The 144,179-nt window shown below is 39.1% G+C and overlaps 1 protein-coding gene and 1 long non-coding RNA gene across 2 annotated transcripts; one reads left to right on the top strand and one right to left on the bottom strand.

Moving 5' to 3' along the window:
• Positions 1 to 56,831: 56,831 nt before the first annotated feature.
• Positions 56,832 to 130,996, top strand: drd2b (dopamine receptor D2b). The gene is made up of 8 exons (XM_048190045.1): positions 56,832 to 57,214; positions 88,781 to 89,087; positions 117,467 to 117,576; positions 118,696 to 118,832; positions 119,764 to 119,963; positions 123,052 to 123,138; positions 126,481 to 126,826; positions 126,929 to 130,996. Exons 2-8 carry the CDS (start codon positions 88,809 to 88,811, stop codon positions 127,123 to 127,125), a joined length of 1,356 nt encoding a protein of 451 aa, XP_048046002.1. The 5' UTR covers positions 56,832 to 57,214; positions 88,781 to 88,808; the 3' UTR covers positions 127,126 to 130,996.
• LOC125267955 lies at positions 98,652 to 100,613 on the bottom strand. Its single transcript, XR_007184748.1, has 3 exons — positions 99,355 to 100,613; positions 99,165 to 99,239; positions 98,652 to 99,039 (listed from the first exon to the last, which is right to left on the bottom strand). It is a non-coding gene; the product is annotated as an uncharacterized LOC125267955 (long non-coding RNA).
• Positions 130,997 to 144,179: the final 13,183 nt, after the last annotated feature.

Raw genomic sequence — 144,179 nt, 5'->3', positions numbered from 1 at the left:
CAAACCGTTCAGTGTAAGACATCAAAGTACAGCGAGAGCGATTCAAAACCATAAGGAGCCGTATGCTCTCCAAACACTCGCAAAGTACTTTGATGTCATACACCGATCAGTCTGCGCAGTTGAGATGCATCTCGAACAAGCCTATGGACATCAAATTTCTGATGTCAGTTTGATTTGTTAGTTTGATAGTTGACATCAATGTTTGATGTCAATTTCACTTTTGAACATCAATTGCCCACTGGGACACATTTCACATGGAGATGTGGCAAATGATGAGATGTTGTTTGAGGCCCTAGTTGAGAAAAATGCTACTTAAACTTAATCAGGCTAACAAAGAATTCATATTATGCAATTACTATCAAACCACAAATCATTGATGTCAATGTGATGTCCATTTAACATCAATTTGACTTCTAGACCATGACATTGATTTGATGTTAACTGGTAAACTGACCTTAAAATTATGTTATACGGTATCTTGATCAAGTCTTGTCTAAAATTTTACATCAAATTGATATCAAGGTGCCAGCTAGGGACCTTCATATTGCACCATTGCATCTAAAGAAGCTCAAGCTTTACAGAGCCAAGTACAAAAACAGTACCAAAAACACTTCAATAATGTTCCATCTGCTCATGGCCCACTGAGAAGTGGAACCAATTCAAGTAGATGATGAGTGAGCCAGCAAAAGAAACCCTTGGCCTCAAAAAAAAACACCAAGACTGGTTTGCCGAGAACAATGGGGAGATCAGTCTGTTGGAGGGAAAATGTAAGGTATACACTGTATGTTGAGTGGCAAAATGAACTTCACAGCAAAGAAAGACAGCTTCAAACACCATACATAGAAAGAGCTATGTGGAATGCAAGATGGCTGGTGGGACCACAAGGCTGAAGAAGTCCATCTGAAGGTTGAAGTTTTGTGGACTCCAACAATTCCAAGAAATTCTTCAGCTCATTGAAGACCGCCTATGGCCCATCAATACCAAGCATCAAGCCACTACTTTCTGCTGATGGCAACACCCTTATGAAATACAAGGCAAAGTGCTAAGCTCTCAAAGCTAAACTCAAAATAATCTTCAAAATGTTCTGAACATATCATGGCATTCTGACAAGCATCTGGGATGAGGAAATGATGCCACAAGAATTCAAAGATGCCACAGTGGTATCCATCTTTAAGAATAAAGGTCTTTGCACACTAAGTCCGAAATTCATGTCCGAAATTTTCGCACATTAAAAAATAAATACAACCTCACGTTCTGTCAATCATGTTTACACACTGCCTCCGAAACTTTCGTCCGTCATAAAAAAATTCGTATCAGGTTCGATTTTCGACAAGTGAATACCAAAATCCTGAATGCCATCTCACAAGTTGATCCACATCGTCTACAGCACAAAGCAGTAGCACTGTATGACAAACAAAGTGCAGAATACAAAGAGACAGAATATAAAGACAGATTGTGCCAGTAAATTTCGGACAACAGGCTGATCGACTCCATCTCAGAAATGTCTCAGTGTGGATTCAGACCTGGCCACAGCCGTGTCTACATGGTCTTCACAGTCAGGCATATCAAGGAAAAATGCATCAAGCAGCATATGGACCTCTATGCCACTGTGGAGGCACATTTCACTTCCGTTTGACAATTCAAACAGGGTGAAACAAGGATGTGTGCTTACTCCCATCCTCTTAACTTGTTCTTCACTTGCATCCTGGAACATGCTCTACAAGGACTCGATAGAGGAGTGTACCTGCGATACAGACTGGATGGCTCCCTCTTTGATCTTCAAAGACAAAATGTATCATCCAAGAAGACTAAACGGCTGATCCTTGATGCACTGTTTGCTGATGATTGTGCTCTCATGGTGCACTCAGATTCTGATCTTCAATATGATCTCCTATTCCAGCTTGCCTCTGGCTCCAGAGCCCCTTAACCTACAATTACCATAGAGGGAACAGAGCTAAAGACAGTCAAACATGTTAAGTACATTGGGAGCATCATCTCTTCTGATGGCTCACTAGACAAGGAGATTTCAGTATGCATCAGTCTGCGAATGAGAGTCCTGAACAATACAAACATCAGGTTAGTGACCATGATAAGGATGTAGAAGGCAATTGTGCTCAACAGTCTTCTCTATGGCTGCGAAACCTGGACACTGTACAAAAAGCACCTGAAACAGATTGAGCAATTCCATCAGAGGTCTCTAAGGTCAGTTATGGGCATCAAATGGCAGAGGTTATGGACGGAGCCAGCCTGGTCAATATCGAGGCCATGACCATGAAGGCCCAGTTTCATTAGAAAGGCCATGTTATAAACATGGACAGTTTCCACATCCTATGCCAGATTCTTAACGGAATGCTGTCTCAAGGCCACGGGAGTCGTGACTCATGGTCGTCCCAAGAAGCATTACAAAGACTGTCTCAAGTACTTCAACTTCCCAAGGACAGTCTCAGCTGGCATGCAATAACCAACCAGGCCTACACTGGAAAAACCCTATGCTCCACCCTCAGCGTCCTTTCTGTACTTTTACTGTCCCAGAGTGTGCACATCTAGAATAGGCCTTCTTAGTCACACACATTTGCACCAGAGGAAGACTGCACAAAAAGCGACATTATCATTATCAATGATCAACCAAAGAAGAATAGACAAACCACACTATAATTTGCAAAAAGATTTATTGGAGTCTTCAAAGTCATTTAAAAAGATCTCAGAAAGAAAGTGCAAGAAAAATATGCTTAGGAACTTCCTGTCTTCTTTTGTTCCTATATGCTTCCCATGTTTTAAATTTTAAAATGTTACATCTTATACCGACAGAGCTCTCAGGAGAGGCCTCTTTGTGTTTCATCACATTTGATTGAATTGTCACTTGCATTGTACAACCATAAATGTATTATTAAAGCTTCTCTCACTTGTTTGTACAGAACCCCTGTTGTGTGTGCCAGCATGCTTGTAGCTATCCTGCTTGGTTTCCTTTACAGTCAGCATTCATGCTGGCTTAAAAAATCTCTGAGTTCCATGGATCATATTAAAATCATTAATTCACAGTGGACGCTTTTTTATTTTGGCTTTGAGAGAACAACATGAATAATCTGCAACTGCAAATAAGTAAATCAGCTCTCCTAAGCCAAAACAATCCTCTTAGTCAATTATAGTATTTCCTGGAGGGCTTTCTTGATGACTTCAAGTAAATTGAAGACAAAACAGCAGCTGTTTGGCAGCTCTTTGTAATTCAGTGAAAATCAAAATGAGATAAGAGTGTTAAAATACCCTGAGAAAAAAATCAGAACAATATGTTCTAACAAGCTGTCCCTATGCAGCTCCTGCTGATTCATCTATCCTTTGCATGCAGACAACAGTTGTGTTCTAGAATCAGTATGGTAGTGCGTCTGAGGCATTTTAAAAAGTGTGCTCATCTTTCACTGCTTGGTGCCTGTCCTTGTATATTGACTCATCGCTTTGATGACAATGATTAAAGTACTTTGATAAAGTTATGTTCACACTGTGCTGTGTGAGTTGGAAGTCAACCATATGCTTATAACATGACCTTTGGCCTGAGCACTGATGGTGTTTCCACATTTTCTCCCCTCTGTACCTATTCCTGTTGTGTTCTTGTGAGTTTGGATGGGGAAAACGCATGCTGTGTAAGTTGATAAGTTGGAAAGTTAATGCTGAGTCATAACCTCTCATTCCAGCTGACTTCATCATGATAATTTGCCCGAGTGGACGTTATTGATAATAATAAGAGTTTCAGTTTTTAATGTCACATAAAGTCATGCTCAGCATTGTCCATGAAATATGAAATATCACATTTCACATTATTCAGATGCTAAAAACTGTCCAATATTTTATATTAAAATGTTTAGCAAAGGCAACATTTCACCCTAAGAAGTATACAGTATAACCATAAATATAAAATAAATTATATTTTGCATCTGGTTTTAGGGATTATTATGAGTAATGTTAAAAATTAAAAAGTTAAAATGGTTAAAAATACAAAATAAATAACAATCTGCATGAATTAAAGGCAAATAACAAATCTACAAATAATGCTTTAATAAATACACTGAAAAAAATAGTAACATCTATTTTTTTTGGGGGGGGGGGGGATAATGGTAATTGCAACAATTCTTATAAGTTGTAAAATCATTAAAGCTGCAGTCCATAAATTTTGCCTCTTTGTCGCCATCTCTGTTTGAAACCTGCAATTGCAGTTGTTTGCGGAATTATCATCTTTACGTGGGTTGAACCTTGGCACAACTCCTCAGCACAGATTAATCTAATGTTTGCTGACAGTCACCACATCGGTGTGGAAACTGTACTTCGGAATCACAGATTGTAGTCTTGAAGTATGACTAAAGTAAGAATTTTTACAGGAAAATGTTATCTAAACAAGTAAGTAACATGTCTACCACTGTTTTGTCCTGAGAAAAAAATAAATTACAATAAATCGCGCTGCCAATGGTGATTAAATCTAACGATCGCTTAGCACGGATCATTTCAAACCATGGAAATTATTATTATTGTTATACTTTGTTCTCAAAATGTTAATGTTAACAACATCAGCATTGTGTGACTATGTGTATTTAGTGTGTATAAGCGTTACTTAAGCGTTTCATTTTCTGTACAGTCTAATCTCTAACGTTAATTTGTCATATCATACAATCTGCTATCCAAATAATAAGTTTAATTATTGTAGCTGCTGTGAGAAAAAGCTATAAATGATCCACCTCACATGCGATTTAGCCTACTAGCTGGGACTCGTTCTTTATGTAAACAGATGTGACGCAATGACGCAAAGACAAATGGGGACATGCTAGAATTTCCCGCAAAAACCCACCAGTACCACCCGAATTATAAAACATCATTACAAGCTTACAGTTGTGAATCGGGCTAAGGTAAGGAGATAGTTTTGAACACTGGCTGGTTACGTACTTGGTAAAAAAAATGTTTTGGATCATTTTTAACCAAAAAAAGTTACGGACAGCAGCTTTAAGCAAAATATTTCTTTCACGACAGGTTTCATCTATTTCATCCATAAACATAAGAAGAATTATAATAAAGTTAACAAGATTGTGGCCCAGTCAGGGTGAACCAGGTTGGAAAATTGCATCTGTTCTTCTCCAATTATCAAACACTTGGAGTCAAAGTGGTCATAGTGGGTAGAAAATGCAAAAACTTTACATATGAGATTTAATTACAACAGCATCATGCTTCTGAACACATGTAAATCCACTGTAAATACAAAGTCTGTTACATTGCAAATGCTGACATTAAGAAGCTTAAAAGAATTAAGATCAACTTTGAAAATCCTAAAATTGTTTCAAAGGTATACAGATTCTGTTTTTCAAGCTGTGCAGGCAAGTTTGACTGGACAAATGATGCTGCCTTTTTTTTTTTTATTATATCATGTGACTTGGATGCACTCCCAGTTGCTAAGACACCCTGAAAGATGGGGTATGTGTAGGTGCTGTCTCTCCATCCAGAACATGTTGTGATCAACAGATAATGCCTTTCATTATGGAGGGCTCGGTGAGTATCTGATAATGTTCTCCAGGCCAGATGTTCCAGTCACGGCTTGTGTGGAGAATCCAAAAGAGCTTTTTCACACAATATTACAACTGGGCATCAATCTATTTTATGCAAGCATTAAGTGAAGAGCTGTTTTATTATATTAGATCCAGCCACTGTAATTCATAGCCAATATAAAAGCAGTATCTCTGGCTATACATACCTGTATAAAATTTACCCACTTTCTTACCATCCTATGTCTGTGTTTTGTCTTTGGATTTAACTGATTTCATAGTCAAGATTTTTTTTTTTTTTTTTTAAACCATGCTGGCTGACGTTTATTCACTGATTTCTCCATTTATTAAACTTGCAGTCTTTGGCCTAGTACTAGAGCTTTAGGCTGTTTCATGTGTTATTTATTTCTGCCCCACTATATAATATTAGGTGCCCTTAACTACTATGTACTAACATTTAAATGAATCATTTAATACAATGCACTTACTATGTACATACATGATTTTACATTTACATTTTACATTACATTTTAGAATACTAATTTCTTTTTGTGAAAAATCTTAAATAATAGATTAACTGTTGGATTTTTAGGCATTTATTTTGGTGTGTCCAACCCAAAAAAAAAATCACTTAAATGATATTTAGAGAATTAAATTAAGGTAGTTGCTTATTATTGTTATATTTCCACTGATTTATTATTTTATTATTATCATTTTTTTTAGAGTGTATAAGACATATATTTAATGATGATACTCTACTTCTGTTGTAATAAAAAAAACAAAAAAACATTTAGTTCAGTTTAATGCAGTCTAATTTTTATTTTGGTAGGTTTTTCTGTATTTTTTTTTTTTTTTTTTAGCCTTTTAATAAAGATTGTGTTAATGTAAATGAATTTAAATAAGGCCCAACCTGTCATAGGCACACCAGACTCCACCACATTGTCACTCCAATTCACTTCACTAAGAGGACTCACCTTTCAGTCTGTGCCTGGCCTCGTTTGGGAATAAAGACTCACATACTAGCTTCCATGATTCTCCAACTTTTACTCCTAAGATTCTCTAGCAATCTCCTGTGTGTACTCCTTACCTGTGTATCCTCTGTCATCTTATCTCCTGTTGTTACTCTCCCAGTCTCCGGCTGAACCTGGTGAAAGAATCAAAACTTCAAGTTTTTTTTTTAAGATACTGCAACATTTCTATTGAACTGCATTACTGCATTGTGTCTCAGTTGTGTAAATAAACTGCTTGTGATTCACTTTCATCTGTAGGAATCCTTACACAGCCTCTATGAACGTATATGGAAAAGTGAAGCTTGAAGATTCTTCAAAAAATGCTACTTTTATTTTTTCCGTTGGAACATAAAAGCATATTGAAAAGACAAAAGGCTGAGTAAAATAAAATTGAATTTTGTAATGAACTATCCATTTAAATTGATTTAAATCACATTTTTCAGATCTGAATTCATGTCTATGAACAGATCCCTAGTCAGGTTTCTCCCTGGCTCAACAATGAGCTAACAGACAAAGATGAGGTTATCTCTGCTCTTCAGGTCTCAATCTTCTATGTTTTTCATTAACAAACCCCCTAGATACACTCCAGCCATCATCCATATCTATCAAAAACAATATCTCATTTTGCTCTTTTCCTGTCATTACATCAAGCTGAACTATACAGCCAAAGAGTCTTTACAATGTATTAACCATCTTAGACACGGCTGCTTTTTTGTTTAAAGATATTCCCTTAGCTACCACTGTCTGACATGATTGATCTGCTCTGTGAGTGGAGTAGCCTTTACTGTTTTGAAGGGCAACGCAGCTAGCAGCATACTTTGGGGAAAACAGGGGACTTTGGGGATTGCAGCTCCATGTTGGTGCTTCTTCTCTTCAGTTCACTCCACTCATTTTCTTTAGGGTTCAGGCCAGGGGACTGGGATGGCCATGGCAGAAGCTTCATTTTGTGCTCAGTGACACATTTTTGTGTTGTTTTTGATGTTTGTTTTGGATCACTGTCCTGATGGAAGATCCAACCATGGCCCATTATTGGATTTCTAGCAGAAGCGGTCAGGTTTTGATTTTTATATGTTAGTATTTGATAGAATCCATGATACCATGTATCTGAACAAGATGTCTAGGACCTCCAGCAAAACAAATAGGCCCACAACATTAAAGATCCAGCAGTATATTTAACCGTGGACATGGGGTACTTTTTATCCATGTGTGCACCTAACCCATCTGGTGGGTTTGCTGCCAAAAAGCTCTTTTTTTCAGTTTCATCTGACCATAGAAGCCAGTCCATTTTGAAGTTCCAGTCTTGTCTGACAACTGAATATACTGGAGATTGTTTCTGGATGAGAGCAGAGGATTTATGCTGTTTGATAATTTTTTAGGCTTTCTGAAACTCAAGACTCAACTAATCTCTGCAATTCTCCAGCTGTGATCCTTGTGGAGTCTTTGTGCACTCAAACTCTCCTCCACACCGCGCATTAGGTTGATTTAGACACACATCCTTTTCAAGGCAGATTTGTAACATCTTTAGTTGATTGGAACTTCAATGCTAGGGATTTTCAATGCTTTAGCTATTTTCTTACAGCCACTTTCTATTTTGTGAAGCTCAACAATATTTTGCTGCACATCAGAACTACATTCTTTGGTTTTACTCATTGTGATGAATGATTAAGGGAATTTGGACTTTGTGTTTCCTCATGTTTATACTCCTGTGGAACAGGAAGTCATGGCTGGACAATTTCATGTTCATGATCACCCTGGTGTGCTAAAAAAAAAAGTAAATATGAATGGGAATATACTTCAGAGATATTTTACTCATAACAAATTCTAGGGGTGCCAATAATTGTGGCCAACATGTTTTGGAGAAAAACATTTATTTCATAAATGAAAGGTTAGATTGCTAATTTTATGAATTAAATATTAAAAGGATAAACAATGCAAATTTATTTTTACAGTCATCTTTGATCATATTTACCAAGGGTGCCAATAATTCTGACCACCACTGTATATTTCTTGGACTGTTCAATACTTGATAATATTCATAAATTGCAAAACTAACTAACAACTAACTAACTAACTAATAACAGAAGTTGGTCAAAACAACCTATATTTCAAAATGTGTTCTTCACATTTTTAAACCGTGATGTCTGACTTTTACCTGCACATACTACTGTCAAAGGTCCATTGATTTAGATAGGAATAAATATGGGCTGGAAACAGAATCGGTTAAAATCTGCCAAGGGGATTGGAAGCAGGGAAAATTATTTTTATCAGAGTCTCTGTAGTTACTTTTCACTCTCTATGGCTCTGTTTTCAACTTTTTCAAAAATCTATTAAACCCAAGGTCAAAAACCTGATGATAATTATGACTTGAATAGAGAAATTAAGACATATGCTGGAGAATAAATTATGACATTAGTACATTATTATTACTGTTGTTATTTAACTGTTTGCACCATGAAGCATGGCTTCAGGCTAATCCAAATTAGTAATCAAACAAGATAGACCAGATAGCCTCAGTGTTTACAATTTTCAGAGCATCAACCTGTCAAATGTTTACTGGGTTTCATTATGGTCTCTGCACATTCAGCTGGGATAAGTATTTGGGATAAGTACTTCACACTAAAAACATGTTTAATTCCAAGAAAGTGTCTAGTGCTGCTTGTAAAAGACTAGCCTATACAAAATCATTGTTTTGTTTTTTATTGTCTTCTAAACAGCACAAAATGTGTTTCTGCCTGTTGTGCTATGTTGTACTTATAATGCACAGTGGGGATCTTGTGTCATTTCTGTTCTGTTCCATTTTAGAGGATTCCCAGTGGATGGATGCTAAACACCAGACATTTCATACCAAGACACCCCCTTTTTTTTTTTTTTTTGACAAATAGATCAGAAAGAACTCAGGCAGATAGAGTTTGTAAGGCTGGCTCCAGCACCCTGAATTCCGGAACTTTAACAGGAAATGAATAGCATACAGTACAGTAGTAAAATACACCTGGTTTCACATTCAAAGATTGCGGGATAACTTCTTTCCATATCTTGGATCTGTTTGTTGCAGTCCGTGCAATGCTTTATACAAACCATAATAAAATAGCCTATAGCAGCTCTAAGCAAAATAGCCAAAAAACAAACACTTGCCACTTGTCATGGAATGACAGTAATAAGGTCTTCCCACTTCAATTCATTATGCCACATAAAAGGATTAGTAACTGTAAACTTTGTAATTAGCATTATTTTTAAATGACACATTTAGTAAATGACTCACTCTTTTATTTAATGTTCGATGACCTGCTGTCACCGCATCTCTGAATACTTCTTTGTTCCTGTTCTTGTTCCTCTGCCTATTTTAATTATAATTACTGCAATTATCTTGCTGTTTTTCCAGGAAATATTAATGTAACTAAAATAATGTGTTATGCGAAAGTCTTTAGCACCTATATTATCCATAATACATATGACAACAGACTTTAACACTTTGGGGTCTGAGGCTGATTCGGGGTCCTGGGGTAGTTTTGACATGCCCTGGCATTTGTGCTTTTTTCAGTTGCTTATAAACATATAAATGACAAAAGTCTCATTACACTGTATTCAGCAGAAACTAGGTTACAATAATATGTGAGCAACAAGTATGTACATGTTTGTATTTTTGAGAGAATTACGTATATGCATGGTTTTTGAAAATAAAAAAATTAAAAAATAAGTCACTGAAATAAGGCCTCAAAACATATACTAAAAATTTTTTCACAAGACTTTTGGGACCTGTATATTTTAATCTAGAGTTTTGGCTTCAAAATGATGGAAAAATCATCCTGCCTACTCAGTCACATAAAACAATATATTGATTTTAAATTTCTAAGACATTTTTTGTTTAGAAAGGCCATATGCGAGGAAGTGTGAATCTTCATGAATAATGCTGTGATTCACACCTGAGGAGATTAAGACCCTGCCCCTAATTAGCCGCATAATGAACCATTCAGTAAGGTGACTGAGTGAACTAAGAAATAATGCAATGACAAAAGAAATATCTCCTGCTTCCAGTCAGTTGTCACAGACACGTCAGGTTCCAACCTCAACCAATCCCAGCGCACACCATCCCCAGAGTACTGATCACCGCCACCTGCACCTCATCACCACACTCATCAGCAGCACCATATAGAGCACACACACACAGCACTCCATGTCCGGTCTCGTTCGCATATACTTCTGTGAATGCTTACCTCAAGGACTCCTCGTTCCATACCTACCTGTCTCCAGCATGTCTCCTTCCCTCTGTGTGCCTCGTCCTCTGTGTGGGTGTGCTCCAGCCAGCTCCAGTCACCTCCAGCGATCTCCAAGCTCCAGTGTGTACATATCTGAAAGGAAAAGGACAGTAACTATCTCCATCATCATCATCTAATCATCCATTGACTCTACTCTGCTTACCTGTTTCATGCTTCCTGCTCTACTGGTGTCAATAAACGCAAGTTACCTGTTTACATCTGTGTCTGCCTCCTGTGTACCGTAACAGAAGACCGGACCCACACCGCAGACCTAGTATGAGCCAACCGGATCCATTTCAGGCCCTGGTGGATGCGCTTCGGCGAACCCTCACCGCCAATCCACCATCTCCAGTCACTTCTCCCTCACCTGCACCAGCGAACACCACAGCCAGCACCACAGGATCTTCTTCACCGCTGCCGTATGCCAGTCCCATGGTCAAACCGGCGCCCTACTCAGGATCAGCGGAGGATTGCAGCGGATTCCTGCTGCAATGCGAACTGGTCCTGGAGATGCAGCCGCACCTGTACCCGAGCAAAACATCCAAAATTGCCTTTATCATCTCTCAGTTAAGCGGCAAAGCATTGAAGTGGGCCGATTCCATCTGGTCACAACGTGGTGCAGTGACACAGTCCTATCCGGCGTTTATTTCCCACTTCCGGGAGGTGTTCGGAAAACCGATTACGGATTCGTCTGCTGGTGAGAAACTCTATAATTTAAAACAAGGATCAATGTCTATTTAGGACTATGCTTTGCTATTCAGAACGCTTGCTGCAGTTAGCGGATGGAACGAACAAGCTCTGATTACCACATATCGTCAAGGATTGGAACCTCGGGTATGGCTGCATCTCGCTGCATGCGAGGACTCCATTGGCCTCGAGAAGTTCATCCAGCTCTCCATCCGCTGTGCCACTCGCATGCAGGCGTGCCTCCAAGAGCACCAGGACCCGTCACTTCCCAACACGCTCCTCTGCCGATCCGAACCCGTCAGCTCCCCAGAACCAGCCAACGAATCAATGGATGTGGAGTTGGCTGACCCTGAACTTGTGTTTATACTGTGGCGCTCCTGGGCATGCGATTGCAGCGTGCCCCACACGACCTCCTCGACCCATGGTGAGTGCCATCATTCCTTCTACTGAAACCACTCACCACTGTCGTCAATCTTACTGCCACTGATATCTCCCTTACAGTGGTCGCACTCCTCGATTCAGGGTCAGCCGGCAACTTCGTCTCCGGCGCCCTCTGCCGGCAGCTACGTCTCAAGACCTCTCCGTCTCCGACGATCTACCAGATCAACTCCATAACTGGCAAGCCTCTCAGCCGTAAGCATGTTCGCACAGTGGCAGGACCCCTCAAGCTTCAAGTCAGTCTACTCCATCAAGAGGAATTACATCTGCTGGTTCTGGAGGATTCCACCGCTGACGTGGTTCTAGGGCGCCCCTGGTTGGAGCAGCACAACCCGACCATCTCTTGGAAGACAGGCGAAATCCTGAAGTGGGGCGACACCTGTTTCTCTCACTGTCTAACGGAACTTCCTGTGCCACCTTCTCCATCTTCTGATCTCTCCCTCTGTGCTACATCCATCGAGAGTCCATTTGAACAATGCTCCATCGACATCCCCAAGTGTTACGCCCCCTTCAGCGATGTCTTCTGCCCACAGAGGGCTTCCAAGCTGCCTCCACATCGGCCATGGGACTGTGCCATCGACCTGCTTCCGGGTGAACCTGTGCCGAAGGGTAAGATCTACCCACTATCCATCCCGGAGGAGAAGGCCATGGAGGATTACATCAAGGAAGCCCTAGCCCAAGGATACATCAGGCCGTCTACTTCCCCTGCTGCTTCCAGTTTCTTCTTTGTGGCTAAAAAGGACGGAGGCTTGCGGCCATGCATTGACTATCGCTCTCTCAATAAAATCACCGTCAAATTCAGATATCCCCTTCCTCTCGTCCCAGCGGCCCTGGAACATCTCCGTGGTGCCACTGTGTTCACGAAGCTGGACCTCCGCAGCGCGTACAACCTCATCCAGATACATGAGGGGGACGAGTGGAAGACCGCCTTCATCACCCCTACTGGTCACTATGAGTACCTTGTCATGCCGTATGGCCTGGTCAACGCCCCCTCCGTATTCCAGGACTTCATACACAAGGTGCTCCAGGAGTTTCTCAACCGCTTCGTCCTAGTCTACATCGACAATATACTCATCTACTCCCGGAGCCAGGCCGAACATCGCCGACACGTTGCGGAGGTCCTCACCCGTCTACGCCAGTTCCATCTATTGCTCAAAGCAGAAAAGTGTTCATTCCATCAACCCACCGTCTCATTCCTCGGATACATCATTGACCACAGTGGCATCCGGATGGACGAGAGGAAGGTGGAATCCATCACCAACTGGCCAGAACCCACTACCATCAAAGAGTTGCAACGCTTCCTTGGATTCTCAAACTTCTACCGTCGATTCATCAAAGACTACAGCTCCATCACCCATCCACTCACCAGCCTTCTCCAAAACAAGCCCAAGTCTCTGTCCTGGAACTCAGCAGCCACCAACGCCTTTAACTGCCTCAAGGAAGCCTTCACCACCGCTCCCTTACTCGTTCACCCCGATCCAGAACAACCCTTCATCGTAGAGGTGGACGCCTCTACCACCGGAGTGGGAGCGGTGTTGTCACAGCAGCAGGGGACGCCAAGTAGACTCCATCCATGCGCCTTCTTCTCCCGCAAGCTCAGCTCGGCGGAAGTCAACTACTCCATCGGTGACAGGGGACTCCTAGCTGTAAAGCTTGCCTTGGAAGAGTGGAGGCATTGGCTGGAGGGAGCCAAACATGCGTTCCTGGTGCTAACAGACCACAAAAACCTGGAGTATCTTCGTTCTGCCAAAAGGTTAAACCCAAGACAAGCCCGTTGGGCCATGTTCTTCTCCCGATTCAATTACACCATCTCCTACTGTCCAGGCTCAAAGAACACCAAAGCCGACGCTTTCTCCCGTCTCCATGCTCCAGAAGAAAAGACAGAAGAACCCGAGCCTATCATCCCAAGCTCACTCATTGTAAGCCCCATCACTTGGTCAGAGGAGACCATTCCCTCCTCCAATGCCTCCACAAACCCTCCGCCGGGCTGTCCACCTGGCTTGCTCTACATCACCCGGACACGACGCACTCCAACCATCCACTCAGCTCACACGTCACTAGGCACTGGTCACCCGGGGGTCAATGAAACCCTCTCGTTGCTGAAAGAACGCTTCTGGTGGCCAGGGATGGCATCTGATGTCAGAAGGTACGTGCAGGGCTGTCGGGAGTGCGCCATCTCCAGAAGTCCTCGTCATCTGCCAGCTGGGAAACTCCTTCCTCTGCCCGTTCCCAACCGACCATGGTCACACCTAGGAGTGGACTTCATCACTGATCTCCCTGTTTCTGATGGAAATACCTGCATCCTAGTCATCATAGACCCTTTCTCCAAATCTTGTCGTCTCATTCCACTACGAGGATTGCCCACTGCCATGGAAACCGCAGAAATGCTCTTCAACCACGTGTTCAGGTATTTCGGGATACCAGAGGACATTGTATCAGACAGAGGACCCCAGTTCATCTCCAGAGTGTGGAAGGCATTCCACTCCCTCCTAGATGTGGCCGTCAGCCTAACTTCGGGATACCATCCGCAGTCGAACGGGCAGACGGAAAGGAAGGTCCAGGAGATCGGCCGCTTCCTCCGTACCTTCTGTCATGACCACCAGGACTCTTGGAACCAGTTCCTGGGTTGGGCCGAGTATGCCCAGAACTTTCTCCGGCAGTCGACTACAGGACTCACACCATTCCAGTGCGTACTCGGCTACCAACCCCCACTGTTCCCCTGGACCGGGGAACCCTCTAACGTTCCGGCAGTGGATTACTGGTTCCGAGAGAGCGAGAGGGTCTGGGACTCAGCGCACCATCAGCTGCAACGAGCCCTGCGCAGACGCAGAATGACAGTTGACCTTCTGCGTTCCAACACCCCTGTCTTCCCGGGACATCAGACTGTGTCTGCCCTGCAGAAAGCTGAGTCCCAGGTTCATTGGCCCATTTCCCATCATCAAGCAGGTCAACCCAGTCACTTACCAACTCCAGCTGCCACAAAGGTACCGCATTCACTCCACTTTCCACGTCTCACTCCTCAAACCTTACCACCCTTCTGCTTTCTCCACAGGACTTGACGTGGCTCCCGCCGAACCCCCCCTTCCACTCATCCTGGAGGACGGCGCGGCATACGAGGTTCATGAGATCTTGGACTCCCGGCGTCGTGGTGGTCAGCTGGAATACTTAGTTGACTGGGAAGGATACGGCCCCGAGGAACGCTCATGGGTCCCAAGAAACGACATCCTTGATCCCAACTTACTCCAAACTTTCCACGACAGCCACCCTGATAGACCGGCACCGCGGGGAAGAGGACGACCACCACGGCGTTGGGGTCCTCGGCCCTCAGGAGTGGGCCGTGGGGGGGGGGGGGGGTACTGTCACAGGTTCCAACCTCAACCAATCCCAGCGCACACCATCCCCAGAGTACTGATCACCGCCACCTGCACCTCATCACCACACTCATCAGCAGCACCATATAGAGCAGACACACAGCACTCCATGTCCGGTCTCGTTCGCATATACATCAGTGAATGCTTAATATACATATTTTTTTTAATTATTATTTGTAATTTTCCTTCTTTGTTCTTTTTATATAGCCTAACAAAAATAACTGTAGCTACATTCCAGCTGATATATACAATGTATAGTCTTGATTTGGGTGGTCAATCTGCATTTGTAAGTTTGAAAGGATTTTAAATCATGTAAATCAAGTAAAATGACTAAAAATCGAGTCTAAATCTAATTTAAGCATGCCAAAGTCAACTTTAATCATATAAAATGTAATTTCCCAACAGCAAAATTGTGGCCAGTGAAAGTGCTAAGTGGCTAGTAACTTTGGAAAACCACTAGCCACAGTGGCTGGTGAGCAAAAAAGTTAATGTCAAGCCCTGATCATATGCAATATGAACCAATATCTGGTCTCTATGATTCTCAAATCTGTGAGATAAAAGAAAAAAAAACATCTGTGAGCATGCTGATAACAGGATCATATCAGCAATAGTATTGACGTCAATACAATGTCTCTTAAAGGTGCTAAAGAGGATCTTTTCGTCGACTGAGAAACCAAAGACTGTTACTGAGTTTTTGAAATGAGCGCATGCGTAAGAATTTCGAGGGAACGCCTCCCAAAACTCGTGCACGAGTATTGGAACACGAGTGTTTACCACCGGCATTCGCTGTGTCGTGTTAGTGGATTCATTATGTCGGACTCACCGCATGTAACTCATAATCTGCAGTTGTTACTCCTGTCTCCTGACAAAAACATTGCATCCTGTGGAGTGTGGAAAGTTACTGGAGCGCGTAGCCGCGCTCATCTCTCACAAGGAATGTCATGGCAGTGATTGACAAGCCAGAGGGCCAATCGTTTATGCGATGATTGCGTAAACGATTGGCTGATGTTTTTAAGGCCCTACCTCGTGCACAGATGATGTATATTAATATTATTCCTTTCAGTGCACCTAATAAATAGTCTTTTATCAGTTAGTAAAGACAGTTTCAAGTAATATTGCAAAAATGTATAAAGCAAAACATCCTCTTTAGCACCTTTAACAGAAAATATGATTTTTGTGATCTCATGCATGCAAGTATTATTGCACCTCATGTGAAGAAAATGTTGTATAGGCCTATTATATTTTAAATTACAGAACCGGTCAAAAGATTTGACACATTACTATTTTTAATGTTTTTGAAAGAAGTCTCATGCTCATCAAGCCTGGATTTATTTGATCAAAAATATAAGGCCTGCTTATCTGAAAGCAAGTCATTGCTAGCCGCCAAGTTCACAAATTGTTGGGAACTCGCCCACATGGAGGCCTACTAAGGCCAGCTACCTGATAGCAAGTGTTGCTAGCTGCAATGTGCCCAAAGTGTTGAGAACTCAACCAGAGGGAGGCCTACAAAGGCCAGCTACCTGATAGCGAGCCTTTCTGCTGAGAAATACCGACATTGTTGGAGACTCACTCTCTAGAGAGGCCTGCCAGGGCCTACTATCTGATAGCAAGTCATTGCTAGCAGCCAAGAACCCAAAATGTGGGGGACTTGATGTTCAGAGAGGCCTGCTAATGCCAACTACCTGATAGCGAGCCTTGCTGCTGTGAAGTACCCAAACCTTTGGGAACTCGCTGTTTAGAGAGGCTCGTCAGGGCTTGCTATCTGATAGCAAGTCATTGCTTGGCTGCCAAGTAGAGACCTGCACTCAAAGCAACCAATGCAATCGGGATAAAATTTGATGGGTGAATGTGGGTGCAGGCGGCAAGATACTCATGTATGCGGGTTGCGGGAAAATAAAATTAATCGCGGGACTCCCGCAAAATGGAAATATCTAAGAAAAATAATAAAAAAAAACAAATAAGCTGTTATTTATCTGCTGCACAAAAGCAACAAGGACAACTAAAATAAAATAAAAAACGATTTACAGGCGCAAGGTCGGAAGCTAACTCTCATGTGGTTTATATATGCAGAATGTAGCCTGCCACACCGAGGCAAAATATCTGAAGCGCATGACACAGGTGGATCACTTAGTGCCACAGATGTTAGTTTCTTTATTAATAAAAGGAACATAAAAAACTAAAAAACCAAGCAAAGAAAAATCTGATATTTGTAATGTTTTTCGGTAGTGTGCGACAGCAATGGAAAGCACCTTCCTTTTGCAAGCTGCGACAAATGCAGCAAAATACTCACATACAGCGGGCACAAGTCTGGAACTTCAGGTCTGAAGCATCATGTGTGTACAGTTTTGAAAGGCCAAACTTCCCTGACGTTTATGGCAAGTCAGTCAAAAGTGTCAAGTGCACTAAAAAATGAAACGGCAGAAAAATGTGTTGATTTTGTTTGTGCCAACCTAAGATGACATCGTCTCTGGCCAGGGTTTCATTAAACTAGCGCAGCACCTTGTTGACACCGCATTTAAGATTGGAAAATTCAATGTGAAGGAAAGGTTGCCTCATCCAACGACATTGTCACGAAATGTGAGTGAAAGGGCACAAACACTAAGAAGAGCTGTTGTCAATGACATGACTGATACAATTGCGAAATATGGTTGTGCAGTGACAACTGACATCTGGACCGAAAACTATCAGAAAACCTCCTTCCTATCAGCCACAATACATTACATAGAGGCAAATTACGACTTGGTGTCAAGGGTGCTCTTTGCAACCCCATTCGATGCAGGCATTTTGAAAACTGACAAAAGCATTCAAGCTTTTTTATTTCAAAATCTCAGAGTATTTGGAATAGATAGTTCACAGGCAAAGAAACTTGTCTTTGTCACTGACAGAGGAGCGAACATGGTCAAGTTGGATGGATCAGAAGCACACGGACCCAAGGATGTCCTCCAGTGGATATACAGGATACAGGAATTGCTAAAGGCAAAAAAGACCAGAGAAACAGAGAAACTGTTTACCAGAGATGGGCACTTGAGTTAGAGACTCGGACTTGAGTCGCATTTTAACAGACTTCAGACTCAGACTCGGACTCGACCTGAAATGACGCCACATAACTTTATTTTAATCTTAAATTGGCATTTGTGGAAATTAACATAAGCCAAAAACTTTAAAAGGGCTTTAAAAGTATTGTTAGGCCTAGTTCATAGTTAACTATAGTGCAGGATAGTGTTAAAGGCTACACAACCTTATTAAAGTTTTCCAGGTACAACAAACATACTAATGCCTACATGGAGAGACTACCCTAGAATATCATGCACTTTCCCAAATAATCCTAAACTATCTAACTAATACATTGATTATTGACCGAAATTAACAATTCACAATTCAAAAAAACATGTTTCAAGATCGATGCATATGCATCGTCAGGATTTGTAATCGATGCATCGAGAAAACGAGTGAATCGTTACACCCCTATTACCCGGGTAACAATGCTGCCCTGTGAGCAGACACTGGATATTTGATCTATCTGAAGTTCAAGCGCTAGTCTCTTGCACATCAACTCTCCAAACCTTATGCGAGAAGAGACAGCTACTCTACCATGAGGTGGCTATAAAGGCAGCCTGACAATGGCCAGCCCTTGAAACATGTACTAGATAAAGCAGTGGCCTCAAAAAAATACTGCATTCTGGGAGGAAGCCAACTAACTCAATACAGCAACTACCTACTGATGGATAGCTGAAATGAGCGGTGGCCTCACCAGTGAATTCACAATAAGCAAAGCCAGCACACTCACTTAAGAAGACCAAAACGGTACTTCAATCTCATTCTAGCCACTCTACAAGGGACCTTTAGGGCCCTAAGAAGATATTAGTTATAACAAACTTTTCACTAGGTAAATCCCCACAAACTCTATACAGGGAACAGTGGCCTACAACAAATACTATTGGTATTAAAAATAGCACAAGACCTACGAAGTTCAACCTGCGGCCCGTAGAATGGGGACCATAGAAAAACTTTTTTTTTCATCTACCACCCTTTCGGGCCTGAAAGGGCACTCTCACCATCAAAGCCAAGACGGACCATCAGAAGCACATAGCTCATCATAGGCCCAGCATCAGGCCTAATGTAAAAAGCAACTGGGGGGAAACTCAGGAGGAGAAAGAAGAACGGAGAGGGTAGTTCTGGTCACCCTCGGAGGGAGGCGATCTATCACCGACACTCCGCGCGTTTGTGCTGGATCACCTCCCTTAGACAATACTCACCTTCTGGCCCTGTCACCGACCCTTAGATCGAGACATGCTCTTGCATGTCTGGGTGCAGACTCGGATCTTAGCGGTATGCATGTCTTAAATGCCGCTAAGCACACCTTCCCAACTACCACCTCAACGGAGGTGCAGAAAAGTTCAGAGGGCGAAACCGGCACATCGAGGAGAAAGCCCTTTTCTTTCTCCCTGATGTCGGCCAGGTTCAGCCACAGATGTCTCTCCGTAGCCACCATCGCCGCAGTCTGCTTGGTGACCCGGAGAATGAGATCCATGGTGTGGCATAGCTCCTCCACTCCTTCAGGGAGAAAGACCTCCTTCAACAGGTCCGGCTGGTAAGCCTGGAACACAACCATCGTGTGCAGGGCAGCACCAGCCTGACCCGCTGCCACGTATGCCCTGCCATTTAAGTGTGATTTCACTTTAAGGGGCTTAGATGGCAGGGTCTGAACTTTCAGTGTCGATGCATGCCCCGACACGAGATAGTTCGCTAACATCTCATCTTGTCACCGATATTCGACCAATCCCTTGACATCACCGAAATTAGCCTGTTGATGTCAATGAATGCAAGATGAATACGGGTTTTTCCAATACTTTTCGATCTCAGTGTAAAGATCAGGAATGAATGGAAGGCTCACTGGAGCTGGAGGATTATGGCCAGAGAGAAACCGACCGTCATGCCGACCGTACGTGGTCTATCTTCTAACACACTGCCATGGCAACTGTAATCTGCCAGCAGCGTGTTCCATAACCTCCAAGAGCTCCACATACCGGGGCAGGGTGGCTGTGAAGATTTAATTAACCTTCTGCTAGCTAGCTTGTTTTGCTTGTTCGAAAATATCGTCATTTGGTATAACCAAAAGTGTTGTTTGGTAAAACCGAAATTTTGATATTTTGATATTTAAGTGTCTATATCAGCAGGTATCAATAGTCTATATTCGTCATTCAAAAGGAGAAAGAGAAACAAGGATATACAAGATATACACAGATTTTGAAATGTAAACAACAAAACATAAACAAAGCAATGCTTGCTTACCATTTTTAATATCAGTTATGTTAATAACTTTCTTCATTTTAAGCGGCTCATGTTGTTATGAAAATATTTGTGTTTTGGAATGCTCGGGTAGGATAACATAGCATTAGACCAGCCTTCTGTCTGTGCCATCTTGTCTTGAATTCTCGTGCACTGACTCGTTTGCTAAACTGAACATCCAATCCAATTAGTTTGCCTAATTACTAGTTTTTTTGAACCCTGCGTTTGTTCTGTACAAACCCTGCGTTTTGACCAGTCCAGTGTTTTTTGAGTTTGTATTTAATATATCTACAACTGCTGCAATTAGATCCTGCTCTCTTTTCATCTTTATTTCAACTGAGCATGACAGTCTGGGGGGACATAATGGTGATGGGTCATTCATGAACGATTCATCCATTGCATCAGTCACGTGACAAATAAACAAATGACTTGGGAGGTAAAGTAATTTTTTATGTTCCTCATGAATTATTTTTGGCTGCATTATAATAGTTTCTTAATTCGTTATTGTTACTGTTTTGCAAGCAGTGACCACAGAATCAACACTCGCATTAATGTGCACAAAAGGTTTTTTTTAACTAAATCACGAACACATAACTCGTCTAAACAAACATACATACCATCATGCATACATGGGGAAAATGGAAAGTGAAAGGGATTATATGAAACTGAAACAGAAATGGGGAAATTAAGCTATGGAAACGTAAGAATCCATTAACCACATGGGGCTGTATTCACAAAACATCTTAAGGCTAAAAGTAACTCCTAGCCTAACTCCTAATTTAGTAGAAACTCTTAAAAACATTGGGCGTGTCAGTCCTAATTTTAGGACTCCTAAAGTTTTGATTTAAGAGTATTTCACAAAGCATTTTAGCGCTAAAACCTGCTCCTAAATCTGTGAAAAGTTAGGGCTAATCAAGAGGACTCCTAAATCACTATGACCAAATCACAAACAATCCTGAAATGGTTGTTGCCGGCAATCCGCCTCAGCAGTCCACCTAAAGACACTGTACACCAATGAGGCAGTATGCGATAAAGCAGGGTTCCTCAAATCCGGTCCTGGAGGGCCACTGCCCTGCAGAGTTTAGCTTAAACCCTGTGATTGTCTAGTGATCCTGAAGACCTTGATTAGCTTGCTGCCCTGTTCAGGTGTGTTTGATCAGGGTTGGAGCTAAACTCTGCAGGGCAGTGGCCCTCCAGGGCAAGATTTGAGGAACCCTGCGATAAAGCCTTTAAGTGCTGAGCCTTTTCTTCATAAATCCAATAAATATTTTGATTTAAAGATTTTAATCTGCAATGACATAACATAAAGGTTCATTAATGTCCAGGCAAAATGCTTTAAATGATGGAGAATAAAACATTGCAGTCAAGTTGAAAATAATGTCCATGCTGATGGCCTTGTGGGCAGCTCGGGTGACCTGAGTTCGAGTTCTGCCTCGTGTCACTGTTTTTTCTCTCCTTCTATGCTTCCTGTCTATTCATTGTCCTATCATAATAAAAAGGGGAAAATGCCAAAAAATTAATCTTTGAAAACAAACAAATAAATAAATAAGAAAATAATGTCTCATTACCTGTGGCAGTTGTTTTCACGAATCCACACTTACAAATGATCGAATAGAGGAAACAGCTAAAATAAGCGTATTTGGTGTGCTGTCTGAGGGAAGGCTCCGAGCACAGAATATAGCCCAACACAGAGTACTCCCCCATATCCCCGGCTGGGAGTAGGAACCAGCTGAGAGTGAGGAGTCAGGGTGGAGGAAGGATGCAGAAAACTGTCGAGGTAACTACAGGTGAGTCAGCTGATATATATGCCTCCCCCTGAGCTGATTAGATAGACCATTTGAACTTGTTTCTCCCAAAATTTGTTTATAAAACAAAATTTGTTACACAAATTCTGCAATCTCTCAAGATGCAAGCATGTAAAAGGCTGAAATTAGCTGTACATATACTTGTTTAATTAGTGACACTTAGACTACATTTTAAAATCTTTAAAAATTTGAATATGGCAACATTTTTATTTTAAAATCTTTATTTAAATATAGCAACATTATGCATCGTTCTATGATATTTCTAGTAAGTAAGAGTGTTGATAACAAGGTCAGCCCCACCCTTTCTCTTAGCTTAAAATTTCTCTATGTTCTATGGTAAAAGTTGGTCTCAGCAGATTTGTGAATAGGTTTTAAGAGGAAACTCGTACCTAAGAACTTTTAGTGTTATGTAGGAGAACTCTGTGGTAAGATAAATTTTTTTGTGAATATGGTCCCTTAACAAAACCATCAGTTTTGTAATTTAAAGCACCTTAGCAACAAGGGGTCTACAGCTTACACTACACCTCTGTTTAGTTAGTTAAACATGAGATATAATTAGTTTTGGGTCTAACAGGCAATCTTTGGTCTTGTGAATATGTTATTTGTTTCCGGGCAAATCGTTTTGACTGAGGACAAAACAAAGTTTCATAATTTTATATTTTTATTTAACTCAAATGCTGTACTAGAGCACTGCCTTTTTACTTTTTACTGAATTGCTTTCTTTATTTTTGAAATTCTGCTAGGTGCCACTAGTGTCGCAGAAACTACATACATTACTTTTAAAGGTGCAGTGAATTCTGAGAAACACTGTTGATATTTGAAATCGACACCCAAACAAACACACCCCTCCCCTCATTGATCCGCTCCCAAAATAATGAACACGCTATGCAACACAGGCAATGACCAACAGCTGATGCATCATATAGCTCGCGCAAGTATGGATAAATCAGCTTTGATTCAACAACAACAGCATATCTAATCAGCAAAAATAATTGAGCCATAACACTGTATCCTCACAGTTGAAGACAGAGGATCTTTGTGGCAAAATATCAGAATTGAACTGCTTAAATGAACCATTGATAATGTAGAAAGATGGTTAGTGACAAAAATCCAAATCCCACAACATGCCTTTCAGTATTTAAAATCAAACAATCTACACAGTACCTTCACAGTTATTACTGAGATAAATTAAACTGACAAAACTACGATCTGAGTGGTGCTGTGACACCTGTTGTGTTGTCCCTCATGGTCAGAATGCTATCAAGCCTTGATTACTACAGTCACTCCCTATGCCAAGTTGTCATTTTAAATGGAATTACATGACATCTCATTATATCCACCTGTTCCATTAGCTCTAAAAGAATGTTTCTCTTGCCAACACATGAGAAAAGATCCACGTAGGAAAAGAAAGAGTTGGGAGATTCATTATAACTTCACTTTTAATACCATATTTCTTGGTGTACTCCTTTAAACTTTCTCACACATGCAAGCATTCACTTGTCCTTGAGGGTTTCTTTTTTCTTTTTATTCACAGTTCAGTAATCAGCAGTTAATTTGTTATGTTCAGACTCTTAGTGACTTTGCTATAGATTTCTAATATAACTTTTGTGACCAGTTTTGATTCGTTTTCTGAGCTGCCTATTTACAGCATCTCTTTATTTGCTCTAGAAACATTCATGTGAATAATGGCACAGTGTATTGCTGTTAAGAGTCAAAATGGATCTACATCATACTGAGAACAAACATGCTTTATTGCTTGAGGAGTTTTCCATTTCCAGTGACACGATTCATGATTATCTTTTTCTGAAGTCTTCCAGAATTCAATAAAAGTAATTTTCAGCAGTACAGCTGGAGATTAACGACAAGTTATTGTTTTGACTCCTTTGAAATTGGAAAAAGAAAGAATCCAGATAAATAGAATGTAATACATCACGTAGACAGTAGTGTTATCATGGGAAAGACTTCAGCATGGCAACCAAAAAATGAACTCTCAAAGATTAAGAATTGTACAATGTCACCCAAGTCTATATTAAATGCTTGTTTTGATGCCAACAGAAGTGCAGAAGGTTTTAAATGCAACAGGAAATTCAAGTGGTACTTTACTGGAATACTGTGTATATGGTTCTACAAATTATTGCCAAACATAGTTTTGTTGTATATTTAACAGTACTAATTGTATATTTTGAAACCTCATAATTATTTACTTTGTGCTGTGTATCTGTGGCCGTTCTATAAGGCAAATCCATAATGAAAAATAGATATCCACAACTGTCTATGATAAAAAAAAAAAAAAAAACATTTAATGGTACAGTTTGGTAATGGTATTTAATTTAATGGTACGCAACAGTTTGTGCAGGAATTTAATATTTCACCATCGCAATTTAATTAGCTATTAGTTGTTCCCTGTCTATCACATCATGTTTAGTATTCAACATTAGTTTGTCAACAGAGAGTTTAAAACTAGACAAATCTGTAATTTGTAAAAAAAAAAAAAAAAAAAAAAATAATAATAATAATCACAGCATCTCTTTGCATAAATATCAGACATCTAAAGCGTCCTATTTATTCAATTTAAAGTGCCCCTATTTTGCTATTTTAAAGATTTCTAATTTTGTTTTGGAGGTCTCCTATAACAGGTTTACATGCATCATAGGTTAAAAAAAAAAAAAAAAACTTTCATTTTCTCATAATATACATTGCACATCGCCACATTTTTCAGTGGTTCTCAAACGACTCGTCCGATGATTCAGTCTCTCTAAATCCCTCCTTTCTGCGATCTACTTTGCTCGGACTGGCCAGATTGCCAAGTCTGTTTACTGCAAAAATGCCTTTCTTATTTAGTATTTTTGTCTTGTTTCCCATCTAAATATCTAAATAAATAAATAAATAACAATTCCTAAATCTAGATGCTTTTACTAAATAAGCAAAATTACATAAGGTATTTCACAAGTTTGCCTGCCTATTCAGTCTGAATGGTTAATGGTAAAACAAACTTGGCTTGCTGTCCTCGAAGGAGGCTCGAACCCGAGGTTCGGCTCGAGCTCCGAGTTAAACCCACAAAAAGATATTTACAAGGACAGCAAGCTGGGCAGTCAACTAAGAGTAGTTCAGCAATATAAGTACAGAAGACTTAATGGATTTAATCCCTCTCCCCCCCAAAGATGAGTAGAATATTTTTTGCTGTTGCTGTATTGGGGGAAAAATAAGGCAGCTTGTGTGGTAAATTTCCTGCGGGAGCTAAAAGAGAAAACGAAAGGCTCCTGCAGGAACAGAGAGAGAAATCACTGCTGGGGTAGTGAAGGGATACTTTTCTGTCCCTACAGATTCTGTCCCTACAGGTTAGTTGGAGAACTTCTTCAAGAGTGGAGGCTGAAATCGCTGCTGCGGCAGTGAGAATTAAGTTTAGAGAGCAGTGGGGGAGATATCATTGCTGTGGTAGATAGAAAAAGATTTAGTCTGAAAGCTGATGTGAGAGCGGTGGTCAAAATCACTGCTGCGGCAGTGGGGAATAAAGTTTGATCTGAAGAGTGTTGTGAGAGTGGTGGCCGAAATCACTGCTGCAGCACTGGGGAATAAAGTTTAAGTCTGAAGGCTGTTGGGAGAGCTGTGGCTGGAATCACTGCTGCGGCAGTGGGGAATAAAGTTTTAGTCTGAAGGCTGTTGAAAGAGCTGTGGCTGGAATCACTGCTGCGGCACTGGGGAATAAAGTTTTAGTCTGAAGGCTGTTGAGAGAGCTGTGGCTGGAATAACTGCTGCGGCAGTGGGGAATAAAGTTATAGACTGAAGGCTGTTGAGAGAGCTGTGGCTGGAATCACTGCTGCAGCAGTGGGGAATAAAGTTTTAGTCTAAAGGCTGTTGAGAGAGCTGTGGCTGGAATCACTGCTGCGGCAGTGGGGAGTAAAGTTATAGACTGCAGGCTGTTGAGAGAGCTGTGGCTGGAATCACTGCTGCGGCAGTGGGGAATAAAGTTTTAGTCTGAAGGCTGTTGAAAGAGCTGTGGCTGGAATCAGTAGGAAATTAAATTTTTGAAACTTATGTGAGCTAAAAATAAGGAAACGGACTGGTTAGGTTGGAGCTATGGGTAAATTAATAGTGAAAATTGAATGGCTGCTCATTAACTGATCTGTTTTGCTAGGCTTTACATTGTGGATGGTGTCACTGTATAATACTTGGAGATTGGAGAAAGGCAAGTAGATCTGTGTCGTGGATGGAATTTAGAATTACAAGTAGATTCGGCAGATCTGAAAAATCTGAAGAATGTGAGGGTGAATAGAGTGTTGATTGTTCTGGTGATGTTTTCTTAGTGATTTCCTGCAGGGAGGAATAAACATTTGCTTAATGCTTTACGCGTGACAAACAAGAATCTAAAAGGCTGGGTTCAGATATCTGAATTTGCGTGCTATTGATAGCGGGAGCTCTGCTGGCAAAAATTATACTGTAGATAAAAAATGGAGACTGAGATGATTATTTATTGGAACGTTAGAGTAGAGTGTTTATAGGATCCAAGTAGAGTGGCACTGGGGTGCATGACAAACTTTCATATGGAGCCAATGTCCTAATTTTCTGAAAGACAGAATTTGGGCAATTTATTTTTAAATTCTGGTATACATTCTGTTTTATTTATAAACTAATCACTAGTGGAAGACCAGATTAGACGTCTGAGGAATGGCATTAGTTCGGAGGAACTTGACCTGTTGATGCAATAGACTGCGTTGGAGTTGTTGCAAATAGAAGAGAATGTTTGGATGCCCGTTGTTTCCCCCACAGGGTAGTGGTCCTGAAAAGCGGAGGGAGAAATCTCTGCTGTGGCAGTTAAGTAGCACGGTTTAATCAAAAAGCTGCATATGTTACGGTAATGTAAAGGGTGAGATATCAGGTAATGATTATACAGGTCACTTTAAGTATATTTCTTCATAACATTAGATGTTGTAGTGCTGCTGTCTGTCTTGTCAAACGTGTTTGTTATAAATGAACATGCTGGTGGTGTAGATATGGCATTATGAAGATAGCTTTTTAGATTTCAATCACGAGCCGAACTTTTGTAGCATCACAGCATGCGGCCAGTTTGTAGCACCAATGCGGTTTACTTAGCCCGAACGAAGCAATCCATCTTTATAAATAGAACGATGCGGTAGCACTGATTTTCTCATGCTGTTTTTGTATATACAGTCTAAAAGGGGAGATCACAAATTATTATTATAATTAGTCACATTTATTTTGGATTGTTTTCCTTGAATCATGTTTATTTATTGAACAAAGCAATAATGACATCAGCATGGAAATATTCACACAGTGGTTTAACATCAATAAATATCTTGTGGACTTAACATGAAATTAACACGAGAGGCTCTCTCTCTCGCAATTTGGATTTGGTTGGCACATGTATAAACGAACATGTCATAAACGAACAATTTATAGAGATCTGTCAGAAGCAGCAGCCATGACGATTAAGATTTTCTTATTCCTATGACTTTGCAATTTCTACCACTCATAAGTAATATGAGTGCACCATCTTTGTATATCTAAAAGAATCATTGCTACCTGTTTGAACAGGCAAAAGAGGGGGTGACATTTTAAAACTTAGCTTTACAGTGAATATAGAGAAAGACCAACTCTTTAACAACAGCTTTTAAATTTGCTGATGTATAAGAAATGCTCATTTTTCATGGCATGAAAAGAAAAACAATTACCATTTTACTTGAAAATGTGATCTGTAAACATTATATTCAACAGATGGTCTTGTTGTGTTATGTCTAGTTTGGGAAGATCTTAACTAGCAGAAGAAGAAGAAGCATACTTGTTTTAATAAGAGAAATCTACACTGAGTTTTTGTAGATAAATGCCACATACGCAAATGTAAACAGTGTACATGTTAGACTTTGTGCCACGTTTTAGTTCGTAAATTCACAAAACATTAGTTAAGCACAGTAATTCGCATGTAAATATTTTAGGACAGTTGATCTTGATTCAAATGAGCCTGTGCACAATATTAAGTGATGCATAGGCTTACGGGATCCGATCACATTGCAAAGATGATGGAGTGTTGAAAACGTATTTTTGTCTAGTCCACTGATGAAAAGTAATTAGATGGTAAAATGAAATTACTTAGAGTTAACGAAAGCTATCATGAGATTTTTAATGTTTGGAGCGGATGTTATAACAGTTCATAAAAAAAAAAAAAAACATAGATCTTTACCTTCGTGCTGTGTGTGGAAATACAACCCGGAAGACAGAAAGCAACGAGCGGCCTGTGATGTCTGTCATTGCTTTACCGTTTAGGCATGAAATCATTAAAATCATCAGGTTAAAATGCTTGGAAGAGACAGGGAGCATGAGGAGCAACGGATCAATTGGCCCATTTGCGAATCGAGGAAAAAGAGAGCTGGGATATTGTTCATCGGGTTGGGACATGCGTTCAAATGACAAGGCGGGAACAGATGCTGGAAGAATTGTCGCAGTGACTGCTGCTTATATACGCTCGTAATGATGATTGACAGGACTGAAATTTTAGGCTCCTCCCGAACCTGGAACTACATTTAATTTTCTTTTTTCATGGAAAAAAAAAAATCAAAATGAAGTGAGTTTTTTCTTAAAACAAGCAAAATTATACACCAGTGGGGTAAGAAAAATAATCTTTGTTCCTGTTTGGGACAGAAACAAGAACCAGATTTCAAACAGAAACAAGATTACTTCTCTTTTTCTTCAACTAGGAACGCGGCACCAGTTCCGTTTTTTCCATAAGTAGAATAGGGAAGGCGTAGGACATACAGCGTAAGCTTTTTGAAGAATACGGAAGGCAGAAGGCGGAATGGCGAAGCACTTGCAAGGCGATCATTTGTGTTTATAAAGCATATACATTTGTATTTTTTTTTTTTTTAAATGACTGATCGTTTCACTAGATAAGACCCTTATTCCTTGTATGGTAACGTTTAAAGCCCTTTGAAGCTGTACTAAAACTAATTTTGACCTTCAACCGTTTGGAGTCCATTGAAGTCCACTATAAGGAGAATAATCCTGGAATGTTTTCATCAAAAAACTTAATTTCTTTTGACTGTACAAAGAAGGACATGGACATCTTGGAATACATGGGGTGAGTAAATTATCAGGAAATTTTTATATGAAAGTGGACTAATCCTTTAACCCTCAGGGGTCTGAGGCTGATTTGGGGCCTGGAGAAGTTTTGACATGCCCTGACATTTGTGCTTTTTTCAGTTGTTCATAAACATATTAATGGAAAAAGTGTCATTACACTGTATTCAGCACAAACTAGGCTACAATAATATGTAAGGAACATGTATGTACATGTTTGTATTTTTGAAGGAATAACGTTTATGCGTGGTTATTGAAATAAAGCCAAAAAATATATATTAAATCTGTGTTCACAAGCCTTCTGGGTATTGGAGGTTGTAGACTAGAGTTTTTGCTTCAAAATTATGTAAAAATTATCATTCCTACTCCTTCATATAAAACAATAGAGAGATTTAAATTTTCTAAAACATCTTTGGTCAAGAAACACAGTATGCGTGGAGGCGTGAATAATCATGAATAATGGATGATTCTCACCTGAGAAGACAAAAGAATCAGATAAAGAGCTCTAATGAGCTGCATAATAATGAGCTCTTTCAGTCAGATAGGCTGTGAAAAAACCCTGTTGATCATGTCTCAGCTCATCATAATATAAATCAAACATACAGAAAAAACAGCAATACTGTGAAATATTATTACAATTTAAAATAATGGTATTCTATTATTAAAATATAATGCATTTCTAAGATACAAAGTGTCTGAACAGTTATGTTACCTCTATGGCATTTCATATAGGCTTTTAGCTTAAAAGCATGCACATTTGGAGAAATATTGATGGATTCTCATGTTTATGTCAATTTTCTATACAGAGGAGTAATATTTATGCAATATTTATTGTTATCACTTTGAACGCTGGATACTGTTTTTAATTCATACTTGCAGCCGGAGCTTTTAGTCCACAAATGCCAATGCTAAAGAAGAATAGGCAATCCAGGAAATAACTGAACTAACAGAGGCCAGAGATCGCTAACTATGGCTATTCAAAACACTTTTCAAGACAATAAATACACGATTGAGACAATGTATGCATGTATAGACTGAATTTGCGTCTGAATAGCACTGGCTCCGTGGGCGTGGCCGCATTAGTGGATAATGAGCTGAATCAAGGACTTCTGACATGGCTCTCTTTTCATACAGATTACATAAACACATGTTTGTTTTCGATTTGACTTGTATGATTTAAAACCTGACATTTCAACGTTTCTTTAGACATATGTGTCATTGTTTTTTGTCATTAGTATTCATAAGTTACAGTTCATTTTCTGAGAAATGAAGCTCTAGCGCAAGTTCTGCCGGGAAGACTCAAATGTTACGTCACTTATTAATTCAGATCTAACCAATCATTATCTAACACTTGGAGTATAAAAGATTGGTACTTACACTTGTCTGAGTTCGCAGATGCTGACGCGAACTTTCACGTCGGTGCGGGATATAGCTCGTTTAAAATTCAGCCTGTCTCGTCGTTATCCATTATATCACTAATATTTCAATCTAAAACCCAAGCTTCAGTGAACCACTGTAAAACAATATTCCTCTCTCGATGCATGCACAGACTATTATAGTGATTATCTAAATAATCAAACAGATTACAAAATGTTTGCGTAGGCCTATATTGATTTACTACTCCATGTAAAAATGTTAATTTTAGACGGGGTAGCTACAGTGTCATTTGTGTTCATGTCAGCCTATCATTTCGAATGTTTGAGCTGTTACGGCAATAGGAGAAAGATTCCCGTTTAATTTCAGAAGCATGCAGGTTCTCCCTAAACGGATTTCTTTTGTTTTCGAATTTCGTCTCGGCAATATCATCAAAGGGTTAGTCACGGCTGCAATCTTCACCATCCTCGCCTCTTCAATACGGATTAGCCATTTCATCTCAGTGATAAGTATTTTCATCGTGTTATGCACCTTGGTGTTTATCGGGCGAAGAATCGTCTTCTGCTCTCTTTTCACATTCATAATCAGTACTATGCAAGCGCACGCATTTGTTAGTCAGAGCGCTCGTTAAACGTTGCTTGTAGTGCTTGTTCGTATTGTATAGCCTTTAGCACGTTGTAATGATCATCCACATATTTCAAGTACCATTCGTTTAGGACAAAACAAAGAATGGCATAGCCTACCATATCCGGATATCGTTGCAAGGCTTGGAAAACCCCATTGCGGTTTAAACCTTAAAGCAACACAGCCACATCATTACTTTGTAATGTAGTCTAGATCTTTCTAATGAGACATTGTATTATATATCGAGACATTGTATTATCGAATATTGCAATTCGTCATAAAATCATCAGTTTACTCAAATAATTCTTTGGAATTTAATAGTAATTCTAGAACGATTGGGCTGATGTATGGCATGTAAGAATCTTGGGACATGTGGTCTCCACCTTAACGGTCGGTGCAAAAGAATAGGGATAGGACTCAGGAAGAATTATGTTCATGGATGTGAATATTAACGTCATTGTAGTATGAAGCAGAGCAGGACCGAATGTTGTGGGAACTGAATGAGGCCGCTGGAGCGATTGCGCAACACACGCCTCACGAGCAGCGGGACTTTTATTATGACAGAGTCGCCGGCGCTGCTTCCGCTTTTCCGGTCATGAGTATGAGGTAACATAGCTCTGTTTATTATAATTTTAGTGTGTTGAAAATGATGTTATAACATTACTGTGTGCGTTCACTCGGCGGCTGCTATGAGACACTTGCTACACACTGCAGTAAGATAGATCGATTTTATTGCTGGATGTTTCGTGTTGATAAATGATAAATTTATGCATGATAAATTCATTTTAAAACGTATTGTATGATGGAGAAAATGCTGTATTACTGTTAATAAAAATAAAGCTGCATCTGATTATGCTATGTTAGCTACTTGACAAAAATAGTGTTTTTCTCTGAGGCTAGTACTCACCAAAATCAAGGATATTAGATTTAAACAATGACTAATCATGTTGAGCTATTTATCATCAATTGTTTTTTGTCTATAGATATATCAAAACAGTTGTTCCCTTGTCTATTAAAATGTGTAATATTTTAAAGCGTCTTGGTGTTTCCATGGTTACTACAAATCAAAACCGGAAACCGAGGTTAATGCAGGTATGACGTCATTGACAGGCGGCTCCTCACACGTCCCGGAGCCTTGGTTAAAATGGTAATTTTTTCGCAATTTAAATATAGTTGGAAACATTGGGATATTGTAAGTAGTACTCAAGTAAACAAAAAATATAACACTGGACTCGTGGTTTTCCGATATTTACAGTACAAAATATTACTTATTGCACCTTTAAATGTAATAATAGCGTTTATATTTTCAGGTAAGTATTTAAGTTCAGGAAATGGATAAATTAAATGTAAATAACACTGCACTGTCTAAACCGCATAAAACTAAAATCTATTTCAGTGTGAAATTGTGGGTGTGATCGTAATGAGAGACGGATATCAGTGCCAAGCGAATCCCAGGGTATAGCTATAAAGGATAAGATGATTCATTCTACCAAATACTTCCAGTGCTGAAATATTACTCATACTTGTCAGTTTATTTGTCAAATTAAAATCGTGAGATAAAGCAGATGTTTTTCTTGGTCTTAGCGTCATACTATCATACTTATCTGCATTTGAGCGTGTTTAAAGTTTATGCAGTTCTGTGTTCTGTAAGCTAGATCAAATTATAATATCTGACGATATTCTAACATTTCATCAATTAGATTTCGCATTGCACTGATCCCCTACAATTAGCACATCATTTTTCTGTGTTCGTTACCTAAGCAATAAGAGCTGTATGCACAAGGACTTTTGATATAACCCACGCGTGCCCATCCAAACACAAATAGATGGTACACACATTTTGGTGTTCACAGAAAATAGTGTGCTCATCTTCAGGACCTGAACGCATGCAACTTGGTCTAATCACTGCAGTTTCTGTGACGTGACTATTGTGGATGTTCATCGCGATCATGCTGCCTACCGCATTTCAAACATCTGGATTTATTGCGTTCAGTACTCTGCCCCTGCCTGGTTATAAGCATTTTGCTTGTGCTTATTGCGCCCCATCTCCTGTGCAGGGCTCTTTACAGTTTTTCTCTTCACCGAGGTACTGAACAACAATTATCGCATTATCCTTTTGCCAAGGTTTGCTAGCTTTTGCAGAGTTCAATAGCTAGCTAAGGTTAGCAATATAGCATTACCAAGTATGTGTTTTCCTTTCTTCAATAGCATTATGACAAGGTTTTCTCAGTCTTCATCTGTATCTATGTAATTTAGTATTCTCATACCTATCTGTTATGCTATCTAGTTAACTTTCTTTTGGGGGTTCTCTCGGCAGGTTCTGACTGCTAGATGGAGTCCTGTTGGCTAAGTTCCATCAAGCCACTAGCATGGTTTAGAAATTTTCCTAACAGCAGATGAGAGGACTGCTGTGTGCTCAATGCTCAACTCAAATGCTCATTACAATCAGTAATTTTCTGCAAATACTGGTGGGGGTGGTATGTTTCTCGTTTTCATCATTGCTTCCGTATTTTTAGCTTCTATAGCTTTAACGTATTTCTAACGCGGCCTTGTCTTTATGTGGCCTATCGTGGCCTTGTCTCCGTGTGGCCTATTGTGGCCTTGTCTCTATGTCGCTTTTTATCTCCCTTTCTTGTTCTTTATCCTTCTCCATTCACGTGTTAAGTAATTTCATGCAAATACTGGTGGTGGTATGTTTTCGTATTTTCATCATGCCATTTTCAGCTTCTATAGCCTTATGATTTTCTGAGGCTCATCACAGCCTTGTCTCCATGTTATCTCCTTTTCTTGTTCTTTCTCCTTCTCTTAGTAATTTCACGCAAATACTTGTGGTGGTGTATGTTTGCTGTATTTCTTCATACTATTTTCAGCTTCTATAACCTTATGAATTTTCTGAGGTTTATCATGGCCTTGTCTTCATGTGGCCTATCGTGGCCTCGTCTCTGTGGCCTATCGTGGTCGTGTGGCCGATCGCGGCCTTGTCTCTATGTCGCTTTTTATCTCCCTTTCTTGTTCTTTATCCTTCTCCATTCACGTGTTAAGTAATTTCATGCAAATACTGGTGGTGGTATGTTTTCGTATTTTCATCATGCCATTTTCAGCTTCTATAGCCTTATGATTTTCTGAGGCTCATCACAGCCTTGTCTCCATGTTATCTCCTTTTCTTGTTCTTTCTCCTTCTCTTAGTAATTTCACGCAAATACTTGTGGTGGTGTATGTTTGCTGTATTTCTTCATACTATTTTCAGCTTCTATAACCTTATGAATTTTCTGAGGTTTATTGTGGCCTTGTCTTCATGTGGCCTATCGTGGCCTCGTCTCTGTGGCCTATCGTGGTCGTGTGGCCGATCGCGGCCTTGTCTCTATGTCGCTTTTTATCTCCCTTTCTTGTTCTTTATCCTTCTCCATTCACGTGTTAAGTAATTTCATGCAAATACTGGTGGTGGTATGTTTTCGTATTTTCATCATGCCATTTTCAGCTTCTATAGCCTTATGATTTTCTGAGGCTCATCACAGCCTTGTCTCCATGTTATCTCCTTTTCTTGTTCTTTCTCCTTCTCTTAGTAATTTCACGCAAATACTTGTGGTGGTGTATGTTTGCTGTATTTCTTCATACTATTTTCAGCTTCTATAACCTTATGAATTTTCTGAGGCTTATCGCGGCCTTGTCTCTGTGTGACCTATCGTGGTCGTGTGGCCGATCGCGGCCTTGTCTCTGTGTGACCTATCATGGTCGTGTGGCCGATCGCGGCCTTGTCTCTGTGTGGCCTATCGTGGTCGTGTGGCCGGTCGCGGCCTTGTCTCTGTGTGGCCTATCGTGGCTTTGTCTTCATGTGGCCTATCGTGGCCTCGTCTCTATGTGGACTATCGTGGTCGTGTGGCCGATCGCGGCCTTGTCTCTGTGTGACCTATCGTGGTAGTGTGGCCGATCGCGGCCTTGTCTCTGTGTGGCCTATCGTGGCTTTGTCTTCATGTGGCCTATCGCGGCCTCGTCTCTATGTGGCCTATCGTGGTCGTGTGGCCGATCGCGGCCTTGTCTCTGTGTGACCTATCGTGGTCGTGTGGCCGATCGCGGCCTTGTCTCTGTGTGACCTATCGTGGTCGTGTGGCCGATCGCGGCCTTGTCTCTGTGTGACCTATCGTGGTCGTGTGGCCGATCGCGGCCTTGTCTCTATGTTGCTTGTTTTCTTGTCCTTTCTCCTTCTCTTATGTTTTAATTTGTTTTTCTCTGTTTCAGGAACTGCAAGATTCTCCTCTGGTGGGTATACATTCCCTCTCACAGTTTTTGGGGGGAGAGTGGGCTCCGTCCTGGCGGTTACGTCTCACCACCATTTTTGGGGGTTGGCTACGCCCCTGCCTTCAGCTTCAGGCAGGAAATGCAAAGTCTCCAACCCTCAGGACGTGAGCTACGGACGGGGTCTACGCCAAAGATCATTAACCTTATATATTCTGCTTGCTGTTTGGTAATAAATATCAGTGTTCCGTTATCTTGCCTCCCGAGTCTTTCTGGTAGAACTATCAGATTGGAGTTCGTTCAGAGGGAGACTAGAGATCACGCATCATGTTAGTTTTCTTTATTTTACAAAAAGCACAACATTTTGTTTTTACTCTGAGTGTACACAAATAAAAGAAGATATTCCACAGATTAAAATGGTGTATAGCTCTTAATTGCATGTGCAACATTGACGGAGTATTTTTGAGTTTATTTTGAGTCTCTTTCACACTAGTTAGAAAAAAAATGCGGTGATCACGCTGGCGTGACCGCCGACCCGAGGGAGTTAAGCCTGCTGTACTAGAAATTCAAGCAATGGGTTGATTGTGGGTGGCTTTTCAATGAAAGGCCCCCATTCCCCTGGGGTGAGTACAGACATAATTTCTGTCATGAGTAGAGTCTTGGTGGTTGGCCTCCACCCTGGTACTTCTCAGGGTCAGGCAGATAGTACTCCCTTGTTAAACAAGGTGTTTTCTAAGTGCTTTGTTTATAGCTCTGTTTTATCTGCCCTGCACCATTGTGTCTCAGGTTGAGCAGTATTTGACCTTCATTACAGGCTGGTCATTTAGTTTGCTCCTTTGCAGCTCAGCATTGCCACGAGCTGACGCCTGTGTTCATCGGGAGTAGTAGGCCCAGGTGGGCCTCCTACAGGGCGTGTTGGTGTATGTTTGTACTCCCCTTGCTTAAAGGGTAAAAAGTGTTTTTGATGAGTATACTGCTGGTTGGCGATGTGATAGGTCCCAGGCATTGTTGAATAGTAAAGCTATCTCTGCTACTAGACTTGCTATAAGGTAGTAGGCCTTAACAGGCCTCCCTTCAGAGTGAGTCCCCACCATGTTGGGCCCATAGCAGCCAGCACATACGCTGTCAGGTAGCTGGCCTTAACAGACCTCCCTGTTAACAGCCTCAGTAAATGGGTTTTCTGGTAGCTATTTTGATATACCGTCAGATAGTAGGCCTTAGCAGGCTCCTCTGTGGCGAGCCCCCATCAGTGTGGATGTTGTAGCAACAAGACACGCTGGTAGCTGGCCTTAGCAGGCCTCCCTGTGAGCAAGTCCCCAGCACTTTGGGTGTGTGAAAGCTAGCAGGAATTTGCTGTTAGGTAGCAGGCCTTGGTGGGCCTCCCTGTGGACAAAACCCATATGGTTTGGGGTTTTTAGCAGCTAGCAATGACTTGCTTTTGGATAAGTAGGCCTTGGAGGCCTCTCTGTGAGCGAGTTCCCTATTGTGCAGGTTCTTTTTAGCGTGTTTAGCCACATAGGACTGGCCACCAGGGAGCCGGCCTTAATGGGCTGCCCTGGAGGCTAGTCCCCCAGCAGTAATGGGGTTTCTGTTAGAAGTGCATGGGCTTGCTTCAGATTGTAGGCCTTAGCAGGCCTCTCTGAGGTCGAGTCCCCAGCAGCGTGGGTATCTGGCAACCAGCTATAACTTGTTTTCAGTTTGTTAGCCTTAGCAGGCCGCTCTGAGAATTGGCAGGCCTCCCTGTGGGCGAGCCCAAGGTTGCAGGCTTTGGACAGCTAGTTAGACTTGCTATCAGGTAGTTGGCCTTAGCAGGCCTCCCTGAGAGCCAGCCCCTAATAAGCGGGCACATGGCAGCTAACATTGCCGACAAGGTGTTTGGCCTTAGTAGGCCATTCTGAAGGCGAATTCCCCACAGTATGGTTACTTCTCTGCCAGTTAACCCTCTGGAGTCTGAGGCTGATTTGGAAACTGAAATAAGGCCAAAAAACAAATATTAACTATGTGTTCACAAGACTTCTAGGTTTTGGAGGTTGTAGACTAGAATTTTTGCTTCAAAATTATGTAAAAATGGTCCTACCTACTCGTTCATATAAAACAATATATTGATTTAAATTTTGTAAGACACTTTTTGTCAAGAAACACAGTATGCATGGAGGTGTTAATCTTCATAAATAATGCTGTGATTTACACCTGAGAAGACAAAGACCCACATAATGAGCCCTTTCAGTCAGGTAGGCTATGTGGAAAAAAAACTCTAGCATGCTGATAACAGGATAATATCAGCTGTATTAACATTAATATAATGTCCACTCTTGACAGAAAACAGGATTTTTGTGATCTCATGCATGCACGTATTATTGTACATCATGTGAAGAAAATTTTGTATAGGCTTATTATAGTTTAAATTATAGTACCATTCAAAAGATTGGACGCATTAAGATTATAATGTTTTTTAAAAAAGTCTCATGCTCATCATGCTGTATATAAAAAATACAGAAAAAACAGCAATACTGTGAAATATTATTGCAATTTAAAATAATGGTTTTCTATTTTTATATACTTTAAAATATAATGTATTTCTGTGATGCAAAGTGTCTGAACATTCACTTTACCGCTATGGCATTTCATTTAGACTTTTAGCTTAAAAGCATGCACATTTGGAGAAATATTGAGGATTCTCATATGTTTATGTCAGTTTTCTATACAGAGGAGTAATATTTATTCAGTATTTATTGTCATCACTATGAGCGCTGGATACTCTGATGTACTGTGTTTTCAATTCATACTTGCAACCGGAGGGCGCTCTGTGCACATTTAAATGACTCGTAATGAAGAACAGGCATACCATGTGACATTCCAGGAACTAGGGTCTTGTTGTCAGGTGGTTGGCCTCTCTGGCCTCCCTGAGACCGCACGCTACTACGTGTTGCTGGCTTGGCTAACCTAGTTCACCTTTGTATACTAGCCTGTAGCCTGGTCGACCTAATATGTCTAGCTGGTACTCTCCTCACTCTGAGGGTGGGTTTGAGTACTTAGCTTCCTAAGTCTGGTCAGAGGTTGAAGGCTTCCCTCAAAGCCTCCAAGTTAGATCAGCCCTTAGGTTGTGAGCATTCCTCTCGCGAGGGTTCCTTTTTAGAGTGCACAGTCTCCTTAGAGCCTTGAAACATAGGTGCTTTGTAGATCCTAGGATCGAGCAGAGTAACTCCCCTCACTCGCAAGGGTCGATAGCACTTCGCTGATTCCTGCTCTCCAGGATGCCCATCTCTAGGGTTCAGTCTGAGTTGGTTTACTGCCCTTTCTGCAGTCCCTCTTTATGGATGTCTCTTTGAGAGACTTCTGTGTCTATAGACTCTGTTTCTGAGGAAACAGACAGGTTGTTGGCAGACTAGGCTACTAGTTCAGCTAGAAACCAGGTCAGCCTCCCTGGTGGTATTCAGGGTTGACTTCGTTCCCCAGAAAAGTGACTAACTGGGGTTCCTTCGGGCCCCCTATCCACAATCCCTTAAACGGACCCCTTCTGTGGAAGTTGTTAGTTCCGGGCCTTTGTGCGGCCTTGGCAGGGCTTCATATGTAAAATATAGAGGCCGCTTTGAGGCTTATAGCTGAAGCTTTGACCGCTGGGAGCGCTGTCACTGACAGCTCATTTGTGACCCATAGGGTGAGTGGGTCAGGTGCTTTAATTTGAAATTGCTTGATTCTGACAGTTGTCACTGCCATACGTTGGCATGCACTCCCCTCAGCATGGTGGCGTGGGTATATCATTCCCCTAGCGTTCAGACGCAGCTCGAGTTCCCTTTCGAAAGGGAACGTCTCAGGTTACGCATGTAACCATGGTTCCCTGAGAACAAGGAATGAGACGTTGCGTCTCGTAGCCATGCCTCAGGGCCCGCCTGATTACAGTCGCCCACCGGTGACAGCCCATGACATCATAATGGTGCGACCCAAAAGTATATAAGGGGCGCCTAGATGACATGCCATCCGCTTATTGTCTGAAGGGACTGTATGCAGCCGGGCCCTGAGGCATGGCTGAAAGACGCAGTGTCTTGTTCCCTGATCTCAGAGAACCATGGTTACATGCGTAATCTAAGACAGCCCTTTCGAAAGGGAACACGTACTGCACCGAAACGCTAGGGGAACGATATACCTATGTCGCCATGCTGAGGGGAGTGCATGCAAAGATTGGCAGTGACAACTGTCAGAATCAAGCAATTTCGACTGAAACGCCAGACCCACTCTCCCTACAGGTCACAACTGGGCAGTGACAGCACTCCCTATGGTCAAACAACTTCAACAGAAGGGGTCCCTTTAAGGGAGTGTGGCTAGGGGGCCCAAAGGAACCCCAGCCAGTCACTTCTCAGGGGAACATCGTCAACCCTGAATGCCACCAGGGAGGCCAACCTGGTTTCTTACTCTACTAGTAACCTAGTCTGGCCAACAGACTCTGTTTCCTTCAGAAAAAGAGTCTCTAGATACATAAGTTTCACAAAGAGACATCCAGATTGAGGGACTGCAAAAGAGGCAATACACCAAATACACCAGTAGACCAGATCTTAGAAACGGTCATCCTGGAGAGCAGGATTCAGCAAAGCGCTATCACCCCTTGCAAGTGAGGGGAGTTAATCTGCTCGATCCTAGGATCTAATAAGCACCTATGCTTCAAGGTGCTAAGGAGGCTGTGCACTCTAAAAGGGACCCTAAGTGAGGGGAGTGCTCCCAGCCTAAGGGCTGATCTAACTGGGAGGCCTCAAGAAAAGCCTTCAACCTCTGACCAGACTTAGGGAGCTAAGTACTCAAATCCACCCTCAGAATGAGGGGAGTCATGAGCTCGACCTATTAGGTCGACCAAGCTATAGGCTAGAATGCAAAGGTAAACTAGAAAGCCAGGGGAGGCCTACAGTGGCCAACTACCTGGTATCAAGCCTTAACTAGCAGAGAAATGCCCGCTCTATCTACCACCATCTACCTTTTCCTTCATGATCTTCAGGATCCTCTCCACTGAAAGAAACAAAGAGTTCCATTGTGTGGCATTTGGATGAATTAACTGCAAACTACATTCCTCTTCCATCATCTCTGCAGCTTTTTTGGACCAGCCACTCTTGTTCCACAAAGCCCAACATTTAAAGAAGGATGATCTTGATAACCTTTTGTATGTTTCATCCGTTTAAGCACTGTCAACATCCACGGTGGAAACTAGGTTCAGAAGATGGCAAGCACAATGTTGATTCTTGGGCAAATTAAATTCAAGATCATCCTTGGCTAGAATTTCAGCAACCCCAACATATTCAATCTCCTCACATTTCTCCTCATCTTGAGTGTCAGATTCATCATCATCATCTTCTGATGCACTTTCTGTATTGTTGCCGTGTATGTTCTCACCTCCATTGACACAAAAGGCTTTCAAAAAATTTGATCCATTGTCTGTTGTTATACAGACAACTTTTTTATGGATCTCAAATTCAGAGTGTATGTCATGTATCGCAGCTTCAAGTACACCAAACGTGTGCGACCCCTTTAATCTGTATTAAAATTAAACAAAAAGGAACAGTGTTATTTTTCAACTTAGTAAAATACATATAATTCAATGATAAATACATCACAAATTCACAGCTAAATACACTTGATGCAAAATTTATAATCGGTTAGCAGACTTTCCATATAGATCATTCAATTTCAGTATTTCAGTTACTACATTCATTCACACTGCACTAAAAATTTTAAACTAAATAAAACATAGTCATGTCGCAGTGTGTTCAGCAAAGTTATGTTAACAAACATTATGCTTACAATATGGTCTGTATAGATTAATTTGGCTAAATTCACATTAAATTACCATTAAAGGTGCCCTAGAACATTTTTTCACAAGATGTAATATAAGTCTAAGGTGTACGCTGAATGTGTCTGTGAAGTTTCAGCTCAAAATACCCCATAGATTTTTTTTTTATTAATTTTTTTAACTGCCTATTTTGGGGCATCATTAAATATGCACCGATTCAGGCTGCGGCCCCTTTAAATCCTCGCGCTCCCTGCCCCCGAGCTTACGACTATGAAACTATGCATAAACAAAGTTCACACAGCTAATATAACTGTAACGATGGCAGACTCAGGCAGGGGATCCAAATGCAGCGTTTTATTAACCCTCAGGGGTCTGAGGATTTTTGGGACCCTGGAGAAGTTTTGACATGCCCTGACATTTGTGCTTTTTTCAGTTGTTCATAAACATATTAATGGAAAAAGTGTCATTACACTGTATTCAGCACAAACTAGGCTACAATAATATGGGAGGAACATGTATGTACATGTTTGTGTTTTTGAAGGAATAACGTTTATGCGTGGTTATTGAAAAAAACAAAAAACTTAAGTCACTGAAATAAAGCCAAAATATATATATATTAAATCTTTGTTCACAAGACTTCTGGGTATTTGAGGTTGTAGACTAGAGTTTTTGCTTCAAAATGAGGTAAAAATTATGCTGCCTGCTTGTTCATATAAAACAATAGAGAGATTTAAATTTTCTAAAACATCTTTGGTCAAGAAACACAGTATGCGTGGAGGCGTGAATCCTCATGTATAATGGGTGATTCTCACCTGAGAAGACAAAAGAATCACATAATAATGACCTGAAATGACTTGCATATTAATGAGGCCTTTCAGTCAGGTAGGCTGTGAAAAAACCCTCTGTGATCATGATTCAAATCTAATCATGGTGTAAATCAAACATACAGAAAAAAACAGCAATACTATGAAATATTATTACAATTTAAAATAATGGTATTCTATTATATACTTTAAAATATAATGTATTTCTGTGATGCAAAGTGTCTGAACAATTATGTTACCTCTATGGCATTTCATATAGGCTTTTAGCTTAAAAGCATGCACATTTGGAGAAATATTGATGGATTCTCATGTTTATGTCAATTTTCTATACAGAGGAGTATTTATTCATTATTTATTGTCGTCACTGTGAACGCTGGATACTGTGTTTACAATTCATACTCTGCAGCCGGAGGGCGCTCTGTGCACTTTTAGTCCACAAATGCCAATGCTAAAGAAGAATAGGCAATCCAGGAAATAACTGAACTAACAGAGGCCAGAGATCGCTAACTATGGCTATTCACACACTTTTCAAGACAATAAATACACGATTGAGACGATGTATGCATGTATTGACTCAGAATTTGCGTCTGAATAGCTCTCCCTCCGTGGGCGTGGCCGCATTAGCGGATAATGAGCTGAATCACGGATTTCTGACATGGCTCTCTTTTCATACAGATTACATAAACACAGAATGTTTGTTTTCGATTTGACTTACACGATTTAAAACCTGACATTTCAACGTTTTTTTAGACATAAGACTAATTTTTTTGTGATTAGTATTCACTAAGTTACAGTTCATTTTCTGAGAACTATCAGATTGGACTTCCTTCAGAGGGAGACGAGAGATCATGCATCATGTTAGTTTTCTTTATTTTACAAAAAGCACAACATTTTGTTTTTACTCTGAGTGTACACAAATAAAAGAAGATATTCCACAGATTAAAATGGTGTATAACTCTTAATTGTATGTGCAACATTAACAGAGTATTTTGAGTCTCTTTCACACTGGTAAGAAAAAAAACGCGGTGGTATCTCCGGCGATACCCTCAGACCTCAGAGTGTTAAAGGTAAACGTGGTCGTACAGGCAGGGTCAAACAGGAGCAAACAGGTACAGCAGAGGGTAGACAGAATCGTAATCCAGATACAGGCAGAGGTCAGGACTGGCAGATATCACTCACAGGTCGGTATACAAAGCAAGGGTCAGGACAGGCAGCAACGGGTCAATAAACAGGAAACAGGCAGGATCGATAACAATAAACAGGCAGACAATAAACACAGGGAAACGCTCAGAAATGTCACACAGGGTAAACAAGACTTCGCGATCAGGAGGCGTGTGTGTGAGTCATTTATAGTCCAGATAACAAGCTTCAGGTGTATGTGGCAGATGATGATTGGAGTGGAGTGTGTGCATGTGACTGGCAGGGAGGATTATGGGAAATGAAGTCCGGGAACTGACAGGAACAGACGGTGATCATGACATAATGCCCCCCTCCCGGAAGGCGCGTCCTCGCGACGTAAACGGAACAGCTAGGGAGGGGGGGTGGTTGCATTGGAGACTGGTATGCGGACAGGAACAGGGTCCCCAATGCAGGTTCCAGGAACTCAGGCCACCATGGCTGGTCAGGTGCCACGGGCAGCCGTGGCGGGTCAGGTGCCACGGATAGCCAGGACCGATCAGAGGTGCCAGGAATCCACGGCGGGTCAGGTGGCTCAGGCAGCCACGGCAGGTCAGATGGCTCGGGCAGCCACGGCAGGTCAGGTGGCTTGGGCAGCCATGGCAGGTCAGGTGGTTTAAGCAGCCACGGCAGGACAGAGTCCATAGATGACCCCAGCGGGTCAGAGACCATTAGTGGCCATACTAAATTGCAGTCCAAAGGTGGCCATAACAGTTCAAAGGCCCATGACGGCAGTGGTCGGGTCCCCACCCTCAGGTATACTGCCCCCCCAAAAAAAGTTCTTGGGGATTTCAACGGAGTCCGTTGCGGGCTCGTGGGCGAGGAGTTCGGGTGGCTCCGGCAGGGCAAGGCGTTTGGGCGGCACCGGCAGGGCAAGACGCTTGAGTGGGGCTGGCAGAACAAGGAGCTTGGGCGGCGCTGGCAGAGCAAGTAGCTTAGGCGACGCTGGCAGGGCTAGGAGCTTGGGCGGTGCTGGCAGAGCAAGGAGTTTGGGCAGCGCTGGCAGAGCGAGGAGCTCGAGTGGCGCCGGCAGGGCAAGGAGCTCAGGTGACGCCGGCAGGGCAAGACGCTTGGGCGCAGCAAGAAAGACCTCTGGAGTGGTCTCTGGGCCCACAGCGGGCTTTGGGAAGGCCTCCGATCCCTGAAGAATGAAGGAAGCCTTCTTCCTCCTCCTCCACCTCTTCCGAGGGTGAGGCGATGGTTCACCGGTTGGAGCGGGTTCTGGAGCGGACTCAATGGCTGGAACGCCCCCTACATCCTTGAGCACCGCAGGGTCGGCCATCTTGCCAGTGGGCACTGGCAAAGCAGCCATTTTGTCCATCGCGTCCAGGGCGCTTGAGTGCGTTGCAACCAGCGAACTTGAGTCCATAGCAACCGTCGAACTTGACTGCATTGCAACAGACGAACTTGAGAGCATTGCAACGGACGGACTTGAGAGCGTTGCAACGGACAAACTTGAGAGCGTTGCAACGGACAAACTTGAGAGCGTTGCAATGAACGAACTTGCATGCGAAGCGTCCGACGAGCTTGAGTGCGAAGCGACCGGCTGGCTTGGGTGCGAAGCGGCAGGCGGAGGCTTAGGAATGCCAGCCGCTCAGGCTGAAATCAGCGGTGGATCAGCCACACTGGAGTGCAGCGCTCTCTGCTCCCGGTCAGATCCAGAGATGTGACATGATTCTGGACGTTCAGCGGGGACTTGACTTGGCTCTGGACAATCAACGAAGACGTGACGAGGCTCTGGGTGATCCACGGAGACATGATGTGGATCTGGGCGATCAGCGGAGACAGGACGTGGCTCTGGGCGATCAGCGGAGACATGACGTTGCTCTTGGAGATCTGTGGTGACGTGACTTGATGCTAGAAAATCTGGGAAGACGTGACTTGTTGTTGCGGCCGCCATTTTGTGCGTGTTCTCGGGCGTGGCAGCCATTACGGGATTCACCGTGTTGTCGGAATCCTCCGCGACACCCACAGTAAAACGTGAACCACCAGTTAACAGGGCAAAGTCCAGAAGTTCAATGAATGATCCTCGAGGACCGTGATTAAATAGCCCTTCAGTGGTTCGTTTAACCCATAACAAAAAAAGTCAATGAGGGCACAGTCCGGCAGATCAAATAAGTTAGCTATATCCAAAAAGTTCTGAATATGATCCTCGAGATTAAAGTTACCTTGGCGAAGGCTGACGAGACACATTGCTGGGTCCATGCTGAAGCTGGTAATGCTCGTAGAAGCTGCTGGATCTTTGTGCGGCGAAGTCTTCTGTAACGATGGCAGACTCAGGCAGGGGATCCAAATGCAGCGTTTTATTAAAGGTAAGCGTGGTCGTACAGGCAGGGTCAAACAGGAGCAAACAGGTACAGCAGAGGGTAGACAGAATCGTAATCCAGATACAGGCAGAGGTCAGGACTGGCAGATATCACTCACAGGTCGGTATACAAAGCAAGGGTCAGGACAGGCAGGAAACAGGAAACAGGCAGGATCAGTAACAATAAACAGGCAGACAATAAACACAGGGAAACGCTCAGAAATGTCACACAGGGTAAACAAGACTTCGCGATCAGGAGGTGTGTGTGTGAGTCATTTATAGTCCAGATAACAAGCTTCAGGTGTATGTGGCAGATGATGATTGGAGTGGAGTGTATGCATGTGACTGGCAGGGAGGATTATGGGAAATGAAGTCCGGGAACTGACAGGAACAGATGGTGATCATGACAATAACCCTCAAAATGAATCTTTACAAAATGTTCATCATGCATGCTGCATGCATGCTTCGGATCATGTGAGTACATTAGCAACATGCTAACGAAACATTTAGAAAGACAATTACAAATATCACTAAAAAAATCATGTTATCATGGATCATGTCAGTTATTATTGCTCCATCTGCAATTTTTCGCTATTGTCCTTGCTTGCTTACCTAGTCTGATGATTCTGCTGTGCACATCCAGACATCCTGCCCTTGTCTAATGCCTTGAACATGAGCTGGCATATGCAAATATTGGGGGCGTACATATTAATGATCCCGACTGTTACGTAACAGTCGGAGTTATGTTGAGATTCGCCTGTTCTTCAGAGGTCTTTTAAACAAATGAGATTTACATAAGAAGGAGGAAACAATGGTGTTTGAGACTCACTGTATGTCATTTCCATGTACTGAACTCTTGTTATTCAACTGTGCCAAGGTAAATTCAATTTTAAATTCTATGGCACCTTTAAATAGGCTCTTACCTCAATGTGTTTCATCAAATTTGACAATGAATTCTTAAAAGAACTTATTTTTGTGGTTTGTGACAAACAAAGTAGACACTGCATCCTGTAAGAGTCATTCTGTACACCGGCAAATGAAAACATTTCTTTCAAATAAGGCCAGGGATGGTCGTCAGTGCTGGCACTGCATGATGCGCTGACTTCGGCTTCGGCTTCATCAGTGGCTGCAGCAATGTCGCTAATTTATGTGAAACACCTGGCATTCGGCAAGCTGCTAATTCACGTTCACGAGTAGGAGTAGCCTCATTTAGCGCATATAGGCAAATAGAATCCAGTACCTTCAATACCCTGCAGATGGCAATATCGCCTCTTCTGCCCAAGAAATAATCCACGGCAGATAAAGTTGCCGACTTGTTGTGCACAATCACAATGTAATGAGTAATGGTAAGTGTCAGTTCAAATGTAGTGGAGTAAAGAGTATGTATATTCAATCAAAAATGTAGTTGAGTAGAGAGTAAAAGTTCCTTATGTTTTTGATACTCAGTACAAGTACAAAGTAGCCAAAAAAATACTTAAGTACAGTAACGAAGTACATTTACTCAAGTACTTTACACCACTGACCCACAATCAACTCAACACTTGAACGTTAGTTCAGGGGGCTTAAGAGAGAGCCTAGTATGGGCCGAACAGAGACTAGCTTCTGAAATGTGGGGCCACAGCAAAAAGCATTCTATTCACAAAGTGAAAGGGGCCTAATACCACCCAGGAGACAACTGCACTGGGGAGGTCTATCAAGCGGCCTACAACCCTAGTCGCTACCTATTCTGCCTCTACACCAATCGTTCTGGCTCTGTCAGTGGCCCTCGGGCTGGGACGGGACAGGTCCAGTCTGTCTGGATGAGGACTCAGCGGTATGTACCTTGGTCTAAGTCCCTCAGCAGGTCAGCCTGGTATGCCTGCAACAGAGCCATCATGTGCAGAGCAGCACCAGCCTGACCTGCTGCCACGTATGCCCTGTCATTTAAGTGAGATGTCACTTTAAGGGGCTTAGATGGCAGAGTCTGCGCTTTCAGTGTCGATGTCCGCCCAGAAAATTAGATGGTTAGCAAACCCTCTCATCAATCAGTGGCATCGACACATGCCCATATTCCTTCCACAAACTCTACACAAGGACCACAAGTGGTCTACAAAGAAAATACTTTAATATTTAAATAGTAGCAAAGACCTAAAACAGTTCAACCTGTGGCCACAGGGTGGTGACCTACCACCATGGAAAACGTGAGGTCTACCATCCTTTCAAGCCTGAAAGGGCATTTTTCTTTTTGCAGAATATGGGTTCTTCCATGTCCCCTCAACATCAGTATAAGGTCAGGAAGGAATGGTAGGCTCACAGAACCTGTAGGATTATGGCCAGAGAGAATTTTTTTTTTTTCTTTTTTACAGTGTACGGTCTCACTTCTAACGTGCTGCCATAGCAACTGTAATCTGCTGGAAGCGCATTCCATAATCTTCAACAGCTCAGCATACGTGGGGCAGGGTGACTGAGAGGATTCAGTAAACTCACCCTCTCTATCCTCCTCAGCCATCTCCTGCTCGGCTGGAAAAGCACTCGGCACTGGACCTGAGGATACCCTTATATACTTTCGGGTTGCACCATTATGATGTCATGGGTTGTCGCCGGTCAATATGATATTGCTGTGATCTGATAAGTGTTTCAGACAGCGGTTCATGTGGAGGCGTTCCTCTAGCGTTTCGATGCAGCGCAAGTTCCCTTTCAAAAGGGAAACATTTTTTTCAGTGATTGTGATTGGTCTACCACTTACAGCGCCAATCGGAAATGAAACCCCATTACCATAACTGAACTTAAGCTCCGGAGGCTTCCTAAAGCTCAGCGATTGTACACACTGTAAAGACAGTAAAGATGTCATCAATTTTACTATACAAATCCGAGTGCATGTCCAATGATGAAACATTGGAAGAACTAGTTATTCAACCCGAGCCTCCATTGCAAGGACGACATGAGCAGTATGTTTCTCAGTGATATTTTTAGGTAATAGTGGGCCCACAGCTGATTTGTAGAAGTGTTTCAATAAGAGAGTAATAATGTGAGTTAGCCGGAGACCTACACAATATAAAACACAAAACTACAAACACCCGAATTAATCATACTTACAGGTTGAGATTCTGATAAGCTATATATAAGGTTCTATAAACTATTGTGCTTCAAAACAATGAATTTAGAAGAAATAAGCATTCAAAACTTGCAGTATATTACTTCCGCCAATACCGATCAACGATTTTGATGACATCACCCTGCACTTCTCGTTAGCTCTGTCCAATTAAATGCTCTCTAGAATCTAAAGGGTCTTGCCCCATACATTATAAATACTGTGGCTAAAAACTTGAACACTTGTTCACTCATTTACTACTTTCTACATGGTGAATGGCACATAGAAGTCAAGTCAAGTCAAGTCACCTTTATTTATATAGTGCTTTTTACAATGTAGATTGTGTCAAAGCAGCTTTACATTGATAACTGGTACATTATTTAGGGCATATGTTTAGGGCATTATCTAGTACATTATATAGGGCATATGAAACGATTCAGACAGTGTAAATATGCTTTTCATTGAGACAAATGAAGTCTGGTTTCACATTAGTGTCAATTGAACCGCCGCAGCACGCACACAGTCTGCTCCGGTCCAGAGACATGATAGCACAGAGCAGATATGTGCGAGTCGGCGCATACCAGAAAATGTATCGGACCCATTTGAATTCTGCACAGAATGCTATTTTAAAGTGATATAGAGGAGATTAGGAGGAAACTGCAGCTTTATCCATGGCTCTGGCCGAGCTTTGATATAAATTAAACACTATTGGCTATTTTTAAAAAGGGGAGGAGCTATTTGATATGTCCCGCCCTGTCTTCCTGTTCAGTGGAAATTACATCAACACACTGAATAATGCTGCACATTTCAAAGCACTTCAGTGGGCCCTTAATGGCATTTTGTAAATCCCATTTAGACCACACTGAGATTTGAGAAGCAATCCTCAAAAAGTTATACTGCTGTTGTATCGCTGTGGTAATTTTAACCACTGACTCTTCACATCCTCACCCTTTGGACCTGTATACAAAGTGAATTGCTTTTGCAGAGCAGAAAACAGTGTCTTCTTGACATGTCTCGTTTAGGCTGTTAAGAGTCGATTCTTTCTGTTGAGAGACAATAACTTTATTTATCGTGCACTTCACAAATTTGCAGATTGTTTACATTCATAGACAGCTACATGAAACATAGCATGAAAGGTAATATTCAAAAAAGCATAATAGGGACACTTTACATAAATTAATTTTAAAAAATCACCTATATCAACAGCTTTAAAACAGTTCAGAGGATCATTCATTACAATTAGTTTAAATTCTTTTGTCCATTTCTTTGTTTTAAAAAGCCCCTTCAGCATTTTGACATGTTCACCTTTCAGTGTTGATCTGTCAGTCACAATGAAGACAAAAACATCTTGGCCCATATATTTCCTCAAAGCCTGTCAGACATCACCCTGTTTGACATGAGTATCTCATATTTCAACATGTTTTATATTGGTTGAGGTCAAGGACAAATTGACATGAGTATCTCATCTTTCAGCATATGTTTTGTATTGGCTGAAGTCAGGGACAAAGTACAAATGACATGTCACATTGGAGCCATTCAGATGGACAAAAGGTTGTGGGGCACGACGAAAACATTACAAGTATGCTTAGTTGTATTGAACGTGTGCTTGTATTGTACTTCAAATCTTACAAATACATTTTAAAAACTGTTTAAAGTTAGTATATTTTAAAAGTTTAAATTGCAACTTTATCATTACAAATGTGTAATTACGAAGATATTCTTTGTAATAAATGCATGATATTATATAGACAAGTTTCAATAGAAATGTCTTTATATAGTTTGCCATAAATGCTTGTTAGTAAATTCAGCAATATACTTTAACAGTATTTCAAAGACAACTGAAATAATAATGAAAATACATGTAAAGATGTACTTAAGTCCTACATCAGTGGGTGAAAAAAAGCCCTCTTATGTTCAGTTAATTTAATTTAATATAAATTTAATCTATAATACATTATTTAACTTATTTTCAAATAATATGCAATTAAGTGTCCAATACCATTCAGTTCACAGTTACGTATATATATATATATATATATATATATATATATATATATATATTTTAAAGTATATTATATCCATATTAAGTGCTCTTTTTGAATGCTAAAGTGTATTTCTTTTACACAAGAGCTAGCTGCAGGTGTTGCATTAAAAAAGATTTAACATGCAAATTACTTTAAGTGCTTATTTTCTGATTTATATGTTAATATCATTTGGAGACTTAATCTTACCCTTTTAAATAATAGGAGTCTTTTGTTTGCATTTGCGTTATTGACTACTTTGCATGAGTACTGTCCATGGTGCTGAATAGTATGAGTTCTTGCATGACCAAACTTTCAAGGGGTAGTTCACCCCGAAATTTAAACTCTGTCATTATTCATTCACACTCATGCCCTTCCAAACCTGTATTACTTTATTCTGCCACTGAACACAAAGGGAGAAGTTTAGCAGAAGGTCCAAGCTGCTCTATTCCATTAAATGGAAGTGAAGTTTGAGTTCCAAAAACCACTACAAAGGTAAGGTAGACACAGTTGTAACAAGGTACAGTTCTAAGACTGTGATTATTTGTCTTCGACTTCAGGTTCAAACTACCATTATGCACTAGCTCATTCGCATTAGCATCCTCTGCCTGTGTGTAACAGTTGAAGGGCATAGTCCACATGGATGGGTTAATCAGCCAAACATCCAAGGTGGTCAGTGAGGCAAAGCCAGTTATGTGATATTATTCATGGCATGGATGGTGGGTTAATGTATATCTGCCCCCACTGGGAAATGATTATGCGCTTATAAAGTCACAAAAATACTCAACATATATGCATAAATTACAAGTATTTAAAAACAACTATACATGTTGGGTTAGTTTACTTACAACAGGAATCTCTAAACTTGCTTGTGGAGGGTCACTATACCTCAGAGTTTAGCTCCAATCCTAATTAAACACACCTGAACCAGCTAATCAATGTCTTCAGGATTACTAGTAACTTCTAGACTAAATGATCTCCACTTCATGGCTATGGTCTGTCTTTCCTCTCTCTACTTCTATACATGGCCTTCTCCCTTTTTTATTACTCTTTGTTATTCCTTGTGGCATCATGAGCCACCCTTTAAACACTGGGATTATGTTTTTGGGTCTTTGTGTTTCATTTTACCATTTAGTTTGTAGCTTTGTCTTTTTTCCTTCTTTTTCCTATTGTTTGTGCTATATTCCAAATGTTCTGAAACTATAAAACTATTTGATCCCAACATTTAAGGGAAAATCTCACAATTTAAAAAAAATTCCAATTAACTTTACATGTTGAGATGAGAGAAAGAATTCAACATTTAGAATTGCTTGTGCTACTTACTTGTATAAGCAGTATTCAAAAAGAGAGATATATGTTTCTCATCTATTTAACCTCTTTAGGACAGTCTTAAGCAAGGGCAAGTCCAGATGTGAAGATGCAGAACATGGTGTCCTGTTAGAAGCATTAACAGTCTCTAAATTCGAGTGACGCATTAAATGACATTGAATCATCCCAAATTACCATGAACTTGTTTCCTTCTCTTGATGGAGAACAACCTTGAACAGTTTTAGCATCTGACAGGAGTCTCATTTATCTTTTAATTTGATCCGGTACAAGGTTAATTTTTGAAGCTATTTTTTTATCCACACAAAATTGCACTCTGGGGATTTTCCAGTGCTAGAGAAAGAGGAAATGGCGAAAGGATGTCCACTCAAGCCAATACTCTAGCTGTGTCAAACTGTTACTAGAGAAGTTTGACCCTGAAGCTTGTGTTTTGTGACGTGAATATCATAGATGTCACACTGTGAATGTTATTATAGTGGTTTCTTTGTACTTTTGATATGTTTGCCAGAGTCTCAGTATAATCTTCTGTAAAATGTAGCCTGCTACTGAAAATTTAAGTAGCAACTAAAATTTTATAATTAATTCAATTCAATCCAATATTTGAACATTTGTTTTTACAATACATATTGTATTAAAGGAATAGTGCTTTACAAACCCCCAGTCAGCAAGCCAAAGGCGATAACACAAATGGGAAAAAAGTAGGTGTTAAGTAGAGCAAGAAATCATGAAAGCAGCCGATGCATTTAATCAACTTATTTACAGTAAAAAAAAAAAAAGTCTGAAAGATTTACAGTATGTGACACTGAATGGTATTCTGTCTGATAAAGGTTAGATATTAAAGTGCCCCATTATGGATTTTTTGAAAGTGCACCGTATAAAAAGTTATTGTCTCTCAAAAATATTAAGCAAGTCGATTATAAAACGAATCCCAAGCCGTTTCATTGTGACGTCAAAACGAAACATTAGCATATTGCCGGCCTACTTATTGGGCGCGCAGACACCAGGGGATTTTTTTTTTTTTTTCAACAATACCACAGCAGGACAATCTTTTGTTGTGTTCCCGTCATTTTACTGACGACTGTTTTTCAAACCAAGGGGAGTTCAACCAGTCTTTGGTTCAATGCAGGGTTCACAAACCGCTTGGTCTTAAAATATGGATCAATGCACAGTTTTTTTGGACCAGCTTGCTCCTCTGAATCTCAACCTGTAATATTTGATGTTTATATTTTCTATCGATCATTCAAAATTCGTAGTTTTGTATGTTATGTTGTGTAACGTACACCCTAGTCTGTATGTCTCCTGCTAACCGGCTAACTCACGTGTGGTTCTGCAATTCAGATGTGGGTCCAACATTGTCCAGTATTTTATTATTACAGTAGTATGGAGCTCTATCTGTATTTTAATAGGAAGTTAAGATGTGCGCACTGTCCACTCGAGTGCACGCTAACTAGTTGAAGTATTCTCTATGTAAACACCCATTGTAATGTCAAACAGTGATATAGCCATTTTTCTTTGTTAATAGTTATGTCTGGTACACATCTGGTCTAAATGTTTATCTTATGTTTAGAGGTTTTCAGCTTCGCTTGGCATTCTGATACAGCACCTAAAGTATAACAGTGACGCTGCTATCACGTCTTATAAATAACGCAAACTAAGGTGACACATACCATAGAGAACCGTCCTGCTCCAGTCGTGATTGAGAATCAGTTTCGGGCTGATCGACTACTTCAGACATTTCATCATTGGACTCAGGCTCGAATTGATACGGTAAAATCAATGCCGTCTTTTCTGTCCATACATTGTATACAATTGCCCAAGGAGGGGTTTAGAAACTGATTCTTCAAACTGCTTCAAACAAATCATTTACGAATCATTGAGAATTGAGGTGAAATTAAATGTATATTATGAGAAAACTAAAGTGTTTTTGAGCTTGTATATAAACCTGTTGTAGGAGACTCCCACAACAATATTAGGAACCTTAAAAAGGGCATAATGGGGAACTTTAAGAACAAAGAACATCAATTTCAGTGATCCATAGAGTGTGCCAGGGGAAACTACAAGGCTTGGATACACAATGCCCGCATAGTATGAATTTTGCATGGGATGGGAACACTGCATGGGCCCTGATTACATTCCGGACATGCTGTGGATGAATACAATCAAAATGTAATAAGCAATCATCCTACACGATAACACATTCCATGAATGCAAAGTGTGCTCTCCTGTTGTGATATAAACACCAGTGCATATTTGTGACAGGAGATGCAGGGCTGTGTTTACAGTATTGTCTCCAGCACTCCCCCTTCAAGGTACCTTGCCATGTCCATTGATAGCTACACCACAACATGATGAATCACAATTTTTTGTGTGCAGGGTATGGAAGGTATTGACACATCTCATGGGGGCGTTCTGCTGACTCTGAGGACTGATTCATAGTCCCTTAAAGCAAAGCAATTATGTGGGTCAAGGGTAGGAAATTGTTCTAAAGGTAGGTAGTTTTGCAAAAAGACAGATGATGGCAATAATGTGTACTGTAGGTAATACAGCAATAATCTGCCAAGATACCCATAGTGAAGATTCACATCTTGAAAGTCACTTGAAAAGAGTTAGAGTGAGGCTTCAACAGAATTGGACACACATGGTATATCTCCATGTAATTTTAGACAGTATTTCCCCCCACAACCCTACTACAGACTTCTTCTACATTGAAAAAATGCAACCTAAAAATGGTAACTGATTTTATTCAAGTCAAAAAAATTATGTGATATCGCTAAATCAACCTAAATATATTAATTTATGCCACCATCCATCTTCCTAGTGTCATTCGCGCATATTTGCAGGGTCTGCTTCACACACACACACACATTTGATTTGGCACAGGTTTTACGCCAGATGCCCTTCCTGACACAACCCAGCAATGAGAGTGCTGGGACACATTCACACTCACTCCTACCACAATTTGGCATATCCAGTCCACCTAACCTGCATGTCTTTAGACAGTGGGGGAAGTACCACGCTGACACAGGGAGAACATGCAAATTCCACACAGAAAGGACTCCTGGCACAGCCGGGGCTCCTAGGGGAAACCGGAGCACCACGGTGACATGGGGGAGAACATGCAAACTCCACATAGAAAGGACTCCTGGCTCAGTCGGGGGTCAAACCAGGGATGTTTTTGCTGTGAGGTGACAGTGCTACCACTGAGCCACCCTGCCACCAGCCATGTGAATTTATACTGCATTATATGTGATAAATCAGGTAAAAATATCTCTTTAAAGTAACAATTGCTGGTTCTCACAGTGGAGTGACAGATTAACCAGTGGACTATGCTATCTTTTTTTGCAGTGACTTTTAACCAAATAGTGCCCAGGTGGATATATGAAGCATTGTAACCACCAAAGCAGGCTAGTTCAACACATTAAATGGTTATTTCACACAAAAATAAAATTTATGTCATTAATTACTCACTCTAATGTCATTCCAAACCTGCAAGACCTTTGTTCATCTTCGGAACACAAATTAAGATATTTTTGATGAAATCCAAGAGGTCTCCCATAGAAAGCAACGAAATTAGTAGTCAACAAGATAGTCAACTTTACTACAGTGGTTCAACCTTAATGTTATTAGCAACGAGAATACTTTTTGTGCGCAAAAACAAAACAAAAATAACAACTTTAAAGCCTTAAGCCCAGAGGGTATTTTTAGAGTTTTTTTTTTTTTTTTTTTTTTTTCTGACATACAAAAAAGTAAAGACTCGTAACTTCAAAACTGTAGCAAGGAGAGACAAAAGGTTGGTATCGTGTGAAATGATACTTTTTTTTATTTGGACATTCTCATGCTGAGAAACTGCAAATAAATGAAAAAAAAAAAAAAAAAAAAAGAACATTTACGTCTTTCTAATTTAAAATGGAATATTTCATGTAGGCAATAAGGTAACGGGATCATTCTTTTTTGTTGATGTTCTTCTATATATGAGCTGTATCTGGATCAAATTTTGTGGTGATCGCATAAAGAAATCAAAAGTTACAGCATTTGGAACCAAGGTAGCCTTTTTGGCACCCCCTGATGGTCATTTTTAAAACCCCGCTAGTGGGACACTTTGGGCTTATTCAACTATTTTCCCTCTACCCTGTCAGTCTCCTATGCAGTTTACGCAGTGAACACAGTGCAGAACACTCATTATTGGCCAACGCTGTTCACGTGCACCCCTGACGCAGGAGCCAGCCAGCCAATACAGATTCTGCATTCTGACGTAGAACACAGAAGCTCACGACATGAGGGCGAGTACTTAATGAAAGAAATGTAATTTTCGGCTTAACTAACACTTTAACAATGAATGTGATTCACTAGCCTACTGTCTGGCACCAAATACATTTTGCCTTTGTTTTAGTATTTAAAATCTATCTTTATGCAATATGTTTTGTTAGAAAAGTGTGCTTATGCTATTATAATAAGTGTCTCATGCATTGATATTTGCCTAATGCAATGACATTCTTGCATTTTTTCCCAGTGTAGCCTATTTTAGGTGTCCAAACAATTTGGAGGGGGTCACTGTACTTTAGACAGTATTTTGTTCTGGAACTGGGTTTGTATCGTAGTGTTCATCCGTCATTGGATCCTCTAGGCATTTCAACACGCGCTTGTGTTGAGATCAGTCAACTCCGCCTCCTACCTGCCACGCGCTCACTGCTGCTAGATCTGAGAACATTGAACAAGCGGCGCTGCTCCCGGCATTCGCGCTCTTCTGCTGACAGCAAGCACTCAATCTAACTATTTAAAACTGGCATTTAAAGTGAGGCATACAACTAGAAATCTAATGCCTTTTGGCCAGTACCAGAGAGACAATCACGTTTTATTCAGTCAAGTAAAATTCTTTAGCATCGTCAATAGTTCGAGAACACTGAACGATCTGGCATAAACGAGTATGGACAGTTTTACACTATGCGGGGAAAAGATGTTAAACATCAAGAAGTTGTGGATATAAACGGACAGAAGAACAGAGCTCATTCCTAATATCCTATGGCTTGAAGGTGAGGTGCATGTTTTACACAAAACTATTGGATTTATTTATAGTGTTTGACTGAAATGATCAGTAAGATTAATTACATTTTTAGTTTGTCATTGCTTCTCAGCCTGTACAAACATTAGTCAGTATAGATTTACCCCCCCCCCCCCCCCCCCCCCCATTACTTCAGCAATTGTGCACTAATGTCACATTTACGGGGAATAAAACAGCTGTGGTTGCCAGAAATTCAGGTATTATTGGATAGCATTTGTTGCCTGTATATTTTACAGTTCATAACCATATATATCATTTATTAAAATAATAATATACAAACCTACACAATCTACTAAAATCTATGTGTCTTAAAATATACTGCTAAGCAGTTCACAATATTATATTGTAGGTTTGCCTACCATAATAGCATTAAAATAATGCAATATAGAATAACTAAACCTCATAAAATGTAATGTGAATACTGAAATGTACATAAAAACAACAATAAGAATAAATATAAATATTTAAATATGAATATTATTAATATTATCAAAATTATTAAATTATTTTGCTTTTTTCACTTAAACACAATTTTAACAATGCTTTAAACCTAGGCTGTATGTATTGCCTTTTGAATGTACATATTTTCCACATGAATTTATAAGGCAGTTTGTACTTAAAAAACAAAAACAAAAACAAAACAAAAAAAAACAATTCTTTAAGTAAAATTGCATTAATTGTCTGTTAAATCAATTTTCACTGTATGTTAAAGTAACTTACAAATATAACCTATTAACTGGTTTTAATGTTAGCATTTTTAATTGTTTTTCCATTAAAATTATGAACATTCTTCATACAGTGTATGTTGCACATAACTTGGGTATTGACTAAATAGATGTGTGAGTAGAGCACAGATTAAATGTTGTTTAATAAACAGGGAGGTAAAGAGCAGCTTATGTGAACCCTGGCATTTTTCCAAGAGGTTTTCCAGGGGGAAAAAAGACACATTCTGAAGTCTGCTGTTTATTGATTTACAATTACATAATCACTTCTTCTTAATTATCGTTATAGATTACCCACAGACATATTCTGAGATCTACCAAGCTGCCTAATCTTAGACAGTTGGCAAAGTGAGTCCATCGGCTGCCAAGAATAAGCTGTGCTAAATCACTCACATTCAGTCAGTATGGTAGTGTTCATGTGTTCATGGAGTGCATAGTAGTAATCTGTAGTACCTGCTGGTTTTAATATTCATCTCTGCAAGAGTGGAATGTGTGAAATTGACTCAGTTTGACATGAGGAAGAAAATATGATGAAAAGAATTGTCTGTCTCCGCTACAAAAATTGATCTCTCGGTTAGAATGACCATGTAGCCTATTGAAGAATTCAAAGAATGCCATTAAGCTCAAAGCACATGAGAAATACTTTTATATGGAAAAAGGAAAGTGACTGAAAATGTCTGTGGGAGACTTTCTCCCCCTGGGGCTTCTTGCGTGAAGAGGTGTGGCCCTGAGAGCATTTTCTTGACATTTCCATGGAGGAAGAGGCAGACACCACAGACTGCCCTTTTGTTATTTAACAGAGCCTGTTTTTAGGAGCTTGTAGACCAGGGGGCAGTGTTTCACAACAGCTTTCAACAAGAACATTTTAAACCGTTGAGAACAAGAAAAACGGGTAATGAACCGTATTAATCTGTGACAGTTAGTTAAACTGATCAAAAATCTTTCTGGCACTGATGCAAGTTTCAGCTAGAATTAAAGATATAGCAACAAATACCAGAGGCGGTTTTCCATACTGTGTATCTCCATTCCAGATGGTGGGCTCTGACTGCAAAATTTAGTATTTGTTTTTTGTGCACAGAAAATACACCCATGGATTTATCTGATTTTAAAAGTGGCAATCAAATAAACATCTCTCATTTTATGTTCTTTCTTTGGAAGTGCAGCACATTATGCTCTAAATATATTTGGTAGCAGATGGTAGAATAGGCATTATTAATGCAGAACACAAGGCGTCCCTGAAATTGGTGTCTCGGAAATTTCACCACCGTGATTTTAATTGTTACAACTGTACAATTCACAACAGGTTGCTATTTAAGTACTATAATGAAAATATAACAAATGTCACAGTGGGCAAGACTATGCCTTTATACCTCTATGTAATCCAGGACATGACATCTAACTCATAGGAAGACAAAATTTAATGTATTCATTTTTGACTCAGACAAAATCTTTCATGACATTTCTAGCTTTCTGTTTACCTTGCTGCCCACTATGTGATTCTGCTTAATTTAGAGGATAGGGCAGAGGCATAAAGGGCTTTAGAGCATGACTAATGTTATGGATCATAACCATAGGCAAACTCAAATAAATACTGTCTCTAAAATGTGCATGCTTCAGCAAGTGCAGGCCCAGCTGGAGAGTCGTTCAGACGTTTTACAATCATTTTAAACCTAAAACTATGATGCACATTAACGGAAAAAACTTCCTCAGAGTCCAGGTCTTGGATGCACAGTTGCATTGGATGAAATTTTGGATGAAATTACAAATCCTGTTCATCAATAAGGTGAGAAGCAGACCCGTTATAAACCCAAATGCACTCAAATTAATTACATGAATTGATAAGTGTAGTATCAGAGTAGTAATAAAGATGTTTGCCGTCGTAATGATGACAGTAGCGCACACAAAAGTAGTAGCTGTTCCTTGCTCTGGCACGATTAGCGCTCACACTGCATGCGAAAAGCGCTTGAGCCCAACCGAACCGTGCTCTGGCCCACCTCTTCCAAACGGGCCAGGGACAGCTAAACAAACCGCGCCCGGGCACGGAACGGAGTGATCACTCTTTAACAGAACTAGAAACAGCTGTAAAACTATTGACTAACTATAGAAACTTACAAGGAGCACAGACAAGCAGACAGGCCAACAGGGAAACCAAAACACCATGGCAATAAAACAGAATATATTCATAAATAATAACAACAAATAATATTCATATTTAATGGGCATTTTGGATTAACTATACCTTTAAAGGGTTAGTTCACTCAAAAAATTTAAATACTTTCATCATTTACTCACCCTTTTGTCATTCGAAACCCATAAGACTTCTGATCACCTTCGGAACACAAATGAAATTAAAGCTGCAAGCAGCGATGAAAGGGCCACCGCCACCCGGTGACCTTAGGAAAACAGCGAATAGTGGGCGACATGCATGTAAGCGAGTAAATACAGGAGAAATATGGCAAAGTCATTTTGACGTACCACACTTCCTGCTGCCAACAAGTGGTGCTTTGACTATTACTGAATATTGCCATGTAGATGTCTTCAGGCCAGGGCTATTATCAAAGTTGTGAAGTTTGGGGCAGATCGGACTTTGTATGCCTGAGTTACAACAACTTCCTGTTTGTAACAGCTTCCTCTTTCATGGCGAAACATCAAAAAAATTGCCAGGCAGCCACGGATACGCTGTTCAACAAAAACTCAAGATCTTCGCAATTTAACATCGCTAAGGCCTCAAGTTTAGACTGACAACATATGATGTTGATCTGATTAAATCTCTATAAGGAGTTAATCACAGTGTAAAACATGTCATTTCCTGTTGCCTACAGGTGGCACTGTGACTGTAACTTAATATTACCATGTAGATGTCTTTAGGCCAGGACTCTTATCAAACATGTGAAGTTTGGGGCAGATCGAACATTGTATTCCAGAGTTACAACAACTTCCTGTTTCATGACGAAACCTCGAATTTTGTCAGGCCGCCACAGACACGCCCTTCAGCGAAAAGTCAAGATTTTTGCAATTTAATGTAGCAAAGGCCTTTAGATTAGACTGACCAAATATGATGTTTATCTATGAGGAGTTTGTTAAAGTACAACATCTGGAAATTATGGCAAAATGGCAAAAACTGCAAAAAATTTTGCATGGAGAACTCAAAATATCTCACTTCCTGATATATCACTGAATTTCATACCTGTACGTGAAATGTAGTGCAAAGGATGCTTTATTGAAATTTTGGTGGCACTATCGAGCCATTTTGCCACACCTAATTCTGAAACCCATATCGGATGTAAATTTTCACCACTTCTGACCACTTCTCACCACTTCTGTGTGTGCAAAGTTTCATGAGTTTTCGAGCATGTTTAAGCCCTCAAAAATGCAGTTCATTTTGGAGAAAAAGAATAATTGGCTGAGAAATTACAATAGGGTCTTCGCACCATCGGTGCTCGGGCTCTAAATATACATAAAGACAATGTAAAAGTAATCCATATGATTTGAGTGATTTAATGTAAGTGTTTTGAAGAAACATGATCACTTTAAATGATTTAACAGGTTTAGGCTTAGGCACATTCATATGGCACATCAAGCCCTGGTTTCACAGAAAGAGATTAAACCATTAGTAGCCTTAGTTAAATTAGGACATTTAAGTAGCCTTAGGGAAATAAAAAAAGCATTACTGCTGTGCATCTTGACACAAAACAATATTTTAAGATATGTCAGTGCAAGTTGCTTTCAGTTATGACAGCTCAAACATGCATTTTAGTCTGGGACTAGATTCAAGCATTGTCTGTAAAATCGGGCACACATATGGTAAACAAGCTCAAACGTGTTGATTTTTTTTGCGATTTTTAAAACGGCATGAGAGAAAATTAATTTTCATTTTTGGGGAAAAAAAATGTATGTCTATGGGTCAAAAAATTCTGTTATTTACTCACCCTCATGTTGAGTAAAAACTTTTTTTTCACATTTTATAGTGTCATTGAGATTTAAAAAAAATGTTTTATTCAAATCAAAAATATGTGCCAAATCAACCCAAAAACATTTATTTATACCACCAAAACATTATATGGGTTAAATCAGGTAGACATAGATCTTTTAAAAAAGTAACAAATGTAGGTTACCACTTTTTTGCGGTGCATTACATAAAGTTGTTTGGTCTTCTGGTAAGTCATTAGGGAAAGCACTGATCACATTTGACTATGACCTTTAACTAACTAACTTGACACACAAAAGAAAAATGCTTCATACATATGTGTCCACTAAAGACTTGATTAATGCGTCACATCTGTTACATGTTAATGGCATGTAGCTAATTGCCTTAGGACGCATTCATCATCATCAGTCCTCATGTTTTTAATATGGATGAACTTTACACACTGGCTGCCCTGGATGAATAAAAGCTGCTATTCGCCTTGATGATTTAACATGCTGTACAAAATTGTCTAAAACTATCTTCAATATATCAGGTTGCTTTAGTGTCAGCCAACTGTTATATTACAGTCTCCCTAAAACACTGGCCAGGAAGCCATCAGGGGTATTCCAGCCCCACATCATCATCATCCGTTTCATGCCGCTTCCCATACTGCCATGGCAGGAGAGCTCTTGCTTGACCCTTGAGGCTTGGAGACACCCTCCTATATGGGAAACAGGCAGGGGCTGCTCAAGACATGGTTGTTAGGATACAGCATGGGCACACAATCCTAATGAGCTCATCTGAGGCTTGTTATGGTGCTTCTCCGCTGCTGCTCTCCAAGAAGCAGACGTTTCCACAGTTTCCCTAATGGTTGTTTCAGAATGAGTGAGTGCTGGTACAGACAGAACTGGAACACTGGAATAATGTGGGTTTGACACACGGCGATAGTTACAATGATGTTATCTAACAAATGTTGCTCTGTGTGTTTATTTAATTCAGATTATGTGGAGAAGCACTGCCTTTGTTCCATTAAACCTTTGATTACCTGAGGGTGGAGCACTCAGACTCTAGCCTTTGGGTTTGTTTATTTATTTATTTATTTATTCTTAAATGCCAGTGTAATAATTTTTGACCAAAGTATAAAAGTTAAATTACACAACCTTAAAAGTGAATTATCATTTATGTTCAAATATAATGAAAAATAATATATCATTAAGAGAGAGAGAGAGTGTGAGAGAGTGATGAGTTCCCTTTCAAGGGAACTCGAGCTGAGTTGGAACACTCCGGGAACGCCTCTGCGTGATTGCGTCATGAAGCACATATGAAATCAGTCCAATAGAGTGATGGTACGTCATAGGTGGGTGACGTTACTGACCAGGAAACTATAAAGCTTACCCGAGGACAAACACATTCAGCTTCTGTGCCTTCAGCAAGCACTATGTGTGAAATTGTCTCTGTCTATTTATTGTTGTTTGTCACAAGCATATATATTTCAGACAGTATTACAATGGTGAGCAAACAGACATTTGAATCATGTGTCCCTCCCTGCCCTCGCTACATTACGAGTGGTGATACACGTGATTAAAGAATTGTTTGTTTGGGAGAGGGACATGCACGTCAGCTCTCGTGTGGGCTGACAGTGTTCATTCATAAAATGTCCCAACGTGTAAGAATGCACTGTCGGACATTTTATAGCCCCACACCCGTTGACTTTCCTCTGGAGGGAGGAAAGTCTTGGACTCGCGTTTACCGAGGCAGTGCGTAGATTATGGGTCTGCAATAAAGAAACTATGGCTCGGATCTCACGATGCCGAGGCAGCACGTAGATTATGGATCTGGAATAAATAATCTATGGCTCGGATCTCGCGTTGCTGAGGCAATGCATAGATTATGGATCCGCAATTTACTTATAATGCAGAGGCAAACCATTTGTGTTTGAAAGCCATGATTTTAAGATTTTTTTGTTTTAGATTCTATTAGGAACATTCAGACTGTGATATACATGTCTGATTGTTTATTTGCGGTATTCAATTTTTGAGAAATTAAATCAAATATCTATCTGACTTTGAAAACTTACAAATATTGATGATATAACTAAATGTACTTTTCTAAATCCATGTTTATGGTAAGGGCACGTGCCAAGTGCTTCGTGCCCTTTCTAAAATCCATGTTTATGGTAAGGTCACATGCCGAGTGCTTCATGTCCTTTCTAAGATGAGCATCACTACCCGTACTCCCTCTTGGGGGATCGGGGCAAAGCTAGCAGCTGAAGCCTTCAAAGGGTAAAATTAATCTGAGGACTGTTATTATCTCTAAGTAGGCTTTGGCAAAGAAGCCCTGACGTCTGTGGTGTCAGGCTTCTAAAGGTGGACCCCTTCGAGGGGAGATGGTTTCCACCTCACTATATGGTGCCCGTCTTCCTTCGGTGCCCTCAGGGGGGCGCTCTGCCAACCCTGCCGCAATGCCGGGGCGCAGAGGGTCCGAGGGTGACTCGTGCTCTCTGAGGAGAGTTTCACTGCAGTCAAGCCAGTCGTTCCCTACCGGTGCACCGCTTCAGGGCACTGTGCTGACTGCTCAAAGTACAAAAGCTGAGGGCTGTCCCCTCCAAAGACAGACGGCGTTCACCGAATTACACAGTGACCATCTTCCTTCGGTGCCCTCAGGGGGGCGCCCTGCCAAACTCGCCGCAATGCCAGGCCGCAGGGAGTCCCCGTGAGTCACCCGAGGGTATCTCTGTGGGTCCTGCAGATATTAGAAAAGGGGTACGCCATTCAGTCATCCGCCCTGATTCAGCAGGGTCCTGCCCTCTGTGGTGGGCCCCGAGCAGACTCTGGTTATGGCACAAAAAGTAGAGACTCTACTATGAATGGAGGCTATAGAAATGGTTCCTCCTCCCAGCAGGTAGTCAGGGTTTCACACCCTGTACTTCATTGTTCCAAAAAAGGATGGGGGTCGCGTCCATTCTTAGATCTGCACTGTAGCAAACAGATCGTGTCACAAATCAGGTCCGAGGACTGGTTTGTCACGATAGATCTAAAGGACGAATACTTCCACATGTCCATCCTCCCACAATACAGGAAGTTTCTGAGGTCCCCTTTCGGGGGTGAAGTGTGCCAATATCGAGTTCTTCCTTTTGGCCTAGCTTTGTCACCCCGCACTTTCATGAAGTGTGTAGACGTGGCTTTGATGCCCCATGCATATGTGGGGCATTCGCATTCTAAACTACATCGGTTGATCTTAGCTCATTCACAGCAGATGGCGGTTCAACATCAAAATGTTGTTCTCGCACACATGAGGAAGTTGGGGTTGAGGCTGAATGCAAGAAAAGTGTTCTTTCTCCAGCACGGAGAACCACTTATCTGGGCATAGTATGCGATTCGATACCAATGCAGGCTCTTCTGTCGCCTGCCCGTGCAACATCAATTCTCTCAGCCGTGACAGAGATGAAGCTAGGCCAGTCACTCACTGTCAACAGTTTCAGACTGTTGGGTCTTATGGTAGCAGCGTCCAACGTGATCACTTTTGGCCTGCTGAACATGAGACCATTACAGTGGTGGCTTAAAACCAAGGGGTTCTCTCTGTGGGGGAATCCGTTCCGTATGGTCAAAGTCACGGGGCGATGCCTTTGTGCCTTAGTCATATGGAAAAACCTTGGTTTCTTTCCCAGGGACCTTTGTTAGGAACTCTTGGTCATTGCGCCACGCTAACGACGGATGCTTACCTCACAGGCTGGGGAGCGATCATGAGTGGTCGTTAGCTCTGCTCAGGGTCTGTGGCAGGACCAGCATCTCACTTGGTGCTGGCAGTGTTTCAGGCTCTGAAACACATCCTCCCAGACCTCAGAGACCATCATGTACTTGTTCATTCCGACAACACATTGGTTGTTTCATCTATAAACCATCAGGGGGGCCTGAGGTTGCGCCCATTATACAAATTGGCTCATCAGATCCTCCTGTGGACCCAGGAGAAACTGCACTCAATCAAGGCAGTTTATATCCCAGGGTACCTCAATCAGGGAGCAGACATCCTGTCGAGACAGGTGCCGAGGCCCGGTGAGTAGAGACTTCACCCCGAGGTGGTGGAGCTCCTATGGGAGAACTTCGGTCGAGCTGATGTGGATCTTTTTGCGTCTCGAGAGACGACTCACTGTCCATTATGGTTCTCCATGACAAACTCAGCACCTCTGGGGCTGGAGGCCATGGTACAGTCGTGGCCAAGGCTACGTCTGTATGCTTTTCCCCTGATTACTCTGCTCCCGGGAGTTCTGAAGAAAGTTTGCAGGGACGGGGTCTGCCTGTCGCTAATAGCCCTGTTCTGGCCGGCCCGAGAGTATGGTTCTCTGACCTAATATCCCTTCTAGACGGCTCTCCGATGGAGATTCTGATCAGGACGGACCTTCTCTCTCAGGCAAAGGGGTTGATCCTTCACCCTCGCCCAGAGTTGTGGAAACTGTGGGCTTGGCCTCTGGGGGGGCCCAGCTCATAGGTTCAGGTCTCTCAACTGAGGTTATTGAGACCATCCTCCACTCCAGAGCTCCCTCCACGAGGAAACTCTATGCCTTGAAGTGGAGATTGTTCACTTCATGGTGTGGAAATCACCAGTGGGTTCCAGTTAACTGCCCTGTGGGTGCAGTGCTAGACTTTCTGCTGGAAAGATTTTGTACGGGGTTATCCCCCTCCACAATAAAGGTTTACGTGGCGGCCTTAGCTGCTTACAACGCTCCTTTGGGTGGTGTGTCTTTGGGCAGACACCCTCTTATTACTTGTTTCCTTTGTGGCACTTTGAGACATTGACCTGCAGTTCGTATGAGGGTGCCGGCCTGGGATTTGTCCGTTGTTTTGAAAGGACTTTCTATGGCTCCCTTCAAGCCGATTGAAGAAGTTCCTGAGAAGTTTCTCACTTTAATGACCATCTTTTGCTGGCTGTTTCGTCTCTCAAGAGAACTGGAGACATCCAAGCCCTCTCGGTATCTTCCTCGTGCCTGGAATTTGCACCTGGTATGGTAAAGGCTTTTCTTTACCCTAGGCCAAGTTATGTTCCTAAGGTTCTTACTAATACTGTAAGACCCATCATACTGCAGGCCTTCTGTCCTCCTCCCTTCCGGACGTCAGACCAGGAGAAACTGAATCTGCTCTGCCCTTTTAGGGCATTATATGCTTATGTCCACAGAGCTGCCCTGTGGAGAAAGTCAGAACAGCTGTTCATTTGTTTTGGGTCACCTAGAAAGGTTACCCTGCATCTAATCAGGGGATGAACAAGTGGGTGGTCGAGGCCATTGCACTTGCTTATGAGTCGGCTGGTCAGCCTTCACCTTTGGCTGCACAAGCTCACTCGACTAGGAGTATGGTCGCTCCTAAAGCGTTATTGTCGGGAGTTTCCAAGATGTTTGTGATGCGGCAGGCTGGTCCTCACCGCATACATTTGTGTGGTTCTATGAGCTACACAAACTAGACAGCGGCGTTCCCGCAGCGTTCTGACGCAGCGTCTTGTTCCCTATTCAGGCAACTAAGGTTACATACGTAACCGAGACGTTTTTGTGTCAAACCACAAATGTTTCTTTAAAATTGAGGGATTGAGGGATTTTATAAGGGTGCATTTTTAAAACTTTCATATTGCATTACATTTCTGCACAAAAATTGATAGTTCCGCGCTGAGGTTTTTTTTTTTTTTTTTTTTTTTTTTAAATGCAAAATATTATTACTGCATAATGACCTTTCTCATAATTTCATGCTTTCAATAGCTTGTTCAGTGAATTTGTTTTTTTTATATTAACCTCTACATCAAGGCTGCTGGAGTGAATCCAGCAAAGCACTGTATTTTCTGTGCTAGTAACTTAATCCAGCTAGGACATTCAGGGGAAATGATATGGTCACAGTGTTTTTCTTTTTTTTTTTCTTTTTTTTTTCTTTCTCAGAAACACTTTGCTGCTCATAGAGTATTAAATGGAAGTTTTTAATTTCAGAGATTAAGAAAATTGCTCATTGATTTTGATTTTTCAGTACTGATGGTCCCTGTATATCTAGCTGACATTATTTTTTTAGATTACACTTGCAATCTTAAGTTTAGAAGGCCAATTGTACAGTTATATAAATGCAGTTTGGTATATGACTGATTAAGTAGAGATTGAATTATTCTTTAGTTTAGCTAAAGAATAATTAAAGCCCTTGTAATATATATTTGCATGTAAATATCATGGCATAATTACAATTATTATAATCTCATACTTTCAACAGCTTGTTCAATGAAAAAGCCATTTACATTAACCTTCTGTGTCGAGGTTGCTGGGGTGCATCTGGCAATTTCTCAGCCATTTTGGAAAACAATTCACCTCAAGATCACATGAAAGCAAAGAACTGGAGAGTCATTATGTCTGTGTAACGTGCAGGGTCAGCAAGGGTGACGTCTCTTATATTGAATCAAACTGACTGTTTGTGGTTAAATGTTAAGATTCCCACCTTTACACACAGGTCACTGTGCTTCATTTTATGTTCAGCTACAGCTCCATGTTCAACTGTAGCAGCAAAAGGAGACATTCAGAATATGTCTATAGGATGAATTCTATAATTTAGCCATCTGGTAGTATGAATGCAGCCATACTTGTACAAATGCCCAAAGGTATGATTTGATGGAGAAGCAGGTGTTTTTTTTTTTTTTCAATAGGTTGAAAGGACCCATTTTCAATATCCATTACTCTTGTAGTATGTCTCATCATATATTACTAGTGGTAAGTCTGCAATTTATTGTATCTTTCTCTCAAAATGTAAATCTGCTCCTACTTTTTCTCATTGTCTAGGTTATTTTTGAAGTCTGCATGCTTTGTCTGGAAGCTGTACTGCATCCATATGTATGTTTCTTTTTTTGTACGTGGAGATTTATAGTGTATTCATATATTCGTGCACAGACCTCTGTGTTGTGTGTTTGAAGTACAAAGTGTATAAGCTAAACACTGGAAAAACCATCCTTCCCTATCCTTCATCAAGGTTTAGCACCTGCAGAATTATCCTTTCTCTGTATCTCGATACGGTGAATTTTGCAAAGCCTTGTCATTTCAATGGAAAAGTCTGTCAGTCAAGAGCCTTAAATATTGAATGGGCTGGTAATTTAATCCACCTAGGACATACAGGTGCTGTCAGTTGGTTTTTAGAAACACTCTTCTTACTACACAGAATTTGTAAGGTTTTTATACTCAAAGATTAAGAAAATTACTTATTGATTTTGATTTTGCAGTACTGATAGTCCCCATTCATATATAACCTTATAGAAAACCAAACAGTTTTGGTTCCCTTTGACTTCTCTTCTATATTTAGTCTATACAACGGAAGTCAGTGGGATACTTTGCTTTGCTTAGGAGACCAAAAGACAGGTTTGAATTCACAAAAGACACTGAATAATTCAAACGCTCTAACCAGAGCTTTGTACTTTGATACTATAATGCTGAATCTTGAGGTAGACCCAGTGCATATTACAAGATATCAGTGATATAGAACCTGACAGTGTCAACACCGATATAACTTAAGGCACTATGAAATGTCCAGAGTCAAGGTTAATCTGTTCGGTGACCTTCCATATAAGGGTTCTTGTTGAGGTAAAAAAGGTTGTGTGTCAGACAAGGTGATACATTTCATACAGCTTGCTCTTATATACTAAAGATTCACTATTAATGACTAAAAATATATTGCTGTAGGTACATATTGCTGCATTTTCTATGTGAAGTGTCTACTTGTGGTGCTAAAAACTGAAGTTTACACCAATCAAGATTAGAGGAACATTTTTATTTTAAAAGGACTGTCTATTTTTTTTTTTTTTTAATTTGTTGATTTATTTTTAAGATACTCAATCTGTTCCTCACACAAAGCTATCATATGAATTCAGAAGACCTGAAAATAGCACACAAGTCATATGAAAATGTATGCAAGTTTATATCTCAAGTTTATATCTATACTTTATAACATGCAATTGCGAGTTTATATCACGCAATTCTGACTATAACTCGCAATTGTGGGTTTATATCATTAAATTCTCAGAAAAAGAAAGTCAGAATTGTGAGATAAAAGTCGAAATTACATTCTTTTTTTAAATTCAGTGGCAGAAACAAGCTTCCATAAAAAAGAGCAGCCTGAGGGTGAGCTGTATACATATGTTGTTGTGAACCTTTTTAAGGGCTTCCTGTAGCTGTACAAATGGAGCATAGCACTACCAGCAACAAGGTCATGACTTCGACTCCCAGATCACATAGAATGAAACTTGAATGCTCTGTAAGTGGCTTAAATGCATCAGAAAATGCTGTGCTCTCCTCTGAGGTTGAATTTTGGATCTAAAATTAGATTTGAATCCAGATAGGGATAGGTTTAAGGTTTTTTAAAAAAAAAAAAAAAAAAAAAAAAAACAGCTGGTTGATTTAAAAGTTGATAGAATATTATTTAGAGAAATTATCAGCATTAACACTTTAAAATACTGTTCCATTGTTAACGAATAGCTACACAGGAACAAATGTGTAACACAATATTAACATTCCAGTAACTGCTATTAACTAACAAGACACTGCGAAGGACTAAGAACTACTATGTATAGGTTCATAAATAATCTGAATAATGCATAATGTAAAATTCATTCTAAAGTGAAGATCATGGTAACTAGTAATGACATCTGCAATGTTAATATTGCGTTACTCATTTGTTCCCGTTTAGTTACTCATTAATGACAGTATTGTAAAGTGTCACCAGATCAGCATTTTAACCATATTAAAGCCTCATTTATATTTAAAAAAATAAAATTCACCTGAGAACTACAGCAATTTATACTTATATATGGCATTGGCAAAATAGTTCAGGTTTTATAAAAAGAATGAATGAAGGAATGAAGGAAGGAAGGAAGGAAGGAAGGAAGGAAGGAAGGAAGGAAGGAAGGAAGGAAGGAAGGAAGGAAGAAAGGAAGGAGTTGCTTTAGAGATATATCTTTTCCTGACAGCTTCCCACCTTGTTCCGAGAAACAGTTTGAATGGCTTTTACTGTAGAGAGAAAATTAAACATTGTCTGCTGAATGTCTCGGTTGAATGAAGTTGTTATATTATTGGATGGTTATGATTTCTAGCATGTAAATCTACACCCAATTTACAATTGAAGATTAGTTGTTTATGCTTCCCTTGAGTATTTCTAATTTAAGGCTGGGAAAATTTACTGCTCCTCCTGTGAAGCAGGCATTGTCAGTGAATTGGCTGCCTGAATATATTTGTGCTAAATTACCTGTCTAGCTTTTGAAGGGAAAATTGCCTCTTGGTTAAATATATAAAGTGTGATGCTTGTTGGTGTCACATTACTTGATGGGCTTGCTCTGTTTGTAAATCCATGCTTTATAAAAGTAATTAATCAGGCCTTCTGATGATGTATTTTGTGAATCATCCACCAGGAATGTCAGAAGCCAACTATCATATATATAATAAACTCAGCAAACACACACACACTCACACACACACACACACACACACACACACACACACACACACACACACAATATATTATTTTTCAAATACATTTTTGTGCTGAATTGTGTTGTGAATTTAAAATTGTCACTTACTGTATCAAAACAACAACAACAACAACAAAACCCTGACCTAAAAACCTAAATGCCCAGTGTTGATGAAGAACATCTTGTTTAAATAAAAATAAATAATTAAATAGTTATTAAATTATTTTTTAATAATTATATAATAAATAAATTTATTTAAATTTATTTTTATTATATATATATAATTTATTGGAATGGGAGTCTAACTGTGTGAAAGATACTGATGTATTAGAGAGCAATTATCTTCTCTAATATTTTCTTTTTTCTCCTTTATTCTACCCATCACTCCTTTCTTAACCTTGCCTATCCTGTCTTCTCCCCATCGCTCTTCTCCTCTCATTCTCTCTCTCTTACTTCTGCTTGCACCCCGGCTAACTAATGAGATCAGACAGAGCAGGGGCGTCAGTGGGGCAAAGCCAGAGCTCCAGTGGCCCGGGGCACTAGCATATTCCAACATACTGCTCAGAGAGAAAGAGAGACAGCAATTCCACGGGTAGACTCTTTGATGTGACCCCAGACACAGAACACACTCACAGAACTTAGAAGAGGTGCATTATCATGTTTGGATGCAGGATGTCTGCCATGAAGTCCCAGATGAGTTGTTTTTGAGCCAACACACAGCAAGACATGAGCACTCAAATATAGTCTGTGCTGCTCGATATTGCAAGTTTCTGTAAAACTTATATTTTTAAATAATCAACATTGTACAGCATCATTTCATGATCATACATTGCATAAAGTGTGGATTGAGTTTTATTATAGTTTTATTACTGTATAAAGGATATGCAGAGGGATCCTGTATGTCTAGGAAACTTTTTCTGTACAGTAATGCTCTCTTTTGCCATATGCCCATCATCTGTTCTGTGTTGAGATACAAAGCATTTTTAGTGATGTTTCCATGGCAACCAAGTAACTCAAACCCAAGCTGCATCCTAGCAGCCAGTGATACATTGACATAAGATGCACACCAAGCCATGTAAAGAATTCACTGGAATTCACTACACGACTTTTAAAATCTGAACAGATTTCAAACACTAAGCATCATTGCTGACTTTGTAAATGGTTACAAAGAAAGACTGGGCATCCTAAACTAAATGATTGGAGATAACACACTACCAAGTACTTTCAAGTTGTTCAGAAACAAAATAAACTGATGTACAAGCATGTGCCTTGTTGCTATCAAACATGTTTGATATCCCCTAACTGGTAGGATTCAGAGTCTCAAGCTAAAAACTTATAGTCTATACACTAGGGGTATGAAAATGGCTGAAAAACTACATTTGAATTTTATACTAAAATGTTTCTAATATTTAAATTATATTCTAATTTAAAAGGCATCATTTTAGTTAGGGCAAAAAGCTTTTAGCTTGTCTCCTGAGACCACAATAAGCAAAATATTAATGAACCACACTAAACTGTTTATTCAAAGCAATTAAATAAAATGACTTTCTGTACAAAAAAGGTGCATAATGTTTAAAATAACGTTTATAAATACATTTGTCACAGTCACCGTTTTGTCCCGTTTGTTTTGGTTGTCATGTGCTTCCTTGTTCTAAATTCCCGCCACTCATCAATCACCATGGACACTAAGCACCATCACAGCTGTTCGTCATTTTCATTGTGTATTTAATTTCCTGCCTGTGTTCTGTTCAGTGTCCGGTATTGTTAATGTTACATGTGTTTCCCGTTCTGCTCTTTAGAGATTAAACTTCGCTGTGTTACTTGAATTTTCTGTCTTTGTCTTCCTTGGAGCATATGCGTTACAGAATACCGGACCAAAAATGGATTACGCAAATAAGTTTGGGCAAATTTTTGTTTATACACACAGAACTTTTTACATCTTTACATCTTTGCCCCTACGACAACGAGACCTTGAAGTCGTTGTTATGGATCGGGGCGAATTACCATCATCCCATGGACCTCCCAGACACCTCCGGACTCAACTGGAAAGAAGCCATCATCAGGTGTCTGGAGAGTGTTCATCCCTGGTCCAGAGCACAGCCAGACCCAGAGCCCATATCTCCTCCACGGGCCTCGAGTGAGCCCCCCGCAGACGGAGAGTTTCCACCGGCCACAACCCGTCAGCCAGATCGCACCGGGAGTGGAACTCCATCTGACGTCTGACCAGGGGTGTGAGCCCACGACATCTGCGGATGAGGGAGAGACGACTACGGAGAGGGAGGACTGGCTGATTGACTTCAGCGAGGATTCGACTCCCACCCTATCCCACCCGATATCATCATCATCATCATCTGCATTTTCCATGGACTACATTATGAACTCTGTCTCCCTTACCGTTCCTTTGCCCATCCAGACGTCATCGCCATGCTCAGCCAGTCCTCCAGTCCTATCGCTGCCGGATGTTCACAGCCCTGCGCCGTCGAGCCGCAGGTCGTGCATCCATCAGCAGCGCCCAGGCAAGAGGATCCTGTGGCTTCGCCTCCCGCTGTCGACCTCTTCGATCCCTCTCGGCCCATTGACCTGCCGGCTCCGTCCAGGCTCCCCCCACCTATGGGACCTAACAAACTGGCATGTTTACATGATAAATTGACTGAATGATACTCTGACTGTCATTTCTGCAAACAGACCCTGGGAAGCTGTCAGCTGTTCCCTCTCAATATTAAGTGGGAGTTTCCCATCATAATACAGCAGATGAGATAAGATACAAATGCGGGGTTACATTCTCCTTTTGTGGTTATCTAAGATCAACTTTCCTTCTCTGCGTTGACCTTAACAGTTCCGAGAGGAATTTGAAAACTGCTCTCCACTGCAAATTACACATCATCATATACTTCTGGCACACTTTAGGACCCAAGATAAGTAAAGGTCATGGCATCATTATACAAATTTGCCCTTTAAACAGCAAGCACAGCACTTAACAAACTGTGCTTTGAGCTTGGTTTACCATTTAAAAAATATTTGTAATACATTTTTTTCATACTGTTTATACAGTAATTGTTTTCTTGCACATGATCTAGGGCGGATGTGAGGTCTCTCTATATATTCCCACATGTAAATAGAGCACTGGAAAAACAAAACAAGTAGGCTAGCCTGTAGGGACGTGCCCGAAGCCAAATTCAGAAAGGCACTGATTATGGAAAATAAAAGATTTTCCTTTTATTTAACATTTAGTATTATTGTTTTAATTAAAAAATATTTACATACATTTTACGATTATAATAAAATAAAATATATTTTTAGGAGTTATAGAAGGCATATTTCTTAAATGAAAACTATAAAGGGAACAGAATTACATTTTAAAGGGACCATATGATGCTATTTTACAAGTTTATTATTTTAATTATGTGGTGTAAAAGAATAGGTTAACATGCTTTAAAGTTCAAAAAACACATTATTTTTCACATACTGTACATTATAGCTCCTCTATTCCCAGCCTGTCTGAAACGTGCTAATTTCTACAAATCCCCTCCTTATGAAAATCTTAGAGTACTCTGATTGGCCAGCTGACCCAGTGCACTGTGATTGGCCAAACACCTCAAATGAGCAGTATGTCGGAAATGTAACGGCTCTTACCATTATCACAAGCTTCCGCTTCCAAGACTTCTAAAGCATTTAGAAACACACAGTTAATAATAATATTGTTGGTTTTACCATATCAGTTCAAGTCCGAGTTAGATTCTGAAAATGTGGATGATCAAGCCGATTGATCGGAGTCAACTTTGCAAGGAAGACTTGAGCAGAATGTTTAACAGTGTTAAGTAGTCTTTCTATATAGCCTGGGTTGTACTCTCCCAGGTTCAGGAAGCTGTCCTCTCTAAAATAAGTTGTGCACAAGCAAACTTTTGGGTTGTACTTTTCAGGAACAGATTAACCTTTTGAGCAGTACGGTCCCACATATGGGATATCTGTTGTAGTCTACAGCAACTGTATGAAGCAAAAGTATGTAAAGAATATATATTAGGGTTGTGCATCTCCATAACTGACGCCGTTGTGATACGCATCTCGATGCATAGCCAACAATATGATACATTAAAGATACGTATGAAGCAGCTACCGATGGGATGCGATATTATTATTATTATTAGTAGCCTATTACATTAAAACATACATTATACCATACAATAGTAATACAATAGTAGTACATAGTACTACAATAGTAATAGGGCTATGTTTCTGTTACAAGTTAAACTGAACTTTTATTTTGACGGGTTGCCGTGAAGATCTTGAAGTTTCTGTGTGTGTATATGATATGACAATAGTTTTAATTAAATTAATTGTTTATTCAACAACTTTTCCAAACCAATTCGGCAACAAAAACAAACAAACAAACAAACAAACAAACAAAAAAACATGTGATCCACATAATAATAAAACCAGGTGTCGAGAGTGTATGTTCATCTTCTATGAATCATCTGGACTCCCTTCTCAGGTTTGGCTTCAGCATATTGTACGAATGCAAAAGAGACTAATAGGCCATATGCCATAACAATAAATATTAATTAACGTGTGTCCACCAAAAGCGTTTTTAGCAAACTGAAAAAATGCCAGGTGCTCTCCTGAAAATGCCAGCTGGTGGTGTTTGAGAGTGCTTTGGAGGTGCAGCGTTTTTCCAGTTGAAACACTTTGGTTGATATAATGATACAGAATATCCCAGGCAGTAATTTATTACCAGTATCCAATTTTGAAGAGTATTACTTAAAATAAATATGCAGTAACCAGCAACATTAACTTCTCCATTGTTGTAGGATGGTTGGTTGGTGTAGTATTTATACCGCCTCTCCTTCACTGTGATTGAATAGCTGGGTAAAAAGTGACAGTGACAAACAGTGCGTTTTGCCCAAAGTTGAACAGTTTTTAACTCTCAGCTTCAAAAAAACAAACAAACAAACAAACAAAACAAACAAACTCGTCAGAAAGGCTTTAAGAACGATTTATACAAAAATTTGTTCTGCTCGTGTTTCATGTGCCAGGCAGTCTGAACCAAGGTTTGGACATGCTGTCCTGGAGTGGGGTGACTCCAGGATAATGGACACTCACTGTCTAATATTCTGCTTGATGGAGAAGGATGCACTTGACCATGAATGGCCCAAAGTGCATCTGTATGCCTTTCCTCCAGTAGTCTTGCTCCCGCAAGTCATCAGCCAGGTCAGTGAGGATAGACATTCGGTCCTCCTGTTGGCCCCACTCTGGCAAAACCAACCATGGTTCCCCAAGATGGTGCAGCTGTTAGCGGCAGCACCCTGGCCTATTCCACTGTGGAGGGGCCTCCTCTACAAGGGAAAAGGCTCAGTTTGGCATCCCAGCCGGACCATGCTCATAGGATCTTTTCTCTGCCTTTTTGGGCTTAAACAGTCCTATAACAGCATATAACACATCACTGTTGGATTGTGTTCCCTACAGCATCAGCTATTGACACAATGTGAGTGAACTGTTATCGAAAGGGAACTTTTTAGTTCACTCAGAGGCAGCCTATTTGGGTGCGCTAAGAAGCCAGTGGTCTGTTCAGTTGCACCTCATTCAATCGGGCTTGAGTATTTTTGGAGAAAGGGATTTCCCCATAGCGTCAGGTATCGATGATAGTTTGTTCCCGTCTATTTCAGAGAACCAAGGTTATGTTAGTAACCGAAACAGTTTAATTCTGCTCTCTCAAGACCATTCAAAATCCCACTCAATAACCACACACACACAGCAGTTCCACAGTTTACTTTAGGTTTATCATTAAATGATGGAGAAAGACCTTCTTAAAAGTAAATTTATACTCCAGATGGGACGTTTAAGAATAGCAAATTCATTCACAGCCTTTTAGCAGTGTAATTTCATTATCATATAAGCTTTACAGGTAATATAAGTAAAAAAAAAATTCCCTTGCTGTTGTCTTTTGCTTGCTCACTGGTTGTAAGGCGGTGTTTTCTGAAAAGCTACCTTGGAATGGTGTGTCATCTGAAAAGTCCTATGCAACTCAATTTGAATATAGTGTATATTCATCTTAAGGTTCATATATCTAATGAATGCAAAACTTCTGAATGGAAAACTTAAATATTGTCTAGGACCTGTTTTAATCATTTGTAATCATTTGATTACATTTTAGTATAATGGGAAATAAAAGCCAATTACTTTGTTCTGAATGTTAGGTTAGGTTTTTATAACTAACATAAACATAAAGGATGGATGTGTCACAGACCTGCCAGGCTCCTGCACCAGGCAATCACAATGCACTCCTTCTTACTTACCACACACCTGCACTTTGTCTGCACCATCATCATCTTGCCCATTTAAGCACACACCTTGCTTCAACTTATTGTCTGGTATCGTTCCTACGAAATGGACTCTTACCTTGTTTCTCAAGCGATCTCCAAAGATTATCTCCAGCGTTACTTCCTGTGTTTTCTCCAACGTTCCCTCCTGTGATCCTCTCCAGCCTCTTCCCCTTCCTCAAGTTTTATGTCTGTACCTGCAAGTATACTTACTGTGTCTCCAGCGAGGTGTGTGCATCCGTCCATCATCTCTTCCATCAATCCACGATCTCCTGGTCCTGTAAGAGAAAGACCTTCATATTACCACTCTATTCATCTCAGTCAAAGTATATATCGAACTGCCAACTTACATGCTTTCCATGATCTGCTCAGTTGCTGTCAATAAAGCTTCGTGTTAACCGCTAACTTTGTGTCTGAGTATATTTCCGTAACAGAAGACCGGACCTGCTACAGACTGACACTATCATGAGCTTGCCAGATTCTTTCCAGGAGATTTTCTTCACCAGATTCTCACCACCACCAGAGTCTCTACTGCCACTTCCGTCACCACCACCACTTCTTCACCGACAGTAGTCGCCAATCCCATGGACAAACCAGCACCCTTTTCTGGCTCAGCAGAGGAATGCAACGGATTTGTCCTTCAATGTTTTGGCCCTGGAGATGCAGCCGCATCTTTACACCACCGACTGGCACCTTTTCATGCCTTCTCCAAAAAAAACCCAAAAAAACAACCTCAGCCCAGCAGAGATAAACTATGGCATCGGAAACTGAGATCTCCTCACCATCAAGCTGGCCCTAGAAGAGTAGAGACATTGGCTAAAGGGTGAACAACATCCCTTCACTGTATTAACTGATCATACAAACCTTGAATACTTGAGAGAAGCACAGATACTCAATCCCCGCCAGGCACGTTGAGCTTTATTTTTTTCATGATTTAACTTCTCTATTTCTTATCGCCCAGGTACAAAAAATGTTAAAGCTAATGCTCTCTCCCACCTGCACACTCCAGAAGAAGTCGAAGAACCTGAGCTCATCCTGTCCAAAGAAATTATTGTGATCATGACCCATTTAGTGGTCTTCAAACACAGCCACCAGAATGTCAGTATGTCACCCAAGCACAGCACACACCTCTCATCCTCTCTGTGCATTCATCTCTGGGCACTGGCCATCCAGGGGGCAATAGCACCCTCTCGCTGCTTAAAGATCACTTCTAGTGGCCCAACGTGGCCAGGGATGTGAGAAGGTTCGTTAGAGGATGCGCTGCCTGTGCCATCTCAAAGACCCCTCGCCACAAACTTGGCAAACTCCACCCACTGCCCATTCCCAGCCGGCCATGGTCGCACCTAAGAGTGGACTTCATCACGGATCTTACCCCCTCTGACAGTAACATATGCATTCTGGTAATCCTTGACCGATTTCCAAATCCTGTCGTCTTTTTCCTCTCAAAGGACTCCCTGGGCTGACTACGTGTAGGATTCCCTCTGCCAGCCTACCACTGGACTCACTCCCTTCCAGTGCATACTCGGTTACCATTGTTCCACTGTTCCCCTGGTCTAAAGATACATCCGATGTTCCATCTGTTGACCACTGGTTCAGAGAGAGCGAGAGGGTCTGAGGCGCAGCTCACCAACAGCTTCAGAGGGCAGTGACACCTTATCTTCATCAGTCTGAAGCTCTCTCCTACCAACCTGGTCAGAAGGTCTAGCTGTCAACCCAGGACATCAGGAGGCGCCTGCCCTGCAATAAACTTAGTCCCAAATATATTGGTCCCTTCACCATCCTCAGACATCATGTATCAGCTCCAACTCCCCTAACACTACAGGATTCATTCATCTTTCTATGTGTCTCTCCTTAAACCTCACCATCCTCCTGTTTCTGTTCCCACAGAGTCTGGCCCAGCAGACTGCCCCCCCCCTCCCCCCCTCCCATCGATCCTCGAGGATGGAACGGTCTACCAGGTACATGAGATTCTGTCACAGACCTGCCAGGCTCCTGCACCAGCCAATCATCTTGCCACACACCTCACTTCAGCTCATTGTCCGGTCTCATTCCTACAAAGTGGACTCTTACCTTGTTTCTCCAAAGTCTATCTCCAGCATTACCTCCTGTGTTTTCTCGAGCGCTCCCTCCTGTGATCCTCTCCAGCATCTTCCCCTTCCTTGAGTCTTCTGTTGGTACCTGCAAGTATATTTACTGTGTCTCCAGCGAGGTGTGTGCATCTATCCATCAAACTTTCCGTCAATCCACAATCCCCTGGTCCTTTAAGAGAAAGGCACTCATTTTACCACTCTATTCATCTCAGTTAAAGTGTCTATTGCGCTGCAAACTTACCTATTTTCCACTATCTGCTCAGTTGCTGTCAATAAAACTTCCTGTTAACCACCATCTCTGTATCTGAGTATACTTCCGTAACAGGATGTTGATTGTTGTATTAGTGCCTGCCCACTTTTTCAGCAATCTTGGATCATAAGTATTTTCCCCCATTGGGATCCTTTTTAAAAAGTCTTTGCTATAAGCCATTAACCAACAAAACCAACGAGCTACAAGGTGAATCACAATATTACACACTTTGATTTGAGGTAATTTGATTAAAGGTGCCCTAGAACTTTTAAAAAAAAGATGTAATATAAGTCTAAGGTGTCCCCTGAATGTGTCTGTGAAGTTTCAGCTCAAAATACCCCATAGATTTTTTTTTTAATTCTTTTTTTTTTTTTTTACTGCCTATTTTGGGGCATCATTATAAATGAGCCGATTCAGGGCTACTGGCCCTTTAATTCTCCTGCTCCACGCCCACGGAGCTCGTGCTTGCCTTGAACAGTGCATAAACAAAGTTTACACAGCTAATATAACCCTCAAATGGATCTTTACAAAGTTTTCGTCATGCATGCGGCATGCATGCATCGGATTATGTGAGTATTGTATACTGTTATATTGTTTACATTGATTCTGAATGAATTTGAGGCTGTGCTCCGTGGCTAACGGCTAATGCTACACTGTTGGAGAGATTTATAAAGAATGAAGTTGTGTTTATGCATTATACAGACTGCAAGTGTTTAATAATGAAAATAGCGACGGCTCTTGTCTCCGTGAATACAGTAAGAAACGATGGTAACTTTAACCACATTTAACAGTACATTAGCAACATGCTAAAGAAACATTTAGAAAGACAGTTTACAAATATCACTAAAAATATTATGATATCATGGATCATGTCAGTTATTATTGCTCCATCTGCCATTTTTCGCTATTGTTCTTGCTTGCTTACCTAGTCTGTTGATTCACCTGTGCAGATCCAGACGTTAATACTGGCTGCCCTTGTCTAATGCCTTTCATAATGTTGGGAACATGGGCTGGCATATGCAAATATTGGGGCGTACACCCCAACTGTTACGTAACAGTCGGTGTTATGTTGAGATTCGCCTGTTCTTAGGAGGTCTTTTAAACAAATGAGATTTATATAAGAAGGAGGAAACAATGGAGTTTGAGACTCACTGTATGTCATTTCCATGTACTGAACTCTTGTTATTTGACTATGCCAAGATAAATTAAATTTTTCATTCGAGGGCACCTTTAAAAAAAAGACTGTGTATTTAACTGCTTTAATGAGGGAAGTGACTACAATTCCACTGAATTGAAAACAAAATGAAAACAATTTATTACAATACTGTGACGAGCAGGGCGGGCGAGAGCCGTGAGGGAACGGCGCGAGGCCGGTGACGCGAGTGATAATGAGCGTCACCTGCGAGGCGTGCCGGCTTCGAGTCTCTCACGGAGGAGCTCCGGAGGCATAAAAGGAGGAGCGACATCAGAGAAGGACGAGAGAGGACCAGGCCTGGACTTTATGTTATGTTTTATTATGTTTGTGTGGCGGCAGACGTCCGCGAGGGTCTGCCGGCATTACTTTCGTTTTGTTCTTTGTTTATTTTGGTATTAAAGTTTTGTTGAACGTTCGCCGGTTCCCGCCTCCTTCTTCCCACATCTACTAACCTCGTTACATTGGTGCCGAAACCCGGGAGGAAGGAGGGACATGCTGTCGAAGAGCCCTCGCTGCTGAGGGGGATCGCGGTGCTGCGGAGTTCGGGCAGTGCGGGAGTGTGTGTGTAGACCGCAAGAGGCTGCCCGAGGCGGTGGTGCTGGAGCCTTGTGAAAGGTTGGACGGAGACCCGGATGCCGTGCTCCTGGGACGAGGTGGGGTGGCTGCCGTCTTGGACCTGGAGGGAGCGGAGGAGTCGCCGCCGTCTGCCGTGGGCCGGAGCCTGCTGCCGTCCGCCATGATGGGGAGGATCAGGGGACGGGGGAGGAGCTGCCGGCTGCCCTCAGTCGGAGGAGCCATCGCCGGCCGCCAGGAGGCGGTCGAGGATCGGGCCGTCCACCGAGCGTCCAGTGCCACCGCATGGCACCGCGAAGAAGAGCCTCCCGGCTGGCTGAGGACCGGGCGGCAGTGTGTCTGGGAACCGGACCAAGAATTTTTTTTTTTTTTTCTTTCTTTTTCCTCTCTCCCCTCTCTCGTCCTGTCGCTCCCTTGCTTCCGTCTCCTTTCTCTCGTCTCGTCTGTCCTTACCCCCAGGTGCTGCGGCCGCCGAGACAGGCCCCGGGGGGGAGTAAGCGCAGTCGCGGGAGTACCCCCCGGCCTGCGAGGGGCGTTGGGGGTATGTGACGAGCAGGGCGGGCGAGAGCCGTGAGGGAACGGCGCGAGGCGTGCCGGCCTCGAGTCTCTCACGGAGGAGCTCCGGAGGCATAAAAGGAGGAGCGACATCAGTGAAGGACGAGAGAGGACCAGGCCTGGACGTTACGTTATGTTTTATTATGTTTGTGTGGCCGGCAGACGTCCGCGAGGGTCTGCCGGCATTACTTTCATTTTGTTCTTTGTTTATTTTACATTAAAGTTACGTTGAATGTTCGCCGGTTCCCGCCTCCTTCTTCCCACATCTACTGACCTTGTTACATATACATTTAAAGTGCCTCTATTATGGATTTTTTTAAAACTACCTTTCATGCAGTTTGTAATGTAGCTGTATGTGAATGTAAACAGTCTGTAAAGTTGTAAAGCTGAAAGTGCATCATAAAGTTATTGTCCTTTAAAAGAAAGAGTTGACTCTGTAAATCGAATCCCATTTCCACGGTTCACACATCACAAGTTAACACATTTGCATAATGCCCGTCTACATTCTGAGTGGACATCCGACAAAAACTTGAACCCCCCTCAAATGCTGTAGCTTGTTTGTGTGAATAACATGTTGACAAGATGCTGTGCTCTGCCCTGTCAAAGTAAATTTGGTTTATTTTCACTTTCAAAGTATGAGGCTTCGACAAATCAGTGGTTACAGATGGGACAGAACCTACTTTATTTGGACCAACTTGCTCCTCAGAATCACAACCTGTAATTGAAGTATATATTTTATACAGTGTTCAAAATACATAGTTTTGTGTTTTAGATCTATTTTGTATGTCTCTGGCTAACCGGGTAACTCACATCAGTGCAGTTAGCTACATAATAGTAAACTATTGTAGTATCTGGCTGGGATGCTACTCCACAGGAAGAAAAGACCAGGAACATTTGACACATATTATTCAATATATAGATTTTAATAGTATTAGTAAAATCTGTGTCCCATTCACTGAGAGAGACATATATGACAAAACAAGGAGAACTCTATCTTTTAAATGCTGTAATTTTGCTTTTTGCTGTAATTTACAATGCATAATAATACATAATATTAGTATGTAATTAAATGTAATAGTAGCCTATGTAATTAAAAAGAAATTCAATAAATAAAAATACTGTTAAAAATCACAAATTATTTGTTGTTTGTCACATGCAGTAGACCATTTTTTTGGCCATGGGTAACAGGAGGATTTTCCACCCAGCTACCACCGCAAGTATATTTCAAACCTGTGGGAAGCACTGCACATTATTACTGTCTAACTGAAATACTTCTGCTAATCAGCTGTGGGCCCACTATTACCTAAAATTGTGTCCATTAATGCAGATTGTCTGTTGTTCTTACTACTTTGAGTAATGATAAAGGATGGAGCCAGATTTGTTTTACAAACTTTAATGCTACATCAGTCATTCACGTTGTAAGATGTTCTTTTGGGACAAGTTGTCACAATTCTCTGATTAGTGGAGATTTCTTAGCAGAATCATAGGTAACAGGACTTCCATTGTTAAACATTATTACTTAACAACAAATTGAAATAATGCATGCTGATGGCTTCAACAAAGGCATATCTATAAACAACCTAGCTCACAGAAGGTCTGTCTTTAATAAGTTATAGTTAAAAATCAATTGTCCTACGGAGAATTACGGAACCCAACTGTTGCACTCTATTGCATGAAAAAAGGATCATCATATCTCGGGGCCCTTGGCATCAAACATTTTGAAAACCCTTGATCCAAATAGCATAATGAATCCGTAAATTCTGTTAACAGCTTAAATTCCTGCTAATTAATGCTCCCAACACCTGACGATTCAAAGATTAAAGTGTTTATTCTATTCACAATTCAATACATTCATTACATTATTTAAGGCCATTTGTTTTGCTTTATTTAATGACTAAAATTTGATCAAAACTCAAAAAGATCTTCACTCTTTGAAAAGAAATCTTCCCGATTAATTTCACAACCCCGTATATCTTCATTCTCTACATCACTCCTGCAATAGGATATCCTCCATCGGAGACCAATGCCACAGACTGCACATATTGCTTGCTGTGAGATAGAGTTGAATGATGCTTTGCCAGCAGAAATTGCAATACAATCTTTCTCCCCCATCATATGTTCAAGTGCGTATCACGAAAAGACCACTTTTATTGTAGGTGGGGGCGGATATGAGGAAAATGACACTGAAATTGCTTTTTCTCTATAGTCTTATTGCTGGATCTAGTCCCACTGTGTTTTGTGATATCTTACAACCACTGGTTAGGGGGTCATTTCTCATTTATGTGATGATTATCATACACTGCCAGAAACAGGGCTCCCTGCCTCTATAGTCCATGAAAACATGTCAAATACTGTATCCAACTAGAGCAAGGTGTATTGGACAGCTAATCAGGGAGCACACTGGACTATCAGAAATCCTCTGGGCTGGAGAAACCAGCCTTCATTCAGTCAGTCAAATCAAAGTGTCACATGCTATTGATCGGTAAAAGATGTTTCAGACTAATTGTTACCTAGCAGAGGCTGAAATCACCCCAGCATTAATTTTAATTCAAAAGCTTAATCCATCTCTGCCCTCACCTAGATTTCCCAAGAGGCAAAGTACCAAGAGGCAGCAGTCGTACCCTGATAACAGAATGTACTTTATGCCTGGAGCACTGAAAATCACTGTCCTGTCAGTCACACTTTAAAGATCAAGGACACTCATGGATTAGCATATATGTATGTATTATTGATGTAAACGGTGGTTAAATCTGCCCCATAGCACCTGTCATTTTTTAACCGATATACTGCATCTTTATGAATAAATAAATAAATAAATAATTCTATTTCAAATAAATAATTGTTAAAATAAATCCTGAGAAAATGTATTTGGTTTCCACAATAATATTAAGCAGCACAACAATAGTCAATATTAACAAAAATAAGAAACGTTTCTTGAGCACCAAATCAGCATATTAAATTAATTTCTGAAGGATAATGTGAGACTGAAGACTGGAGTAGTAACAGCTAAAAATTCAGCTTTATCATCATGGAAATAAATAAAATATTTTAAATTAGAAAGTAGTTTTTAAATTGTAATAATATTTCACAATATTGCTGTTTTATTGTATTTTTGATCAAATAAATGCAGCGTTGTTGAGCATAAGATACTTTTAAAAACATTAAAACATCTTACAAACCCAAAACATATATATTTAAATAAAAGTGCCCTCTGTGTCATAAAAATGTGCAGAGAACATTCTAGTCATTTTAGGACTGGAAATAAGCAGGCCAAGCAATTCAGATGAGCAATCCTGAGCAAAGGGAAGACACTCAGTGGTTCGAAGTGATTCATTGATTCTTGTTTGTCAAAGCCGGATGGAGGGTCCTCTCTGCTGTGTTTGACACAGACATCATTTTGTTAGGCGGTCTGCATCAATCAGCAGCCCTCACTTGCTCCATTGGGTCTGTGGCATCAGCGTCACACACACATTCAGCTACAGAGGTGATGCTGGGTAACTGTCGAGGGCAACGAATATAGATTGTTGCTATAAAAGGACCAGGGAGATTGCTTCTGTAAAAGGCCATTTGTTTCGCTTTTCATTTCTTTGTTTGTAGTTTTGTCTTACTTTTTGGTTTCTATGGGAATGAAAAAGATGAAGCACTACGTATTTATTTTTTTTACCTTCAAGCTTGAACATTTGTGTTTTTCTCGGTTCGTTAGACTTTGCTATTATCATTTGTGAATGTCTTATAGTGCAACATATGGTTCTTCTTTACACTGGCTTGTCATAACAAGAAAGCATTTAATTATTGATTGACTGAGTTTAACACGAGATAAAATTATGACTCTCTTGAGACTTCAGTGCCTTAATCAGTAACAGAGTGGATAAGCACAATGAGGCAGTGACATGCCGGATTAGATAAACTGTCATTCACAAGTGCAAAGCACTTGACTGATGATGAACATAGATCAGACTGAATTTCCACACCAAAATGCATGTCTAATTCAGGATATACAGGAGAATGGAAGAGTTTAGGTTTACTACCACATTAACCTGATAGTATCACAATTTAATTTAACAATCATGAAACACAAAAAAATCATGAAACAGCAAAAATACCAAAGCATTGTTCTTTCGGGGGGCACGGCTCCGCTGCTGACCCTGTGCTCACCGCGTGTGTCCTGTTTGCTCGTTTTGTTTGTTTGTTGGAGTTTTAAAGTTTGTTTTTAAACTGTTATTGCCGTCTGTCGTGAATTATGCTTGCTGGTAACGTTATCTTACCCCGTATATTGTCATGAATTTCGCATCATTACGGCTACTGCTTTGCTTCACAGCACTTGCGCCTGGGAACAACTTTGTTCAAGCGATCATTTATTCCAAATGCTATCAAAATTCTCAATTCCGCAAGTGTTTGTTAAATTAAATGACAGCCGCATGAATTGTAATCTTTTATGAAATGTGAATTTGTCTGTTTTTTGTTCTATTTTTGTTGTTTTTAACACTAGTATTTGTATAGTTATTTTATGTGCTGGTGAGCCAAAGACAATTTTCCACATCGGTGGACAATAAAGATATACAACATTGTTTTGGCCAAAATAAATTAGTAATAAAGGAATTGTATTAACTTACAATCAGAAAATAACACTTTTGTCCTGAGAACACAGTTCAACTTTTCAGTTCAGTTAATTTAATTTATTTCAGTTAAGTTAATTTATAATAGTGTTTTATTGTGTTGTTACTGTATGTAACATAATTGACAGAAAATGCTCTAATTCAAGAAATATTTTTTCGAAAACAAACTGGATTTCTGACTCAGACAGTTACTGAGAGTTGCCTCAATTTACCTCAACCCTATATATTTAACTATCATTTGAATAAATATTATATATTTATAATATATATTTTAATTGTCTGTAAGCTTGTATGCTCAGTCTCACTGCTATTTCTGGTTGGTTTGAGATGTTTATTTTGGAGCAGGAATAGATCTTGCTGTTTAAATTCCAAATCAATACAAGACAGCTATTATGCCACTATTCACACAGAAAAATCAATCTTGTTTCAGCAGCTGTCCAATGTTATGGTGCTTAGAGGAGAAATTGGAGGAAGGATGGAAGATATATCCTTAATGTGTGTGTATCAAATATTATACATTGCAAATGAAGATGGGTGTGATTGAGAGAGTGTTAGCTGAATGCTGTGATTGTGCTGATTGTTCATTTACAATGCTCAATGTCACCCACATTCTAATTAATTTTCTTTTCCTCAGTGTTTTGACACGTTTATAACTGTATTAATGAGATCTCAATTATTTCTCCTAGACAGCAGTGAGATTAAATGGAAAGCAACTTTTGGAAAGAGACTTTCGCTTCTCAAATATTTTTCCTCAGAAAAAGACTCTAGTCTACATCTCAGGTACCAAAGGCTGCGGTTAAAATTTGAGATGTTTATATAAACTCAAACATTTCTCATTAAATTCTTCCAAGACCAAATCTGTGCTATAAACATTAGAGCCATATACTTCTACTGTATATTTTCTCCATTTAATAAATACTTGCTCATATCTCCATTACTTAATGTGCATAAAAATTTATTAGTAAACTATTTGTACGTTGATTATTAAGTCAAGTCACCTTTATTTCTATAGCGCTTTATACAACAGTTTCAAATCTGCTTTACAGTAATAAATGGAAATGATCAATAATGAAAAAATCAAATATGAGACAAAATTCTGATTCAAATTCATTCAAATTTTGTTGTAAAGCTGCTCTACAGAAGACAATAGTGTCATTATTCTGCTTGTTAGTTTAGTGTTGATTCAGTTCAGTTCAACATCGACGCAATTTAGTTCAGTATAGCCAATGTTGCAAAATTTGTTATTATGAATATGTTATTATGAAACAAAGCTGAATTAGCAATAAAGCAGCTCTGTAGAAAACAGTCGTATTATTAACGTTCAAGTTGTGTTCTCATCCAATAGTGTCAGTGCAGTCAAATCTATAACATTACTGAATTTTCAATATCTTTTAGACCATCACTAAGCAAGCCAAAGGTGACAGTGGCAATGAACCCAAAATCCATCAGGTGACGGAAATAGAGAAAAAACCTTGGGAGAATCCAGGCTCAGTTGAGGGTTTTCCTTTGGCCAGTTCTTCTTTTTCCCAAAAAGTATAAAAACCACTGACTAGCTCAAGACAGCAAAACTGATTAAACCAATGGGTTGAGTTGGACTATTTGTTTTCCAACCAATGGAAGAGTGTAGTGTTCAGAAAAGCTGTTTGAAAACAATCTTAATTTTTGTTTAATTTGGTGAAGAACATAGCATAGAAATTACACTTCTGCTTAAAATAAAACATAAACCAAAAACTCTATTGAGACACGATAGAGCAACTTCTGATCAATAACATTTTCCTTTGTGTTGACATACTGCTGTTTGGTTTCATTCTGTGTTTGTGGCTTCACTGACAGTGAATTATGTCTCTCAGTTTCAGGCATCTTTCCTGGCCACAGCTCATGGATTTCCTCACGGAGTATCCCTACAATGACACTTATTATGACAATGGGACCGGGACCCTCAACGGCACAAGCTGTGATGCCAAGCATCAGTATAACTACTATGCCATGCTCCTGACTCTCCTCATCTTTGTCATTGTCTTCGGCAATGTGTTGGTGTGTATGGCAGTCTCCAGAGAGAAAGCGCTACAGACCACCACTAATTACCTCATTGTCAGCCTGGCGGTGGCAGATCTTCTCGTGGCCACATTAGTTATGCCCTGGGTGGTGTATCTTGAGGTAAGAAACATTAATTGTGTCATATGGAGCCACATTTCAGATTGCTAGAATTTGAAAATAACCTCAGACTGTAGGCAAAAAATGAGCCTCAACATTAACTTTTAAACACTATAAGGATATGAGTCATGATTCAAAGTGTCTTGCTGTTGTTTAAATATGCACTGTTCAATTAATTTAAAGGTGCCCTAGAACCAGTTTTTACAAGATGTAATATAAGTCTAAGGTGTCCCCTGAATGTGTCTGTGAAGTTTCAGCTCAAAATACCCCATAGATTTTTTTAAATTAATTTTTTTAACTGCCTATTTTGAGGCATCATTAACTATGCACCGATTCAGGCTGCGGCCCCTTTAAATCACGTGCTCCCTGCCCCCCGAGCTCTCGACTATAATACAGTGCATTTACAAAGTTCACACAGCTAATATAACCCTCAAATGGATCTTTACAAGATGTTCATCATGCATACTGCATGCATGCGTCGGATCATGTGAGTATAGTATTTATTTGGATGTTTACATTTGATTCTGAATGAGTTTGAGGCTGTGCTTCGTGGCTAAAGCTAACATTACGCACTGTTGGAGAGATTTATAAAGAATGAAGTTGTGTTTATGCATTATACAGACTGCAAGTGTTTAAAAATGAAAATAGCGATGACTCTCTTGTCTCCGTGAATACAGTAAGAAACGATGGTAACTTTAACCACATTTAACAGTGCATTAGCAACATGCTAACGAAACATTTATAAAGACAATTTACAAATATCACTAAAAATATCATGTAATCATGGATCATGTCAGTTATTATCGCTCCATCTGCCATTTTTCGCTATTGTTCTTGCTTGCTTACCTAGTCTGATGATTCTGCTGTGCACAGCTCCAGACGTTAATACTGGCTGCCCTTGTGTAATGCCTTGAACATGGGCTGGCATATGCAAATATTGGGGTCATACATATTAATGATCCCGACTGTTACGTAACAGTCGGTGTTATGTTGAGATTCGCCTGTTCTACAGAGGTCTTTTGAACAAATGAGATTTACACAAGAAGGAGGAAACAATGGTGTTTGAGACTCACTGTATGTCATTTCCATGTACTGAACTCTTGTTATTCAACTATGCCAAGGTAAATTAAATTTTTGATTCTAGGGCACCTTTAATTGGACAATCGCTTAAAACCTTCGGTACATATCCCAGGGGCTGCATTGAGCTGGCACCTTACAGCTTTCAGTGTATAATGCACATGGCACCACACAGCTTTTGTGTTGGCTGTGTGATTTCCAGCTCCCAGATAGTTGATTGATCCGTCCTTTGTCCTCGAAACATATCGCGCCTCAGACTATAATTTGTAGCCCCACAAAGGTTTCACAGAAACCAGAGGACTAAATGAGTTATGCATGAAGTAGGGTCATTTCACTCTTTATCCTTACATCTTTAGGTGTTACATTCTGTTTAAGACTACAAAAAGAAGCATACAGGTGCTATCATGAACTTGTGATGAAGATATATAAAAGACAGAGGTTAAAAAGGCAACATAAGATCTTTAAGTTTTAGTTTCTTGCTTGACATCTTGCAACATTAAGGTTTTATATGAAAAATATCATAAATCTGATATTAAAATTCAGCAGATAATTTCTTGTTTCATATTATGGCCGATAAATGATAAATGGAAAGATATTATAATCCTATTGAAAATAGGGCAAATAAGCATCCACAATTAAATGTCTAATATCAACCTAAAAACAATATAGATAACTGATATGGTGCCAGTATTCTGCATCCCTATTCAACACCTAACAAATAAACCTCACTAACAGTGGTAATAATAATATACACAATTTATTAATGCCAAAGTGCATGCTGTGAACTTACAAGTTGCAAAAACAACTTATAATATTGTTGGTCTAACACACATTTGAATAGATCATTCAGCAAAATCATTCAGTTTTCCTCTGTGATTACCAAAATTACAGTCTCTGCCTTGGTTTCAAGCATGAAGCTCAAGGATGTGCACTCAAAAAGATGAACTTTCACTGTTGTTAGTTTCACTCAAACCACCCTTGTTCACATTACTTAAAAAACTCATGTAACTACATGAACGTAATTTAACTGTGTTGTTTCTACTAAAATTGAGTATTGTCAGCTTTACTTAGTAAGTGTTTGTTCAGTCAACTTAACATTGCTTTGTGAAACGCACACATTATTGTTGACATAACTAACTGTGCAGTGGATCCGTAGTTCCCAGCATGCTTTGCAAGGGACTGCATTAGGAGAGTAAATTTAGGGATTAAAGTGTTATTTTATGTGTTTTTCAGTAAGGGGAAAGATGTGGTTAGTTTATGTTAGTGTTTAATGTTCAGTTATGTTGGACATTTAGAGTAGTTTCTGTAATGTTTTTGCATTTTGTGGTTACCATCATGCAGAAGCGTGTCACCTGTGTTTAGGCTGTGCGCACTCATATACGCATGCTTATAGGATGAAATTCCTGTTCTCAATTCAATTGAGTTTGTTCAATTAGTTATTTTTTGAGCGCGTTTTGGGGTGAGGGGCTGCATTCTGATATGTTGTATCCTTTTTATTTAAATGATTATTCAAAAAAAAAAAAATGTGTTCACCGTAATCAACATAACATTGTTAAGTAAACTGCACATAATATTATGTAACAGTGACGTTCAAATGATTTGTATTTACTCAAAGAAATTTTGTCAGCATTACTTGAATTTCTTTGGTTCATTCAACTAAATAGTTTTTTGTACAAATCACTCAATATTGTTGCGTGGAACCACTTGACACTTGTTTTTTAAGTAAATCCAACAATTCATTTTTTTGAGTGTGCATGGTAACCAACTGCTTACAATTACTCCTGACATACAAAGGGTTGTCTTGACTCTTGTGTACGTTGTAGTCATTCTAAGTCTAAATACTAGTGGTGTGATGAGACAGTTATCTCTTGAGACGAGACGAGACTCGAGATTGAGTTCATGAGATGAGACGAGACAAGATTTTTACACACTATTTTTAAGAAATTCTCAATGGCATATACATGACTAGAAAAAATATTCTGCAGGTGTATTTGAAATGTTTTAACTAATCATCTTGTAATGAATGTCATTTCAGTTCTACTTTCTGAGTATGAATTATCATTTGCAGTAAAAGACAACAATACTCAAGTACTGTAAAAGGTTTTGCCACTAACTCAACTGACTGACTTCTCTCCTGTATGATTTCAGTCTCTTCAGACCTTACTGTACATGATTTATGAGCTTCTACAACTTTTGACCTCCTAACTGAACTCCTTTCCACAAACTGATCATAAAAACAGTATAAATAAAAATGGTAACACTTTACAATAAGGTCTCATTTATTAACATTAATTAACCAACATCAACTAACAATGAGCAATATATGTGCTACAGTATTTATTAAAGCTGCTGTCCGCAGTTTTTCCTCTTTGTCGCCATCTCTGTTTGAAACATGCGATTGCAGTCATATGCGGAACAGTTATCTGTACGTGCGTTGTGCCTCGGCACAGCTCGTCAGCGTGGATGAATCTAATGTTTGCTGTCAGTCACCGCACCGGTGTGGATACTGAACTTCAGAATCACAGATTCTACATCTTGAAAGTATGACCAATATAAGAATTTTCACTGGAAAATAACATCTGAACAAGTAAGTAACATGTCTGCCACTTTTGTTTTGACCAACTGAGGAAAAAAGCATTAGGCCTACAATAAATCGTGCTGCCAATGTTGATTAAATCTAACGATCGCTTAGCTCTGATCACACCAAACCGTGCAAATTATTATTACTGTTATATTGTTCTCAAATTGTTATTGTTAACAACATCAGCACTGCGTGACTGTGTATTTAGTGTGTATTAGCGTTACCTGTAGATTTCAATTTCTGTATCCACTCCACAGTCCAAAGTCTTTTGCTTTTTGTCTACGGCTGAATCTCCAGCTGTCACTGATGATTGTCATTTGGACCTTTCTGGATTACAATCCGCCATCAAAATGATAAGTTTAATTATTTCAGCTGCTGTGAGAAAAGGCTATAAATGTGCCACTACCGGCAGCTTCCTCACATGATATAACTGACTAGCCTTTCGACGGTACTCCTTCCTTTGTTTACGGACGTGACGTAATGATGCACAGAGGAACTGCTGCATGCTTGAATTTCCTGCGGAAATCCGCCATGTCGCTCTTATTATAAAACATTATTACAAGCTTACTGTTGTGAATCGAGACAAGATAATTAGATAGTTTTGAACACTGGCTGGTTATGTACTTGTTCAAAAGCTGATTTTGGATAATTTTTAACCAAAAAAAGTTGCGGACTGCAGCTTTAATCTTTGTTTATGTTAGTTAATAAAAATAGTCATTCATTGTTAGTTCATGATAGTTCACAGTGCATTAACTAATGTTAACAAATAAAACCTTATTGTTTGTGCTCAATAAGATTAAGAGAAAACTCTTATTCATTTTTATGGTAACACTTTACAATAAGTGCAACCATAATCGCACTCTCTTAATATTCAAAGTGCAAATAAGACCAACATTTTTCTTTGATACAGAGCTAAGAGATGGTTACAACTACACTGCCCAGCCTAAAATAGCTTTCATATTGAGAGATATTTGCATGCATCAGGGAGCCGCTTTCAAAATGCGGGGTATTAAAATCGCGTTTGAATGCGCGCTCGCGTTTACTTTCACTTTCAGCGATCGCGCATAACTCTGTAAATATGGAGCGGCGGCGACCGTTATCCAACTGAATTAAATGTTTTTTATTTAAATACAAAGCAAAACGACAGTGGTGTAATGTAAACGTAGCGGTGGCATATTCTTTCCTAATCATCCTAACACTCTGTCATGGCAATATCACAAGACTACTTTTCGCCTCGACGAGATCTCGTCACACCCCTAACTATTATAGTTTTTTATTATTTTTTTTAATTATTTTTTTTATATATTTTTCATTTTTATTTTTATTTATTTTTTTGTGTGCATTGTAATTTTTTATCCCAGTTGGCATTTAGTTTAGCTAACCAAAAAACAAAAACAAAAAAAAAGGCTTTAGTTTTAGTTGTAGTTAAAGGGTTAGTTCACCCAAAAATGAAAATAATGTAATTTATTACTCACCCTCGTGCCATTCCACACCCGTAAGACCTTTGTTAATCTTCGGAACATAAATTAAGATATTTTTGTTGAAATCCGATGGCTCAGTGAGGCCTCTATAGCCAGCAATGACATTTCCTCTCTCAAGATCCATTAATGTACTAAAAACATATTTAAATCAGTTCATGTGAGTACAGTGGTTCAATATTAATATTATGCGCCAAATAAACAAAATAACGACTTATTTAGTGATGGCCGATTTCAAAACACTGCTTCAGGAAGCTTCGGAGTGTTATGATTTTTCTGTGTCGAATCATGATTCGGATCGCGTGTCAAACCGCCAAACTGCTGAAATCATGTGACTTTGGCACTCTGAACCGCTGATTCGACACACTGATTCATTATGCTCCGAAGCTTCCTGAAGCAGTTTTTTTAAATCGGCCATCACTATATAAGTCGTTTTTTTTTTTTTTTTTTTTTTTTGGCACACATAATATTAATATTGAACCACTGTACTCACATGAACTTGATTTAAATATGTTTTTAGTACCTTTATGGATCTTGAGGGAGGAAATGTCATTGCTCCCTATGCAGGCCTCACGGAGCCATCGGATTTCAAATATCTTAATTTGTGTTCCGAAGATTAACAAAGGTCTTGTGGGTGTGCAACGGCATGAGGGTGAGTAATAAATGACAGAATTTTCATTTTTGGGTGAACTAACCCTTCAGTTAATAAACCTGGTTGGTAGAGACTGAGTGACTGAGAAACCTCTTGTTTGTAACTGTTGGATATACAGATTCAGTTTGTGCTTTGGGCAATATTATCTCAAAAGCCTACAATCCCATTGCTAAAGCGCAACAGGCATTCTCTGTTGAACTCCTCTTTGCTTTCACCATTAACCAGAAAAAAAATTATAATAGTGCTGAGAATGTAGGGAATGTATGCATTTTTGTAGCACAGATTGTCTAGATTTTAAGGGACGGTCTATGAGACCATTCAATATTATTGAGATTTCAATGAAACAAGCCCATCAGGCATTAGAAATGACCATAAAAACAGTTTTTAATGAGCTAAAATGTTGAATCCATAAAAAATTATTTCCCACAATGAATAATAATAAACCAATTGCCATCAAATCTTACAAACTCTCCACATAAATGTGCATGCGGCCTTGTAATATCATCCATATCAAGTTTCACTCTAACCTCAGATGTGCAAAAACCTCAGTGGTAGCACAGCATTATTAAAGATACATGAGAAGCATAATCATGGTTAAAATGAAAGCATGCTGACATTTTCATTCGGTGGTAACTTTGAAATTCTGCGGCTCTGCACAATTGGCTTTTCATGTACAGCAGGTCAAGAGAAAAGGAGAGACCCACTTGGCATCATTGCCATGTCGCTTACCAATGTCCATCTCACTCCGCATCAGTCTGTGAAACTGGCCTTTGGCTGCACTTTGCTGGGTCAGCTCAGCTGCTCTTTCGCCCTCCCTGAAAAAAATGTGGCCACCGTATTGCTTACGGTGAATGATTAGAAGGGTTTATGCAATGTATTCTGTAAATATTGTTACAATGAAGCCCTAAAGTAGCTCACAACCAGAAGTATGAATGGTTATCCACCAATCAGTGAAAGAAAGCTTCATTTACTTACACACACATACACACACACACACACACACACACACACAAAAAGAGCTGTTTATATTGAAAAACTCAAAAAGGACTATAAAGGACTGTGACGTTCTACATTTGTCTACATGTTCATAGTTGTTGACTCAGTTGTCTTAAAGTCCCCCTGTGGTGAAAATCAAGTTTTTAATGTTGTTTATATGTCTTTGTGGTGTATTTAATATGCTTTAAGACAAACCAAGTCAGCTCCATTGCTGAGAATTTTCTCTTTAAAACTGCAGTGATCTAAAGACGTGACATCACAAACTACCTTGTAACCAATCACGTCAATGTGTCGGCGGGCTTTAGCATCATTAATTGACCATGCAAAGGAGTCTCAAAAGAAGCCAGGTTATCCCAGTATATTTTTCAGTTGATATGGAAAATCAGGTAGATTTAGCAATTACGATGCTATGATGAACTATATGCCTTTCCCCACTGACGTTCTGAGTTGTTCAAATAATTTCTAAGGACATCGATTTTTAGAAGGCAACTGTTTGACTTTGAGATGGTGAATGGGAACATGGTTTATGTAACATTACCAACACATTATTAGCTGTTTGATAATGTAGTCAAGAAAAAGGCTAATTATATTAATTACAGTTATGTGTCCGACGTTGTAAAAAGCTATTGTGCAGCGTTTACCTCAGTAAGTTGACCGAGTGGATCTCTGAGCTTGTGCAAGTGAGTGGAGGCGGGGCTAATTAGCATATTCATAGATCCACATATAATAAACGAGGAAAGGGTGTAGAGTTACATTCACGCTATTTTAAGGCATTTAAGGCATTAAAGGCAGGGTAGGTAAGAAATTTTGTTCCAAATTTGTTTAAACTTTCTATATATATACATGCATAATTAAAATGTAAGAACTCTGGTAAAAAGAGTATAAAAATCGAGTGACTCTAGACCGTTTAATCTGTATTAAACACAGCTCATTATTTCCATCCGGGACGAAACATAGGATTGGCTTAGGCGGCTGTCACTCTCTCGCAACCATGGCAACCACCCTTTTGCCACACATGACCTGCCCACTTGCGCGCGCACGTTTGATTTGGGGAATCCAAGAGGCACGGATCCTAGGAATACCAAAACAATGGCAGAGAAACAGCAAGCTAAATTCACAGTATCGGCCTATGCAGTTAGTGAAGGCAAACCAGGCAAAAAAGGAAGACAGTAACAGTACAAGAAAAGGCAATGAACAAAAAGTCTTTGGATAAACAAAGAAATAAAACGCGAGTTAATATCGGCGTGGCTTTCCAGCGATGGCGAGAACTGAGGGAACTCAAGGGGCTGAAAAGTGACTCCTTGATGGCTTTATTTCTGCTGGACAGGTAAATCTTTCTTTTTGTATTTTGATCATACATATTTTTTTGTTTATTTTTTCATGAAGCATGTGTCATTAGCACACGTAGCTGCGTAATATAGCTAACATAACATTACTTAGCGAGCCGTAGTAGAGACGATAAATAATGATAGCTATAGTGTTGAATTGTGCATAATTTTACCCTCTGTCTAAGTCTTTTACCATGTTCACCTGCAAGTTTACCTGCACGTTTTTTTCGCCTTTGTTTTGTTTTTATATTCTCTACCTATGTTTACTGATGTCTTTATCTTGTATCTGTGTGTGTCGTACACACTTTGTTGTATGTGTGTGTTATTATTTTGTGTCTGCAATGCAGTTGTGAGTTGATATTTGAGTGTATGTTACTCTGTTGATCTGTAGAACAACGTATATGTTATGAATCTTACACGAAATTCATCTTCATCACAGTGTAAATGATGGTAATGGAAAAACGTGTATCATGCAACCTGTTTTTAGCTTTGCCTTATAGATAACTAGCTCGTTAGCGAATCAAAAAATATATATTTTAAACTTTACCAATATCAATATGCTAGCTTGATAGTGAGTACTAAAATACATCTTGTTTGTTTATCTTCATAATTTTAAAGTTATTTTTATTACATGTGATTCTGACATGATGTCACTACATGCACTGTGCTCCTTCCTCTCCGCTCGTCTCAGGTAAATAATGCGTCTTCCAGCTCAGTGGTCGGAGTCACACGTTCATGCGTTTTGGGGGCGTGGCTTTGGAAGGAGCCCAGAAGGAGGGGGTGGAGTGAATGGAAATAATGAGCTGTCTTTAAAACAGTCGTGAGAGGTCTACAGACACTCGATTTTTATACTTTCTTTTCAGAGTACTTACATTTTAATTATGTATTGATATATAAATAAAGTTTAAACAAATTTTGAAAAAAAGTTTTTTATACATTTTTTTGCCTACCCTGCCTTTAAGACGATTTTTTCACTGCATGAAAAATGGGATTTTCGTCCCGTAAACGGCCGGTAAATCTCCCTAATTTTCGAAAATTAACGGCAGTTTACAGCCTGTGAACATCGCGTTAGTCTGTGCCACATATTGACGGAAACGAACCATAACGTATGTGGAGCTCGCGGAGGCGCGGTAATGGCTCTAATTAGCATATGAATAGCAGCGCCCGCGCCTTGCCAGAGAATGGCTTGAATTTCCTCACTCAGTATTGGTTGAAGCTACTACATTTAAACAAGAAAAATCACTCGTGATTGGTTGGCAGATCTGTTACTATTGGTCACTCTGGATCATTATAAATTTAAATCCCAAAATTATAATTATATATATATATATATATATTTAATTTTATATATACACATGCTATTATGTTGTATATTCATGTCATTGTTATCCTACACTATTATTACCATCAAGGACATGAATTTATTGAGGAAAGGAAAATTTGCCAGGGACGTGCTGTTTATTCAAAGAAAGAGCTTTATTAGCACAAACACAAACACACAACCATGTACAAAACGTAGGAGATCTGCCCACACAACAAATGGGGAGCTCACGAGAAGCCCAAAATCCTACAGCACCATGAAATGTCTGTTTTCCGCTTCGGAGCTGTAGGTAACTAGCGGCATTCTGTCTGAATTCAGTCCATTTTACAGACGTCTGTGGTGCGTTGTCCTGTACTTTGGAATCGCCTCAAATCTCGACTGCAGCGTGGCACAGAGCTCAGTGCAATCCATCCAGACACCCCGTCAACGATGCCGTCTTCCTCATCAGACATCAGGTCTACGGTAGCGCACTTCCAAAGGCCCACCTCATCCTCAGCTAGCACACGGTCTTGCTTCTAGCAGCTGTAAAAACAACCAATAAAGACAATCAGTATTGCGCAATGCACTGCGTATGGACTCAACACATATTAATGCACCTGAAAAATAGTCACATTGACCAAAAACTGATCTAATCTAATAAATCTTACCCTCTTTCTTCTCGCTCGACTCCGAGCTAACCGCTTCACAGCTTCCGCCTGCGATGCAAGATCTGGATGTTTGTACTTAAACAAAAAAAAAAAAAAACAATAAAGGAGAAAATAGTAAAAGTTACTTACACTTGTGCTACTTAAAAAAGCTTTGCTTTTAGGCTACTTTTAGCTTAGATAGCAGTCTTACCGCAATTTTAGGATTGTGCACCCGTCTTCTCTTCTTAGAGTTAGTATCTTCCACACAGTTTTTCGAATCCAAAGCAGCCAACCTATCTTCTATGGACAGCAACCTGGAGTTTACTAAAGTGAACTGCTCACATCGGCAGCCCACTGATAGCATTCAGCAGTTTCTTCTCGCCGGTGTTACGGATCAACTGGAGATCATGTTAACTGGGGGCGCGCGCGAGCACGCAGATAGTTTTACCTGGATTTCCAGCAAATGTTAGACGGCGACAGATTCGTCACATGCGATATTCCACGGATTATAGATTTAAAAACGTATGTTTCACCAGCTGTATAATGCGTAATAAATCGCCTCGATTATGCGGTGTTCGTTCCTGCGTTTTTGGAGCAGTTTTAAGGAAGTTTATCATGCTCTCACGTCACGCTCACAAACCACGCCCACGTTAACATGGGACACTAGTTTCAATGAATGTCAAACTTGTCAACGAAATTAAGTATAAATATTTATTTTCAACAATAGTGTATCATATTGTGTCTGTAGTGTGCTACCATGTTTTCTAAACACAAATTACAAGAGACAGATTAAGCTAAAATTAGCAGTAGGCTACCTAAAGCAAATGTGAATTGCAAAGTCTTTAATGTTTTTTATTAACAAGTCTTGTTAATTGATGTTGCTATTGTTCATAATCAAATTATTTATTTTATGAGCGATTACATATATTAAGGGGAAAAAAACAGACACTTTGGCTTGTGTTTGTTCTAGGTGATTTTACTGATTTTGTTGATTTTATTTCCTGAGATCTCTTGCTTAGGTTTCAAGTACACTCTGTATCCTAAAACAACCATGTTTCATTCTGGATTTATGACTGATTTAAACTCAACATTTGCTTTGGCTTAGGAATTATAAAAACTTGACTTTGTGCAGGCTTGTATCATACTCTGCTCCAGAGTCATATCCATCAATAGACTGGAAGTAGCAGATGGATACCTGCAGACATTTCTCTCAAAATTAGTTGATTCTGAGAGAATTTGCATTTGCATTTGTATAGCTCACAGTATTTTCATTTACATGTTAAAGCCTCCCCTGGAATTAGGGGAAGGGGGGTCACGGGGGGACAACTGCCAAGCAAGGTCCACGTCAATTTCTGACAATTCACGGCAGTTTTCGGTGTTGCCTGCAAATTGCCGTGTGCAGTCGTAAACCTGAACTTCCACGACAATCTACAGTGCCGCTTACTGACGAAAATCCTACTTTTCATGCAGTGTTTTTTTCACAGGAAAAAAACATTTAAATATGTCATTTTGGTGATCAAAGATGAGTTTTAAAGGATAAAATGATTGACTACAGGGGGACTTTAACCCTCTGGGGTCTGAGGATTTTTGGGGCCCTGGAGAAGTTTTGACATGCCCTGACATTTGTGCTTTTTTCAGTTGTTCATAAACATATTAATGGGAAAAAGTGTCATTACACTGTATTCAGCACAAACTTGGCTACCATAATACGTGAGCAACATGTATGTACATGTTTGTATTTTTGAAGGAATAACGTTTATGCGTGGTTATTGAAAAAACAAAAAACTTAAGTAACTGAAATAAGGCCACAAAACTAATATTATATATGTGTTCACAAGCCTTCTGGGTATTGGAGGTTGTAGACTAGAGTTTTTGCTTCAAAATTATGTAAAAATTATCCTGCATACTTTGTTCATATAAAACAATATATTGATTTAAATTTTGTGAGACACTTTTTGTCAAGAAACACAGTATGTGTGGAGGCATGAATCTTCATGAATAATGCTGTGATTCACACCTGAGAAGACAAAGACCCTGCATAATGACCTGCATAATGACCTACATAATGAGCCCTTTCAGTCAGGTAGGCTATGTGAAAAAACCCTCTGATAACAGGAACATATCAGCTGTATTAACGTAAATATAATGTCCACTCTTGACAAAAAAACATGATTTGTTGTGATCTCATGCATGCACGCATTATTGCACATGTGAAGAAAATTTTGTATAGGCCTATTATAGTTTAAATTATAGTACCAGTCAAAAGATTGGACGCATTACTATTATAATGTTTTTATAAGAAGTCTCAAGTCTCTAACCAAATAATGGTTTTCTATTTTAATATACTTTGTTAATGTGCAGTTGACAAACTATACATCATTAAAAAGATCTAAGACTCAAGCTTCACATTTTGACCTCTGTTTTACTCTTATAGTGACCGTAATTTGTTGATAGCCTATGTGTCAGGAGTTATGAATATGAAAAACTGAGTCGTTATCTTTGACAAAACAACATCCATCAGGGTTTTTAGATTAAAAGCATGCACATTTGGAGAAATATTGATGGATTCTCATATGTTTATGTCAATTTTCTATACAGAGGAGTAATATTTATTCAATATATTTATTATCATCACTATGAGCTCTGGATACTGTGTTTTCAATTCATACTTGCAGCCGGATGGCACTCTGTGCACATTTAGTCCACAAATGACTCAGTGAAGAACAGGCATACCATGTGATATTCCAGGAACTAACAGTGGCATCCAGAGATCGCCATAACCATGGCTATAACATGCAGATAAACACTTTTGAAGATAATAAATACACAATTGCGATGATGTATACATGTATTGCCTCAAAATTTGCATCTGAATAGAGTGCTCACTCCGTCGGCGTGGCCACATTAGCGGATAATGAGCTGAATCATGGACGTCTGACATGTGTCTCTTTTCATTCAGATTACATAAACAGAAAATTTTTGTTTTCGATTTGAATTACACAATTTAAAACCTGACATTCCAACATTTCTTTAGACATAAGTCTCATTTTTGTGTCATTAGTATTCACTAAGTTACAGTTCATTTTCTGAGAACTATCAGATTGGACTTCGTTCAGAGGGAGACGAAAGATCCCACATCATTGTTAGTTTTCTTTATTTTGCAAAAAGTACAACATTTTAGTTTTTTAAATCTCTTTCATACTCATAAGAAAAAAGCAAGGTGGTATCGCCGGCGCGACCAGCCGACCTCTGAGTGTTAACCCTCAGGGGTCTGAGGATTTTTGGGGCCCTGGAGAAGTTTTGACATGCCCTGACATTTGTGCTTCTTTCAGTTGTTCATAAACATATAAATGACAAAAGTGTCATTACACTGTATTCAGCACAAACTAGGCTACAATAATATGTGAGGAACATGTATGTACATGTTTGTATTTTTGAAGGAATAACGTTTATGCGTGGTTATTGAAAAAACAAAAAACTCAAGTCACTGAAATAAAGCCAAAAAATATATATTAAATCTGTGTTCACAAGACTTCTGGTATTGGAGGTTGTAGACTAGAGTTTTTGCTTCAAGATGAGGTAAAAATTATGCTGCCTGCTTGTTCATATAAAACAATAGAGAGATTTAACATTTTCTAAAACATCTTTGGTCAAGAAACACAGTATGCATGGAAGCGTGAATCATCATGAATAATGGATGATTCTCACCTGAGAAGACAAAATAATCGCATAAAGAGCTCTAATGACTTGCATTATAATGAGCTCTTTCAGTCAGGTAGGCTGTGAAAAAACCCTCTGTGATGTGATCATGTCTCAAGCTCATCATGGTGTAAATCAAACATACAGAAAAAACAGCAATACTGTGAAATATTATTACAATTTAAAATAATGGTATTCTATTACATTCTTTAAAATATAATGCATTTCTGTGATGTGATTCTGTGAAGTGTCTGAACAGTTATGTTACCTCTATGGCATTTCATATAGGCTTTTAGCTTAAAAGCATGCACATTTGGAGAAATATTGATGGATTCTCATATGTTTATGTCAATTTTCTATACAGAGGAGTAATATTTATTCAGTATTTATTGTCATCACTATGAATGCTGGATACTGTTTTCAATTCATACTTGCAGCCGGAGGGCGCTCTGTGCACCTTTAGTCCACAAATTCATCTAAAGAAGAACAGGAACTAATGGCATGTCTTCTAGAGGTCGCTAACCATGGCTTTAACATCCAGATAAACACTTTTCAAGACAATAAATACACGATTGAGACAATGTATACATGCATTGCCTCAGAATTTGCGTCTGAATAGCGCTGGCTCCGTGGGCGTGGCCGCATTAGCGGAAAATGAGCTGAATCACGGACTTCTGACATGGCTCTCTTTCATACAGATTACAATTGACACAATTTTTGTTTTTGATTTGACTTACACGATTTAAAACCTGACATTTCAATGTTTTTCTAATGTTTTGTTTTCTAAGAACTATCAGATTGGACTTCATTCAGAGGGAGACGAGAGATCACGCATCATGTTAGTTTTCTTTATTTTGCAAAAAGCACAACATTTTGTTCTTACTCTGAGTGTACACAAATAAAAGAAGATATTCCACAGATTAAAATGGTGTATAGCTCTTAATGGTATGTGCAACATTGACAGAGTATTTTGAGTCTCTTTCACACTGGTTAGAAAAAAAACGCGGTGGTCACGCCAGCGTGACCGCCGACCCGAGGGAGTTAAGAGAGCCAATTTGATTATACATCCATTTGAAATGCCCAAAATTTTGGGCCAACAGAAATTATTGAATTAGCAAACACCTTTTGTATGGTAGCTATTGCTAGCAGAGCTTGTACTTCGGCTTGGAGGATGTGAGCGTTGATGTCCGAAACGGATGTGTGAGACACGCCCCTGAAGTGTGGAGGTCTGTGAGTGAACTGGAACAAGTAACCCCGTTTGATTATTTCTAAAACCCAATTTGCCACGTCAGGAATGGCTTCCCAAGCCTGGCTCCAGGTGGCAAGTGGTTGAAGAGCCGCAGATAGCAGCCTGCCACACCGTGGAGGTTAACACTCTGGAGTCTGAGGTATCGGGCAGCGATACTACCTCGGTTATTTTCTTACCAGTGTGAAAGAGACTCAAAATACTCCATCAATGTTGTACATACAATTAAAGGTGCCCAAGAATGCTTTTTCACAAGATGTAATATAAGTCTAAGGTGTCTCCTGAATGTGTCTGTGAAGTTTCAGCTCAAAATACCCCATAGATTTTTTTTTAATTAATTTTTTAACTGCCTATTTTGGGGCATCATTAACTCCCTGAGGTCTGAAAACGCGCCGTTTTGCAGGATTTTTTTCACATTACAGCAAAACAGACTTAAAATACTCTGTCATTTCTTGTCATAGAGACATAAGTAATACATCAATTGAAACTATAGAATGTCTTCTTTTATTTGTGTACACTCAGTGTAAAAACACAATGTTGTGCTTTTTGTAAAATAAAAGAAAACTAACATGATGCGTGATCTCTCCTCTCCCTCTGAACGAAGTCCAATCTGATAGTTCTCAGAAAATGAACTGTAACTTATGAATACTAATGACAAAAAAAATGACACTTACGTCTAAAGAAACTTTGAAATGTCAGGTTTTAAATCGTGCAAGTCAAATCGAAAACAAACATTCTGTGTTTATGTAATCTGTATGAAAAGAGAGCCATGTCAGAAGTCTGTGATTCAGCTCATTATCCGCTAATGCGGCCACGCCCATGGAGCCAGCGCTATTCAGACGCAAATTCAGAGGCAATACATGCATTCATCGTCTCAATCGTGTATTTATTGTCTTGAAAAGTGTTTATTTGGATGTTAAAGCAATGGTTAGCGATCTCTAGAAGACATGCAGTTAGTACCTGGTTCCTTTTCTTCTTTATATGAATTTGTGGCCTAAAGGTGTACAGAGAGCGCCCTCCGGCTGCAAGTATGAATTAAAAACACCATTCCTGAAATGTCCTCTTCTTCTTTAGAATAATTTGTGGACTAAAGGTGTACAGAGCGCCCTCGGCTGCAAGTATGAATTGAAAACACAGTATCCAGCGCTCATAGTGATGACAATAAATTTTGAATAAATGTTACTCCTCTGTATAGAAAATTGACATAAACATATGAGAATCCATCAATGTGCATGCTTTTAAGCTAAGAGCCTATATGAAATGCCATAGAGGTAACATAATTGTTCAGACACTTTGCATCACAGAAATACGTTATATTTTAAAGCATATAATAGAATACCATTATTTTAAATTGTAATAATATTTCACAGTATTGCTGTTTTTTCTGTATGTTTGATATACACCATGATGAGCTTCACAAATGATCACAGAGGGTTTTTTCACAGCCTACCTGACTGAAAGGCCTCATTAACATGTAAGTCATTAGAGCTCATTATGCAAATCGCATCTTCTCAGGTGTAAATGACCCATTATTCATGATGATTCACGCCTCCATGCATACTGTGTTTCTTGACAAAAAGTGTCTTACAAAATTTAAATCTCTCTATTGTTTTATATGAAGTAGTAGGCAGGATAATTTTTACATAATTTTGAAGCAAAAACTCTAGTCTACAACCTCCAATACCCAGAAGTCTTGTGAACACAGATTTAATATATGTTTTGGCCTTATTTCAGTGACATAAGTTTTTTTGTTTTTCAATAACCACGCATAAACTTTATTCCTTCAAAACACAAACATGTACATACATGTTCATCACATATTATGGTAGCCTAGTTTGTGCTGAATACAGTGTAATGACACTTTTTCCATTAATATGTTTATGAACAACTGAAAAAGCACAAATGTCAGGGCATGTCAAAACTTCTCCAGGCCCCAAATCAGCCTCAGACTCCAGAGGGTTAATGTGGAAATGCCAGTGAAACTAAAACTTTAGCTTCTTAACTTTAGCTTTGGTTAAAGTTAGTGTAATGTTATATTCTTTCTATTGCATACTTTCATTCATTTCAAAATAGTTTGAGATCAAACAATAATTGGTGGACCCCCAGTAGTACCACCATAGACCCCCTGTTGAAGAGCCTGGATTAGGCCCAACATACAGTGAATGTGGTTACTGCGGCAGCTACTTCAAGACTTTGAGATTTATGGGTAGATAGATCAGATATATCTTCAATCACTCTAGAGTTTCCTGACAGTGTTGCAGATATACTGTATTGAGCTGTCGACAGAGATAGAGAGTCTGGCCATGTAAAAGAAATGTCGTCTTGTCATAGTTTACCTATAAATAATGAATGGCTTTATAAAGATGTGCTTGGGCAGACAAGCTCTCACTGTGATTTCTGCATCTAATGATAGAGAGGACAGAGAAAGGGAACGGCTGATTAATTATGTCAGCACTGATTTATAAAACTAAGTCAAGTTAATGGGATCTGTGTTGAGAAAAACTGAAGATATAGTGACAAGAGCAAAAGAACATTGAGATAATTAATGCTGAGTTATGCTGACAGTTCCAGATGACAGGACATGATTTACTAGGATTTGAAACTGATGATATTGCACAAAGTGTTCATTGCTGAATGTAAGTTTTTATAGTAGGGATTTGTATGTGGCTAGGCTGAAGCAGTGAGATCAATGCAATGACACCAAATCAATGACTACTCCGAAGTGTAAACCATCATTTCCTTCTTGCAGAAGGGACATCCATAACAAATATTTCTCTAGAGAGTTTAAAAAGGTCTTGAAGAGTACATATAGTGTTCATAATATAGGACAATATAAGAATAAATTATTTCAATGTCAGAGAAAAATGGCCCACTTTTCCAGCAGCTACGGTATTGAAAGATAATACTTGGACTAATTTACTATAATATTTGTGTCACTATTGCATATATGGTAACAAAAATGTCTCATTCATTGACCACACACAAAGATCACAAGATCTATCCACACTTTTTAAACTAATTTCTCAACCTTACTCAGAATTAAAGAATATATACATGGCCTACTCACCTATGTTCCTCAACAGTTTTCTGCATCCCTCCACAACCCCAACTCCTCTCCCAATGGACAGCACGGCAAATACGCATACTCTGTTACTCTATCTAATTATTTGTAAGTGTGAACTTGCCTTATTCGTTGTGTCCAGATAATTTTTTCTACTTTTTCTCACAGTAAGTTTTGTGACATTGGACTGTGCATATACATTTGGCACTACACCCTTTTTTTCACCATTAAGTGTAAATATGATGAAACAGAATGGTGTATGCAGAATGTTATTTTTTGGCTGGTCATAGGCAAAAGTGAGAGAGGATGTTCATGTATGGTCCTTAACTGGCCTATATATCCTTATTTCTATAAGTAAACTAACAGACTCAGTATTCAGGCTATTTCAATGTTTTGTTCTTTGCCTTGCTTACTGAAACAGAACATTACGGAGCCCCGCACACGACATGCAGGGAAAAAAAGTAAATTGTGCGGGCACTTAAATAAGTCGTTCCCTCGATTTACTAAATTGTGTGCACAACATACTATTTAGTTCTACCAAAAAGACTCAGAGGGAGAATTTAAATATGAATGATTTATTTGGTACAAGATCAGATTAAATAAATAAAATAAAATAAAATAAAATAAAATAAAAAATAAAATAAAACCCCTCAACGAGCTCTGTCTCAAAGTTCTTTGGCGTAGGCCCCCGTCCTTCGTCCAGGTCTTGAAGTTAGCTGGTAGGTCCTGCCTGAAGTTAGAGGCAGGGGCGGAGCCTACCCCCCATAGGCTCCACCCCTGCCACTTGCTATGAATGTAATTGCACTACCTGTAACACAAGTCAGCGTAGAGCGCACATTTTCATGCCTCATGTACATTCTTTCCCCACTGAGGTCATCAATGAATGCACAGGTCTTGGAGGACATTCTTTTCGTACGTTTAAACAAGCAGTACGGACTCAAAGCTCAAACAGACTAATGATTTAGTTTGTGGATTTCATTTAAACCCAATTAAAGTAGCAACTATTGCACATTTTTCTACAGTCTTTCAGGTAGATATGACTGTGCTCGAGGTAGATACTTTAAGTCTTGCCACCTCGATGTACAGAGAAAAATAGTCAACGACAAGCAGGTAATTCTCTTTCTCCCAGAAGAACAGATCAGTACCGCTACGTTTCCATGGACTTTCTAGAATGGGCGTTGGTAACAATGGCTCACACCACGCATTCCTGTGTTGAGCACAGACACTACATTGTTCCACCAGCTGGCTAATGTGTACTGATGTACCCGGCCACCACGCTGACTGACGTGCTCTGGCCCTGCATTTTACAATCGCCTGGTGGCCTTCGTGAAGAATTTTCAGTATCTCTTGCCACATGGATCTTGGTATGACAATTCTTTGTCCTCTCAAAAGGAGGTCTCCAGCTATGGAAAAATGTCCTCGTTCTTGCCAATATGGCCACAGCTCTTTCTGCAGGTGACTTTTCTCTGACCACCCAGACTGGCAGTACTGGCAGATTTTTTCACAGACTGAGTCAGCTTTTTGTTCGTCAACTATTTGTTTCAGCCTTGTTTCTGTGGCTGGAAAGCCTTGCACAATCGAATCAGCGAACACCTTCAGATCTGTCTCTTGCTCCATCTCCTTTTCTGAGAGTGTTCAACAGGTGCTCTTGACAGCACATCTTCTGTGATCAGCTGCTTTCCAGGCACATGAATTATGTCATAATCGAAGCGCATCAAACTCAGATGAAATCTTAAGACACGAGGAGGGAGTTGGTCCAATGCTCTGGTACTCAGCAAAGAGACTAGAGGCTTGTGATCCGTTTCAAGGGTGAACTTTAACCCCAGCAGATAGGAGGAAAGGTGTTCTCAAGCCCACGTCGCTGCCAAAGCTTCCTTCTCTATCTGCGTGTAGTGTTTTTCTGCTTCTGACAACCCTCGGGAAATGTAGACCACTGGCTTCCATTGTCCATTTTCAGGTTGTTTTTGGGTCAGCACTCCTCCTAACCCGAACGACAAAGCATCCGCTGACAGTCTAGTCTCATATGTTGGGGAGTACTGGGCCAACACTGGGATTGAGCTAAGCTCTTTCTTTAATTTCTGAAAGACCTCTTGCTGGGGTGTATTCCAACACCATTCATTCTTTTCTGATAGCAAATCTTTCAATGGACATGTGAATGAAGCCAGGTGTGGCACAAATTTGCCCAGATAGTTCGCCATGCCCATGACCCTCCTAACATCAGCTACACAGCTGGGCTCAGGCATATCCAGTATCGCTCTCACCTTGCTAGGTTCAGGTACAATTCCATCTGAAGTAACACTGTGTCCAACAAACATGATCTTGTCCTTGGCAAAGACACATTTCTCATTCATCTCATGTTAGTCCTTTTTTTTAAAGTCTGCTCAGAACCCAATGCAAACTTTCATTATGTTGCTGTAGGTTTTCCCCATATCCCACAATATCATCTGCATGACAAACTACTCCTTCGCAGCCCTCCAGCATCTGTGTCATACGGTGCTGGAAGTGTTCCGGGGCCGAAGAAATCCCAAACGGTAACCGGTTAAAAGCGTACCGGCCAAATGGTGTGATGAAAGTGGTCAGGAGCGAATTTTCCTTTGTCAGGGGAATTTGCCAAAACCCTGACGTGGCATCAAGCTTCGTAAACACTTTAGCCCTGGCTAACATGGCTAGCGTATGATCAACTGCTAGTAAGATGTGCTGCTCACGACGCACCCACTTGGTGAGTTAGATCTACGCACAATCTAATTTTCCCCTGAGCTTTAGGCACAACCACCAACCATGCTCACCATGGAGTCGGCCCGGTGACCTTAGATATCACTCCTATGGCTTCCATGCGTTGCAGTTCAACTTTCACTTTGTCTCGCAGAGGGAGTGGAACTCTTCGTGGGGATGAGAGTGCATAAGGTATGGCTCCCTGCTCTAGTTCATTCTTGTACGGCTCTTTCAACTTTCCCAGCCCTTTGAAGACAGCAGGATAGTTAGCGACAAAATCTTCTGTTTTAGTCTGCACAGTGTTAGGCGTGTAATCAAATGCAAAGCCTCTATTGCTGGGAGTCCCAACAGTGCTTTGAACAGTCCTTTCACAACATAAATGTCCTGTTTAGTTAGTTTATTTTTGATGTTCAACACTCCCTGGAATAGGCCCTGAACATCGAGGGCCTGATTCCCGGGCCCATACAGGACTTTGCAGGGTGGCTGGAGTTTGCCATGAATGTCTGTCGAAAAACTGCTTTCTGGGATTGTAGTAACTGCTGCGCCAGTGTCCAGCTTGAACTCTGTGTTTTGACCATTCAATCTGACCAGTTCAATCCACTCACTTGTCTCTATTGAACTCACTTGCTGTCTCTTCACAGCCTCACTTTGCCTCACTTTAATCGTGGCTTTTTCCAATGTGAGCTCAGGATCAAGTTGCAAATTTTCAGACAGTCTTGCATCCTGTATGCCAACAACAATTCTGTCTCTTATCAGTTAATCTCTTAAGGCTCCAAACTCACAATGTTCTGCCAATGCATGTACAGCAGTGATGAAAGCTTCTATACCCTCTCCTTCCTCTTGATTATGTCTGTTAAAACGTGCACGTTCAGAAATTACAATTAAATTACGTTTGCTTACACAATGCTGTGTGAACGCCATTTTCACAGTCTGATATGACTTTTTTCTCCTCCTCAGACAGGGGAAGAACATTTAGGATATCTTCAGCTTTGTCATCAATGGTATACATAAACGTATTAACCTGATATTCTTGTTACTGCTTGTCTAGGCCTGACGCAATTCTGTAACGTTCAAAGCGTCGACGCAATTCTATAACGTTCAAAGCGTTGCATCCATTTGGGCCATTCAAGGTGCTAAAGAGGATGTTTTGTTTTATACATTTTTGCAATATTACTTGAAACTGTCTTTACTAACTGATAAAAGACTATTTATTAGGTGCACTGAAAGGAATAATATTAATATACCTCATCTGTGCATGAGGTAGGGCCCTTAAAACATCAGCCAATCGTTTGGCCCTCTGGCTTGTCAATCACTGCCATTACGTTCCTTGTGAGAGACCTGCGTGGATTGGCCCTCTGGCTTGTCAATCACTGCCATGACGTTTCTTGTGAGAGACGTGCGCGGCTGCGTGCTCCAGTAACTTTCCACACTCCACAGGCACCGCATGCAATGTTTTTGTCAGGAGACAGGAGTAACGTTAACAACTGCAGATTATGAGTTACCTGCGGTGAGTCTGACATAATGAATCCACTAACACGACACAGCGAATGCCGGTGGTAAACAAACACTCGTGTTCCAATACTTGTGCACGAGTTTTGGGAGGCGTTCCCTCGAAATGAGCTGTGAAGGAGGGGGGTTGTTCTTACGCATGTGCTCATTTCAAAAACTCACTAACAGTCTTTGGTTTCTCAGTCGACGAAAAGATCCTCTGTATCACCTTTCACTCATATCGCTGAAATCAAACTTGGAGGCATCAGCGACGGTCTCAAATGTGGCACACTTACTGCTTCATCTTCTATTGTCACGTCCTTTCCTTTCTCCTGCTGTTTCTCTCCAGCTCATCTATCCTCTTTTCTCCATCTCGCTCATCCACTGCTTCACTGATCTCCGCTTCTTTCTCTTTTTTTTTGTAACACAGTTCGTAGATACGGGAAGAAGGAGGCGGGAACCGGCGAACGTTGAAACAAACTTTAATATAAAATAATAAAGAACAAAACGAAAGTAATGCCGGCAGACCCTCGCGGACGTCTGCCGGCCACACAAACACAATAAAACATAACGTAAGGTCCAGGCCTGGTCCTCTCTCGTCCTTCACTGTCGTCGCTCCTCCTTTTATGCCTCCGGAGCTCCTCCGTGAGAGACTCAAGGCCGGTGTGCCTCACAGGTGATGCTCATTATCACTTGTGTCACCGGCCTCGAACCGTTCACTCACGACTCTCGCCTGCCCTGCTCGTCACATTTTTCTTTTCTTCCCTGATCGCTTTAATCTTTGTATCTGTCTGCTTAACAGAGAAGTGATCACACTCTCTCCTAAGTATTTATAGTGGCATCATAACTAACTGGTTTTCATAAACTTCTGACACCATGTTAAGTTAACGGGAAGCACGAGACGGGACATAGGTAGTAACATACCATAACAAACTTTACTTCCTGTCTGTTCACCATACATATGTCCGAGTAACACCAAACCTTAAACAATTATTCACTTTACAGAACACCAGGTAATGCATTTAATATTTGTAATGAATAACAACACCTACAATAACTGATTAATCTGTCAGGACGTAAGCAGAGCTGGCGCCACCCACTGAAGAGGGGGTGTCTGAGGTAACAAAAGGGGAAGATGATGTAATGCAAATTATCCCTAGCTAGAAAAACATACATGACCCATTCACATATTTGTCAGACCATAAACAAACCTGTTGCTACTACAACTATGAAACTAAAAGCTACTGAGCAAATACCGATGGCAGAGCACTGAATAGTATTACTACATAAAACAAAAGATTTGCCTAGACTAACATACTCAGAAATTCGACTTGTTTTAGACCACCAGATATAAATATGACTTAGATACACAATTTCAATGGTTTTACCATGAATACAGACCATGATACCATGAAGTTACTATGATACCACCACCACAAAAAGTAATTAATTGTGTCGAGACCACTTCACTAACACATAACACACACTTATTTTGACCTTTAACAGATGCATAATTGTATATATATTATTTATATGCATCATACCTTTAGCCTACTCAGTGGAGCTGAATTCTTCGTAACACAGGAAGTTCGTAGGTTAATATGTCAAATGTGCCAATCAAAATGTAACTTTGCCAAACAGACTATCCCTAACTAAAATGTTGCTAGAGTAGTCTATTATTAATCCTAGAAAGCCTATGCAAATGGATTTTTTTATTATTTATTCATTTATCTTTACAGTATATTCTATTTAAGCATTAAAATCCATTTTCACATTCATCTTGACTGAGGGGGACTAAGTCTTTGACTATGTTGAACTAAACTGTGTTACGGGTAAATAAATCTGTGTGTGTTCATGAGATCTGCATAAGACAAGACTGGAAATGAGTAAAGAAATATGTAATGCACAGTGGGCTAGAAAACAAACACATAATTACTTTATCATACTATGCTTAGCATTTTAAGTATGCATACTTCAAATACAGTTAAATACCTCTTTACTTATTCATACTAAGAGCTTAAGAGCTCTACTAAGAGCTTGTTGATTGCACATGAATGGAAAGGTAGACTTTAAAGCATGCATTAGGAAATAAATTGTAAAAACCAAAGCTAATTAACCACAAAATGTTTTTTTTTTTTTTTTTTTTTTTTTTTTTTTTTCAAAATAGATTAGATTATACTTTGCAAGGAATGAATGCAGTCCATTTCATAATACAATGTATAAAATGTAATACAATTACAGGAAGTAAATGAAGCATATGCTAATTCAAATCACATCTAATACATTCATTCATTCAAATCAATGGGCTTATGATTGAGAAAAAAAGCCTTTCATACAACATTAATAAGGCATGAATATATCTTCCACATCTCAAGAGCTGTTAGCTCTGTTACATTTCTGTGAGCTACCATTTCATCTTTCGCTTTGTAAAACTGCTAACTTGAATATTTCATAGAAATGGTGCTGTTTGTCGTCACACTGATTTGTGTGTGTTAATGGCTTAGCAGTATTGCTAAGGCTCTGTGGGGTGTTAAATATATCTCCATACACAAAGGCTTGGAGGCTTTAAATTAGAGGTTTTGTGGAAAAACAACTTGACATTCCTTACATAATATATATATATATATATATATACAGGGTGCAATTTGTGAAAAAAACAGGGGGGGGGGGTTGAAAAGTTTTTTTTTTTTGAAAATAAATTAACAGTGGAGCTATGTACTATTTTTGGCAGCTGTTACAGAAACATTTTTACAAAAAAAATCTTCTGATTTAACCTTGAGATTTGAAGTATTAGATAGCTTAGATGTTTGCACCACAACAATGACACTAATAATTATTAATTTCTGATAGAAATGCAAAATCAATCGGTAGTTATTAATAGAATAACGACACACAAACCTTTACATTCAATCGCGTTTGGTCCCATTTATTTTTGATCACAGTGCATACACATGCAAACTTTAAGTCCAAAAGTGCGCACATTTGGAGAAATGCACATTTACCTCATATTTCATTAGATAGAATAAGCCGGGCTGTACGCAGGGTTGCATAATTACGAGGTCAGAAAATTTTGTTTGCTGGGGGGTATGGGAGCATGCTCCCCCGAAAATGTAGATTTCCCTGGTGTACATATGTGCATTTTTAAGACGTTTTAAGGCCAACAAATTGGATAACAATTTAAAACCATGTCAACAAATACATGCATGCACAGTTTTGAGGCAGCTTTAATCGCATGTTTGGTAATTTCATGACTTAACTTAAAACAGAACAATGACGGTCATTGCTCGTAGTTTCTTTTGCACTTTATTTCAGCTATAATAAAGTAATTATGCAGCGTGCGCCGGCGCATTTGCGCATGCAATTCTTGAGTGCGCGCCACGAGCACTGTATAATGGCTGATTGGACAGTCATGTTTTACCGACATAGCCTGACAACATCTCATCTGACCGTAGTTCACTGTTGTTTAACTGAAGCTCCCTCGTCGTCACCTGCACCTTTTCCGCGCTCGCTTGACTTGCGCCTGATGCTGAGGCGAAGTCGGAATGCGCGTCTGATAAGTGTCCCGTTTGTTGTGGTTGTAAAGAGACAGTTCTATATAAATGCAGCATTTTACTTGGTGATGTTTTAAAAATAAAAAAGATTTTTATTTTTGGTTTTTATATGCTCTGTTTCTAATATGCTGATTTGGTAAATAGTTGTGATGCTTAATGAAGTTTAATGAAATTTTTTGAGGAACAGAAAGTTTGAAGAGCATCATTAATTGAAATAGAAATAATTTGTAACATTATGTCTGTCATTTTGATTAATAATAATATAATATATATTCTAAAACATTTGTGATCAGTATGATTTTAAAAAAAATAAATGGATACTTATTATTAATCAAAATGACAGACATAATGTTACAAATTATTTCTATTTCAATTAATGATGCTCTTCAAACTTTCTGTTCCTCAAAAAATTTCATTAAACTTCATTAAGCATCACAACTATTTACCAAATCAGCATATTAGAATGATTTCTAAAGTATGTAACACTAAAAACATCTCTGGTCACTAACACAACCTCGGTTCTCTTAGAATACTGATGCCTGCATTGCATAACGACATTGCATTGCAATGTACAATGGCATTAAACATGCAAATTAGGGGCAGGAACGCACCATAAATAACATGGTGCTGGATTTCCTCAGAATCTTTCGAATGAATAAGAAATTGACTAAAAACCCTGAGCATAAGTGACATGGCATGATCGCAACGTCTCGTCCCCTCATTTCAGGGAACTGAGGTTATGTCACTAACCGCAGAAATTCTGTTTCAATATTGGTCTCTCAACGTTGCATCATCGATGACGCTATGGGAAATGTAGTCCAATCACGCCTTGTTACTGTGAAGGAGCTAATAGCCCTAAGCACAACATTCCGCAGTGGGAAATACTGCATTTGGGAGATAACTATACCAGCAGTTGTACAGTAACACATATCTTATAACAATGTCCAATACGCAGCAGGGAAGACTACCGGACCTAGTTGAACACCAGTGTTTCAGGGGTTCCGAGTAAATGGGATGGTTTAAGCTGCTGAACACAATTCAGTTGAAAAGAATAACAATGTTCAAGTGGCACATCAAGCCACCACAGTGACAGTGAAAAGGAAGCGGTGAATCCCAGATCACTAACATAATATAGATCACAGATATACCACGTTGGCCCATATGGCTTTATAATTTTAAATTTTATATGTTTAAGTGGAGCATCCGGCCGCTATAGTGACAACACTATCCTATGATATATGAGCTTACAAAATATACAATATATATATATTCTTGACAGACTGTTACATCAGACGAGCTGAGAGTTCGCACAGGCCAACGCGCTAAAATAGCCCTACTGCACTGAGAAAATACGAGAAGTTGGTGAAGAAACATACAGATTGTAAAATTTGTCGAAAGTACTCGGGGGAAGCCCATCCTGCTGCCGAGCAGATGCCTTCGATGGACATCTCACTCGCCCACTGGGGCAATTAGAGCCCTTGACGGGTGCAGCCTAGGCAAAAGACATACATTTTGTGTCCATCAGGAAGCTCAATAAGTCCTGCACAGACTGAACACATCTTCAAAAACATTCTTAGTCACCAGAATGCACAAGGGGCTCTTTGCAGTCCTAAAATCTACTTTTCAGTGATGACTCAAAGCCACATTATTGCAGGGTTCCTCAAATCTTGCCCTGGAGGGTGATGCCCTGCAGAGTTTAGCTCCAACCCTGATCAAACACACTTGAGCAAGCTAATCTTCAGGATCACTAGAAAATCACAGGTAGATGAGTTTGATCAGGGTTTGAGCTAAACTCTGCAGGGCAGTGGCAATACAGGACCAGATTCGAGAAACTCTGCATTATTGTATGAAGGAGAAAGATTCTGAGGAAATGACGGCCAGTGCCGTGTTTTATACGGCACGTTTCCGGCCCTGATTTGCGTCCTTGAATGCCATTGGAATATCCACAACCTCAAATAAGAGGACTATATAAAATAGGTGGATGTAAGTTTTCATTGGTTAAAAATTGCATTCATAAAGTTTACACTCATTCATGTTTCATATTATACAAGATTTAAAACATTTAAATAGACATATATTAAATAGTACAAAATGTGTATGGTGTATAGTTATTTAGTTATCACTCTTGTCAAAGCCCTGGTTTCTGAGAGATGCACAGAGATGGCAACGTGGCTGTTTTATTAGCTATCTGCTCATTTAATTCATAAAGTTTACACTCATTCCCTTCACACGCATTATTGCATAGTGATTTTAGATGTTTATATAATATCGTGCTATGCTATCCCTTGGCTTTTTGAAGCCATTATGCCTTTCCGAATAAGGTTTCGGGCACATCTCTAATAATAATATTTAACAATAGTATTGTTTTGACTGTATTTTTGAACAAATAAATGCAGCCTTTTTAATGTGTGTACCACTACTCAGTTTTGAGTTTCTCCCAGTGAATTCTATAAACTTAAATATTAATTTATTTATTCGACAAGTATTCTTCGTGTTGACCTCAGTAAATAATTTAACTTGTCTTTTCAAAACTGATTTTGTGTATGTGCATATGTCTATGTTGCAGGTGGTGGGGGAATGGCGTTTCAGTAAGATCCACTGTGACATCTTCGTCACCTTGGACGTCATGATGTGCACGGCGAGCATTCTTAATCTGTGTGCTATTAGTATTGACAGGTAGGTTCTGCTATCAGTTCGGGAAAAGTGTAATGATTCTCTTAAATGACAAGAATACCATAGATCAATCGCATATCTTCCAGTTGGCAGTAGGATGGGGGGTTGTTGTATGAAATTGACATCTTGGATTCTGTTGATGTATATCTGTGCTAGTCTCCAGATGTTGTTTAAACGCATCAATTAAGTCAGCTGTTAAAAACAGTGAGGGAAAAATGAAAGAAAGTTAAAGATAGTTCACCAAGAAATTCTGCCATAATTTACTCACCCTCATGTCATTCCAAACATGTTTCACCTACTTGATTTTGTGGTACTGAAAGAAAGATATTTGAGAAATGTTTCCTAATATAATGGAAGTCAGAGGTCACCAGAACTGTTTGGTAACCAACATTCTTCAAAATATCATCTTTTGTGTTCCGCAGAAGATAGAAAGTCATACAGGTTTGGAACAACATCAGAGCGAGTGAATGATGACAAAATTTTCATTTTTTGGGTGAAGGCATAGCATATATAGGGGATGAATCTATGTCTTTTTCTTTAGATATCCGTAATTCAGTTTAATCAGGTGCAAAATTACTTTCCACATTTAAAACATGCTAGTCCTGCCACAGAAAGAAGGTGTTATACCGAATATTATTTAAGAAGAGATTTTGTCTACAGTTTTATTGATCATGTCAGCAGTGATTCATCAAATGATGACCATTTGATAGAGAAGAACATTATGAATAGGCACATTTCAATGCTGGAGCGATGATGCAGAATCTCAGTAAAGTATGTCAAAGTAGTTTGCTACAAAGATCAGGGAATTCTGCCATGAAAATTACATTGAGTACTAAATTCAGTACTAAAACATTGCAGACAGCACTAATAAACAACACTTTCAGTGAGCATAATGCATGCTTAGTGGACACAAGCATTTTGTTAGAGTAGGAAGACTACTGAAGCTTTGGAAATGGTGATGATGAGGTTTAGGTTTATTACAGTTACAAAAGCAAGAGAGATGATGGCAGATTGTCAGGTGTGACCATCATTGTTTCTTCCTCTGTTTGTCTGCTTAAATTCGAAATCACCCCATCCCACACACCCTCTTTACATCTTCTTCCCTCTGGGCTTCTCGTGCAGGTACACGGCTGTTGCCATGCCGATGTTGTACAACACACGCTACAGCTCCAAAAGACGTGTCACTGTAATGATCTCAGTGGTTTGGGTGCTGTCGTTCGCTATTTCTTGCCCCCTGCTGTTTGGATTAAATAATACAGGTAAATGACAGATTTTTCCCCCTAACATTCTTAAAGGAACAGTTTGCAAAATAAATAAATAAATAAATAAATAGATTTGGTTACTTACTATTATAGTATTACATTTTTTTTTTAAATCTGATTTGTCCTGATTAGTATTAGCAGGATCTCTTTTGATCACAAACACCATCAGCTTTATTCTTGGATATGGAAAATGAAAATATGCTTGACTGTCTTTTTGACATTTTGGTGATATTAACTTATTTTTTTATTATAATAATTCGTCAGATATATCCACTCTCTCCAAACGTTATGCGGCTGTCCAATGCTCTCCAAGGCTGCATTTATTTGATCAAAAATATAGTAAAACTATAGTTAAACTGTGAAATATTATTACAATTTAAAATAAACATTTTCTATTTTAATATATTTTTAAATATAATTTAAAATTACATTTAAAAAATACAGTAATTTAGCCATTATTCCAGTCTTCAGTGTCCCATGATCCTTCGGAAATAATTTGTTGATTTAGTGCACACGAAACATTTCGTATTATTATCTATGTTGAAAACGGTTAACATGCTGCTTAAAACTGTGATACATTTTTTCAGGATTCTTTGATTCATAGAAATAATTTATTTGTAATTAGAATCTTTTGTAAAATTAGAAATGTCTTTACTGTCATTTTTAACACAACCTATATATGTACTTCCTTACATATACTCCATTTTCTATAACAATATTTGTATTTAGGTTTAAGTTCACTCAACACATTTGTCATATTGTTATACATTTTCCAGTATGTTGCTAATCTAATTATAATCTAGAGCTAATTTGCACTTGATATGGGAAATTTGCCATACGGGCTTTTGCCAGTGCCTCACTGAACTAATTAGTTTTGCAACCATAATTAATTGTGTAATCTCTCTCTCTCTCTCTCTCTCTCTCTCAGCTACACGGGACGGTGCCGTGTGTGAAATCGCCAACCCTGCTTTTGTTGTCTACTCCTCCATCATGTCATTCTACGTGCCCTTCATCATCACCCTCCTCGTCTACGTGCAGATCTACGTAGTTCTTCGCAAGCGCCGGAAACGGGTCAACACTAAACGGAGCTGCCAGAAGACAGATGCTGATGCTCAGCCCTCTCTCAAGGTGATGTTCACCATGTGAGACAGTAGCCTCAGGGAAAATACCCAGCACTCCCCACAGGACAAGACATGGTGTCAGTGTCATTTTACAAAAGGACTTGGCCTCTTTCTAGAAAATTTGGGGAGCAGCTTTCAGTGTTAATTATAGAATTTCTGGGGTAATACCAGGACCTACAGGACACTACTGGAGATAGAGTAACCCCAAAACCTTTACTCGCCCCTGGAATCAGTCCTATGTTACGGTATTCTGTTCAGTTGTAAGTTTAATTTAATGCTTGATTTTGGCTAATGGCAGATGTATATCTTAATAGGGATGCAGATGAAAATTAATAATGATTTTATCTTTAGGCTACATCTACATTAACCTGAAAATGGCGTTTTTATTTTAAAATGCTCTCTGTCCACACTAGCATTTTCAAGCATTTGATGACAGAGAGACTAGACAAAATTCTCAGCCTGGTCTCATTAATACGTAGGTATTAATACGTAACTTTCAGAGACACAATATGGACGTATTGGCAGCATTTAAATATAAAAATACTTAGGTTTTTACAGTGAAAAATGAATCTACGAATCTTTCATGTCATAAAGATATATGTATAATTTCCCTTTTATCATTTTATAGATAAATGTAAGATTCCTAAACCCCACCCCAAACCTAAATATATACCAATACAGAATATTAAAAGAATTAAACATAATGAACAGAAAAGTACAGGAAAATGACACTTTTAGTTACAATATAGCATTAAAACGATATTTTAAGCCGCTAATACTACACCTACTCCTAAACCTACCCATAACCATTTCTTAAAACTACGAACTATTCTAAATAAAAGAATAACAGACAAACAAGCATAATCTGCAGTTGCAGTCCTCTCTGGTGGTAATAGTTGTTTTTATGGGATGCAGAGTAGAATTTAAGTTATTAAGCCATGAAAATATGAATCCGGCTTCTCTCTGTGAAGACGCACGCTCATTTCAAATGTCAATCCACTGAAACACGGCATATCGCAATCCTGTGACGAGGCAGGTGAGAACCAATGAGCGTTCAATATCAATGCCATAAACCATGTCGTAACGCTTCTAGTGGGGAGGGCGCAACTTAATTTGAATCATAACGAGCGCAGGCTTTGACAGTGACAGTCGCTGCTGAGAATGAAGATGAAGATTGATGGATAAAGGGCTGAATTTGGATCTGTTCCTTGCAAACATATGGATTCTAAAGATTTGGAGTGCAGTAAATAAATAAAATTGATGTGATTTGTGAATTTATGTTGTGTTTTGGTGTCTGTCTCTGCATAGGAGAAAACACCTTCTGTGTCTCACAGCAAACAAACTAAATATTACAAAATGGTTAAACATTTAGAGAAATGTTGTTCATTTCAAGGTTTTAAAGTGTAGTCTTGTTTAACATTATGTAATCCTCGAAACGAATTTGCAGCACAAGTCATGAACAGAAATGTTATTTCATATTAAGTAGGCTATGAGTAAACTGCATTTAATAAATGGTACTAAAAACGTATTGATATGACAATTGAATACAACAGATAAAAAACTTTAATGCCTTGATTTTAATATTAATATATGGGAATTCATACACATCCACACTTAGATATGTAAATAATTTGTTTTATTGCTGTCAATACATAAGTACTTTTACATTTTAGTGCTACAAATACGTCAATATTGTACATTTTTGGGTGTATGAAAATGCAAGTAAATGTACGTGTGGTAGAACCACACGATGTAAAAATACACACGTCTTCTCATGAGATCACACTGAAATTCTCATAATATTCTTTCTGGCGCAATCATTTTATTAGCTGAATATCCCACCACTTACTGGTACTTTCAGGCAATGTTGGGGAATAGCTAACAACAAGTAGCGATGCTACTAACTTAACTACATTTTTCAGTAGCTTGACGGTAGCTCAGTTGCTTTTAAAACAGTGTAGCTTTTCCAGTAACTAACTACTTTTTCCAACAAGTAGCTGTGTAACCGTGACCAAAAGCTACATTCCGTTTTGCGTTTTGGCGAGCCTGCAGTGCATTGAAGCAGCGTGGCGTCTTATTAGATCACAAACTAAAATTGTCCATTACTGCCATCTATGCATTTTGCGGCTTTACAGTTCACTGAGGAGGGATCGAATGATGATTATGTAAAGGACGTTTAGGAGTGGGTTGATATTTCACATGAATCCACTGTAATTTATGCAAACAAAAGATTAAAATGCTGTCTGCGTCAAAGATTTAAAACACATACAGGTGAATTATAACCTTTTTAAAACTTATTATCTATCTTGCTTTATAGCACTCTATATCAAATGTCTTTTTCTGACTTAATTACAATGATGACCCGCCACTGTAATATGAAAACTGTACAAATCTTTAGCAACACTGTGAATGTGAATAGCACATAGCAGGGACATACTGGTATAAACATAGGTATCTATTGGTACAATATGGTTCACATGACTAAACATTTTCGAATTCCTTCATATTCAAGGTCCACACTACAATTCGAAAATGGCATTTTCAAATTTATTCACTTGGGAGAGCGTCTTCAAAAAGCTCATTTTTCACAGGACAAAAACGCCATCTCAGTATGGACGGAAGGCCAAATCTTAGAGAAAATGATGCTTTTTCAAATGTGTCCAGATAAGTATAGACGCACGCAGCCCTAGTCTCATTTCAGCATCCCCACTGTGTATTGCGTATATGATATACAGGTTACCCTTTCTTCATATTCTATTTTCTTCACAATGCAGAAGTGCTACAAATTATTTCTCTCTTCTGACCTTTGCGCTCTTTTGTCATCGATTTCCTACACCAGCTGTTTTTAATGGCCACTTTGGATCAATGGGTTCAGCCGTCTAGTTTTAAGTCCCAAGGACTTTTTGTGGTACTAACAAATTACTGAAGCAATCACTTTTTCATTCCCCTTTTAGTGCTGGAAAGGCTCTTTTGTGTTCAGTGGATTTATTTGCATTGTGTGTCAACAAGATGTAATGATTTCCAAGGCTCCATGCTGCCTTTGAAATTTAATGTCGACCACATGCTGAATCAAATTCTTATTACCTCTGCCACAGGAAAAGTGCACTCATCCTGAAGATGTGAAACTCTGCACAGTTATCATTAAGACCAACGGTGGTTTACCTGCCAAAAACAAGAAAGCAGTAAGTGTGTTTTACTTATAAATTAAGTAAAAAATGTATGTGATATATTTGTAGATTAATGTATGCATCCGCCTTTACATTAACACAATGACACCCCAGTGCTCTTTGCCTCATTATGGGGAAGGAGTGCAGTTATAAAACAAAATTTGTACAGAAAAACGAGCCGGTCATTTGGAAGTCTAAGTACCACATAGTTTTAGTTCTATAAATTCAAATATTTAGGTTAATTCAGCTATATTACATAATATTTTTGATTAATCAGTTAATTTAGATGTTACCATTTTAGGTTACCTTTTTTCAGTGTGGTATGTCAAATACCTGGGTTTACTAACCATTTTTAGCATTTTTAGTGCTAAAACTGTCCTTTGTCTTCAATATTTAAATGAATATTGTCTATATTTTCTCTCTCGTAAACACATCTACTAGCCTGCGGTAACACATTGAATTAAACATGAAATTTTGAAGTAGAACAAATACAACATACTCTTATGATCTGTTTTATTTATTTCACTTTGAAGACTTATTATACCCTTTATGGACAAAAGTATTGGGACACACCTCTTAATTATTGATTACACCCCTTATTATTATTACTGATTAAGCGTTTCAGTCAGACCCATTGCCACAGGTGTATAAAATCAAGCACCTAGCCATGCAGCCCACATTTACAAACGTGTGAAAAAATGGGTGAATTTAAGCGTGGTACTGTGATAGGATGCCGCTTTTAAGTCAGTTCATGAAATTTTATCCCTGCTAGATATTCCAGTTAACTGTAAGTGGTATTATTGGAAAGTGAAAGCATTTAGGAACAGCAGCAACTCAGCCACAAAGTGGAAGACCATGTAAAGTTACAGAGAGGGGTCACCGAGTGCTGAGTTGCATGGTATGTAAAAGTCGCCAGTGCTCTGCAGTTTTCATAACCGAAGAGCTCCAAACTTCCACTGGCATTAATATCGGCACAAAAACTGTGCAGCAGGAGCTTTGTGGAATGGGTTTCCATGGCCAAGCAGCTGCATGCAAACCTAACATCACCAAGTACAATACCAAGACTTAAGAACAGTTTCACTAAGTACAATGCCAGATTTAAAAACAGTTCCTACCCCAGTTCCTACACTGAAGTCTAAAAGTCACTTTATATATATATATATATAATATATATATATATATATACACACACTACGAATCAAAAGTTTGGAAACATTACTATTTTTAATGTTTTTGAACGAAGTCTCTTATGCTCATTAAGGCTGCTTTATTATCAATGTTGGAAACAGTTGTGCTACTTAATATTATTTTATAACCTGTGATACTTTTTCAGGATTCTTTGATGAATACAAAGTTTAAAAAAATATCAGCATTTATTTACAATAGAAATCTTTTGTAACAATATACACTACCGTTCAAAAGAAATTAATACTTTTATTCAGCACGGATGTGTTAAATTGATAAAAAGTAATAGTAAAGATTTATATTGTTAGAAAAGATTTATATTTTGAATAAATTCATCAATGAATCCTGAAAAAAGTATCACATGTTCCAAAAAAATATTAAGCAACACAACTGTTTTCAACATTGATTGAGTATCAAATCAGCATATTAGAATGATTTCTGAAGGATCACGTGACACTGAAGACTGGACTAATGATGCTGAAAATTCAGCTTTTGCATCACGGAAATAAATTATATTTTAAAGTATATTAAAATAGAAAACCATAATTTTAAATTGTAATAATATTTCAGAATATTATCGTTTTTTTCTGTATTTATTATGAAATAAATGCAACCTTAATGAGCATAAGAGACTTCGTTCAAAAACATTAAAAATAGTAATGTTTCCAAACTTTTGACTGGTAGTGTGTGTTGTTTTATATATATATATATATATATATATATATATATATATATATATATATATATATATATATATATATATATATAAAAACACAGATGTTTGAATGCACTTTTTAATGACCATGGCAGCAGCAATTGAAGCCAGATGAAGACATACATAATTCCTTTGTGAATTGGATGCTAAACCAGTGCAGTCAGCATGGTGGGTGCAATTTATTCTTAATGAAAATGCCCATCAGTCTTTGTGGCGCAACAAACAGTTTGTTTAAACATACCAACCAGCTCAACACTGGCACAACACTGGCTCAAATGGCATTTGTTTGGCATGTGGGACTATCTTATATATAAGTTATTTCACACTTGTTAATGATTTATTAATTTAGCCATACAAAGAGAGCAAATTGTTTTACTTTTATTAATCCCATCTATAGGGTGAATTCAGGGTGATTGGGACACTTTTTGCCATTGACATGAGGATTGTCATGAATTGGGTCCCAATCAACCTGAATTCACCCCTATTTCATGCCATTAAAATGGACTTTATTTCTTTGTCATTTATTCATAAACAACAGTCTAGCCGTGCAATTGTGTTTGAGTATTCTGGAGTATTTCTTAAATTGTACATAAGTAAATTTATATTTTAGATCTTGTTCTGTTCAGTATTCAAACACCAAGACCCTAAGGGTATATTGTGATGGGAAAATATGAGATGGTAGGAAAAATTATTTGTCAGTGCATTTGCACTGAAGTTTTTTGAGCAAATGCAAGGTTTCTCAAGGGAACGTAAAACTTTTGTGAGTGAACATTAAAATATATATATTTTTTCCCATCACCATGTCCCCTTAGGGGCTTCATACTAGTGTTCAAAAATGTATGTGGACACTTTATGTTCGAATACCTATGAATGAGATAACCCAGGTTTTGCAAACAACATTATGTAGACACATTCACTCTTAGTGTCCATGACAGCCTTTTAAATTTTGTTTCTCATTACATTAAAAAATAATAGTAGGAACATGGAAAAACAGTGTTTAGTAGAAGATAAAGATTGTTTTTTTAAAACCACGGTTTAAAAAAACATTAATAAACACAGTATAACAGGTAAACTCTGTGGATATGTCTCTTTCACGAACTGCATGTTTGTTACAGTTGAATAACTGTGAGTCATATATCACATCAGATGGATTAAAGTTGGATTACTGTGAGTCATACATCTGTGTTGACAGGCTGCCTGTGTTAAATAAGCATTGATTTAGCAACTACTTTAAATGTGAATAGTTAATGAGAGGCCATAAGGTCACCAATTACGCAATTACCGCTGTCAGAAACTGTCAGGTTAGAGCAAATAAGCTCAAATACCCTTTTTATTTTCACACGTAACATCATTTTCAATTTTTTTGTACTTTTTCCCATGTTCATCTACTAGTACATGACATACAGTACAGATTCAAAGTCTCATTACACAATTAATGAAAAACACATCTTCAACAGCAACTGATAAAGGAGGTCCTGCACCCGGGTGGTGATGTGGGGGTGGATATCGTGGCAGGCACCAGCCCTCCAGAGAAAAAGAAACAGGCATCCACTCTGGTCGTCGACCTGATGGCCAACCCGAGCCCCATTCATGCCTCTCCCTCCCATGGTGAATGTCAGTCAAATGGAGATGAGAAAAATGGGCATACCAAGGAGGTCCAGATCCCTAAAGAAGCCAAACCTGTTGAAACTCAGGCACTGCCCAATGGCAAAACGCTAACTACAGTGACCAAAACCATGAGTAAGAGGAAGATATCTCAGCATAAAGAGAAGAAGGCTACTCAGATGCTGGCCATTGTTCTAGGTGAGGTCACGATGCTGTCATTTTATATAAGTATTGCTCAGCAGTAAGTCCTAGATTGAGGTCTTGTCCTCAGAATACCTCAGCTTATTTTCTCTGTTGCAGGTGTTTTCATTATTTGCTGGCTGCCCTTTTTTATTACCCACATTTTGAAAACTCACTGCACGAGCTGTGTGGTGCCACTGGAAATGTACAATGCCTTCACTTGGCTGGGATATGTGAACAGCGCCGTCAACCCCATCATATATACCACTTTCAATGTGGAGTTCAGAAAGGCTTTCATAAAGATATTGCACTGCTGAGGACATTATTCACTGCACGCGTAGAGGAGGAGAGATGGAAAATTTCATGAGAGGTTAGTGCCATCTTTCACTGCCATGTGAAATGACGGATTTACAAAGCCACGCTTTTAAGGCAGAGCGGAAAAACTCATTACAGACAATGAAGGTTCAAATGAATGTAGAGTTTTATTTGTGCGTCTTATTTCTGGCAGTGGAGTGAGTGTGCAAACGTGTGTTTATTCTCTTTGGAGTTGGAGTGTGAATGTGATTAATTGTCGATTAAAGAATTGAAGTAAATTTGAGATCGAAAATTGGATGTTGCCACAGAGACTTTTATGCAAGCAGGGACCTGAATGTCAAAATCACACTATTATATCAATTTAGTTGTGAGCAACTGGTTACAAAATGCTTACAGCTCTGTTTATTCAAGTATTATTTATTTAGTCACAAATTTTTATTTGTTTTGAGAAATTATTATAAAGAGATAGCTATTATAAAGTATAAATGAGGTGAAAATACCTTATTTGCGTTATTATAAAGCCAGAACACAAAGATATTAAAGTCCCCGTGAACTGGAAGTTGCAACCGACTTTTCTCCAGTGTTGTGACGTATTTCCAAGTTAAACGGAATATTGAATAGAGGGCAGGGTTTTACCTTAACGCACCTCCTCTCCATCTCTCTCTCATAGTAGACTAACGGTTGGAGGGGAGTGGTTAAGCATTTTCAACCCAAGCCGTCAAACTGACGTCATTAGAGAAGAAACGCCATTCTAGACAGGAAGTAACTTTTCAGATTTTCATTAAAGATTACCATGACAAACAATTTATTTCTGTGTATTAACTTGCACGGATTAATTGTTCACCACAAGACTACTAATACGATCTAACAAAGTCAATTTTGATTTCATAACGACTTTAAAGGTGCACTCCGTAATGTTTTGTTTATGTTGCGCTGGTCGTCTTGGACGTATACTGACACCTAGGGGCCTGGAGTGCAGAATTATGCAATTTAAGCAAAAAGGTTTCAGTTTAGCTATGCTTGTTGTAAAAATGTGCTGTTCGCAGTCAGATGTAATTTATTTATTTCATGAGTGAAAGTGTCTGATAACAGCCAAGATTTGTCTAGTCATGTGATCTCAACATGTCTGCCCCTATGAGGCAGCCCACTCTATGTAAAATAAAACAGCTTTTAGCAGAGCATACATTATTTTTTAATGATTACTTTGTGTAAAACTTTAAGAAATTATAATGTTTCCTTTTAAAAAGAAAAATTACTGAGTGCACCTTTAAGCAAACAGAAATGAATGCCTTTGACTTACCGACTATGAAGGACAATGTAAATAAGATTTAAATAGTTTTATTGAAGCCCATGACAAAAATGATCATGCACGTTACATTGGTACTTCACATTAAATTGCAGCCAATGTATGTCTCTTGTATTTTTTGTGTACATCTCAAGTACACAAATGTATCTGAGCTATATAAAGTTGTGTCTGTTTTTCTGTCTGATACTAGTATGTTCACTGAAATAGGTGTTTGGTTTGACATGTGACAAATCATTTTTTTTGTGGTTGGAAAAAAATAAAGCACAAATTATTTGTGGAAAAAAGGACATCTCCAATGATAAAAGCTGTGTTCCATTTTAAACATGGCCAGAAATATCCACTGCTAGATCTACACATTATCTGTTTTTTAATTTGTTTTTTTATCATGTTTTGAGGGAGCCTTCATCGAAAAATCTTATTTTGCATTCATATTTCTCAAGTTTCAGTACATAGTGTTTTATTATATAGGATAATGACCATTAATTCTTGCAGATAAAGGATATAATTGCACTATAACAGAGTTTCCTTTTTTCTTTCTGCTGAGAAAGTCATTACTGGTGTAATTTATAAAATTTTATCCATAAAATTTATAACATTTTAACCCCATTTGAGAAGTAGTCAGCAGAAAGAAAAGGATCTATGGTTCAAGAAATAGACATAAATCATTTTATTGATTAAAGGTGCGGTGTGTAAATTTTAGTGGCATCTAGCGGTGAGGTTGCGAATTGCAATATAGAGAAGCTACGGTGGCCAACACAGGACAAAAATGTCGTCATCTGAGACAGCAGAGAGAAGCCAGTCAAGCAAACGCACTCTGTAGAGCAGTTTGTCCATTTAGGGCTACTGTAGAAACATGTCAGCGCAAAATGGCGACTTAACATGTAAGTGGACTCACGGTGTATGTAGATGGAAATGGCTCATTCTAGGGTAATAAAAACAAAATGGTTCATTATGTAAGGTCGTTATACACTACTGAAAACATAGTTATGTATATTATATTGGATTTCTATCAATAGATCCTCCTAAAATGTACACATTGCTCCTTTAAGTGTCAACAACCAGCTGGACACAGCAACGCTGGCTACACCAATAGCGCGAGTTTGGTGTAACGACATTGTCATTTGACCAATGGAAGTCGAGGGATGTATCTGAGGAAACCTGTTTGAAAACAGTAATTTTTCTTGCAATTCCATTTGGTGACTAGTGGCACAAAAATTACACACTTCAGCTCTACGTCATCATTTGCTTATTATTGCATTGTGATCATGTAAACATGCAGATCCAGTAGATGGACATTGTAAGACATTATGACACAATGAGTGCCTACATTTAGGTGTTTTATGGGCTCTCAAGCTGAAATAGATGCAATTTGGCACTGTTCTTTAAACAAAGTGTGCTAAAGCTATTCAGTTTGTTTACTTGGGTTGGCTGTTTTGTCATGAAGTGCCATTTTTTATTTTTCTAGTTAATCCCCCTCCCAACCCACTCACCCACTCACTCACTCACCCACTCACCCCAAAAAAATGCATTATGTAATTATAAGTATGTTTTTAAAAGTTTATTTATATTCATTGGAAAAATTAACACACTTTATATTTGAAGCATGATGATCCATGTTACCTGTCATAACATGATTAATCACAATCTGATGAGTATCATATAAATAGTGTAAGTTTTTTTTTTTTTTTTTTGTCTTTCACAAAAATGGGTTTTAAACCTGTGATGTGTTTCTGAAATAATAAGTATTATGTATACGGAGTTTAAATTCTTTATACAATCTGCAATAGGGGACTAAAAACACTAAAGAAGCTTTTAGCTGAAATGTCTGTAACCTTTTATAAACACTGTAAACTGGATAAACTAACTAGTGTGCAGAATGTTTTATTTTATTTATTTATTTTATTGGTGTTGACGTCAAACAGCTGGGAGAACATGGTGATTGTTTGAATTTTGAAAAAAAAAAAAAAAAAAAAAAAAAAAAAAACATGCACGCAGAGGTCTGCAAATGGTTAGCAGCTGCACACTTTTGTTGACTAGAGCAGGTTAAAATCTTACACTTTAATTGCATTTAGGCTCCTAACTCAGTTGCCGACCCAATTTACACCATAGGTTGCTGACACCTGATTTACTTGTTTGTTTATTTTAACTTTTTAATGGTGCTTTTATTTAAATAATTTGCTGTTGAAAAAGTGACCAACAATCCCCATTTCTTTCATGATGTGCATTTCCAACCCAAGAATCACAGTATGTTGTTTTATGGCTTTATTTAAAGAATGACCTCTGTTTTCGATCAGGAATTAATCAATACTTTTATCAGTATGTGCTCATGCAAATATAATGGAATGTAAATGCTGTACAGTTTTTAATCACAATATCTGTACGTGTTTTTCAACATGGTCTTGTCATTGTACATCAAGTCCTATCCATTTGTTCAGCTTTGGAAAAAAAAAAATGCAAACGGACAACTTTTACATAGCAAGTAAATGTAAGTTTATGGTATGTCAGATATTTTGTAATAGCAATGTAAATACTGAATGAATAAAAGTACATGTCAGGCATTGCCAGTAGTCTTTTTGTACAAAAAGGCCTGCTACACTTTCACTACTTTGATATTTAAGTCAAAGGAAATAAGTGTTATTTGTTGGGTAGTTATTAATAGGCTTCTAATAATGTTTGAAGGGGTAATCTGCCATACATTGATCATTTATGCTGGCTCGTAAATAGTGTGACATTACTTTAAAATAAAGCTAATGCAAGAAAAGGTCAATGTTTAACAGAGAGTGGAGATGAAATTAACTGGCATTATGGGTAACATGAATATACAGTGGCAGAAAGCATTTTATTAACCCTGCAAATTCAGGGCATATTTGGGAAATGAAGACTGAATCATCTAGGCTACTTGAAGCATCTTATTCTCCATAACAAGGTTGTTTTCAATGACAGTTTTGCGATTTTTAATCACTATAATCACAACCTTATTGATTTAAAAAAGTTTTAAGAATAAGGGGTTATAATTATAAATGAATGTGCTGTATAAATGGGAATGTGGTCACAGAGTCTTGTATGAGGGCAGGTGGAGGTTTTGGAAGCTTAGCTATGATTAGATTGTGAGCTGCAGCAAGTCACCAAGACAGCTCATAATTACGGCCCACCATCTAAAAGTACACACCCACTTCAGTGATGGATTGAAGCTAATTACAGTGGAGGCCTTGAAACTAAAATTGCTTTCAGTCACAGATTATTCTCACTGATTATTGACAACTTTAGGACATTGGAATCGACAATGTGCATTCGCAAATCTTTGATAAATTCAGTAATTGAAAGCTATGACAGAAAGGTATCAATTTTCTAATCAAGTATTTTTCGAAGTTCTTTGAAAGAAGGAGGGAGGGTCTCTTATATGTTGTTGTTTATTAGCAGTGTTTAAGGTAGTATGTTATTATTATTATTATTATTATTATTATTATTATTAGAACCCCTAACCCTACATATTAAAATAATCGTTTGAAAATCTGTCGCCATTTGTTCATGTCATTCCAAACCTGTATTATTTGTATTTTTCTGACAGCACAATGATATTTTCAAGAGTGTTTCTGTGCTTTTTTGCCATACATTAGACAAAGTCCAAAAAGTGGTTTAATCAATTCTCCTGAAGCCATATGAACAGACCAGTGAACAGTGAAATGACCTAAAGTGCATTTTTATATTTGTCTAAACTATGTTTCACAGTTTTATGATTTTTTTGTTCTTAGTACATAACAAAATATTATGCATATTTTAAAAATACATCACAATAAACATTAAGGTATTTCAAAGTTAGTTGCAACATTTTCATTTTGTTTAGTTGAAGTAGGCTACTAAAATAACTAATGAACTAAAACTAAATGAAAACTATACAAACATATATAGTTATATAAACATATATAGTATAGAAAATATAACAGAAAATATAACAAAAAAATGAACAAAAACTATAACAGTACATAAGCAATAAGGTACTCGAGGCTGTGCTGTATCGTGATTTTATCGCGATCGATGCTTTTATAAAACGGTTACCACACAATACAAATATGAATGCCACAAATATGCATCAATGGAACTTTCATGAAGTATACTTTCACTAAAAGCCTTCCTTCCGCTGGAAAAAAATTGTCCCTGACAGTGAACTGCAACAGAAGTTACATTATTATGCCATTAGATGGCAGCAAAGACTGTCTTTATAAGTGTTTCAGTCAGTAGTAGCAAAGACTTTTACATTGAAAAGACTGAACTGTTGTGAACACGGATCAAGACGCAACTGACAAATGCTTTGTCTAGCGCTGTCAGTCATGGGAAAACCCCTTAACTCTTAAAAGGACAAGATAATACATCGGATATTTAAACAGATTTTTTTATTATGAACATAGGACTGACCTGAAAGAAAATGCTAAATCTGAATGCAGGTAATAAATTCGCTCACTCGATCTCTTTCTCGCAATACTCTTCTACATAATACAGTAAGCTTCAATGAACAATTTTAATTGAGAACAAACAGTTTACATTGCTAAGAGTGGTTGCTAAGGGTGTTGTGTTGTGATACACAGAACCGTTGGGTGAAGAGGTCATAGACGTGTTTTATCATGAATAAAACACAGCTATTGACTAATCAGAATCAAGGACAGGACCTAACCGTTTTATAAATGATAATAAAATAACACTGACAAATATGTCCAATGCCCAATATTATGACAAATCCAAATTATCCTTGACTGTCCAAAATGAAGCCTACCCTCACAGAATGAAGCTGTAAATATAGCCAGACATAAAAGTGATTATAGTGTGCAAGTCCACATATCAAATTCACAGTCACTGCACAGAAGATTTGACTGTTTCCCACCCCATGCACCTCTTGACAATTAAACTCCCCCACATGCGTCTATGGACACTTTCCACATGATGGTCTGATGAAGGTCTAAGACATACGCTTCCTGTACTACCACTTGGATTGTCAAACTGTCCATCTCTGAAGTTGTCATATGATCATGATTAAACCTCAGATGAATGCCTCAGAGACAAACAGACTGAGAGGTGGAGAGTGGAGACTTGCTGGAAGATGGTACATTTCTGCACCATTAAAGGGAGATGTCAAGTTCAACTAATTTCCCACAGTCAATATCTCTGGGGACTGACCCTTGGAGGCCACATGCTCTGATCTAATCCTTTAGTAATTCAACCAAACCTTCTCAAACAGCCAACAAGTCAATAATATACTGCCCCCAGATACGTTTTTTAAATGACGTGTCAACAGCAGACCATAATCCTCATAAGCCTCGTGGCAAAGAGAGACCTGAGAATTTCTAGCTCCAGGGAACAACCTGCACAGAATAGTATGGCATTTTTACACATCTTTGTGAGATTAGTTCTGCTTTACCACTCACAGTGGCTTTAAAAAGTGTGATCTTTTTATTTTCCTACGTTGTGTCTCCTAGTCAGCAGATCAGAGCAGAGCAAAGGGGCAAATGGTGCGGCACCCATTTTTTGAAAAAATGTATTTAATGAAATTAATATGTGATTTTAAATAAAATGACTTTTTTTCATAGATTTTTTGGGGACACAAAGTCAAAAGTTGAATAATGTCAACTGCCCTGATATAATGAAGATAAAACTACATTAAAAGAATTAAAATTTTGAGAATGGAACCATTTTAAGTAGTTTGGCATAATTAATCACTTATTATTATTATTATTATTATTATTTCTTAGAGAGAGGGGGGGGGGGGGTCTCTTAAGATATCAGATAATTTGGCCATGTGGTGCTCCCCAAAAACTTTATATTTAATAATTCATGATATTTAAAAACATTAGGACTTATGTTGACATTTGTTATTCAGAATTATTAGATGTTTTAGCTTGATTATTATTTTTTTTTTTTTTATTTGGTTGAAAAAAAAAAAAAGTTGTCATGTTTTAAGAAGTCAGCATTAGAGTGATTAGTGATCTTTTCAGTGAAGTTTTGGTCAGAATATACAACTTGTTCTGGTGTACAGAAGTAAATGTATACAGTCACATACACAAGTTAGACAAACTAAGAAAGTTCAACATCACTATTATGTAAAATTAATGCTCAGCTTAGAAAAATGAAAGCGTACTGACTTTGGATCCACAAATAAAACATTAATTTGTTTATAGATCTCATCAATGTGACAAACCATGCTCAGATTTGCCAACCAAAGTCTGCAATCAAATGTCAGATATTCATATTTCAATATGAAATCAAACATTTCTCATCAAAAACCAGTATATCAAACATTTCACTTCGAAGTCAACGTTATCTAAAACAAATAAAAATGTATCTATGTATCTTTTCTCTCCAGTGTGCTTTAGAAGTCGCACAGTAATTTGATTTGGTTGATAATTGAGCGATGGGCATTCTTAAATGTTTTGTTGATGTCTGCCTGTTTTTTCACAGCACAGTAAGTAGTACTGTTTAATATCCTGCCAGCCATTTCCCTATCCCCCTGATGACAGCCCTGAGAAGGACATAAATGTTTCTTTTTAGGGCAGTCCAACGTAATTGACTTAATTACATGATATGCTAGTTAATTGATCTAATTAATCACATTTATTTTCTGGGAACATTAAGAAAAGCTTATTTTAAAAAGACATTGCATTATTATAGCAGAAGTGTAAAGTACTGGATATGCATTGTAAACAGTGGTTTTAGAATTTAATATTATTTGATTTATTTCCATGTCATTGAACAAATGCCATCCTTGGCCTACAGAAGTCCACAGAAATCCATTTTAGCAATCACACAGGAGTTATTATTGTATGGATAATAACTCCTGTGTGATTTGCTAAAATGGTTTATGCTAAAAAGGACTGCACTTCTTTTATTTGTTTTAGGGGGAAAGGGTTCATTGTGACTTACAGTCATTTATGCATTTTACCACCTCAATCTTACCAGAAAATGTAACTATTTTACAAGGTACTATTTTGTATGAATTTGTACAGTGTGAACCATGCAAAAACATAACATTTTTAGAAAAAAAAGCAAGCATGAAATTCCACCCCTAAACATAAGCGTTATGTTTACACTGGGGCGCAAGCAGATTGTACTATTCAGTGAGATTATACAAATGCATACGGATTAGCCAACAATTTGCCAAAACATAAAATTTTTACAAATTGTGTTGCATTTTATAGCAGGTTTTCTCCATAACGACTTACAGTTCAGTTTGTGCATTCCCTGGGATTCAAAACCATAAACTTGCCACTTTAAACGCCATACTCTACAGTTTAAGCTACAGGAATTGCAATATAAAATCTAAATTACTAGAAATTAATTAAAAGATTATTTTGTTGTAACTTTATCTCACAAGTTTATTAAAAGTTGTAACTTTATCTCACAAAGCTGCAAATTACCTTGGAGTTTTCTAAATCTCGCAACTGAGACGTTACTTTTCACAATTGCAACTTTATATTGTATCTCACCATTGTGATTTCTAAATCTCACAATAAATTTATTTATCGTCACTTTTATTTTCCAGTTTTAACTCTAAATCTTGCCATTGACTTTATTTCTTATTGTAAACTCGATCTGACAAGTAGGCTACCTCTTTTATTTTTGACACTGAGGCGGAAATGGGACTTGCATATAATAACATGTTAAATTAATAAGCTAAACTGTCTTTTTTCATGTTGTCTTCATGGGGCATGGCATTTTGTAGAATGAGCTGGTACTCCTCTCAGCATGCATTCATACATCAGCAGGATCTCGTTTGTTCCTTACATGCTTCATTGTGGGGATGCCAAGACACTCAGTAAAACAAAGCATCCTTACAGCACTTTCTTCAGAAATAATTAAACACTGTTCTCCCGGCTAAAAATACCAGTGTGCATTCTCCTGCTTGGGTGAGAAGCCATTCTTTCAGTCCTGTTATAATTATCTGCCTTGAAGTAATGTGGAGCATACTGTGCTTGTTACAGAAAGACATATTATGCACTTGTTTTATGAAGAACATTAATCATTTATTACTTGTCTTTAATTATTTACAGGCCACTGTTAACTATTACTTGAATTCTCCTCTGTTTTTGACTCTTTATTAAGTATTCATTGCCAATGACATAAAGGAGTTTGACTTGACCGTGGACGGTAATCCCAATGCAGCACAGCCTTCAGTGATGTCTAGAAAGGTTTTAAGATGCGTCCCACATGCATTCCTGCCAATTGCACATAAGTATTGGGAAGTAACAAAGTATGACTTCAGTCTCATGATTTCCAGTAACAAACTACAGTTCTTCTTTCAACAAGTAAAAGTGCAGCATGTCAAAACAGTACCCAATCTGTAATGTCAGGAAATGAAGATTTAGTGTTCAGTTCATTTCAGTGCATCTGTCTGTTCATTTGGATTTAATTTAAGCAGTTAAAAATCAACAGCAGATTCATTATGTGGAAATTATCGTGTGGAATATTATAATATTACATATGTATAATATTACAATATTTTTATTTCATTATATTTATTTAAGTAAGTTAGATATTTAGTTAGTTAGTGCATAATTATTTTCCAAATATGATGTTTTCAAGTTTTTTTTTTCTTGGTGATATTGTGTAAATATTATTTTAAATGTTGTCAGTCTGATTGATATTTATTTACTTCATTACTTGTTTATTTATTGATATTACATTAATTAAATGTAACGAGGTATGCTGTTATGGGTAGAAGGAGGCGGGAACCAGCGAACGTTTAACACTTTTAATATATATAATAAACAAACAACAAAATGAAAGTAAATGGCGGCAGACCCTCACGGATGACTGCCGCACACAAATAAAACATAACATAAAATCCAGGGCTGGTCCTCTCTAGTCCTTCACTGTCGTCGCTCCTCCTTTTATGCTTCCGGAGCTCCTCCGTGAGAGATACGAGATCGATGCCAAGCGCAGGTGACGCTCTCTAGCAATCACGCCACTGGCCTCGCACCATTCCCCTACGGCTCTCGCCCCACCCTGCTTGTCACACTAAGATTTTTACTACTGTCCAATTCTTAAAAGAACAAAACATACTTCTTCAGATCTGCCATACCAGCCAGAGTCTTTAAGCTAAAGCATTTAGCCTTCTTATTATTTTTACCAATTATTTCAACATGAGAATGTAGTGCTGTCCATTTAGAGCAAATTAATGTCAAGTGATACAAGGTAATAAGGGCAATGTTATTTTACAAAATCCATGTTGTCAATTCAGCTTCTATTACCATGAAATCAGACGGTTGTTCAGATTAGGATGTTAATCATGCCATTTCTTCCGCTGCGCACTGCAGTGAAGTGGCCCTCTACGAGCAAAATAACAGTTAAATATCAAGCATGCAGAAGTCTGATTGCTTTCCTTGCATACATCCTGTTTAAAATGTCAGCCCCTGCCTTCACTAAACTCTAATCAGGGTTTTAGAGGAACACAAATGCAATAAAGCTACAGCATTTAGCTTCAATTAACATCCATGCTCTTTGAAAATGGCATTTTAATTGGATAATGAATGATTAAAGCATCTCGCTATGCAAGTGGTTATTTGTATTGAGCGATATGCCAAAGTTTGTGCCTTGGAGATATAAAAATTAGCTTTTTTTGGAGGACCAGTAATGTGACTAAAGGAAGCAGGACACCCAGATTAAGAGAGTGATGACCTTTAAAACCCGCAATGCAATTTGCTGCATTTCTTTTTTTCAAGGTTTTGTGAGGCAACAAAACTGGACATTCACATGTGGTAATTGGACACAGGACAGATAACAGTCTTGCTGTGCAATAATTCTGATATCTGTTTGTCTGTTTCTGGTTAAAGAGTGAATAGTGCATGAAGTCAAATCTCATTAATGTCATTATATATTGCATGAATATCAAGCTTTTGACAAATAAAGTTACAAAGCTTTAAGCATAATTATAGATAATGGTTAGTGGTAACCATTGTCATTTCCAGCATATATCCTCCTTATATTTTAAAACATGCAATGATGCCCATGATAATCAAATGACTTACATTGGACTCTGTGCTGCCTTTAGTCATTACCTGAAATAATGTTAAAGGGATAGTTCACCCAAAAATGAAAACTTGATGTTTATCTGCTTACCCCAGCGCATCCAAGATGTAGGTGACTTTGTTTCTTCAGTAGAACACAAATGATGATTTTTAACTGCAACCATTGCAGTCTGTCAGTCAAATAACGAATGGGAATGGGAGTGAATGGGAACACAATCAATAAGAGTCGAAAAAAACGTGCATAGACAAATCCAAATTAAACCCTGCGGCTCATGACGGCACATTTATGTCCTAAGACACGAAACGATCGGTTTGTGCGAGAAACCGAACAGTATTTATATAATTTTTTTCCTCTAATACACCACTATGTCCAACTGCATTCAGCACTCGGTTAGTGAGGTCTGATCTTTGACAGACCTCAGATTGTCAGAGCACGATCAAACGACTTTCGTTCATCTTCGAAACACAAATTAATATATTTTTGATGAAATCTGATGGCTCAGTGAGGCCTCTATTGCCAGCATGGTCACCGAACCTCTCAAGATCCAGAAAGGTACTAAAAACATATTTAGGTTCAGTGGTTCTACCTTAATATTATAAAGCGACAAGAATACTTTTTGTGCACCAAAAAATAAAATAATGACTTTTCAACAATATCTAGTGATGACCGATTTCAAAACACTGCTTCGGAGCTTTACAAATCTTTTTTTTTTTCTCGAATCAGTGATTTGGATCACGTATCAAACTGCTAAACTGCTGAAATCACGTGACTTTGGCGCCCTGAACCACTGATTCGATTCGTAAAGCTTCGAAGCAGTGTTTTGAAATCGGCCATCACTAGGGTGACCACCCATCCCGCATTTTGCGGGACAGTCCCAAAATTGAGAGCTTTGTCCCATGTACCGCAAGACTTAAGTAGTGTCCTGCATTTAATTTATATCTGTAATTTTTTTTCATTCCAGAAATTACAATACCACAGTAAGAAATATAATAAAAACTGTGACTAGCATTTAAAAATCTATTTGTATAGCCGTCATATTCTAGATGTGAAAATAACCAACAAACGCAATTGTAGAGAGAGGTTTTCCCACTGATGACAACTGAGTGGACAGCACAAAGGGATAAGTGCGGGCCACATCAAAGTCAGTAAACACAACTATACCATCAAGAATTTCATCTCACATACTGGATAAAAACCTCAAGAGCTGCTCTAAGCTGCCCAAATTGATGATTTAAAGCATGTAATCATCCATCCTGATGTTAACTATTTCCAACAAACATGCTCGAGTGGCACCCACGGAAATGGTCAAGCACGAAAAAACAAGAGATATTCTCCATTCATTTTAACCAACAAAAAATTGATTGCGACTTTCAGACACGACTTTCTTCTCACGTTAATAGTTCATTTAATGCGGGTTCTATGGCATTATTATAACACAAGAGCGCATCAAATGCGTGAGCAGGAATCTCTCCGCTCACAGGCGGAGAATCAAAAATTGTCTGAAATGTAGTTGCAAAGTTACTTATAGTCAGTAGAATGTCTGTTGGGGGACAATCAAAATATGGCGTTAGCAGATATTAAGCAAGCAGTCTATTAATACTCTAATGAGAGTTCGTTGACATGTAGTTGCAAAGTTACTTATAGGTAGTAGAATGTTTAAAGTGGACCATCGAAATAAAGTGTAAACTTTTAGCATACATCGCCATGGATGCACCTGGACACATCATCAGTGATGTTTTCTGGGGTCATAGGGTGTTTCGGGTCTTCCAACAATCAGACACCCTCACCCAGGCGAACCAGCTGGGGTTGATCAAGCCCTGACATGTGTCCAAGTAGCACTACCCCACCCACAGCTTTCCTTTCCTGATCCATAGCCATCTTGAAGCAACTTCCACTGCCTCCATGGCCAACTTAATGGTGCAGTAAGTAAAACGCCTTTGAAAAGTGTGTCAGACCGAACACCAAAACACACTTGTAGCCAATCAGCAGTAAGGGGCATGTCTACTATTGATGGGGAGGAGAGAGTGCTCAGTGCACAGGACGGACATTAGCATGACTATAGAAAGAGAGAGATGGCAGATAAAAAAAGAGGAAAATGTTGGTGGAACATAACAGTAAAAAGAAGGGTTACGATGAGGCAAGAGGTAGGACCCGCGTTAAAATTGGAGCAGCTTTCTAGCACTGGAGAGAAAAGAAGCGGGAAGGCCTGAAATTGGATGCCAAGGTTTATTTTTTCTTGATAGGTGAGTAACATTGGTTTTGCTTTGTTTCACAGAACTAAGATATGCTGGCTTTAGCTTGAATGTGCTCGTGTGTCATCTTCACTTGTTTGTTCATTTGCAATCTTATTGTCATTCGATTCGGTTATGATAAAGACACATTAATTTCCACACCTTATAAGCCTGGAGCGTCTCAACCTCCTTCACTGCCTGTTTCAAGCGTCGGCTTGAAAATTGAGATTATATACTGTACTCCTAATATATATTTGTTTCTTTTGGTTCCCCTTTTAGTGATCGCTATAACCCCCTATTCTTGTCATAATTGTAATATATTCATTACTTGGACTGTCATGCTCGTGCTAACAAGTTGTTCATAAGAACTGTGTTTGTGTTTTTGGGATAGAAGGGATGACTTTACACACAGTACCAAAACACATTTGACCTGAATTACCATAGTAACACACTTTGCTTTCACTTATTGATGACATCATACCCTCGGCCAGCAGGCATAGCAGATTCCAACATAGTCGTTGCCTGGGTACATACATGTGGGGTGGGGCTATCAAAATAGTGGAGAGATCCTTTTGGGGTAGGGGCATTTTGTTTTGGTGATTTCAAATATCAACTTTGTTTACCAGAAATCTCTTATTTCACCATTAATGTCCCTTTGATGCCCGTAAGATATAACATAAAACCAGTATAGAACTGATAAGAAGAAGCTGAGGGAAAACATTGTTATTTCATTGAAAAACCATATAATAATATGTGGTTGAATCAAATTGCTACTTGCCTACCTTTAGAAAAACTAACCTGTGACTCACTGGAGGTCTAATGATTTCTGCCGTGTTTGTTCCCCTCTTTGGAATTTCCTTGAGAATGTATGTTGATTGTCTTTACTTCTTGATTCTTGTTTATTTTGGTGCTATTACCCTTCACTTGACCCTTGAACTACCAGTTGATGGAAGATTGTATGATGGATGATTGTATATACTGCCATGAGAAACCTCTACCATGGTTTTGTTATTGTAAAACTATGAAAACAACAACAACAACAACAACGTAAGCTATTACACAAAAAATTCTGGGAATGTCAATTTACGATTTTTCACCGTACAATAAGGGCACTTACTGTTAAACAATTAACATTTTTAACATAGCATTTTACATTATTTTACAGTGTAAGATATAGTAAAATTATAAGGGTTTTTGTTTGTTTGTTTGTTTGTTTGTTTTTGTACCTCTCAACAGTAATTAATTTAAAGTCACTGCTGGTTGCTGAATGGCTGTATTGGTCAAAGTGGGCATTACTACTGCTGGATGCTATAATGTTATTGGTGGACAGCTAGCTTTTGAAAGTATGATCAAATACATTTGACAAATGGGATGTATTTCTGGACAAGGAAATATGTTGCTGCAAACCACTGTGTGAACATCCCTTGAGGCAACTGTAGTTCTGTCAGGATCACTATCATCAAAGATGACTGGCAGTTAGCATACAGTTTGGACTGGCGGTATGGTTCTGTTCTGGGCAAAAACTCCCTGCCCATCCATACAGCCTAGTATGGATAAGAGCAGGGAGAGCAGCGATAACCCACCTTAAGGTAAACAGAACAGAACCAAAGTATTGCAATATCATTAATTTTCTTAATGACAATAATTAATGTAACAACATAATTGAATAAATGAGTCTGATCAAGAGAAATATCAGAAAAGCAAGTCCTGACTGGACAAAGGAGGAGCTGGGGACGGAGGAGGGTATTTAGCTCCTGAGCAATGCAACAAAGCTGCTGATAATCCTGAACGGACCATATATACGAATGCGGTGATAGGCGTCGTATTTCTATAGGTCAATGTCTTTCTGACATCCGTATAGACACCACAGAAGATAGAAATTGTAGAAATTGTAAATTTCACAAATTAATACAAAGAAATGGCAAGTTGCACGCTGAATTAAACATGAAATGTTGAAGTAAAAAGAAATAGTATTTTCTTTTTAAATGTATTCCAATATTCTGTTTTATTGACAACTTATTTTTTACAAAAAAAATATTTTTTACAGTGTATATTATGTGCTGATTCTCATGCACAATCGACAGAAATAAGATGATGAGTGTCATGACAACAGCAGAGCAGTTCTGATGTGAATTAACCCAAAGTCTAAAATCAGCTACAGCTACATAATTGCAATACATTATGTGCTTTTGGTACTTATTATCATGTATATCATTGAAGTGTAAGTTACACTGCAGAACTGGAGAAAAAAAACTATTTTTTTTAGTTTTACTACATACTTGTATATGACAAGAATGACAATAATTTTGATTTGTTATGGTTTGAAAACATAATATCTATCTTATTCTATTGCCTCAAGCACTGTTCTAGTTTGCCTTGAGCACTGAAATCAATTTTTCACTATTTTAAAAATTATTATAATCTGTATACTTCTCTCTTCTAAATTATTATTTCAACACAACTTGAGGTAATACACGCAACAGTATGGGATCTTCGTATCAGAGCTAAAGACAGAGATTTAAAAGGTCAATATTTCTGGAAGCGTAGTACAAATCTCCCCAAAAACACTCGACAGGAGGTCACAGGAGTTCGTCCTTCAAATTCCAACATCCTCGGAATTCCAAATGAAGATACTCAGTGCCCTACATTTCCCCCCAGCAGAAAGATACCTGACAGTTAAATTCCATACTCGAGGTTAATCGTACCTCAAGGCCAATGCTTCTATTGATTTCACACCGCTGTTCTTCAATAAATCCCCTCATGCTAAAACTCACTCAAAGCAACTGAATAAAGATCTTGGCTGCTGTCCTAGAGAGAGGGAGTTGTGGACGGCTTGACTGAAATTTTCTTCCTCACAAGTCCGCTGCACGGTTTGATTTATTACCCCTGGTCTCCCTTCCACTTTATCACCCACCTCCCCCATACAGTCTTATCCCAGCGGCTTAACCGTATTTGTTTGCAGCCCATCTGTACAGCCGCTCGACGCACTAGCTTTGCCTCTTGTCCATATGAATCTATCGAGCTGTCAGCACTCTCGCAGGCGAGGTATCAAGGACGCCATAATTAGGTACTCTCTATTGTTTTCCTCACCTGCTCTTAGCTGACAAAGCCCCACAAAGGGTGTTTGGGGTGTTCGGAATTCAAAAAGGTCGAGAGGAAGGGACAAGTACAGCAAAATGCACTTCAGAAAAGGGCACTCCTAAATTTGAGAGGGTGAGAAACTGGCATCACATGGAAATATACTGAACCTCTCCATTTGCTACTAGGACACTGTTTGAAATGCTTTCTCTGTAATAATGGCAAATAAATTAAAAGAAACTCATTTAATCTCCTTGGAATTATTCATATTTAATAAAATAAAATATTTAAGCAACTGTTTTCAAAACTGATAATAAGATTTTTTCTTGAGCACAAAATCAGCATATAATACATTTTTTTCTAAAGTCTCTCTATAATTTTGGCCTATAAATTTAAATAAATGGGTATTAAGTTACAACTTGCACAT

The sequence above is a fragment of the Megalobrama amblycephala genome, linkage group LG4 (assembly GCF_018812025.1).
Source record: "Megalobrama amblycephala isolate DHTTF-2021 linkage group LG4, ASM1881202v1, whole genome shotgun sequence".
NCBI lineage: Eukaryota > Metazoa > Chordata > Actinopteri > Cypriniformes > Xenocyprididae > Megalobrama > Megalobrama amblycephala.
This window is presented reverse-complemented; position numbering and strand designations above follow the sequence as displayed.

Excerpts from the sequence above, each read along its gene's own strand:
- drd2b (XM_048190045.1), top strand. The coding sequence starts at position 88,809 with ATGGATTTCCTCACGGAGTATCCCTACAATGACACTTATTATGACAAT. Across the intron at positions 118,833-119,763 it reads GTTTGGATTAAATAATACAG|CTACACGGGACGGTGCCGTG; the intron begins GTAAATGACAGA and ends TCTCTCTCTCAG. Across the intron at positions 123,139-126,480 it reads CTGCCAAAAACAAGAAAGCA|CAACTGATAAAGGAGGTCCT; the intron begins GTAAGTGTGTTT and ends CATCTTCAACAG.